Source organism: Carya illinoinensis, chromosome 9 (assembly GCF_018687715.1).
Source record: "Carya illinoinensis cultivar Pawnee chromosome 9, C.illinoinensisPawnee_v1, whole genome shotgun sequence".
NCBI classification, from domain to species: domain Eukaryota; kingdom Viridiplantae; phylum Streptophyta; class Magnoliopsida; order Fagales; family Juglandaceae; genus Carya; species Carya illinoinensis.
Genome location: NC_056760.1, coordinates 40885002 through 41000751, shown reverse-complemented (window position 1 = coordinate 41000751; position 115750 = coordinate 40885002). Strand labels below are relative to the sequence as shown.

The 115750-nt window shown below is 36.1% G+C and overlaps 7 protein-coding genes across 33 annotated transcripts; 4 read left to right on the top strand and 3 right to left on the bottom strand.

Annotated features, from left to right (window-relative positions):
• Nucleotides 1-19769: 19769 nt before the first annotated feature.
• On the bottom strand, nucleotides 19770-58406 carry LOC122275567 (mRNA-capping enzyme). Of its 2 annotated transcripts, XM_043084686.1 has the most exons (19): nucleotides 58032-58406; nucleotides 57289-57444; nucleotides 47626-47764; nucleotides 35983-36134; nucleotides 35554-35637; nucleotides 35300-35362; nucleotides 34395-34526; nucleotides 34105-34311; nucleotides 31613-31732; nucleotides 31122-31171; nucleotides 27831-27956; nucleotides 26217-26379; nucleotides 25967-26104; nucleotides 23016-23138; nucleotides 22835-22933; nucleotides 22347-22436; nucleotides 22130-22220; nucleotides 20594-20724; nucleotides 19770-20501 (listed from the first exon to the last, which is right to left on the bottom strand). In XM_043084686.1, exons 2-19 carry the CDS (start codon nucleotides 57415-57417, stop codon nucleotides 20358-20360), a joined length of 2181 nt encoding a protein of 726 aa, XP_042940620.1. In that variant the 5' UTR covers nucleotides 57418-57444; nucleotides 58032-58406; the 3' UTR covers nucleotides 19770-20357. The 2 variants fall into 2 exon arrangements, with proteins under 2 accessions (XP_042940620.1, XP_042940621.1); XM_043084687.1 differs by lacking the exon at nucleotides 27831-27956 and having other exon boundaries at nucleotides 19853-20501; nucleotides 58032-58404.
• A 14143-nt stretch (nucleotides 58407-72549) lies between these two features.
• Nucleotides 72550-73727, top strand: LOC122275433 (steroid 5-alpha-reductase DET2). Its single transcript, XM_043084485.1, has one exon. The coding sequence runs from the start codon at nucleotides 72723-72725 to the stop codon at nucleotides 73503-73505; it is 783 nt and encodes a 260-aa protein (XP_042940419.1). The 5' UTR covers nucleotides 72550-72722; the 3' UTR covers nucleotides 73506-73727.
• An 813-nt stretch (nucleotides 73728-74540) lies between these two features.
• LOC122275432 (acetyl-coenzyme A carboxylase carboxyl transferase subunit alpha, chloroplastic) lies at nucleotides 74541-81410 on the bottom strand. 3 transcript variants are annotated; one of them, XM_043084483.1, is made up of 12 exons: nucleotides 81103-81410; nucleotides 80307-80692; nucleotides 80140-80214; nucleotides 79381-79488; nucleotides 79095-79255; nucleotides 78875-78989; nucleotides 78602-78756; nucleotides 77321-77372; nucleotides 77181-77249; nucleotides 76466-76543; nucleotides 75217-76384; nucleotides 74541-74957 (listed from the first exon to the last, which is right to left on the bottom strand). In XM_043084483.1, exons 2-11 carry the CDS (start codon nucleotides 80634-80636, stop codon nucleotides 75218-75220), a joined length of 2310 nt encoding a protein of 769 aa, XP_042940417.1. In that variant the 5' UTR covers nucleotides 80637-80692; nucleotides 81103-81410; the 3' UTR covers nucleotides 74541-74957; nucleotide 75217. The 3 variants fall into 3 exon arrangements, with proteins under 3 accessions (XP_042940417.1, XP_042940416.1, XP_042940418.1); XM_043084482.1 differs by having other exon boundaries at nucleotides 81090-81409; XM_043084484.1 differs by lacking the exon at nucleotides 81103-81410 and adding an exon at nucleotides 80982-81001.
• Nucleotides 81411-88954: 7544 nt separating this feature from the next.
• On the top strand, nucleotides 88955-95300 carry LOC122275096 (OVARIAN TUMOR DOMAIN-containing deubiquitinating enzyme 3). 2 transcript variants are annotated; one of them, XM_043084048.1, is made up of 8 exons: nucleotides 88955-89111; nucleotides 89351-89504; nucleotides 89801-89888; nucleotides 92528-92591; nucleotides 93514-93619; nucleotides 93783-93837; nucleotides 94306-94359; nucleotides 94998-95300. In XM_043084048.1, exons 1-8 carry the CDS (start codon nucleotides 89090-89092, stop codon nucleotides 95139-95141), a joined length of 687 nt encoding a protein of 228 aa, XP_042939982.1. In that variant the 5' UTR covers nucleotides 88955-89089; the 3' UTR covers nucleotides 95142-95300. The 2 variants fall into 2 exon arrangements, with proteins under 2 accessions (XP_042939982.1, XP_042939983.1); XM_043084049.1 differs by having other exon boundaries at nucleotides 94939-95052.
• An 875-nt stretch (nucleotides 95301-96175) lies between these two features.
• On the top strand, nucleotides 96176-102524 carry LOC122276521 (ataxin-3 homolog). Of its 2 annotated transcripts, XM_043086314.1 has the most exons (3): nucleotides 96176-96322; nucleotides 96550-96807; nucleotides 101686-102524. In XM_043086314.1, exons 2-3 carry the CDS (start codon nucleotides 96565-96567, stop codon nucleotides 102277-102279), a joined length of 837 nt encoding a protein of 278 aa, XP_042942248.1. In that variant the 5' UTR covers nucleotides 96176-96322; nucleotides 96550-96564; the 3' UTR covers nucleotides 102280-102524. The 2 variants fall into 2 exon arrangements, with proteins under 2 accessions (XP_042942248.1, XP_042942247.1); XM_043086313.1 differs by lacking the exon at nucleotides 96176-96322 and having other exon boundaries at nucleotides 96330-96807.
• Nucleotides 102525-103154: 630 nt separating this feature from the next.
• LOC122276522 (reticulon-like protein B12) lies at nucleotides 103155-105874 on the top strand. 2 transcript variants are annotated; one of them, XM_043086317.1, is made up of 4 exons: nucleotides 103155-103592; nucleotides 103849-104029; nucleotides 105198-105409; nucleotides 105523-105874. In XM_043086317.1, the coding sequence occupies exons 1-4, from the start codon at nucleotides 103565-103567 to the stop codon at nucleotides 105690-105692; spliced, it is 591 nt and encodes a 196-aa protein (XP_042942251.1). In that variant the 5' UTR covers nucleotides 103155-103564; the 3' UTR covers nucleotides 105693-105874. The 2 variants fall into 2 exon arrangements, with proteins under 2 accessions (XP_042942251.1, XP_042942250.1); XM_043086316.1 differs by having other exon boundaries at nucleotides 103167-103588.
• A 3004-nt stretch (nucleotides 105875-108878) lies between these two features.
• On the bottom strand, nucleotides 108879-115396 carry LOC122277750 (E3 ubiquitin-protein ligase HAKAI homolog). 21 transcript variants are annotated; one of them, XM_043087865.1, is made up of 7 exons: nucleotides 114932-115388; nucleotides 114623-114711; nucleotides 113178-113986; nucleotides 112942-113000; nucleotides 111757-112071; nucleotides 111543-111601; nucleotides 108879-110310 (listed from the first exon to the last, which is right to left on the bottom strand). In XM_043087865.1, the coding sequence occupies exons 5-7, from the start codon at nucleotides 112003-112005 to the stop codon at nucleotides 109128-109130; spliced, it is 1491 nt and encodes a 496-aa protein (XP_042943799.1). In that variant the 5' UTR covers nucleotides 112006-112071; nucleotides 112942-113000; nucleotides 113178-113986; nucleotides 114623-114711; nucleotides 114932-115388; the 3' UTR covers nucleotides 108879-109127. The 21 variants fall into 21 exon arrangements, with proteins under 21 accessions (XP_042943799.1, XP_042943798.1, XP_042943803.1 ...); XM_043087864.1 differs by having other exon boundaries at nucleotides 111757-113294; nucleotides 113378-113460; nucleotides 113930-113986; XM_043087869.1 differs by lacking the exon at nucleotides 112942-113000 and having other exon boundaries at nucleotides 113378-113460; nucleotides 113930-113986.
• Nucleotides 115397-115750: the final 354 nt, after the last annotated feature.

Below are 115750 nucleotides of genomic sequence, written 5' to 3'. Positions count from 1 at the left end.
GCCCACTAGGTATGTCATCCAGCGTACGGCTCCAACTTGTTCCTTGCAGCCCCAATACCCAAACCGTCAGCTTGGGTCATGCATGTCCATCGCCCAGGCCACCAGCCTGGGCCATACAGGACCATTGCCCAAGCCACTTGACTGGGCCTCACAGCAGCGACACAACACCACCCGGTGCCCACCATCAGGCCTGGGCTTGGCACCATGACATGCCACCATCAATAGGCCACGCATAGCGTCATGACGTGCCTTCCACCAGACCAACGCATGGCACCATGCCATGCCATGCAGCCGTGCCATCCAGCAAACCAATGCATGGCTCCATGCCACGCCCAGAAGCAAGCCATGCACGACACCATGAGTCACCATAGCCCATCCATGGGTCGTAACATGCCATGAGCCACCATGGCCCATTCATCACTATGTTATTGCTTTTAGTTTATTTATTTATTTTGTTATGGACATTTTGGGAGTTTCCAACTTGTAAGCTCTATAAATAGGACTATTAGTCATTTCATTTACATCTTTTAACAATTACCCTAGAGGGAGATTATTTATTTAGGATATAATATTTTGGTGCCTTTGCACTTGAGTTTTTTTGGGTGAAATTCATGGATCTCAAGAAGAGAATCATCACCTTATAATTCATTGAATATGTGTGATTCAATTTATGAGGTTTTCTTTCATCTTTGTGCATTACTTGAATTGGTGTTGAGTTGTTTATCAAGGTGTTCTTGAGTGTTCGTGCGTGTTCATCAATTTTCCTTGGTGTTCATATATTTTCTATCTTGTTCATCATTTTTCTTGCATAATTCCCATCTCCCAATTATCAATCACGCCCAACACATTCTCACTTCCATAGATTTATAATTCTTACATGTCATTGCCTAGATCTATAATTTCCTATCATTTCCATAAATTTTCTCATCTACCAGACACTTCATAAGCCTCCGTAGATCCATATTTCATGATAAATCTATTTCATAAAGCCCCAAAATCCTGAACTAGCCTAGATCTATTGGCTCCAACAAGCCTAGCTGTAAACCCTCATTTCCATAAGGATTTTCTACATTTTATGAAACCCTAACCCTAGCCTCCAATTCCTAAATCTTAGAATCTACTTAAATCCACTTAAACCCTAAAGATCACATCTCTTCTTACCCTAGCCGAATTCCATCCAAACCCTAACCTCTCTACATGCCCAAACCCTACCCACACACCAAAGTGGCGGCAACCCTAGTGTATCCCCTCTAGCCATGCACGTCATCACTTGCTTTGGAGTCTCATCACTTCATTAATCTTTTTCATAATTTCCATACATCAAACCAGCCCTAAACACTTAACCTCACCTCACCAAAATTGCCATCATTGCTATTATCGCAAGAACCAAGCAAGAGGGCTTAGGCATTCGGTCAATCTAAGGAGAACCAAGGTGTGGACAACCTTAGTGTTTGGGGACTTGACCAAGATTCCCAACACTATCTCTGTCCTCAGTGTCGCTCTGTCTATCCTTGATCCTACCGTCGCGGTTGTCTCTGATGATCTTCATCGCAATGTAGGGCCATCGAAGTTCGGCATGATTGTCTCCTCTAGTGCCTCTTTATCCTCATCATCCTTTCATCCTCTGGTCCATCTCTCTCTTTGTCCTAACTGTCGCTCTCTCTATTCTCGATCATACCGTCGCAATTGTCTCTGATGATCATTGTCACAGTGTAGGGCCATCGAAGTTCGGCACGATTGTCTCCTCTAGCGCCTCTATGTCCTCATCATCCTTTCACCCTCTGGCCCATCTCTCTCTTTGTCCTCACTGTTGCTCTCTCTATTCTCAATCATACCGTCATGGTTGTCTCTAACAATCATCGTTGCAGTGCAAGGCCATTGAAGTTGGGCACAATTCTCTCCTCCGGCGCCTCTCTCTCTCTCTCTCTCTCTCTCTCTCTCTCTCTCTCTGTTAATGGTACTGAGATTCAATGAAATTCATGTTTTTTCTTTAAAATTTATGCTTATACTCCTTAACTTTGAAATTGAAATTCATCGAAGTCCAGTGCCTATGAAATTCATCAAAGTTCAGTGAATATGAAATTCATCTCTAATAGCTGTTAATATCATTTTAGGAATTTTTTCAATTCGTTGAGTTGAGGTTTAACATCTTAAGCATATGCTAAAAAAGCCCCATTTAGATTTGGGGCAAAGGACCTTTGGTCTGTTCTGAAGATTGATCCTGGAGTGCTTGATGTTGGTAACAAGTGCATTCATGATCTTCCATTTCAAATATCAGAAGTTGAATCCGAGAAATTTTTCTCTTACCCTAGAAAAATCCCAAATTGAGAGAGAGAAGAATAAACTATAGTGACTAACCTAGACAAAGTAAAATCCCAAGAGAAAAAGAAGAAAGAAAATACTAGCAGCAGGCAGAGGATCTGAAGCAGCGGGCCCTCTATATCTGGTTTGCAAATGTGCCAAAATGAACTGAAAAGAAATAAAATAACTAAAAGAGAATAAATGAGTTAAACGAAGTTAATAATGGGCTATTATTGTCTGCATTAGGTGTATTCTTAGAAAACATGGGAGGCTTATGTGTCACCGTTCCATTGGTTGGTGTCAAAAGTCCATACTCACCGTATCTGAAGAGGGACTCATTATTTGGAAGAGTAATATTACTCGTCATTTTAATTCTTATCATCCTTCTATATGACAATAGATGATTAGAGACTATTTATTATATTTTACTTATGAATTTATTATTTAATACTATATTATAAAATGATGTGGAGAAAATGAATGATGAATAGAGTTTTTCAATTTAAAATAGAGTTAATTACGAATTGTATCTTATAAAATTATCATTTTTCTTTACTTTAAGATAATTAATATTTTTCAATTAAACTTTCAAGTTATTCTATTTGTAAGTTTGTATTTAGAATACACCATTCACATCATTTATATGGTCAAATTTGATTTATAGCATTTAAATTTTAAAATTTATGCTTCAAATTAAATTATATCATATAAAATATTTGATAGGTGTATTATCTATATCGACTTATAAATAGAATTTTTCTAAACATTTTTATGTTATAACTTTTAGAAAATATTATGGAGGTTTGGATAGTGAGTTGAGATAAGATGAGATTAAAGTTAAATAAAATACTATTAGAATCTTATTTTTTTAATATTATTTTTATTTTAAAATTTAAAAAATTTGGATTGTTTATTGTATTTTATTTAGAAATTTGAAAAAATTATAATGATTAAATGAAATGAGATGAGTTGAGTTCTGAATTCAAACAATTCCTAAATTGATCCATCCATAAAAAGCTTGGCCACATCATCACTAATGACAGTCGAACACGTCACTTGAGAGGCCACATGTATTCCATGTATATAAATACTGAAAAATAAAAGATATTATAAAACTAACAAAGTTAAACTAAACAAATTTAAACTTAAATTGAAATAAATATTCATAAACTACATAAAATAAGTTATAACGAGGGAAGTCATGTATCCACTTCTCTTCTTTTTTTCTTTTTTCAATTTCTCTAATTTATTTACTTCAAGTTTTCAGCCTATTGCATCATTTTATTTTGAATCTTGTTTTTTTTTTTCAATATTAATTTTTATTTCAAAATGATTATTTTGATTTTTTCATGTTTTACTAAAAACTTTAATATGCTATACACGTGGTGCACGTGTAGCATGTCAAAATGTTATTGGTGCTGATATAACAAAACTAGCAGTTAATAAATGAATTCTAACGAAGATGCCAATTTGATTTTTCTTAAAGGTTCAACTAAGAATAGAGTAATTTTATTTTGAGACGAACCATAATGACATTTTTGTATTTAACCCTAACCCAACACAAAATTTAGAAAACTGGAGGTCTGCCCCTTCCATTTTAGTGAACTTACATTTTCATCCTTAAACTTCAATGCTAGATCTCTTTTTGAGACGTGTTAGTATCTTATGGCCATTAGTCACAATAATTTTATCTGTGAAAGGTTTTAATTTTGAATCTTGCGAATGAAGTTGTGCAACATCAATAGTGTGGATGGTGTGTTATTTATGGTAGAATTCTATCTAAATTTCCTTAAATTGCTTGAAATTTTATCGCAAAACTATTTAGAAAAACTAATTAATGAAAATCGATTTGAATCAATAAAAAAATATATATATATATATATTTTTTAAAAGTACTTTCAACTCAAAAGATTTAGAAGGGAGATTTCTTGGAATAAGATTTGTCCCATGAGTACTAGACTATACACTCCAATATATTAAACTTCATACTATAATCTAATCAATCAAAACTGATATGTACACCCCCAAATTATCGAACATCAGGCTACGAAACAGATCCGTACCCAAGATTTTAAAATCCGAGCAGGTAGATCGTAACCATTGTCTAGTTTTAACTCCACTTTCCTTTTTTTTTTTTTTCTTTTGAACTATGGTTTTTGTACATGATTCTGTTTTTAAAAAAGCACCCAATTACATATAACCGGTCACATAACTTGATTCGGACAGACAACTACCCAAATTCCCTTGGATTTGCAAGTTCCAAACCGGTTTGATCCGAATGCACAATCCTAATTAGGCCTAGGTAGGGGTGTGCAAATTTCCAAAAATTCCGACTCCGACCAAATCCTGTTCCGAATCCGACTTTGATGGAGTCGAAATTTTTGAAAAACAGAGTCGGAATCGGAGGCACTCCAAAAATGGGGTCGGAGGTCGAAGTCAGAGCCCGCATGGGTTCAGAATTCCGACTCCGAATTCTGATTTTTTAAAAAATAAAAACAAAGATTCAAAATGATGTCGTTTTGAATCTTTGTTCCCCCCCCTTAACTTAAACGACGACGTTCCTTGAAATAGGAACGACATCATTTGCTTCGTAATTTTAAACCTATGCGGCCATCCCCCTTTCTTCTTCCTTTCATCTGTCCCGATCCCTTGCTCAGCGACTCAGCTGCCGGCCCGCCCCTTTCTTCTTCTCCATTCTTCTTCATTTCATCTTCCAATTCCCTTCATTTGTTCTTCGTGCTGCCTTCGAAAGAATCAAAGCTGTGCCGCTGCCAGTGCCCATGGCGCTGTCTTCACAGAATCACTGTGCCGCTGCCCACGCCCCACGGCGCCACTCCTCACTCGAGTCACTCCTCAGTACAAAATCACAAAATTACATCCACTTAGGGTTAGTATTTTCTTTATCTTATTTATTCTCATAGTTGGTACTTGGTAGATTTTTGTATAGGAAATCCTTTGATTTCAAGAAACCTTTCCTTCAAACTTTATCCAGAAACAAATCCGAACACTTTCCAATGAATCTATCCACATTTGCAACTCCATATTGCAAGCCTTAAATTGCAATCTTGGTTCCCTCTTGCTACTTGCACTTACTGGCAAGAGGATTCTATGGTTTTTCCCCAAGCTTCAATAGTAAAAGTACCAAATGTGTTTCAATTACTGATCCAGCCTATTTCAGTATCAATAAAATATCTTCTTACTTGTAAACAAAAAATTAGTGATCCAGCTTGATGATTTTGTTTCCTCTCACCAGTTAAACATTTTAACAGCCTTACCAAGTCTCAACAGAGTTTCTAGAGGTTGCAAATATTTGGTGCAATCTTGTCATACTTGAGTACCTAGGGCTTGAATTAGAGTTTCTATTTTTCTAGTTTGAGTAGTTTAGAATTTTATTTTTTTTTGTATTTCCAGCTAAATTTACTGCTTTAAAGTGTTGATCTATTGTGTTAGTTACTACTTTGGCTTTATTTAAATGCTGATAAGGTATAGAAGTCAAGTAGATGAAAAAAACTTGCCAAATTAGATCTTAATAAGGCTTGTATGGGAAAAAGGAAAATTTGCCTAAACTGGGACAGCTACCAAATCAGAATTTTAGCCTCTAGAAACCCTAAGGGCAGGTCTGCCATGCCTCTCAAAGAGCCTAGGGAATTTCCTTATTTGCAAATAGAAGTTGGGAGTTTTATAGTGTTGCCCAGATGACTAACATAAGAGGGGGGTAAATTGAGTTGTATTAAAAAAAAAATAATTATAAATCAAATATACAATATAAAATATAAACTGTGACGCCCCCAAATCCCCACGCACGGATACGGAAAAATCGAGACGTCCGGATGATGACATCACGGGTCACCACCCTATCGACGTGTGCCAAGGGTGTGTATAAGCAACAAATGCACGAGAAACACGCAGCGGATAGCAAAGTCATAAACTAAGTACCAGAATTTTTCTTGTTTAATACAAAGCTGTTCAAAACATATATAATAAAATATTACATAACACAAATATTATTTCAAAGCTCAAAACAAAGTATAACCCAACTCAGAACTCCGGCGGAGCCGCATCCTCGAGCTCAGCCTCCTCCTCCTCCTCGAACTCTGCACCAAAATCTACGGAACCAAAAATGGTAACGCAGGTAAGTAAAATCCAAACACCACTAGATAAAAACATATAAAACTCAAACAACATGCATGAAAGACAAGCCAATGCACATGTCCCGTAAAACCATATTTTTCTACGCACGCCAAAAACATATCGCTTAAAACCAAGTCTCGCCATTATCCCAGATAATGGCCCAAACCACCATTTTCCCATAAAATAGATCAAAAGCCTCAAAACCAAATCTCGCCATTTTCCCAGAAAATGGCCCGCATCTGAAAACCATGAAAACGATCCAATTATGCATGCACCATGATCTCCCCTAGGGATCATCCGCACACCTTGGCTTTGTGTCATACCGCAGGTAACGACTACGCGTGTGACACTTAAACGAGCAATACCTTGACTCGCGCCCAGTGCGTAACTAGCCAGGCCATCCTCTAGTCCCCGCCACTCTAGGGACCACGGAGTCGACACGACAGCGTTACCATATCGTGCGATCCGGTCGTCACCCTACGACAACCTAGGGGATGTCACTCAGTATTATCTACTCCTGAGTGACCAGAGGAGCTCCACCGAAATAATAACCCATCCCGGCTTGGGCTCGTGAGACACACGCACCCGAAATTCATTTATGCCAACAGAACGTGATTTTCTCGATTAAAATAAAATGCACATGTATGCAATATGTAACGCATGCCCCATGACACAAATAACCAAGCAATCACAAATAACCAAAACCAAGCACTCCGTCTTCAATCCATCCGACCCCTGAACTCTTCGGATTCAGTCCGGAATCAACCAACCAACAGATAAATATTTATTGTAAGAGCAAAATACATTTAAATCTAAAGGTAGAGTTTGGAAAATACTTATAGCGCTATAAGATATTTTTCGAAAGCTCGCGGTGTTGCAAACGGTGGAAGAAAAACAACGTAACAGTATAATTTACACTGTGGCCATGGGTAATAAATTACCCACTTTCGAACGGGGACAAACCAAAGTTTGGGATTGATAGGGAATGGCCTAGGGATGTTTATGAAACTAAGGGAAGTGGAGTTTGGCCGTGGGTGGCGGCAAAAACGGCGGTAGGAGGCCAAAATACCCAAATCAAAGAGTTAGCTCGTGGGGACTGTTCCGGCGACGAGTTGAGGCCGGAAATGGGTGGTTTAGGACGGCAAGGAGTCGGTGATGAAGTGGTGAAGAGGTGGTGGCTGGAGGTGGAGCGACGGCGGCAAATCGGAGCAAAAGCCGTTTGGCTTGGAGGAGGTATTCCGGCTAAACGGCGGCTCCGTTGGCGGTGGAAATTTGTGGGATGGTTCACTGAAGGGAGGGGAAGAGATTGGTGGTGGTGGTGTGGCTCACGGCACCAGCGAGCGGCAGTACTGGGTGGCTGGACGTGAACGGCATGGGGGAGAAGAGAGAGAGAGAGAATGAAAACGCATGGGGGGGTCGACTCACGGGAAAGAAAGGGAGGAAAAAAAAGAAAGAAAAGAGAAAAAGAGAAAAGGGAAAAGAGAAAAGAAAAGATGGAAAAAAGAAATGAGGTCCAGTCCTCACTCCGGAAATCAAAATTGATCCGCCGAAAAAGATATTAAGAACTGTAAAACGACTAAATAAATTAAACACAACATCAAAAACCAATTTAAAACACAATAATTTAAAATAAATAAATCAATATATTAATTAAATTAAAAATAACCCTTTAGTGAAAATACACGTAAAAACGGGTCATCACATCCTCCCCCCTTAAAAACAGATTTCGTCCTCGAAATTTGCAAGATCAAACACCGACTTGAAACAAGCCACATGATTCCACATAAAACCACCTGTAACCAAGATTAAGAGACGTACCGTCTTTTACTTAAACAAGTAGGGGTACTGCTCCCTCATGTCCGCTACTCTCTTCCAAGAGAAGTCTTGAACTAACGGATCTCCCCATGCCACCTTAACTAAAGGTATCGTCTTGGACCTCAACTGTTGCTCTTTCCAATCCATGATCTGCGACGGAACAACCTCATAAGTAAGGTCTGGTTGCAACTGAATACTCTCTGGGTCGACAAAACGCGGTTCTTGTTGTCCAAAGCTCTTCTTCAAGGATGATACGTGGAAGACATCATGAATATCTCCAAAATATTCTGGCAAAGCAACTCTATAGGCGACGGACCCTACCTTCTCCAAAATCTGAAAAGGACCGACATACCTCGGATTCAGTTTCTTTTTCTTACCAAAATGCTTAACTCCTTTCATGGGAGAGATTTTGAGATAAACCCAATCACCTTCTTCAAAAGATAACTCTCTCCTCCTGGTATCAGCGTAGCTTTTCTAACAACTCTGAACTGCCGCCATTTTATCCCTGATGATCCGAACTTGGCTTTGCATCTCTTAAATTATTTCGGGTCCAATTATCTTATTCTCCCCGACTTCATCCCAACACAAAGGCGATCTGCACTTCCTCCCATAAAGAGCTTCATAAGGAGCCATTTGAATGGTCGCATGGAAGCTGTTATTATACACAAACTCTATAAGCGGCAAGTGGTTTTCCCAACTCCCTTGAAATTCCATGACACATGCTCGCAACATGTCTTCAAGGGTCTGAATGGTGCACTCCGATTGGCCATCTGTCTGGGGGTGATATGCAGTACTGAACTTCAACTTAGTACCCAATGCTGCCTGCAAACTTTTCCAAAAATGAGACGTGAACCTTAGGTCTCGATCCGACACTATACTCTTCGGTATGCCGTGCAACCGTACTATCTCCTTGATGTACAAGCGGGTCAACTTACCCAAGGAATCAGTGTTATTAATAAGCAAGAAATGAGCACTCTTCGTTAACCGGTCAACAATCACCCAAACAGAATTTTTTCCACTAGGCCTCCTCGGCAAGCCCACTACAAAGTCCATCGTGATGTCATCCCACTTCCACTCAGGAATAGGGAGGGGTTGGAGCATACTAGCGGGTCTTTAATGCTCGGCCTTGACTTGACGGCATGTGTGACATTTCTCAACATACAAGGCAATATCCCTCTTCATTCCATCCCACCAGTAATTTTTCTTCAAGTCCCGATACATCTTTGTACTACTGGGATGAACTGAATAAGGGGCCACATGAGCTTCTGCCATGATCCGCTCATTGAATTCTGAATCTTTGGGGACCATCCTACGATCTCGGAACCAAAGAATTCCATCTTTATCTATACTGTAATGCAACGGCCCTCGAGATTTTCTGACTCTTTTTCTAATATCCAACAGTTTCAGATCCTTCCTTTGAAGAGTCTTCAATTCCTCAAAATCAGTTACCCGAATATCAAGAACTGAAGATAATACCTCCACTTGCTGTGAACTCTCAATAATGAGCCTTCTCATCCCACAAAGCAAAGAATCCAACTCTGACGGCTCGGCTTCATCTCCCAAGTTCGATTTTCGGTTCAAAACATCAGCAACTATATTTGCCTTCCCTGGATGATACTTGATCTCGCACTAGTAGTCACTGATTAACTCCAGCCATCGCCTCTGTCTCATGTTCAGATTCTTCTGGGAAAACAAGTGCTTCAAGTTCTTGTGATCAGTGTATATTTCGCAAGCTTCCCTATATAAAAAGTGTCGCCAAATCTTAAGAGCAAAAACAATCGCAGCCAATTCCAAATCGTGCGTCGGATAATTCTTCTTATGGTCCTTTAGCTGACGGGATGCATAGGCAACAACTCGTCCTTCCTGCATCAGGACACAACCCAATCCAAATTTAGACGCATCACTGAAGACTACGAATGGCTTATGTGGTTCTGGAAGCGCTAACACTGGTGCCGTCGTCAACCTATTCTTTAATTCTTGGAAGTTTCTCTCACACTTATTTAACCAAACAAATTCTGCATTCTTTCTGGTCAACGCTGTGAGAGGTCCGAATAGGCGAGCAAAACCCTCCACAAATCTTCGGTAATATCCGGCAAGTACCAAGAAACTTCGGATCTCGCGCACTGTTGTCAGACGTTGCCATGACAAAATGGCTTCCACCTTATTAGGATCAACAGCCACTCCGTCTCGAAAAATCACATGCTCAAGAAATCTGACTTCCTCCAACCAGAATTCACACTTGCTGAGCTTGGCATACAACTGGCGTTCTCTCAATTTTTCAAGAACTAGACGAAAATGATACACATGCTCTTCAACATCTCGGGAATAAATCAGAATATCATCAATGAATACTATCATAAAGGAATCCAGATAAGGTCGAAATACCCGATTCATTAAATCCATGAAAGCAGCAGGGGCATTGGCTAATCCAAACGGCATCACCTTAAATTCATAATGCCCATATCTCGACCTGAAAGCAGTTTTGAGCACATCCTTGTCTCTTATCCTTAACTGGTAGTATCCTGACCTCAGATCAATCTTCGAGAATACAGCTGCTCCTTGAAACTGATCAAACAAATCATCGATCTGTGGGAGAGGATATTTATTTTTTATGGTCACCTTATTTAATTCCCTATAATCAATGCACATACGGAGGGTTCCATCTTTCTTTTTAACAAACAAAACTGGCGCACCCCATGGCGAAGTACTTGGTTGAATGAACCCCTTATCTACCAGCTCTTACAACTGAGTCTTCAACTCTGTTAATTCAGCCGGTGCCATGCGGTAAGCAGCTTTATGTACAGGAGCCGCTCTAGGTTCCAAGTCTATAACAAACTCCATTTCACGAACAGGGGGTAGCCCATGCAAGTCATCCACAAACACATCGGAAAATTCTTTCACAACGGGAATGTCTACCAAAGACTTCTTCTCAGACGGTGTAGACACCATCTGAACTAAGAAGGCTTGCGCTCCCCATGCAATCTCTCTTTTTGCTTGAATTGCCGATATAATTACCGGCTTTTCTTTTAGCTTACTCCCCGCAAATTCCAGACAATCACCATCTGGAAGCTGAAAGCTAATTACCCAACTTCTGCAATTAATACTCGCAAAATATTGGTATAGCTAATCCATCCCGAGAATGATATCAAAACCCAACAGTTTAAACGCCACCAAATCAGCATCCAAGAATCTTCCATCAAAATTGAATGGGCATCCCAAAGCAACCTTGGAACACCACACCATTTCACCATTGGGTAGAGCCACTACCAATGACTTCGGCAAGGGTTCCGTAACCAAATTACACATCCGAGCAAACGTGGAAGATACAAATGACTGTGAAGCACCCGAATCAAACAAAGTGCAAGTATAAAACTCATATAAACGGACTCTCCCTGAACCAAACACATAATCCATGAAATCCAAATACACAAAGAAATCAAAGCACACCAAAAATCAAATCCAACATAAAATTAAATTAGATCCATACCTGTAATTACTCCAGCATCATGGGTCGCTGGTGCCTCATCATCCACATCTCCGGGTGTGACAACATAAACCCGGGCTTGCACTGCTTGTCTTGGATTTGTTCTTTCACCGTGTCTACCTCCACGGCTTCCTTGAATTGACCTCGGACACTCACAGGCAAAGTGACCCTATTGGCCACAATTATAGCATCGAGCCCCACCAGAAAGGCACTCACCCACATGGGCTCTATTACAAACTCCGCAAACTGGCACTCGTCCTCCCATACGAACACCTGAGGATGCTTGCGGTCAAGTTCCAGTCCGCTGAACAAATTTTTGAGGCGAACCCGAGCTGCTTCCTTCACCAAAAAAACTCCGCCTCTTATGTCCTAGAGGGGAGCCCATACTCAAATTATTCTCTCGCTCCACAAGAGTGGCCACATCCACTAAATCCTGAAAACTGGATATCCGGTGGCTGACCACTATACGGCGTATATCAGGACGTAATCCCTCCTGGAAACGCTCGGCTCGGCTCGCATTTCCTCTGTGGCGATGAGGTGGGGTGCAAATCACCCAAGTTCTATAAATCTCCGGGCGTACTGTTCCATGGTCATGCTCCCTTGGACCAAGCTTGAGAATTCTTTTACTTTTTGTCGCCTCACGGAAGCGAGAAAGAAGCGATCATTAAACTCTTTCTTGAAGCGCTGCCAGGTTACAGTGGCAAACGCTCCCAACTCTGCTTCTAGGATTACTCTCTTGGTATCCCACCAATTAGAAGCGGTGCCTTGCAACAGATAGCTGGCGTAGAGCACTTGTTGCGCCTCAGTGCAACCACACACCTCAAAAGTTCTTTCCAAGTCTCTGACCCACTTTCCAGCTTGAAGTGGATCTTCTTCTCCAGTGAAGTGTGGACTTCTATGCGCCAGAAAGCGCTCATAGGTGCATCCGGCTTGCACCATGCTACTAGGCCCTCCTGGGTATAGCCAAGGCCCTCCCTGATGTGGCCAAGGACCTCCTGGTTGTGGTCAAAGCCCTCCTTGTTACGGCCAAGACCCTTCCTGTTGTGGCCAAGGCCCTCCTTGTTGTGGCCAAGACCCTGCCTGTTGTGGCCTAAAATTCTGCTGCATAAATTCCGTCATCTACCGTATTGCTTGGGCTATGGAGTCATCTCTCGATGTATCGTCCCGTGGCTCCTAAGTAGATTTCTTTGGTCTCACCATTTTTCCTGCCACAACACAACCTTTGACCCCCTTTAAGAAAACAAATAAAACCAACATAAAATCAAAAAGCAAAACCAACACCACATAACAAGAAACAAAAAGAAACCAGTTTGCAAAAACATAACTAAATAAATAAAAACAAGCAAACAAACTCAAACACATAAAACAAATAAAACATGTCAAATAGCAACTTTACTTAAAATAAGTTTTTAAAACACAACTTTAAAAAACATTCTGGTACTACCTACGGAACATGTGGTTTTACCCAGAGCCAAACCGCTCTGATACCACCTGTGACGCCCCCAAATCCCCACGCACGGATACAGGAAAATTGAAACGTCCGGATGATGACATCATGGGTCACCACCCTATCGACGTGTGCCAAGTGTGTGTATAAGCAACAAATGCACGAGAAACATGCAGCGGATAGCAAAGTCATAAACTAAGTACCAGAATTTTTCTTGTTTAATACAAAACTGTTCAAAACATACATAATAAAATATTACATAACACAAATATTATTTCAAAACTCAAAACAAAGCATAACCCAACTCAGAACTCCGGCGGAGCCGTATCCTCGGGCTCAGCCTCCTCCTCCTTCTCGAACTCTGCACCAAAATCTACAGAACCAAAAATGGTAATGCAGGTAAGTAAAATCCAAACACCACTAGATAAAAACATATAAAACTCAAACAACATGCATGAAAGACAAGCCAATGCACATGTGCCGTAAAACCATATTTTTCCACGCACGCCAAAAACCCATTTGGCCCAAAAACATATCGCTTAAAACTAAGTCTTGCCATTATCTCAGATAATGGCCCAAACCACCATTTTCCCAGAAAATAGATCAAAAGCCTCAAAACCAAACCTCGCCATTTTCGCAGAAAATGGCCCGCATCCGAAAACCATAAAAACGATCCAATTATGCATGCACCATGATCTCCCCTAGAGATCATCCGCACACCTTGGCTTTGTGCCACACCGCAGGTAATGACTACGCGTGTGACACCTAAACGAGCGATGCCCAAACTCGCGCCCAGCGCGTACCTGGCCAGGCCATCCTCTAGTCCCTGCTACTCTAGGGACCACAGAGTCGACACGACAGCGTTACCGTATCGTGCGATCCGGTCGTCGCCATGCGACAACCCAGGGGATGTCACTCAGTATTATCCACTCCCGAGTGACCAGATGAGCTTCACCGAGATAATAACCCATCCCAGCTTGGGCTCGTGAGACACACGCACCCGAAATTCATTTACGCCAACAGAACGTGATTTTCTCAATTAAAATAAAATGCACATGTATGCAATATGTAACGCACGCCTCATGGCACAAATAACCAAGCAATCACAAACAATCAAAACCAAGCACTCTGTTCTCAATCCATCCGACTCCCAAACTCCTCGGACTCAGTCCGGAATCAACCAACCAACAGGTAAATATTTATTGTAAGAGCAAAGTACATTTAAATCTAAATGTAGAGTTTGGAAAATACTTACAGTGCTATAAGGTATTTTTTGAAAGTTTGTGGCGTTGCAAACGGTGGAAGAAAAGCAACGTAACAGTGTAATTTACATTGTGGCCGTTGGTAATAAATTACCCACTTTCGAACAGGGACAAACCAAAGCTCAGGATTGATAGGGAATGGCCTAGGGATATTTATGAAGATAAGGGAAGTGGAGTTTGGCCGTGGGTGGCGGCGAAAACGGAGGTAGGAGGCCAAAATATCCAAATCGGAGAGTTAGCTCATGGGGACTGTTCCGGCGACAGGTTGAGGCCGAAAATGGGTGGGTTAGGATGGCAAGGAGTTGGTGATGAAGTGGTGAAAAGGTGGTAGTCGGAGGTGGAGCGACGACGGCAAATCGGAGCAAAAGCCGTTGTTAAAGACAACATCATTTATTTTTCAAAAATTTCAAACCTAATCTTTTACTTTTGACATATGACAAAAGGAGCATATTTTACTTTTCAAAAAATTCAAACCTAATCTTTTACTTTTTGCATATGACAAAAGGAGCACACTTTTATTTTTTAAATATTTTAAACAAAATCATCTACATTTTGCATAAGTAAAAAAAAACATCAATTACTTTTGAAAATATTCAAATAAAACATGCACATGTGAAAGATGACAAACAATCATCTTTAATATTTTCAAAATTCAACCCTTTAATCAAGGCATGCACATGTAAAAGATGACAATCAATCATCTTTCAAAATTTTTCAAATTTAATTTTCAAAATATTCATGCACATGTGGAAAATGAATTTTAATGCTTTTTGATAAAATATTAATTTTGAGCCTTAATCTTAATTTCGAATTTTTAAGAGATTTACAACATTACTCTATAATTTTAATGTGAACTTGTTCCCTTTTTGCTCATGCTTGTTTCTTTGATGTGCTTGACTCCATTGTGTAGACAACTTAAGTTTGAGACTTCTTTATTCTTTGAATTCATTTGTTATCATCAAAATCTATGTGTAAATATATAATTATACAAAACTTAAAACCTTGGGTTCAAAATCCCTAAATACGTACTTTCATCAGCTTTAATATAGTCCAAGAAAATTCTTTCCATCGAAAAAAAAATATAGCCCAAGAAAACCACAACTTTTTCTTATAAAAAGGGCATTAAACATCTTCATTTCAGCTCAGCCATAATTTCCTCTTGATGCTACTATCCCTTTCAGAACACATATAATTTCATAAAATACCACCTTGTCACCCTTTATAGAAATCGCATCTGTTGGCCTCCCTTTGGTGATCTAGCCAAGTTTTTTCAAGTATTTTCAATTCTTTTCATCAAGGTTCAAATTTAGATATATAATGACCTTTTTACTGTACTTCTACATCTTTCTTGAATAGTTTTTGGCATAAAAACAGTGCAAGACCCAATCTTGATTCTAAATTCATCATAAACACAACACACAATCACTGCTTGGTGAGTACATCTTTCAAGTCCTAAAGGGTTCTAGGAGTTTACTCCATTGCTCAACCTCCAAACTCATTTCAATGCAAATTTTCTCAAGCAATCACCCTACAACTAATTAAAACATAAAATAATAATAATAATAATAATAATAATATTAGAAAACTGCAAATTAATTGCTGGAAAGCAAACATGATTTTAGAAAAGTGGATTAGACCAAGAATAGGTGGAAGAGAGACTATATTCCAAGAAAATATTGCCAACCATTACTTTTTGTGTTACAAATTGCAGGAAAAGGCTTCATGATTTTTCTCCCAAATTAGAAACTTGTTTGCTCTGTTTCTTGTCAGCTCTTACATACTCAACATACCCCAGTTTGCTCTGTTTCTGAATGTGTAGAGAAAATATGGTGAATGTGTAGAGAAAATATATTTAGTTCCTGCATTCAAATATGGTGAATATGTAGAGAAAATATGTGAGAAATGGTCATCCTAACTTCTCTTGTTTCTCAAGAACGGCTCTGTTTTGTACTAGCAGAATTTCTTTTTAAGTCAAGCTTTTGCATTGAAGATCATTTTTTGTTCTATGCTTGTGCCTTCAAGTTTTTTATTTTTCTATTTATATTAACTGTTTATTTTATTTTATTTTTGATAGATATGGAAGCTTCACCTAGTGGAAGTTCAGAAAGGAATCCAAGTGCCACAATCCCGTCACCGACACCGAGATCTAGACCCACTTCTAAAGCAGCTACATTTTGTACAAGTAGCCGATTCCCCATGCCTATAGACATAGAAGATGAGGATAAGTTTAATGAGAATGAGGAGATGGGTATTGGGGATCTACCATCTCCATCTGCAACTCTATCTCAGCCACGAAATACTAGAAAAAGGTCTTGGATCTGGGAGCATTTCACCAAGATCCCTGGTAATCGTGAAAACCCACAGGCGAGATGCCACCACTGTGGGGCACTTTGTGGATGTCATTCAAAGAAGCAAGGCACTGCTGTCTTAATAGCTCATCTTGGGGGTTGCCAACGATATAAAATGTCGAAGGGAGAGGCAATCACTGATCAAACCAAGCTTAGTTACGAAGCTTCTACGGCCACTGATGGTACAAAAATTAAGAAAATGGTCATCCCTCAATACAGTGAGAAATTGGTAAGGGATATACTTGCAGAGATGATAATTGAAGATGAAATGCCTTTTACCACAGTCGATAAAAGAGACTTCCGAAAGTTTGTCAAGACTATTGAGCCACGATTTCTATTGCCATAATGGTATACGGTTATGCGGGATTGTATGAAGAAGCATGCAAAAGAGAAGGCGGAGATGAAGAATATGTTCACTACCACTAACCAGAGAGTGTCATTTACAACTGACACATGGACTTCTATACAAAACATTTCCTACATGTGTATCACAACACACTACATTAATAGTGAATGGAATTGAGAAAACGGATTATTGGAGTTCAAAGAAATTATTGATCATAAGGGAGCATCAATTGGGGCACTGATGGATGGTTATTTAAAGGATTGGGGAATTCAAAAGGTTCTATGTATTGCAATTGACAATGCCAGTGCCAATGACACCACAATTGAATGGTTCAAGAGGAATACGAGTATGAAAGCTGATGTCATCCGCAACCACGAATTTATTCATGTTCGATGTTGTGCTCCTATCCTCAACTTGATTGTCAGCGAGGGGTTAAAAGAGGTTGACGATTCCATTACCAGAGTCCGCAACATTGTGCGGTATGTGAGGGCTTCCCCTCAAAGGCTGTCAAAGTTCAAGGCAATAGCAAGCCAGCTTGGAATTTCATGTTCTAAGACATTGTGTTTGGATGTTCCGAATCGATAAAACTCAACATACCTTATGTTGGATGTGGCACAAAAGTACCAAAGAGCATTCGAGCGGATGGAGGTCGAGGATGGGGCACTTAAGTATGCTTTGCTGGAGCCTGCAGGAAAGGGGCTTGGTGCGCCAGACACACATGATTGAACTAGTGTGAGGCACTTTGTGAGATTTTTACAAGTTTTTTATGATATGACTATGCAGAAATCTGGATCCGCATATACAACTGCAAACTTATTCTTCAGCGAGCTCTTAGAGCTTCACTACCACTTGCAAGAAGGTTGTACGAGTTCATGCGAATTATTATCTGGTATGGCTATGAGGATGCAGGCCAAATATGATAAATATTGGGGAGATGTTGAGAAAATAAATAGATTACTTTTGTAGCTGTGATCCTTGACCCTCGATATAAGTTGGCCTTGATAGAATTTTGGGCAAATTCCACAATGGGGGCAATGAAGGCTGCACGGTTTATTACAGCGCTTAAAAAGGATCTTGATGACTTATATTCTCACTACAACATTAGTGGTCAACCTTCATCCACAGCAGGTACCTCACACTCAAGGCTGACACCTCTATTCGATGATCGTAGCTCAGATGACTCATTAAATCCACCTCATCGAGGTTATAATATTGTGAATCAGTATCATCAGCTCGTTGCAACGATGAATATTATACAGTTTACTTCTGAGATTGAACGGTATTTTATAGAAGAGGTCGAGGCACCTAGCGATTCATTTAAGCTTTTAACTTGGTGGAAGGTTAATTCCACCGAGTATCAGATCCTTTCTCGTATTGCCCGAGATGTGATAGCCATTCCAGCCACTACGGTTGCCTCTGAGTCAGCATTTAATACTGGAGATCGAGTATTAGATTCTTACCAGAGTTCATTGTCACCGTCAACTGTGGAAGCCCTTGTTTGCACACAGAATTGGTTAAGTAATATGCCCATTGGACTAGATACCATTAGCTTTGATGCTGATAACAATAAGCTTGAATCGGGTAACTTTATTCGAGTATTTCAATTGATTTATTTAATTCTTTTTATGATTTCATAAATCTATTAACCTTATACTTTTTATAATTTCATAGATATAATTGTGAACTCTAACATACTTACCGATGACTGATACTTGGAGTGTGGCTAAGTTGATAAACTCGCAATTAAAAAATATTGTTGAAAAATGATAATCATTTTTTTCTAAATCATTTTTTTTTCTTTTTATTGATTGTGACTTTTTATTTTAATTTTAGGTATCACCAACGACAAACCACGATATATTGGAAGATGTTTTTATTTTGGTATTGAAAGATGTTCGGAATAGCATTTAAACTATTATCAATGTTTTGGACAATTGTATAAGAGTTTTTTAAAGATGTAATATGTATTATATATATATCACTTTTTTTTTTTTTAGAACTCGGAATCGGAATCGGGTGAAGGTCAGAGCCCGATTCCCATCGGAAGCCATTGGAATTCCGATCGGAGTTCGGAACTCCGATCGGAGTCGAACTCCAACTCCTCATCAGAGTCGGAGTGAACTTCCGGTTCCGACTCCAGTCGAAGTCGAAGGTCATAAATAGCGATTCCGACTCAGATTGATAAGAATTAGTGAACCTTCGGTTTTTTTTTTTAGGAAAAGATTATGAGTACTTAAATCAGAAGTGAGGTTTTATCTTGTTGAAAATGTTTGTTCAGATCTATGCCTCTATGGAACCAATACCTGCTGAAACATTCTATATATATATATAGAAATTCTATACATAATATTATTATCTCACTTGCATCCCACTAAATAAAATATAACACATTTACTACCATTAAATGATCATTTATTACATATTTCTTTATCATCAAATAGTGATAAATGCGCCACATCATATATAGTAGGATGCAAGTGAGATTATAGTATAGCATATAACATTACTCATATGTTTAACATCAACAGGTCCTACGGATCCGATAACAAAGCTACCAATACTTTAATCGATAATCATTGAGCTCAGCCTTCAAAAAAGGAAAATAAAGTATAATCGAAAATACAAGGGAGTAAGCTTCGAGAAAAGGGTGTTAAAAGATAAGACAGCTTAGAAAGCCATGTAAATTAGAGACTGAGAGGGAAGGGGGGCAGACCAAGATGAAAACAGAGGCGACAAAAGACACTCATCATAGTACAGCTGCCCAAAGTGATATTCACACCTATCGATTTCCCCCTCCCCAAAAATGAAAAGCCCTTGTTCTGAAAAATGGCTACCTTCTAGAGAACTTAGAAAATGGCTACAATTAACGAATCATTTAAACAAAAAAGAAGAAATATTAATATACATGGTGACCCTAATCCTAAGTCTCCTGAATTGGACAACTACCTGGAAGGAATCATTTCAGACTTGATTTTGAGGACTACCAAGTGTACCAACAGGATCATACGATGCAATGCTACAAGATTACAGCGAAGGATAGCTAATTACACAATATCTCAGTGATCCATCCAACAATGCCAAGTACATACCAAACTCCGGTATATACAGAACTTGCAATGACCTGTGCAGGCAGACATAGGAGGTATTCTTGAGTATCTGGTGTCTCCTATCACTAATAGACCTCAAGGTATTGTGTACATCTATGGCTAAACCCTCCCACCCATCACCTCCGTCGTGCTGAATTTGAATGCTGGTGGGCTTTACTATCATTCCGTATTCTATCAGCATACATGGGCAGTCGAATGATCTCATAGATCTCATTCAACAAGACTTCCTCAGTGATATTGTCCCTTATGCTCCGCATCACCTGTTATTTAAAATCACCAAGGTTTCATCAAGTGCACTTGGCTCCAAATGATATGGGTAACAAATTATACAAAATTCAGTGATGAGGATGACCTTCTTGTAAGTATTGAAATCATTTGGAGTTGATTTATCTGTTCTGATCCGCATATAGACCCATTCTTCTTCTTCAAAATCCCACGAACACTCAATAATTTTTCCGGAACACAGTGAGGGTTCTGTACCATCTGTAAATTCTTTTAACTTTGGTGAGAAATCAGAATCTAGACAATATATTACCTCTACTTATCAAAAAGAAAAAATACTACCTCTACTTATACCTAAGAAACAATAACATAACCAAGATATAATAAAAAGCATGTAACAGCAGCATGCATGTCAGTAAATTAACCAACTTTGAGAGCTCACTAGAGACAATTATATCTATCCATGTTCTTATGCACAGATACAGGATAAAAATATCCACGAAAAATGCGATCTCCCAAATTAAATTGCAGCTGTTTTTAATTCTTTCTTTTTGGTGCTAGAAATCACTTGTCTCAACCAAAAATTCAAACTTGACGATGCCATACATCATCTATCCAAAAAAGGAAAATCGAAAGGGAAGGAGAAGGTAATAAGGCATTATGCCATATGACATGAAACTTCCAATCGCTTGTGCACTTCAAATCTTACTTATCAAAAAAATACACTGTGAACTTCATATCTTCTACAGTATCTCTAGAATCCTCTAGGTTGACATTTTCTGCAATACATAAAGCTCAGAACTAGCATTAGTTGCATTTTTGCCATCGTAGGCATAATGCAGCCATCACATCAACGTATGGTGATATAGGGAGAGGTTAAATAAACATAACCAAAATTTACAGGAACATAAACAGACCATTGAAAATATCAACTATTGACAACCAATTCTCTGCACGCACAGCAATGGCATGCATCAATGTCACTTCTTGGCCCCTTCAAGGGCAGGTAGTGTAAGCTAGTCACCTAGAAACCATAGATTCATATACATGTAGCACAAGAATGCTTCCAAACCCTAGTTATGCTCGTTACACAAATTCCCATGCTACAGCCTCTGTTAGACCTTAAAGTCTATGGAAAGAAAAGGAAAATATAGGTCATGCATCTTTCACGTAAAAGAAATCTTTCAGCAAAGGTATAAGGGTACACATTCCATAAGAACCACAGGCCTCGAAAGCAAACTTTTGAAAAGTAAAAAACATGACTCTGTAAGGACTCCGCAATTATAATAACTAGTTAAACTATGGTTTATCCCGAAAATCATTATATAAAATGTTTAATGGGGCACAGAATGTGTTTTGTCTATATTGTTTAAGCTCCAACATTATACATAAATGATAAGTAAAAAAAAAATCGGATACTGGAATCAAAAACCTAATAAAGTTTTTTGTCAGTTACTGATCAAAAAATAGCTTTTTGCCAGTAGTTTATGAACACTTGTAAGTGTATTTTTCTATTAAAAAGGAAACATTTCAGAGTAAAGCTAATCCAAGATTTTTGCTTAAACATTGATTCATGAGCGCAGATAAAGTTATCAACAAAGAAAGCAAGGTACATGATATAATGTGGAAAAATAAAAGAACAAAAGAAAAAAAAAAAGGCATTGACCTTTGAATGCAACCCTACTCCCTTTCCCTTCCATCAGCTTCTTCTTCCCCCGCTCATGCAGAAAAAGTAGTTGACGATTATCATCTTCAATCTGTCCATAAAAGTAGCTAATATTAAAAGGCCAGCTCCAGTAAGAACATGAAGCCAATATGGAGAGAAAAGAAAGAGATACCCAAAGCAATAGCTTAAACTAACATAGCACATAAAATATTACAACCTCAAATAGAAAGTCAACTGAATTCATGTGACTGTATTTCCACTTCAAGAGGCCTTCATGTGTGCGAGGAACATAAGGATCATCCCAACCCTGCAAACAAAATGATAAATAATAATCATTGCTCTAAACCAAAGGTGTTCTTCCACAAATGACACATGATAAGACATGGACATAGCATTAAAATATTGCAGGCACCAGAGTCAATGCTTGCTAGTTCCTAAGAGCTTGTTATATGGTAACTCATGATGTACATGTGTTTCTTATAGGTAACTCCTGATGTACATGGTAGTTAAGGGATTAACATACTTTTAGAAGTTGAAAGGTCATCTTTATGGCACTGAAACAGACGTTTGAATGAATGATTTACTTCACCAAATACATTCAGGAAAGTTTTTTCTTTTGTCAACAAGATTTTCAGGAAAGTTAGACAAACAAGCCAGAAAGTTTTAACAGAGGTTTGAATTCCATAGTTTGTTCACTCAAACCACCTGAAAAATAAGACCATCTGCATCATGTGAAAGCCTTGGAATGAATTCCTTTAAAAGCTTGGTAACAGTAGAGAGCAACCAAAAGTCTTTCCTTCTCACCTGATAAGAGTTAAAACCAAATCACCAAACAATAAGCAGAAAAGAGACGAAACAAGATGGAGTTCAATGTTGACAGTCATACCCTGAATGGTTCAAGGTCGTATCTATAATAAGGATTCCTACACTGGTAAATATTGTGGCGTTCATAATTCCGCGGTTCAATCACTTCTTTCTCAAGCATCTTCCAACGTTCATAAAAAGGCAGCTGGATTGATATTAAATTAGCATACCATCCAATCAATATATTATACCAAAAACATCAATAAAAGAAAATACAGCCAAAAGCACACACATTTAAAGAAACAAATACAGAAGACTAGGGACATGGGACATTGATTTGATATGTCATGTGCCACAACAATGTTTGAACCGAGCCTGGACTTTCAAAGGTAGAAAGCAACTGATACAATGCAATATTTTATGAAAATGAACTCAGTGAGCAGGGCCCTCTCCTTTATTGGGGTTTCCTACATCCAATACCCAAGAAATCTGACAATAAAATATCTGATACATGACTTACTGTACCAAAAAAATAATGTTTTGTATTGTACAAAACAAACAAGAAGCTCCCAACTACTTGATGTGTATTTCCAATCGTTTATCAATATTTAACTGAACCAAACCATACAGAAGTCCACTTTCTTAATATAGCAAACTCTGGGTAAAAGACGTTGCATTTGCACAGTCTCTAGGATTCCTTGTCATAATGAAGAAAATATAAGGTGTCACAATACAATGAGCCTAGATGGGATAAACAATAGTTTGTAAGATGTTTCATCACCAACTATGCGAATTCGTCAGTAATTTTGAATATTTTGTTAGCTAATTACAAGCAACTCTTCCATGTAGCTACATAACTTATTCAAATCTTAAGCCAAACAGCGAAAAAGAACCACTTGACAACAAAACATGTCATAATGAGGACCAATAAACACAAGTAGGAAGAAAGTGTTTAACTATACATCTCAAACAAGTGTTTCAATATTCATGACTTTTCTATTCTCGTGACATAAAAAATATCCAGTAATATCAATTTGAAATTTAGTATTGTTGGTAGAGTTATGTTAATGTGGCGTTATCCATTAACCCTTTTGAGTTTTTTTTTCTAAAAAAGCAAAAGAATTTATCCAAGGGTTGTGAATAATGTCACATCAACCTAGCAGAATAGAAATAGGATGAGAATGTAGTGTATAGCATTTTCCATTTTGTTATTCCTTTCACGAGAGGAACAAAGGAGATAAATCAAAAGTCAAAATCTAAGGAAAAACTTTCATAATCTAAGAGTTTAGGCACAATTGAGAGCATGTCATCTTTCAAAATTAAAAATGTGAAATCACCATTTGTCCCAAAAGCTGATGGGAATAGGTAGATTTAATTATTTGTATTATATTCTTAACACTCTCCCTCACGTGTGGGTAGAGGTGCTAACCGCACCCTCGGAAAAGGGGTACCCCTGTCTCAGCCCCTGTATGGGCAGGAGGGATAGTTTGGGCCCTTGAACCCTAGCACCACCCTCCTTGGGCGGGTGCTCCAATCCTAATGCCGGGGGCAGATTGGCCCCCATGGCTGTCCACCCCACCCCACCCACCCACGGCGTAAAACAACCAGAAAAGGCCAAAAAAATCCAAAACAACTAAAAAACAACAAAACGACAGATCAATCCCTAAAATCCACAAATCTATCATCCCACAACGAATCCAAGAAATTACAAAGTAAAAACAGTCAAAACACAGTGACACACGGCAAAAAAAATTAAAATCACAGCCACGACCCACGACAAGACCATGGTGTGGCCATGGGTCTGAGCAAAAGAACTACGGCCATGCTTCAAGAATGAGAGACAAAGCTGAAAATAGGAAAAGGAGGAGGAGGAGGTGGAGGAGAGAATGGCTGAAGGAGAGAGAAGTTAAAAATGGCAAACGGAGAGCGAGAGAGAGAGAGAATGAGAATTAGGGTTTTCTTATTTATATAATCATTCATACGTCGTTTTATACTTACGAATTTGCTTATATATATATATAAATTTGGGTCAGTGTGAGCGGGTGGCAAAGCCCCGCCGCCCATCCTTACGTGTGGGATTGACTCCCCCTCAATGCGTGGGCCCAACACATAGAATATTTAATTAAATTGGGTATAGTGCAGAATCAAGACTCGAACTCAAGACCTTCACTCTAATACCATGTGAAATCACCACTTGTTTTAAAAACTTGAGCTCATGAGAAAATGTAGATTTAATTATTTGTGTCATATTACTAACAAGGAACAAAAATGAGGCCATGCATGATGCTATTTTGAGAGCCAAAGTGCATTGGGAGCTCAATATTTACCACGGCAAATACTTTTTTTTTATGATATAGTGGGTTTAAGAACCATAAAAAAGAGAGTTTAACGAAAAATGGGTATAACCAAATGGGAAATGGTGAGATGGATAAGTGACAGCATAGAAAACATTTAAGGAAAACAAATAAGTTCATGATCGGCTGAAATCAGCACAAGTCAAGGAAAAATGACAAAAAAGCAAACATAAAAGAGCTCTTACAAAAGACTGATCTAATTCAAGACAAGGCGTAAACAGGATATAGTTTGAGGCTGAGACATGAGCCCTGAGTGCCAAGGGTGTTATGTTAAATGTTGTATGTGAAATCAAGGGAAAAAAATCCTCATAATAGACCGATGTGGCTAAGATAAAAGCTGCCCATGTTGGGTGACTGAACATGAACCACACAACCAAGGGATCAATGTTCCATACATTTTTAGGTGAAGTTACCATATAAGATATTGATTTTTGAAAGGTAGAGAAGGTATTAATAGATTAACCTCGTTTGCCAATGGCACATAGTGATAGGGTTCACATACAGCTATGCTCATGCAAAAGGATTAAGGCAAAAAGAATCGTGTCAAAGGGTGAAAAAAAAGGCCTCAAAGAAGTTATTCAATTGGAAATTTATGCACACACCATATAATATACGGTCAAGAGCCAACCAGAATGATATAATCAGCATCATTTTTTCCATATTAATTTTAAAATCAAACCTCTATGACAGACACTTGATTTATTGCCATCATATCATAGATAAGGTATCTTCTCTCTTTCTTCTGTGAGTCTGGTACGGTATCAATTATCATCTCTCCATCAAGTAATGTAAAGTGATGAGTCTTGTCAGCTAAACCCTTACAAGCCAAAGAAAGGAGAACGTCAGATTAGATCTCATCTAAGTTAAAAAAAAAAAAGACCTTTGCATAACAAGTAACTTGATAAAGACAAACACATATGCATGCATACATCATTTGTGTTTCTGCAAGGAAACCTCATTTGCACCCGTCGAAAATTAAAATTCCTATCAATCAAGTAGCATCCATCTATGGTAATTAGCATCATATAACGTGTTCCATCAGCTTTCCATGTGGAGTAATAATAACGCTGCCTTAGTAGTTGTAGATTGTCCCTGCATGCCACAAAAATAAACTCAATCTTACAGATGATAAGGCCAGAATGAAGAAGGAACACTGAGTAGAAAAGTAATTTGACAGAAATTTCGTTGTCGATCTTGTATAAAGTACGTGTTGTAAAAAAACATGAGCTACTATCATATTTAGCAGGTTCTGGTGAAGAAAAGTGATGGCAGCCATGGAAAACAGAAGTGGCAGCTGTTTTTATTGCCGTTTCCAATTTCCTACACTTTTCGAATTTTGTTTGATAAGTTAAAAGACAGTTAACTTGCTCTCATTGAGAGACAAACTCAAAAAGACCTCCCATTACTTACAGCACGTGCAGTAAGCGGAAGGTCTTGAGTTTGACTCACAATGAGAACAATTAACTGCCTCTTAGCTATGTATGTACACACACACACACACACACACACACATATGTCCAACAGGGATAAGGGTCTGATGGTTCCAAAATTCATACTGCAAGGAGTCTATGGTTAATAAATTAAATAGTTTAGTAATGAAGGACGTTTTACACTAATTGACAGAATTGTAACTTCTAAATCTTTTGAACTTGATATTCATACTACTAGTGGTGCTTCTATAATAAGCTTAGACTATGGATTTCCAAGAGTAGCTAGGTTTTAGGAATGTTTCCTAGGGTTTCAATTTAGTCTATTGTTTTTTCTATAAGCAGTTCCATAGAGGAAGTCTTGAAGTGAAGAGTCCAAATCCTAGTAGAACAACAAAGGCACCCTCTGCCAATTGTAGTTAAACAAATTGAGGCTTTGCTTAAGTGTATAGTTTTAATAAAAGAAAGTATGCTCTCAGTGCCCCTTTTTACTCTCTTATGTTTTGCTCTTCTCTCTCTAATTCTCTGCATATAATGCAATAATACTGAAGCAGCATTATGTCAGTCAAATTGAACTCTAGTTCAAGAACAACTCCTCTCACCCCCTCTCCAACAGAAAAGGGGAAATGTCTGCAACCGCACATAACAGGCACAATTTAAGGAGAAAAATTTGAATACATCATCAATTGATTGATACAGTTGGACATTACAGGGGAAAAAAATCTAGACAACTTTTGGTATGCAACAGAAACAATCACGGTTGATACCAATTGGTTCCTTCTTCAACCATTTTAGGACATCTCTGTGCTGATTAATCCATGCACTGGATTAAAGAATATAAAGCTTACGAGACAGTAGAATGGAAATCATGGCAAACATATTTCCTTCACCAAGCTATAAGGAAATTAGAAAGGCAAATCTAAAAGGTCACCACTTCTGAAGTGAATCAAAACTTAAAATGCCAATCATCAAAAACTTTTGACATGTTTAAATTACTGACATATTCATTCAAGAGCTAGCAAAAAATGAGAACAATTGTTTTTTTTTTTTTTTTTTTCGCTTGGAAAGGGTCAAGCAGTATAGCACATGTTGAAAAGAGGGTTAAAGAACCTTAACTCTATAAGGCAATAAGAGCTTCTCACATAACTACCATGCATTAGAAGGCCAAGTAAAGATTCAAATGAATAGCCAGATAAAAGTTCAAGTTCCACACTGCCGCATCTAAATTTCATCAAACTCCATCTGCAGCCATTTGTTTTTGTACTCAAAAGTTTTTGGAAAAAAATAATCAAAGATAAAAATCATCTGTTTTTGTACAGAAATTGCAGGCAACAGCAGTAACACCACTAAGTACTACCGTTGTTGCTTATATTTTTGACATTTGACAGTATGGCAATCTGCATCAGTAATAACTTTTCTCCTTTACATAAAAATACTCTTGCATGCCTAAATGTATAAGCAGTGTAATAACAGAAAACTTTTTCCAAGACAAACTTCTGACTAATACAAATCTAGGATGTGTGACAGCCGAACATGTGAAACGTACCAGTTACACTTTTAGTTGCTTAATCTTCTTTGGGATGAGTTGCATGCCTAGGAGGAAGGGGTTAATAATGAGGAATCCTTCTTGAGGAAAAATGAGGTTGTGTCTGAAATTGAGAAGGTTTTGTTTATGGAAGAAATTTCTTGGAGGCAAAAATCAAGGGTGCTTTGGTTGTAGGAGGGGGGCAAATGTACTAAGTTTTTTCACAAGATGGCTAATTCACATAGGTGAAATAATGCCATTTAAGTCCTCCATTCTGGCTCTAAATTGTTTCAAACCCCCCACGAGATTCAAGATCATATAGTGAAGTTTTATGAAGACCTTCTAGCTGAAACAGCTGAATGACACCCCAAACTTGATGGTCTGAGCTTTGATAAACTGGATTCTGATGCATTAAGCCGGTTGGAAAGGTCATTTGATGAAGAGGAGGTGCACCAGGTGGTGACAGATATGTGCAAAGATAGAGCCCCGGGTCTGGATGGGTTTTTTTCAAGAGTGTTGGGATATAGTGAAGGATGAATTGATGCAGATTTTTAATGATTTTCATTCTGGTTTTAAGTTTGAATAGTCCCTAAATGCTACTTTTATTGCCCTCATTCCAAAGATAGTTGGTGCCTATAAGTTGAAAGATTACAGTCCTATTAGTCTAGTAGGGGGGATTTATAAAATTATTTCAAAGGTGTTAGCTAACCGTATTGAGTTTGGTATTGGATAAAAATCATTTCTAAACCTCAAAATGCCTTCATTCGGGGTTGGCAAATATTGGATTCATTTTTTATTGTGAATAGTGTTTGGACAGCCGTATGAGAGATGGAATATCGGGGATTCTTTATAAGTTGGATATGCTGGGATTTTCTTTTCTATATGCCTAGAAGATGTGGATTTGGGGATGGGTGGTGTAGATGGATTAAACATTGTGTTTCGACCGCCCAGTTTTCCCTTTTTTCAGTCTTCACGGGGTTTAAGGTAAGGGAATCCGTTATCCCCTTCTCTTTTTGTCATTGTTATGGAGGCTTTGAGTCAAATGGTGAAGGCTGCTATTTTTGGTGGTTTTTTTTTTTTTTTTTTGGGGGGGGGGGGGGGGGGGGGGGTTCTTGGTGGGAAACAATATAATGGTGTTGTTTCTATTTCTCACTAATTTTTTGCGGATGATACTCTTATTTTTTGTGATGCTGATGCTTGTCAAATTCAAGCTTAAAGAACTTTTCTGTTGTGTTTTGAAGCTGGCTCAGGCCTCAAGGTGAACTTGGGAAAGTCAGAGTTGGTACTAGTGGGAGAGGTGAGGAATGTTAACTTTCTAGCAGATTTGTTGGGCTGTAAAGTTGCTTCTCTTTCGTTGAAATATCTTGGGCTTCCCTTGGGGGCGTCCTTTAAAGCAATGAGGATTTGGTACAATGTTATAGAGAAGGTAGAGAAAAGATTGTCGGGTTCGAAACGGCTTTATTTATCAATAGGGGGGAGATTAACCCTCATCAAAAGCACATTTTCCAATCTTCCCACATATTATCTTTCTTTATCTCCATTATAAAAAATTTCCATTACAGGTGGTGGCTAATCGGATTGAAAAATTGTTTAGAGCTTTTTTGTGGGGTGGATTGGGGGAGGAGAATAAATTTCATCTTGTGAATTGGAAAATGGTGATTTTCGCAATAGTGAATGGTGGCTTGGGGGTGCGAGATTTGAATATTTTTAATAAGGCATTATTAGGAAAGTGGTTGTGGAGATATCAAAAGGAAGGAGATTCTTTGTGGAGAGAGGTGATTGATCGGAAACATGGGTGCGAGTGTGGGAGATGGTGTTCTAAGGAGGGTAGGGGGTCTTATGGTGTATGCTTTTGGAAATATATTAGAAAGGGGTGGATCATTATTGAAAAACATATCAAGTTTGAGGTTGGAGTTGGTGATAGAATCCGGTTTTGGTTTGATTAGTGGTGTTGTGAGAGACCTCTTAATGCTGTTTTTCCGGTAGTTTTCAGCTTGGTTGGAAACCAGCAGGTTGCTGTTTCAGAGGTGCTGTGTCATGCCGAAGGGGTAGTACATTGGAATGTTATTTTCACTAGAAATGCCCAGGATTTGGAACTTGATGAGATTGCAGGCTTTTCCAGCTTTTTGTATTCAGTAAAATTAGGTGTAAATGGGAGAGATCGCATGCTGTGGAAACACTGGGGGAGCAATAAGTTTTCTGCTAATTCATTTTACAAGGCGTTGACTGTCCAACAGCATGTTTCTTTTCCGTGGAAGAGCATTTGGAAGGTTTGTGTGCCGTCTAGAGTCGCTTTTTTTCATGGACTGCTGCACTTGGGAAGATTTTGACGATTGATAATCTGAGGAAACGTGGTATGATTGTTATGGAGTGGTGCTTCATGTGTAAGAAAAATGGAGAATTGATTGATCATCTTTTTCTACATTGTGAGGTGGCTAGGGAATTATGGGTTGGTATTCTTTGTAGAGCTGGGCTGAGTTGGGTTATGCCTAAAAGGGTGGTGGAGGTTTTAGCATGCTGAAACAGACATCACAATAGCTCTCCACTGGATGCGGCGTGGAGGATGATACATTTGTGCTTAATGTGGTGTTTATAGACAGAAAGGAATGAAAGATGTTTTAACAACAGGGAAAGAGCAGTGGGGGATATCTGGAATTTCTTTGTGTCTTTGCTTTTTCAGTGGTTTTCTGCTATTGTATTAAAGGGAGAGAATGTTTATGAGTTTTTGTTTTCTTTTCAGCTTTTTAGAATGTAATTAGGTGTCTCATCTTGTATACTTCCTATGTACGGGCTCCGCCTAGTTTCACTCGTTTCAATAAAGTTTTCTTACTTATCAAATAAATAAATAAATAACCATCAACATAATCTCAGATAAACCAAACCTGTTAAGAGAAACTGGGTGAGACCCTGGAAATTGTGCATTTCCTCTTGCCTGAAATTAAAGAAAAAACCTGTCACAACAGCTATGAAGCATAACATGTAAATGAAATAGGCAAAACACAACAAGATAAGGTAGAAAGTACATGAGAATTTTCTTGACTGTTGGAAAGAAAAAATTGCACTGGAAGAAGGTCAAGGAAAAAAATGAAGTAGAATAGGACAACACAACAAATTAGCAGAAACAATGTGTGTAAGAGATGTCTGAATGATCTAAAGAGATATTGAAAGAACACTGGAATAAGTGTGCTCGGAAAAGCCCCGGTAACATAAATATTTAAGACCTAAAAACCAAATAATGTAACAAATATAGTGATCAAAATTAGACAAACAAGATAAGTGTCTGGCAACCAAATCCTATATATGAAAAATGTGAACCCACAAAAAATCGAAACTCAAGGGAAAAAAACTAAAGAGAGGTATTTGAAGATCCTACCCCAACACCCAACTTAAGTGTTTGATAGCAGAAATGCCGCATTGCATCTTGCTGGTGCGTAGGTATCTCATCTCCTAATACATCATCATTGGTCATCTTTACATCTATTTCATGATTCTCCTGAAAAAATGACATGTTAAAACTGAAGAACAAAGCAAATATGTAAGGCAAACAAAAACCATATAGCAAGTGATAAGAAAAGTAAACAGTCACTGATTTTATGGATTATGCAAAAAGTACCTACCTAATATGTCCACTTAAATAACAATCTACAAATAGGGTACCCTACCAAGGTTACAGGCAAGGCTATCAATAAAAAACATTGCTCCCACAATAAAATCAGTAACTATACAGCCATGCACATGAACTTGGCAACAAATTTCCAGCCATCCTTTTACTAAGAGCAATACATTCTAACTTAATTTTTTTGTGGAAATTTTTACATGCAATGACTCAATCCTCAATTCATGGCTTTTCAATGATGGTTCATTTGGCGGGATCAAGCAGATGATGCCTTCAAGGGTGGTGGAGCTTCTGACGTTCTGGAAAGAGCCGTTTTGCCGCCATCTGTGTCCCTCTTTGCAAGTTGGTTACATTGTGTGCATTTTGGCATCTATGAAAAGAAAGGCACCAGCATTGTTTTGAAGACAGTGAAAGATTGGTGTCGGAATTAAAGTTTTTTGTTCCTACCACCTTGTATCATTGGATAAAGGACCATTATGGTGCCCCTTTTCCATATCTAATTTTCACTATTTTATAGCACTTTTTCCCTTTGATTGTTGAGTGGAATCATGTGCACTTCCTGTACACCAGGATAAAATCCCTTCTCATCATCAATCAAATTATCTTATTCATTAAAAAAATCATTCTGAAAGGCAATCAGAGTATACACTGTAACTGCACCAGTTTCTGGATGTATGGTTAGCTCACTCATGGAACCGGAATCAAGACAATAAAACTAAGTCCCCATTTGGTTTCACAGATGGTCTCAACTCATCTCATCTCATCTCAACATCCAAACACCATTCAAACACATACAATTTTCAATTTCAAATTTTCAAATTTTTCATCTAATTATTACCTAATCATTACAACTTTCTTAAACTTCCAAACAAAACACAAAAAACAATTCAAATTGTTCAAATCCCAAAACAAAAATTATACTAAAACATTATATTCCAACCCTCTTAACTTAATAATTTTTTTATTGAACTTTTTCTCTCTCCTTTCCCAAAACCCAATAAAATATCTTAACTCAAACCATTTCACTATTACTCACAAACTATCTCACTACTATTAACAGATTTCTCATCTCATCTCATATGTGTAACCAAACGAGGCCCAAACTAGAAAAGAGTAGTTGCTGATAGTCACATTCTTAATCTGTGTGCAGGAAGGGGACAAAAAGAAAGTGAAACATTGTCAAAGTGCAAAGGAAATTGTTAATGGTCTATAGTCAACTCACTTGATTATATTCAAGGCCAATCCTAGTCCATAATGAAAAGGGAGGAGAAGGATAAGCTATCCACCCCCCCCCCCCCCCCCAAAAAAAAAAAAAACTCTAATTAGTAGAACTACCACGACAGCTAGATTAGGCTTTGTAACAAACTTGAGAAAAATCTCAAAATAGTTTAATCAACAATGGCCAATGACCCTCAAGAAAGCTGAAATTTGTCATTTATTAGTCAGATGGAGGAATATGTGGAAGACAAAAGCACCTCTTAAAGCCACTTTTTTTTTTTTTTTTGGGAAAACCTCCCTAGACAAGATTCTTAGGTTCTGTTTGGGAACAAAAATTGTTCTCAGATATTCTCAGACTACTTCACTGCTATTCACAGATATTTTGAGATACTTTAAGTATCCAAACGAGCCCTTACTACAAGCAATCTGAGGAAATGTTGGGTAATGGTGTTGGACTGGTGTTGCATGTGTAAGAAGAATGGGGAATTAATAGATCACTTGCTTCTGCATTGTAAGGTGGTCTGGACCTTGTGGGATTTTTTTGGCCAGAATAGGATTATCTAGGCCATGCCTCATAGGAAGGTGGATTTTCTAGCAAGCTAGAGAGGACTCCAAGGCAATCCTCAAGTGGCAGCAATATGGAAGATGGCCCCTATATGTACGTGTTGGTGCATTTGGGGGGAGTGAAATGATAGAATCTTCGAGGATAGCAAGAGGCAATGGATGAGCTTAAAGTTCTCTTCTTTAAAACCTTGTTCTTATGGACGGGGGGTCATTGATTTTAATAGTTAGGTACTTCTCATATATATTTATTGTGTACTAGAGCTATGCCTCCTTTTCTTATGAATAAAATTCTTGATTACCTATAAAAAAATAAAAAATAAAAATCAGATGCAAATTGCTTTTCACGTATAGAAAAATTAATTCTCTATGAACAAGACCTCTGTTCAAGCAGGCAGCAGCTTCCTTTGTTACCACACATTCATATGGTGCACAACAACATCAGAAACAATACATCAAACCATACATACATTCAAAGGAGCAGCTGAAACTCCATCATCATCATCATCTGGCACTGCTTCACCATTAAGGTCAAGATCAGAAGATCTTTTCCATTCTGGAGTTGGTGGGCAAACAACCATCTCAGGCTTTTTTTCATGATAAAATGTATACAATGCATCAATATAGTCTGGTTTGTAGATTCCTGGAGGGCGTGCTTCAGCAAACATTTTTATTGCCTGCAGAATAGGCAAAGCAAAACAAAATTGCATTTAGAAATGTTTATTCAATAAACCAATCAACATGCTTATAAAGAACAGACCTGAGTAACAGAGGTTGGATGTGATCGCATGATATAATGAACTATCATATATCCTGTCCGATTATGCCCATGTGTACAATGGACAAGGATGTACTTCTTTGAGTGCTTTTGACGAAAGAGGAATTGGGAAACCTAAAAAGAATAAATTTTTACAGGTAAGACATCTATACAAGTTTCATTAACAATTTACATTTTATAATAGAGCATGGATACATTTGTAATTCAAAAGAAAAGCACATCCTAATCTTTCACAGATCAATCCAATTGGAAAACTCAATTATACAAGAGAGAGAAATGACTAAGCCTCCGTTTGGCAACACAACTGTTCTCAAGTATTATCATATATTCTCAAATATTGCCTTACCAAACACCACTTAAACACAAAACATTTTCAATTTCAAATCTTCAACTTTTTCATCTAATTACTACATAATTTTTTTTTTTTTTGAGAAAAATCTAATTACTACCTAATAATTACAGCTTTCCCAAACTCCCAAACAAAACACAAAAAACAATACTACTTTTTCAAATTTCAAAACAAAAATTTTATTCAAAAATTATATCCAAACAATCTTTTAACTTTATAATATTTTTATTAGACTTTTTCTCTCATTTCTAAAAACCCAATAAAACATCTTAACTCAAACCATTTCACTCATATTCACAGATATAATGAGATATTCTCATTTCTCAGTATCCAAACAGGCCCTAAGATTTAAAAAAAAAAAATGGTGCACATATTCTCACATGAAAAACATAAGACTCTAGACAATAAATACAAATGCTCAGTGTGGTTCAACTTATTACACGATACACAAGCATAATATAGAAAATAGAATGATAATAAGTTAAAATAATAAACAGTCAAATGCAGAATGGACAGGCATATGACAGAAGAAGCAAACCTCAAAGACGAAGGTGTTTACAGATGCATTATCAGGTACAGCATCCCTCCCCTTGCATTGAATCTAGACCACAAATTAATTTTGTGGAAAAAAAAAAAAAAAAAAAAAAAAAAGAAAAAAAGGAAGAAGAAGAATCCAATACTAAAATCAGAAAAGAGCCTAACTAGGAAAGCAAAAAGTAAAACAAAAAGAATTGAATCACCAAAATCACAAGATCATAACGAGGAAACAACTATGTCATAGGCCACTGATACCTTAACATGCTTGATACCCTCTTTATTTAAATCTGATGCAGTATAGTAACGAGAAGTATTCGTCAAATCGATCACTAAACCAAGCTGAAAAACCAGTGAACAAAATGCATATCATTCAAATGACGGGTTCCGGAAAATAAATTAAAGTTGTAACTTATAAAAAAAATCTAGTTGTTTTATGTTACTTTACGTTGGAGAAGTGCATGTTTCATTTCTTCATCTCCTTTTTAGAAAGAATATCAGCCGTAAGTGTGTTGTATGTGAGCTTGCATGTTCTCACAGAAAGATATACAACAATTCAAATAGAAATGACTGGTTCAAGAACTATTTCCAAAACAAGCCTATAGTACTCTTCTTAGATCAAGAAAGTATACCATTCACACTGGGGGAAAAGAACGGGAAAGAAATTCAAAAGCACAGATTACTTACTTTTCTTCCTAAAACCCTCTGCTGATGGATCACTTGCTTAAATGAGTATCTTTTACCAGGAGCAACATAGCCATTATAATATTCACTGAGTGGAACCTTGGAAGGAATCATGAAGCATATTTCCTGACCAGCTGCAGGGCAGTCCAACCAACCTGCATATGAAGAACCAAGCATCTGAGAATGACAATAGACAATGGAGCAGTCAAGACAAAACAGACTTTCAAGAAGGAGGGGGAAGAGAAGGGGGGGAGGGGGGGAAAGAAAATTAGATTATTCTTTATGGGTCAAAACTGTAATTTCAATACCTTGGTCCAGTTAACTTATAGAACAATCTGTCAGAAGGAATATCGAAGAGAAAAGTACAGCACAGTTTTTTTTTTTTTGATAAGTAAACGATTGTATTAATATGATGAATATGCATAGCTCAAGTACACAAGATGGTATACAAAAGGTAACACCTATCTAGGAAAAAGCAAAGGATACAAGAAAGTCATGAACATCAACACCATTAAAATCTACAGCTATGGCCCACAGAAATAGAGTTCTAATAAAATGAGATCTAAGTTCCTCTAGTGTGCACTCCTTGTCTTCGAACATCCGATCATTTCACTCCTGCCACAAGCACCACAGAATACAGATAGGAATCATCTTCCACGCGGCTTTGATTTGCGGGATGCCTCCTAGATTTGTCCAGCTGGCTAACAGTGCTACCACTGTGGCGGGCATAACCCAAGCTAATTCTAACATGCAAAAAATTCATCCCATAATGCTCTAGCAAGTTCACAATGCAGTAAGAGATATCCATAGTCTCGCCAGTTTTCTTACACATGCAGCACCAATCTACTACGATCACCTTGCATTTTCGCATGTTATCCGTAGTCAAAATCTTACCCAAAAAAGTTGTCCAAGCAAAATATGCTGCTTTGGGAGATGTCTTATTTCTCCAAATCCTACTCCATGGAAACTGAATGTTCTACGATTGTTTGAGAGACTTATAGAAAGAGCGAACTGAGAATGTGCCTTTACTTGCCGGTACCTACCACAGCAGGTCAACACCTTGAGTGCTCGGTGTCATGGAATACAAGAGACTAAAAAAGTCCTCAAAGCTGCCAACTTCCCAATCTTGGGCTGCACAATTGAAGTTGACGTTCTATTGAACTTGATCCCCAGATATCACCATAAAATCAGTCACTGAAACTTCTTTCTCACTTGCAACACAGAAAACTAAAGGGAAGAAGTCCTTTAGGACATTATTCCCACACCAAAGCTTGCTCCAGAATTTTATTCTAGAGCCATCCCCTAGCACAAGTCTAGCGTGACAAGTAAAAACCCTCCATCCTTCTCTAATGTGCTTCCAAACTCCCAACCCATAAGCTCAACTTACCTCTCTATTGCACCAACCCCCCATAACACACCTCCATATTTGCAGTCAATCACCGACTTCCATAGGGCTTCCAATTCCATATTATATCGCCACAACCATTTCCCAAGTAAGGCCTGTTTGGAAATCCTTAGATTTCTTATTCCCAAGCCACCATAGAAGACTCTTCCAATCTGCCAATCTACGTTCTATCTTCTCAAACACTGTATCCCAAATTGATTTAACCCTGGAGGCACAAATCTCCACATAAGATCACCCAAATCTTACGAATACCACAAGATCCAAGTTTCCCAAAGAATGGTCTGCATTATCCCCCACCTCACCAATCACCATGACAATTAAAGGAAATGGGCACACATTTGATATAGAATAATATGCTGCCAATAAGAAACCCACCACTCCATTAGTAATCCAACAATCATTATATAGTTTTCATTAACAAACTTCAGGCCATGTCTCTTGATAAAGAAAAATTATTTAAAATTATACAGACAAAGAAAAAGATAATTCTTAATAATGCACATATGTTTGAAATAATAAACCCACTATTTTTTGTGAAGTTTGATCCAATTACACACCAATGCTCGCTTTTTTATTCCATATCGGAGCCTTTAAATACAAATGCGTACACCCAATTCATCAATTATTAACCGTACTGAAAGTAACATTCCAGCACTTATAATGACAAGTCCTGCTAATCAGCCATTTAATATCTACAACAAACCGAGGTCCTGCAAATTAGATATCGTAGATGCCTAACAAATGAATAAATGGCATTACATGTTTAATTGGGGTAACTGCACTTTTCATCACAAACTATCTCCTATTTTTCACTTTGCACCATATGCGACAAAAAATTTCATTTTGCACCATAAATTACCTATATTTTTCAATTTGCACCTTCGGTTAAAATCTGACCACTAATAAGATGACCAAGAAGTGAATCTCTTGTATACATAATATGCGCTTGGGTGGCACCTTTTGCATTTTAATAAAAGTTTTATTGCTTAGCAAATTTCCAACTTATTACTTGAGCAATGCATTAAGAAAAATTGCATGCTAGTAGTTCCAATGGCAAAAAACACTAATCAGCCCTTCAATTCATATAAAGAAAAGAAAACCCTTGAACCCTGTTCCTGTACACCATGAAAACTCAGTGTTGGTGAAAGCGCCAGGAGCACTGAGTGCAGAGACACCCAAGAGCCTATGCACAAAGCACAAGCGTGTGCCTGATTTAAGTAAAGTGTACATTTTTTAAAATTTAACCTATAATAATAAAACAAAAAAGGTTTTAAAAAAGCAAGCAACTAATATATTTAGCATACAAATCCAATTTGTTAAGTATTCTCAATTCAATTAAGAACTATGCAACATGACAATCAAGTAATCAAAAAATTTTATAAAATCTAAACATAACATTTTATATAATTCTATTGTGCTTTACAAAATATATATACAACCATGCTATTTAATAGCTATAATCAAAATAAAGTAAATGGTTGAATCATATATAGCTGTTGAACCCAAGGTTTCAAGTTTCATGTGATTATAAATATACACATGGATTTTGATGATAACAAATGAATTCAAAAAATAAAAGAGTTTCAAGCTCAAGTTGTCCACACAATGGAGTCAAGCACATCAAAGAACCAAGCATGAGCAAGAAGGAAACAAGTTCACATTAAAGTCATAGAGTAATGTTGTAAATCTCTTAAAATTCGAAATTAAGATTAATGCTCAAAATTAATATTTTATCATAAAGCATTAAAATACATTTTCCACATGTACATGAATTTTTTGAAAATTAAATTTGAAAATTTTGAAAGGTGATTGATTGTCATCTTTTACATGTGCATGCCTTGATTAAATGGTTGAACTTTAAAAATATTAAAGATGATTGATTGTCATCTTTCACATGTGCATGTTTTATTTGAATATTTTCAAAAGTGATTGATGCTTTTTTAGACTCATACAAAAGGTAGATGATTTTGTTTGAATTTTTTGAAAAGTAAAGTGTGCTCCTTTTGTCATATACAAAAAGTAAGAGATTAGGTTTGAATTTTTTGAAAAAGAAAGTGTGCTCCTTTTGTCATATGCAAAAAGTAAAATATTAGGTTTTGAATTTTTTGAAAAGGAAAGTGTGCTCCTTTTGTCATATGTCAAAAGTAAAAGATTAGGTTTGATTTTTTTGAAAAAGTGAATGATGTTGTTTTTGACATGTGAATCTCATATACTTATAAATAGATCATTTGAGAGCTTCACATTTACAACATCCAGAGCATACAACATTTATTCAAAATTTTCATTCTCTTCTCTAAGCATTGAGTTTTAATCCTTGTTCATTTTGAGAGATATAGTTTGCGCTATATTGTTCTTATTTCACTCATTGAGGAGTGTTTTCTGATAACCTACCCACTATCAGCTCTTGTATCAGAAAAAGGGTGTGTATAACCCTTGTGCGTGTAGAAAGTGTTCTACACGGGGAATAGTTGAATCACCACGTGTAAGGTGATTGCAAGTGTAGAGAGTGTTCTACACGGATCCTTTGTAGCGGTGTTGTTCAAAGGTGTAATAGGTTTCTATCTCCACCTGAAGGAGGTTGAATAGTGAATTTGGGGATCCTCAAGGGGTAGCTTGAGGCAAGAACGTAGGCAGTGGGGCCGAACCTCGTTAACATACTGAGTTTGCTTCTCTCTTACCCTTACTCTTTATATTTATTACTGTTTCGCATTTTGTTTATATTTTATATTGTATATTTGATTTATAATTGTTATTTTCTCAAATATAACTCAATTCACCCCCCTCTTGTGTTAGTCATCTGGGCAACAATTGGTATCAGAGCTAAGAGCTCTATTATAAGATTAACTATCTTTTGAGTTAAGATCGTATGGCTAACATTGCAGCTTCATTTGGTGAAGGTCAATCTAGCAGTCGGCCTCCACTCTTTTGTGGAGATAATTACTCATTCTGGAAAGTTAGAATGAGAATATTTCTTCAAGCTCAAGGTAGAGAAATCTGGAAATGTATTGTAAATGGACCTTATATTCCAACAAAAGTGGTTGATGGAGTAAACGTCAAAAAGGAAGAAGAAGAGTGTGATCGTGAAGACGATAGACTTTATACTTTAAATTTAACTGCTATAAATTTATTATTTAATGCTCTAAATGGAAATGAGTTTAATAGAATAATGACTTGTACTACGGCAAAAGAAATTTGGGATAACTTGGAAGTTACTTATGAAGGAACTTCGCAAGTCAAGAAATCAAAAATTTATATTCTTACTCATGAATATGAAATGTTTAAGATGAATGATGATGAATCTATTTCTAGTATGCACACTCGTTTTACTAACATCATAAACAGCTTGACAACTCTTGGCAAAATTTATTCCAAGGTGGAGATAGTAAGAAAAATTCTCAACTCTCTACCAAAACGCTGGGAATCAAAAGTGACAGCGATTCTTGAAGCTAGAGACCTCAAGAAGCTCGAAGTGAATAAACTCATCGGGTCACTTATCACCCATGAGTACACATTGAAAAGAGGAGAAGAAGAAGGAAAGCCAAAGAAGAGCGAAAGCCAAAGAAGAGCTTGGCACCTAAAGTTGTTCCTCATGAAAGTGAAAGTGATGAAGATGAGGAAAATGAAGATAAAGATGAAGAAGCTGCGATGATAATAAGAAAAATTCAGAGGTTCTTAAAGAAAAATAAAACTCTTTCAAGGAATTCTTTCAAAAAGTTTTCCAAGAAAGATTCAGGTAAAAATGACACTTTAATTTGTTATAAATGCAATAAGTCTGGTCATATCAAACCAAATTGTCCTCTGCTAAAGAAAGATCGAAACAAAGGCAAGAAAGCAATGAAAGCTACATGGGATGATGATTCAAGTAGCTCAGATAGTGAAGCAAGCAATAAAGAATCAGCAAATTTTTGTCTTATGGCTAAAGATGACATTGAGGTAACAAATCTTGATAATATTGAAGATCCTTCATATGAAGAATTGCAAAATGTTTTAGAAGAGGTTTATGAGGAATTTGAAAAATTGGGTATCAAATATACTGCTTTGAAAAAGAAAAATTCTTCTTTAACAAATGAAATTGATATTTTAAGAAAAAAAAGTATCATTTTGAAAGATGAAAATCTTGAATTGAATAAGAAGAAAACCGATTTAGAAAATATTGTTGAAAACTTTACGAATGGAAAAAGAAATTTTGAAAAACTTCTTGGTAGTCAAAGATGTGTTTTGGATAAGGCAAGTTTGGGATATATGCCAAAACAAAAATACAAACCTTATAAAAATTTCTTTGATAATCCTTATACATCAAAGATCAATAATCAAAATTCTTTTCATAAAAATAATTTTGTCAAAAAAAGATATTATTATAATCATTCAAGTTCTTCATATATGTCACATACTATTTACAATTTCTGTAATAAAAATGGTCATAATTATCATACTTGTCCTATTAGAAGAAATCATACAATGACTATTAGGGCCATATGGGTACCTAAAAATCTTATTTCTTCTAATACTAATAAATAAATGACCTAAAGAACTTGAGTACCAAGAAAAATCATTTTAATTGTTTTTATAGGTATGCATGAAGTCATCCACAAGCAAAAACAAGTGATTTTTAGATAGTGGATGTTCAAGACACATGACGGGAGACAAGACTAAGTTCTTTAATCTTAGATCTAAAGAAGAAGGACACATGACATTTTGAGACAACTCGAAAGGGAAGATCGTGGAAATAGATAAAATTGGTAATGAATCTTCTCTCATAATTGAAGATGTTCTACTTGTTGAAGGTCTAAAACATAATCTTTTAAGCATAAGTCAATTATGTGATAAAAGATTTACAATTACTTTCAAAATGGATAAATGTATTATTTTGAATGATCATGATTGTAATATTTGTTTTATTGCTTTTAGAAGTAACAATGTTTATACCATCGATTTTGAAGAAATTACCCCACAAGATGCAATTTGTTTTTCAGCTCAAAATGAAACTAGTTGGTTATGGCATAAAAGACTAGGTCATGCCAACATGGAACTTATTTCCAAACTTTCAAAAAATGATCTTGTGAGAGGTTTACCAAAAACATATTTTCTTAAAGACAATTTGTGATGCATGCCAATTTAGTAAACAAACAAAAACTTCTTTTAAAACCAAGAAACATATTTCCACTATTAGACCATTGCAATTGATACACATGGATCTTTTTAAACCAAATAGAGTTGCAAGTTTAGGAGAAAAATATTATGCATTTGTTATTGTTGATGATTTCTCTAGATATACTTGGGTCATCTTTCTTGCTCATAAAGATGAGGCACATAATGCTTTTACCAAGTTATGCAAGAGAATTCAAAATGAAAAGGGTTATACTATTTCAAGTATCCGAAGTGATAGGGGAAAAGAGTTTATTAATAAAAATATTGAAACATTTTGTGATGAAAATGGTTTTATGCATAATTTTTCTGCTCCTCGAACTCCTCAACAAAATGGGGTAGTAGAAAGGAAAAATAGATCTCTTCAAGAGATGGCAAGAACAATGCTCAATGAGAACAACTTGACTAGTTATTTTTGGGCCGAAGCGGTAAGTACTGCATGTTATGTTATAAATAGAGTTATGCTTAGGTCGAAGTTAGATAAAACCCCCTATAAGTTTTGGAATGAGAAAAAGCCCAACATTTGTTACTTTCATGTATTTGGATGCAAATGTTTTATTTTGAATAACAGGGATAATTTAGGCAAGTTTGATGCAAAATCTGATGAAGGTATCTTTCTCGGGTATTCTACTAATAGTAAAGCTTATAGAGTATTCAATAAAAAGACTTTGACTGTACAAGAATCTATGCATGTAGTATTTGATGAATCTAATTCTCCACTCTCCAAGAAATCTATTGATGAAGAAACAGGAGGTATAAATAACACGGAAAGTCTCAATCTCAACAAAGAGAAAACAATAGAAGAAGTTCAACATGAAGCCATCAGGAAAGATCATCAAAATTTAATACAAGATGCAACCAAACAGTGAAAATTTGTGAAAGATCATCCAGTGGAACAAATTTTGGGAGAACTTTCCCGACGTGTAAGTACTCGATCATCTCTTAGAAATATTTGCAATCATACTGTTTTTCTATTTCAAATTGAACCCAAAAATATTGATGACACACTTCTTGATGAATCTTGGATTCTAGTTATGCAAGAAGAGTTGAATCAATTTGAAAGAAATGATGTTTGGACACTTGTTCCTAGATCCAAAAATCATACTATTATTGGAACAAAATGGGCTTTTAGAAATAAGAAAGATGAGTTCGGAGTCATTACTAGAAATAAGGCTCGACTTGTAACCCAAGGTTTTAATCAAGAAAAAGGAATCGATTATGATAAGACATATGCACCAGTCGCATGATTAGAAGCTATTCAAATGCTACTTGCATATGCTTGTTATAAAGATTAAAAACTTTTTCAAATGGATGTTAAAAGTGCTTTCTTAAATGGTTTTATAAATGAAGAGGTATATGTTGAGCAACCTCCAGGTTTTGAAAATCATATTTCCCCAAATCACGTTTTCAAACTCACAAAAGCATTATATGGACTTAAACAAGCTCCTAGATCTTGGTACGAGAGACTCAGTGGTTTCTTAATTGAAAAAGATTTTTTAAGAGGAAAAATCGACACAACTCTTTTCATTAAATATGAAAATGATGATATTCTTTTGATTCAGATTTATGTTGATGATATAATATTCGGTGCTACTAATGAAAATATGTGTCAAGTTTTTGCTAAGACTATGCAGGAAGAATTTGAGATGAGCATGATGGGAGAACTTACATTCTTTCTCGGATTGCAAATTAAGCAAGCAAAAAGTGGGACATTCATCAATCAATCAAAATATATTAAGGAATTACTGAAGAAGTTTGGGATGGAAAATGCTAAGGAAATTGGAACACCAATGAGCCCATCAACTAAACTTGATAAAGATAAATCCAGTAAGCCAGTTGATTCGAAGATATATCGAGGTATGATTGGTAACTTATTATATTTAACAGCCAGTATACCAGATACTATGTTTAGTGTGTGCTTATGTGCACGCTTTCAATCATCTCCAAAAGAATCACATTTAATTGCAGTTAAGCGCATTCTTAGATATCTTAGTAGTACAATTAACCTAGGGTTATGGTACCCTAAGCACACATCTTTCGATCTAATCAGCTACACAGATGCAGATTATGCTGACTGTAAAATAGATCGAAAAAGCACTAGTGGAATATGCCATTTTTTAGGTCATGCACTAGTTTCCTGGTTTAGTAAAAAATAGAATTTTGTTGCACTATCTACTGCTGAGGCAGAATATGTTGCTGCGGGTAGTTGTGCTAAAATTCTCTACATGAAGCAACTTGAAGATTTTAAACTTATGTATAATCACATTCCAATCAAATGTGATAATACAAGTGCTATAAATCTTTCAAAGAACCCAATACAACATTCTAGAACTAAGCATATTGAAATAAGCTATCATTTTCTTCGAGATCATGTGCAGAAAGGCGATTTAGTACTAGAGTTCACAAACACACACGATTAGTTAGCAGATATTTTCACAAAGCCTTTATCAGAAGATAGATTATGTATGATCAGAAGAGAAATAGGTATGATGCATGCTATGAATATCTCTTAAAAGATGGACCAGAGTCAATAAAAATAGAGATAGATTTTTTAAATACTTTTACATAAACTTGAGATTCTTAGCCTCATGTTTGAGACGCTCATTCTCTTCATACAATATCATGTCATTTTTATCCATGGAAACCGGCAAGCGGAATGAAGAATCTAATAAAATCTAATAAAGATTTCAACTGTTTATTCTTCTGCCGAATGATTCATTCCATTGTGTGAGACTCTTGAACAATTCGTTAAAGTACAACAATTTGTTCTTTAAGCTTTTCAACTTCATGATTTTTGACTTGTAGCCGCTGAAAAAAAGCAACAATAGAAGAAGAGTAGCGAGTCTCAAGACTCACCAAGTCATAAATAGCATCAGAATCTGAATTATTAGTCAGATTATTATTTTCTTGCTGAAAATGGCACCAATGGCAGCTGCAGAAAGAACAGGAGGTTGAGATGCAGAATGCCTCATGGATGGATCTAGAGAAATGTTAGAAGAATGAGCCATTGAGAAAAGAATAGAAGGCTTAAAACGAAAATGTTGAAGGAATGCAGATGAGTTATAGATATGAGAAGAAAACTTGATGCTGTATTGAACTTTGGTCTTCACAGATGCCAAACAGACCACTCGGTATTTCACTTGCATAGTGATGCAGGTCACATTTTGTTGGTTGTATACGTGGATGATATTGTAATTACTGAGAGTGACTCTACTGGAATTATTAGACTAAAGCAATTTTTACATGATCAGTTTCAGACAAAAGACTTGGGCAAGCTTAGATATTTCCTTGGAATTGAAGTCAGTAGATCTAAAGAGGGCATCAACCTATCTCAGAGGAAATATGTACTTGATCTTTTAGAAGAAACCGACATGTTGGGTGCACGACCTATTGACACCCCTAGGGATCCCAATTGTAAATTCTTGAAAGAAGAATGGGAGTTGTTTAGAGATCCAGTTATGTATCAAAGACTTGTTGGGAAATTGAACTATCTTACCATCACTAGACCAGACATCTTTTATGCAGTGAGTGTACTGAGTCAATTTTTACAAACGTCTAGGATCTCACATTGGGATGTTGTAGTTCATATTCTTCGTTATTTCAAGCGAGCACCTGGTCTTGGAATACTATATCGACCAAATGGACATCTTAGAGTTGAAGTATTTTCAGATGCTGATTGGGCAGGATCTCCTTCAGATAGAAGATCTACTACTGGATATTGTACCTTTGTAGGAGGTAACTTGGTTACATGGAAGAGTAAGAAACAAACAGTAGTAGCTCGTTCTAGTGCAGAAGCTGAATACAGGGCAATGGCACATACTACTAGTGAGCTGACATGGCTACAACACTTTCTTCAAGAGATTGGGTTTCCAGCTCTTATCCCTCTCCAGCTATTTTGTGATAATCAAGCTGCACTGCATATTGCCTCTAACCCTGTATTTCATGAGAGGACTAAACATATAGAGATTGATTGTCACTTCATTCGAGATAAGATACTAAGTGGTGACATTGCTACGCCTTTTGTGAAGTCCGCAGATCAACTCGCAGATGTGTTTACTAAATCCTTGTGTTGGAGTCGATTAAAACCTATTCGTTTCAAACTGGGTTTATATGATGTATATGCCCCAGCTTGAGGGGGAGTGTTAGAATATATTGTCTATAATGTGTTTGTATAAAGGTATATGTGTATCTTGCTTTTAGTGTATATATATATACTTGTGTGTACACTATGGATATAATAGTGTGAGTAATATTTTCTCCCAATCTCGTCTACAAGAGCCAAATGAGATTTCCCTTAATTCAGCCAACGAGGCCTCTTGCTCCCATGCAAACCTGAAAACTATCAAGTAAGCATCCTTAAGAGCCCTGGCCCCCTATCCCCACACCATATATCCTACCAAAAACTCATGTTAGAACCATCACCCAACCACCAATCTAGTATGGCTAGAAAAAGCCCCCCCTCCCACCCCCTCGATATCTTTCCATAACCCCACTCCATATGCCCCTTGAACCTCACTAGAACACCATCTCCCATAGCACCCCCATACTTATCTTCTATCGCAACCTTCCATAAGCATAGGCTTCTACTTCATAATTATAGCGCCACAATCATTCCATTAGGATAGCCTTGTTGAATACCCACATGTTACGAATCCCCAACCCTGCCATCAATAATTGGAGAGCACACATTGTCCCAACTCTCATCATTAAGCATAGGACCATCATAATTTTCATAAAAGATTTTGCAACCCTCATCATCTTCCTCATCTACTTCATCTAAATTAATGGTCTAGAGAAACAACATTAACTAAAACTAATATTTTTATTTATACTTGTAAAAGGAATAATATAAACAGACTTTTTGCGCTTTAAGCTCACTTTAAAAAAAAAATAAAAAATAAAAAAAAAGGAAGAAGAAGAAGAAGTTGACCTATTTTTAAATTGGTAACAACATAAGACGTAGACTACTCATTCATTGAATACAAAAGAACACCACAATTTCATGATCCATGGCTGAATACATTCCAATTCAATAGGAGGATCTTGGTATGCATCACCTTTTAAATAAAATATAAAAAGAAACCAAAAAAAAATACCAGGAGGAAGCCGACTTTTCTCATAAGATTTGAGATTTTTTGTCTGAAACAATTGATCATGTGCAGGTGGTTGAGATACATGCATTGGCCTGTCATCTGGTCTTTCTCTTTTCAGTCGTTTACGTCGTTCATCACGCTCCTAGCATGAGAAGCACACTGGATTAGCTATCACACACAAATTGTGCAAACACGAAAAAAAAAACATAAGATATTGAGTTCAATTAAAAAATATAACTACCAATGTAAATGCTTTGTTCTAGTCTAGGTACACTTGTTTGTGCGTGTGTGTGTGTGAGAGAGAGGGGGGGAAGAGAGAAAGAGAGAGAGGACAGCTATCAGACACGGTCCTAACATATGACATTTTGATCTTACAGCTTAAACTGGTCGATGAAGGCATCAACTTCATGCATAAATAGAATTTATAACAATAAAAGTATCAAATTTACACTTGTTATAAATGCATAAGAAAAAAAGGTGAGCTTTACTTCAAGCATGCTATTCTTAAGTCCCTTGTAAAAGTAACAAAACCAATAGGGCCTTAGTCATTGACATGAAGCAGGTAACCATGCTTATTCTAACTCAATCAAGTGTGGTTCATCCTCAGTATTTGAGCATTGCCAAGGATTTTATTCCATGATTTGCATCAAGCCAATAAAAGGCAAACATATCAAGCTTCAATAACAAAGTCCACACATTCTGCTCATCTGCACTAATAAGGTATGCATATATATGTTATTATGTGTGTAAACCTATACCTCTAGATAGTTGAATGGATGGATGGACGGGTATTGTAACACCCCCTTCCCATAGGTTAGGAGTGTCACGTGTTTTCATAAAAATATCCCGGCAAGAGATCTCATTTAAATAAAATAAACACTTATTTCATAAAAGAATTATTTGATAAAAACACTGTGAGAGCATATTGAGAGTCATCTACCATTTATATAAAACATGATTAATTACACGAAATGAAGTAACGTTACAATTTGAGTTTATTTGTCTTTTGTGTTCTTTGTAGCCGTTGGGTCCTTATTTGAATTTGTAGCCATTGCATGATTGTTAGAGTTAGTTGGATAGTTGTTGCTTGAGTGTTGGAGTTGGTCAATGGTGCTTGATTGGTGTATTGGACCAATGTGTCTCTTGTCTTTGACCAACTTTATTGTCATAGAAAGCATATGTTGGTGTACTGGACCCATGAGTCTCTTGACTTAGACCAACTTTGTTGCCATAGAAGGCATACGTTGGTATATTGGACTCATGAATTTGAGTCCTCATCTCAAATCCTTGTAGCAAAGAAACGAGTTCAGCATACGAGGGTATTAGCGGCTTGAGCATGGCGGGGGTGAAAGGCTCGTATTTCAACCCAAAACCATTGAGGAGGGAGAACATTTTCAGCTTATCACTTACTAGCCTGCACGTGAGGGAGGGTGTTGAGGAATAAATCTCACATTGTCTGTGGACAATGTCTTGGTTATGTTTATAAGCAATGAGCAAACCTCTCTTGTTGAACTAGTTTTATGAGATGAGTTAGGCCCATGAATTTTTTCATGACAGCAACAATCAAGCACCATCAACCAACTCCAACAACCAAGCAACAGCTACCCCGACTAACTCCAACAATCATGCAATGGCTACAAATTCAAATAATGACCCAACAGCTACAAAGAACACAAAAAAAAAAAATTTGAAATTGTAACGTTCCTTCATTTCCTGTAATTAATCATGTTTTATATAAATGGTAGATGACTCTCAATATGCTCTCACAGTGTGTGAGACATTTCATCAAACACATGTCATTCAATTATCTTTTTGGTACTAGAGCCAAGTGAGAGCAAGAGTGTTACTCCCATGGTGTTACTTTCCCTCTCGGTGAATAATTTCGTAACCTTGAGATTAAATCAGGGCAACTATCTCTTCTGGAGGGAGCAGGTGATGGTCTTGGCTGAGAGCCAAGACCTCATGGACCACCTCAATGACTCTGTTTCTCCCCCTCAATACGACCACAACACAGATGAAACCACCCAAGTTAGCCACAAAGAAATCAGTTCCACCTACTTGCAGGGGCGCAAAGCAAACCGACTGTTACGTGGCTGGATCATGGCACCATTTCTAAAGAATTGCTTGGCTTGGTGGTCAAACTTGACACTGCTTATCAAGTTTGGGTTACCATAAAAGAAGCTTATGCCCAATAATCCCAAGAAAGGGAATTTCAGCTCACACAGCAGCTAACTTACATGAGGAAGGAGGTGTCCTCCTCCTTGCAAGACCATCTTCGGGCCTTCAAAACCGTGTGATAAGTTAAAAGTGTTCTCCCTCCTCAATGGTCTTGGGCCAAGATACGAGCCTTTCACCACTGCCATGCTCAAGTCGCCGATGCCCTCGTATGCCGAACTTGTTTCTTTGCTGCAAGGATTTGAGATGAGGACTCAAATTCATGAGTCCAGTACACCAATGTATGCCTTCTATAGCAACAAAGTTGGTCAGAGTCAAGAAATTCATGGGGTCAAAAACAACAGACATGTGCTTTCTATGACAATAAAGTTGGTCAAAAGCAAGAGACACATGGGTCCAATACACCAACGTATGCCTTCTATGGCAATAAAGTTGGTCAAAGTAAAGGAACTTTTATGTCCAAACCAAAGCACTTTTCTTCACAAGGATGTGGCTTCTCTCAAGCCACACACATGGCCAAATTTAATTCAGGTGCAAATAGGAATCAGCCGATTGGTGTCACACATAACTCTATTAGTGATCATCATCAAGTGCTGACATGTCAAATTTGTGGTACGAAGGGACACACAGAGCTAAAGTGTTGGCACTGATTTAACCATTCGTTTCAACCGGATGATATTCTTCAAGCATTAGCTGCCATGTCTTTGGAACATGGCACCCATGACAAGGAATGGACCGCCAACACCAGTGCTTCTGCCCATATGACTGAAAATTCAGATATGCTTTCTAATCTTTGTCGGTATCTTGGTAACGATGATGTTCTTATTGGTGATGGCAGTTTTCATGAAATCACCCACATCGGTGATACTATTATTCACTATGGTAATTCTCTAATTAAATTAAAGGATGTTTTGCTTGTTCCTGATTTAGCAAAAATACTTTTATCCATTAGTCAGTTAACTTCTGATTATCCTTATAATTGTGAATTTTATGATATTGGTTTTCTATTAAGGAAAGGGCAACCAACCACACGTTGTTGAGCAGACAACGGAAGTATAATTTATATGTCTTGTCCCGGCCCCTTGAAGCACACTTCTCCACTCGGTTTCGAACGGTCCCTAAGGAAGTGTGGCATCAACGATTGAGACACACCCAAGCCTCCATCAATACTCCTATCCCTACACACCCGAACAAATGGTTCGGTGGAACGCCAACATCGCACCATTCACGAACTTGGCATGACATTACTTTTTCACAATAGTGTTCCCAAACAGTTTTGGGTCGAAGCGTTTTCAACTGCCGTTTATTTAATAAATCATCTCCCTTCCAGCTCTTTAAATCTTAACTCCCCGTTTTCCCTTCTTTATGGTCAATACCCCAACTACACATCTCTCAGGGTTTTTGGTTCTAAATGTTATCCCTATACTTGGGACACCAAGCATAACAAATTTGACCCGAAAACTCTTCCATGTGTTTTTATGGGTTACAATGACAAACATCACGAGTACAAATGCTAAAATCTGAACATTTGACAAAATTATTTAATAAAAACATGTCTCCAAATGAAATTGAATGAAACAACTATTAAAATTTTATGTCATAAAAATAATTTATTCTAGGGAATCTAAAATTTAATCAACTGCTCCATCTAATCCTAGCCCGCCTGCTCGTACTTATCATCATGCTCACCTGGGGTGGTTTAAAAATAATAATAAAATATCAAAAAAATAAAATGATTCGATGACTTAATAAGAAACTCATCATAACGTAAACATACTTGACATAAAGTTTTCATAAAATATTTCATACTGAGAACTAAAATCATGAATGATCATAATGATACTTATGCTATGCATGTCTTATTATAACGTCCCAATGGAAGGCCCAAACCATATGGCCTATACTCCTAAATTAATTGACTGATCTGACTTATCTAGCTGGCCAATACACTTAACCATGTGTGCAAGGTTGTGCACTAACTTCCCGTGTTGTAGCAAAAGAAACCGACTGTGTAATACTCTAACATACTAAGGTGGACCACGCTCTTGCACACCCACCCTGAAATCGCATTGGTATCATACATCTGAATGGTCATCCGATTATACTGATCTGATATTATCTTGCAGTTGAACTTAAGATAGATTATATGTCTTATGCATCTTATGAAACGTGAGATACATGAGATGCATAATACATACATAACTATAATATGCGGAATGAAACATGATGAATGGCGTACTGGCAAATATCATGACATGCGTGGTACGTAAATATTGGCTTCAAAAGAAATGGCTTTAATAATAATATATATAACTAGCTAACATATGTTAATCCTAATTTATAATCAAGCTACTTACCTCAAAACATTGATTCCGAATATTCTCTTTGTAACTCGTTACCTAAAAGAAATACTATAAGAATTCTAAGAATCATATCATGACACTCCATTTAATATTTTATTTTACGCTCCATTTAATATTTAAACTCATACTATAGAAAAAAATAATTTTAATAACTATTCTGTTACGTCTAAAACAAATACTATTATCATTTTAAAACTTCGTCTACCTTACTATACTGACAGCCTTTCATAGGCGACTTGATTAATGACAGATAAGAAAATCAACTTGGCTAACGTCAGGGAAAAAAGTAACATGGCAATTGAGGTTGAATGGTACCTTTTGTAAATATAAGGGATTGTACATAAATTTGACTAATAGAGACAAAGAGGGAGTATTGTGGAACATCGAAAAAAAAGGAAACAAAGATAAAGCTTAGGGCACTAATGTAATTATACCAACAATGAGACTCTAAAGACTTCTTACGAAAGTAAAAATATATGGTTTGAAGGTCAAGTTGGTGATACACGACAAAACTCAAAGGGTAGTTTTTTGGAATTAACCCAGAACAACATCGATATTTTGGGAAAAGTAGAAAATAAACCATAAAAGATGATCCCATGTTTCAGTTTGCCCAACGGGAATTAAACCCAACGCCCACTTTCCTACACATAATTTCTTTCTAGAAAACTCCAAAGGCTGGAACACAAAGAGACGTGAAAGAGGGAGAGGCCATGACACTCACCTAGAGAGGCTGAACGTGGTGATGGCTCTAGCAGTTGAGAGTCAAAGAGGAGCAACGGAAAACGATGGTGAAGGGGAAGACTAGGGTGGAGCTATGGGGAAGGTTACGGTAATGCTGTGAAAAGGAAAGTTTTGATTTATTTTTCTCTGGGTATGGGATGCACTCGGGTTGAGGGAGGTAGGCTATGGTGTTGTGTTGTTGAATTTGCAGAGCAATGGTTGAATATATATATATATATATATGTATAGACGACGTGATTGTGTTGGGTTCGAACAATGGCTACTAAACATAAGATTTTATAGAGTTTGATTTCATGTGGGAGTTTGATGATTAATCTATAAACAGGAAGGGACTTGAAGTGGTTGTGATTGACACGGATTGTGTGTATAATGGGTTCTAAATGGAGATGATGGTTGTGGGATTGGTATTGGAAATTTGAGATTAAGATAAACACGCAAAATTTATCTGGTCACTTAAGAGTTTAAGATAAAAATTAGAAGTACATTTTAAGGGAAACTTTTTTTTTTTTTTTTTGAATAGGTAAATTGTAACATCCCGATCCCAAAAATGTGATTTTTTCTTTTATTTATTATTTTTATTATTATTATTTTATTTTTATTATTATTAGATATGTTTTGAGGTAGTAATTTGTTTTGAATAGGATTTCTCTACTGTTAAACCATACATCTCTTATTTTTCTGTTGGTTTCCAAAGTGAGTAGTTTCCTTATTTGAAACTAATTTTCAATTCAAACACTTCAAAACTCTTATCCTCTCGGTGTTTCTTTCCTCATGGGAGTAGTTCTCCAAAGTTTAGTTGAATTCAAACTCCCAACACCAGACTTTATCCAATTTCTCCTCAAGACTCACGTTATTCCCTCACCCCCGTCTATAAAATCCCATGGGACCCTTAGATTTTAACACAAGGAAATCCGGTTGAGCACATAGAGAAACTTACTCGAGCAGCCCTTCAACCAAACAGCCTCCACCATCAATCACATAGAGGAGGTCGAAGCACTTTTCCTACTGCCCAAAACCCACCGGCCAGGCACCCACTACCACCTCACGCCATTTCCGGTAAGCCCACATTGCAAAATTTCTCCCTCCTCTCTCGGTTATTCTCGGCTAGGCAGTTCTCTCTCTAACTCTCTCACTCTTTCTCTCTCTCTTGTATCGCACCACCATTCTGAGAAGGCCAGTGGCATCACCGGTCACTTCCAGCCAACCCCAAAGCCGCCATCGCCTCAGCCTCCTTCTCTAGGTAAGTGTCACACAGCTTCTTCCCTCTCACAAGTTCCCAACGTCTGCTTCTAGAGAAAGCTCCCACTAGTTTTAATCTGGGAAGGGGCCCTTGGGCCTTAAGTCCATTGGGCCGAATGCCTACTTAAACTTCTGGGTAAACTGATCCTACACGTGAGATGGATTTGTGTTTTAAATTGGGCTTTATTTTACTACATTTCAGCAACTGTTTTAGTGATTTTATTGGGCTGATTATATTTTCAGAAAAGCATCACTTTTACAGGGACTTTATCTACTTAAATAAATATATTAGTCATAGACTTATTTTTATAGAAAATATTCAAGGGCTTTTAAGCATATTTTAAAGTATACTTTTAAAGTATTCTTTTATATTGTTTCGGCCTATTATTTTAGTTAATATTCCAATTGACCTTTAACTAATTTTTATAAAATTATTAAGATATATGTTTACACAGAATATTAAGTATTATGATATGAGTTTTAAATATTATTATTTTTTGAAATCTTTGTATAATTGAATATTTATTAAATTATCTCTTTGGTATTATTTTTAAGTATTTAGAATGCTACGACACGTTTTTCTAAAAATGTTAGTGACGAATAGTGCCTCGTATAGGTCACGAGCTACGACGTAAGATTTTGGAAGCAGCGCTAAGAGGTAATTAGTATGATCATATAATTGCATGTGTACTGTAATCTTCTAATGGTATATGAAAATGTGATGTTGTCTACACTATGCTACGAGCTAAGTCAAGGTTAGATTTCTTTCACGATCTTTGATGAATTATGCCATTATGCTTATATGAAGGAATTTGTTGTTTGATGGAGTGAATGATTCTAAAATCACATGGAAGCCATGAAATGTTCATGTAGTAATTTAAGTCAAATATGCCATGTAATAAAATAGCCAGATTATGTATGCCATGTTCATGTAGTACCTAGATCATGTATGCCATGCTCATATAGTGATCCAATCATATATGCTATGTAATGTCATGAAGTATTTAGATCAAGTATGTTATGTAAAGTTCATAGAGAACTCAGATCTGGTATGCCATGGAATGTTTATGTTTAGATCATATCATGCCATGTACAAGAATATGCCATGATATGCTATGCCATGTACAAGGTTATGCCATTTACAAGTATATGCCATGCTAGAAAAGTTCATGATATTAAATAAGTTCTCATGCATTAAGAAAGATAAAATGATAAGACAGTGTCACAGACCTAAGCGTGGTTCACCATATTTAAGTGAAACATGGACCTAAGCGTGTTTCACCCCAAGTTATGTTAAGGACGACACGGACATAAGCGTGTTCATCACAAGTTATATTAAGAATAACACGGACCTAAGTATATTCATCACAAGCTATGTTAAGGATGACACGGACTTAAACGTGTTCATCACAAGTTATGTTAAGGATAACACGGACCTAAACGTGTTCACCACAAATTATGTTATGCGGTGTCACGGACTCAAGCATGGTTCACCATAGAATAAGTAAAAGACAAGATAAACAATTAATTTATGCATTCACGTTATATGTTTGCCATGATTATGTATGTTTCCGCTCATGTTAATGATGAATACACATGCTATGAGAATCTGTGAATGATAAATGTTTGTTTGAAGAGTCTTTCAAAAATTAAGTCTTGGTAAGTTATATTTTACAATATGACGCACTATTTACTGAGTATTTGACTCTCTTTTGTTTTTTTGTTTCTTTGTTCTCTTCTATATTTAACTGTCTCAGATGATGATCGTAAGGACGTAAAGCTAGAGAACCAGGAGTAGATCTAATGCAAGGACTTAGTTTCTTTTATGATTTTTGGATAAAAAGTCATGCGTAGGGTTAGTTTATGTTTTTATTTTACGTTTTCAGTTTTATGTTTTCAAAAATAGTTATGTTTAGTTTTAATTAAAGTTCTCAATAAATGAGATATTTTAGGATATGAATCTCTTTACCGGGCATTATATTATGTACGTTAGTAACATCTCTATCTAACGGTTTCTAGTTCTTAAATAGGTGTATGCTTTCGTATACCGGCTATGCCTATCTTTATATCAATGAAATATTTTATTACTTATCCAAAGAAAAAAAAAAAAACATCTCTATCCTACAGGAACGGGGCGTTACATAAACTGTTAAGTGATTTAATATTAAAAAAAAACTTAGCAAAAATCTAAATTGATAATTTACCTATATTTATCCCTTTAATAATACTAATAGTATTCAATAAATAAATAAAAAATGTTTAATAAATGAATAATAACTAGACTAAAATTAAATAAATAGATTAAAACTATTTTATGTCTTAATTTGAGGATCCGTATGTTACAAGTATATAGAGTGATTGAAAGATTGATATTCTAAAATTAAAAAATAAATAAATAAATAAAACAACAACAACAACAAAAACAAAAATAGAAGGCTAATTGTTATGTCTAAGTAATCGAGAGTTAAAGCATTGACGATACTTCTTAAGCAAAGGCCTCAAGATGGATCAAAGTCCAAAATCAATGAACTAGTAGCCACTAGAGTATTTAAATTCTTAAAAAGAGGAATTGTGCAAGAATATTATTAAAGTACGGTATTAGGAAACATGCAAAAATGAAAACAAGATAGCTTTAAGTAAATCCCAGGAAACGCTCGAGGGCCATTACAAAAAACATCAAAATGGAAGTGTTTCTCTGCTAACAAAAAATGACGAGGGTAATCGGTGTAGTTTCCTAAAAAATAAAAATAAAAATTTCCTTTCTTTCTTTGATAAGTAAAAGCAATTGAACTTCCTTTCTAAATGAGTACTAAAAAGGAACAAGAAATGGCCCCACCACTGGGGGCCGCCGCCGGCCGGGGGGGGGGGGGGGGGGGGGGGGTAAGGTAATGTCACCAGAGTCGATGGTTATTTCTACAGCTTAGCTAATGAAAATGGCACATAATGGCTGTGGAAACAACAAACCAACTAGAAACAGCTATGAAAAGCCTCTGTTACATGATTTAAGGCACCAGGGACGATCAAACCACCATCATAGATTACTGGAATAACTTCAAATAAGTGAAGAGAGAAATTCCAATTATCATGATTGAAAACATTATCATTCAAGGGAAAAGGTGCAGGAAGATCAAAGGAGAAAAAGCAGTACCCGGCGTGCTATATCAACCGCAGACTCTATTCGTTCTTCTGGTGCAGGGTATTCTTCTATGTTCTGTTCAAAAGTGTCTTCATCTTCTTCAGGTACAGGTGAGGCATTTAAATCCATGGAAACAATCATTCAATATCCACAAAACAACATTTGCCACTGTAAAATCCCAAAATTCTATAAGTCCACCACTTCGTTAGAAACAATGAAGAAAAATGTTCTGCATCCTTTTGGCAGTACTTCGCATTAGGCCAACGTGCCCAAGTACCAAAACTACCAAACATTTACTAGAAATAAATAATTTTTATATCGTAATATTTTAGGAAACATGTCAATTCCACTGAAATGCCGAGTAAGGTGCTGAGAATTGTTTTAAAATAAATTTAAAAAATCCCGTGTAAGGACTACCTAGAATACAGACGTATAAGCAGACACAAGTGGAAAATAACTGAGCCAGACTAAACGCTAACTCTATGCGTGATTGTTCAGGAAGTATATACTGCTTAATTAAGACGGATAGTTATAAAATCTGCGCATTTGACAACAAAATCTAGTTTCCCTCAGCTCCAAGCAACCAAAAACCTAAAATATTCAAAATTCCATTTCACCATTCCTTTCTCGCATTTTTTCAGCACAAAAAAGGCACAACGAACTAGGAACGACACTCAAATACAACCCTAGATAAGAAAATTCAAACTAAAAAAAAGAAAAATCCTCCGAGGATACAACCAAGAAGAGCAGCAAACCTGAGCAGGCTAAACGGAATCGACGACCCAACTGTCGCCGAAACGACAATCCTACTCGCTCCGACAGGTCAGCGGGCAGGAACCTAAATCTTACGTAACGTAGAAATTGAAGGCTTTCGGGATCAGTAACGACCAAGATGGCTTCTCCAATTGTAGCATGGAAAAACGAAAACCCACAATTGCCGTACGCTCATCCCTAAAGGTTCTCGCCCAAACCCTATACTATACACGCACACAGAGGGCAGAGATGGTGGGGTTTGTTGGATTAGAGGGAGAAGTAAAGGCTGTTTATAATTAATCAATCCATGTCAAATTGGAGAGAGAGAGAGAGGAGATGAAATCCGGGATTTGGAGTTGGTAAATCAAATAAATGTCAGGGCAGGTAATTGAATACGAATGCAAAACATTGGGGCAAGATTTTTAAAATCGCGAGTTATAGGGACTGTGTATGGAAGAAAAGATAATAAAATTGTAAAAACTAGGGACCAAATTTTTAAAACTGCAGGGTAGTGGAAACGTAGAAAATGCTTTGAGCGGGGAGAAGAGTTCGTAATTTTGTCAAACATCTAATATATTATTATTTATTGATGTTTATAATTATTGATGTAAAATGTTTTCATATTAATTTATAAAAGAATTAATAAAAATTTGATGTACAATTATTTTTATGTATTTGTTTACACGTTTTATTAATGTGATTGACTATATTATTTTTTAATATAAAATAATTATTTTAGTCAATCACATTGATAGAATGTATAAAAAATACATAAATATAATTATATGTAACATAAATTAAGAATTAATATTTGATTTCTTTTATAATTTTAATAGATCTTAGATATGTTTATACACTGACTAAATAAAGTTTTAGTTAAAATGTGACACATAATTTAGAATAATAAAATTTAAAATAAATAACAAAATTTATTTTTTTTGGCTATTTTATGTGACACGTCAACTTTAGTCAAGAAGTTTTGTTATTTTTTTTACATAATTTAAAATAAATAAATATGACACATCAACAGTTTTATTATTTTATTCAGTTCTTTGTTCTTAATTGTTTATGTTTTCTCTATATATTTTTTTCCTTTTAATGATTTAAGATTTTAATATATATTTGTGTTGTTATTTATCTCAGTATAGTGGTTGATATAAATTTTAGATATCTCGTGTTAGTTCTTTATTAATTAATACATGCAATATTCGTGGCATATTAATTGAGATTTTAGAGCATTGTTAATGGATTGGGTATATATAAAGGATATTCTTTTTTTTTTTTTTTGAAAAAAATCTCATATCTTCATTTCATTCATTATAATCACTTGTTACATATTTATCAAAGAATATATGAGAAAACACATCTTCTGGATAATCTGCCATCCAAACTAATTCTTCATCTAAACCAATTGCTTTCTTGGCCGAGCTATGTGCTACCTTATTTCCTTCTCTATATATGTGTTGCAACTTCCAACTACTTACACCAGAAAACATACTTCTCAGATCTTCTATAAGTTGTCCATACCAAGTCCAGTTTTCATCTATATTATTTACAGCATTTATTATGGTCAGAGCATCACTCTCAAATTTAACATTTATAAACCTCAGCTTAGTACATACCTCAACAGCTTGCCACAACGCTTGTAATTCAGCAATTATTAGACTGTAAATATTGGTTCTAGGCATACATAAGCATGTAAAGACTTCCCCTTCCTCATCCCTTATCACCACACCAGCTCCCATCTTTAGAGATTTCTGATCAAAAGCTGCATCCCAGTTGATTTTCACCATATTTTCTCCAAGCCTCTTCCATTTTACTTCTCTACCACCTGCTGTAACTGACAGCCTATTAACATCTCTCACCCTTTGAGCTTCTCTATATTCCTCAAAGTCTTCAATAGCCTGACTGATCACACTCTTTGGCCCTGTAAGTTGTTCTTCAAAAATCAATTTGTTCCTTCTCAACTAGATTTTTCGCATGGACACTGCTACCATTTCAACTTCCATTTTAGGCAACTTCTGAATTATTCTATCACATATTTCACATAAGTTTTCATCACTGTAGGACCACCTCTTTAGAGGACTAGTATTTTCTACCCATACATCCCTTGCAGCTTCACAACTCCATATAGCATGACCCACAGTTTCAACTTCTCTAAAACAGATAGGACATGAGTCATCTTCCACCATCCTTCGTTTAGCCATATTCTGTTTAGTAGGAAGACAGTCATCCATTGCTCTCCACATGAAGTTCTTCACCACTGCAGGAACTTCTATTTTCCATAAATCCTTCCATCTACCAATTCCATAATTCCTACTAGAGGACTCCCCTTTGTTTCTGTTTTTCAGTTCCATATCTAAATGATATGCACTCCTTACTGAGAAGATCTCATTATTTGTGTAGCCACAAATTTGCTTGTCATTGGCACCATTTCTGCTTATAGGAATCAATTTCACAATATTGATTTCTTCACTTCCCAACACAGTTTCCAATACCTCCACTTTCCATTTACCTTCCTCCATCAACTCAGCAACCTTTGCTTCCCTATTAAGAACCTGTACAGGAACTTGAGATGGTCTCCTAAAGGTCCATGAGAGAATCCATCTATCCTTCCAAATGCCTATCTGTTCTCCATTCCCCACCTTCCAAATTACTCCCTCTTTAAGCAACCTCAAGGCACTCCATAAGCTTTTCCACATTACTGAAGGGCACCAACCAAGCTTTAATGACATTAGATCCCTTCTTCTAAAATACTTCTCTTTAAGAATTGTAGCTAACAAGGATCCAGGATTAATTAAAGTTCTCCAACATTGCTTGGCCAGCATTGCTAAGTTGAAGCTGTCCATATCCCTAAAGCCTAAACCACCTGAGTATTTAGCAACTCCCATTCTTTCCCAACTCCTCCAATGTATTTTCCTATCATTTTGTTTGTGACCCCACCAAAACCTTGCCATCAATGAAGATATTTCATTACAAAATCTCTTAGGAAGGCGAAAAACACTCATGTGGTATGTTGGGATAGCTTGAATTACAACTTTTAAGAGCACCTCTTTTCCAACCTAAGATAGAAACTGATTTTTCCAGTTGTTTAGTCTCTACCAAATCCTCTCCTTAATACCTCTGAGAGCATTGTATTTCGACCTACCAACCATGGAAGGTAGGCCTAGATACCTTTCACTGTCACTGTATAGTCTTGCCCCCACTACTGCCCTTAACTGCCTCCTCTCCTCCCTTCTTGTATTGCCACTAAAAATTATTGAAGTTTTATGATCATTTAAACACTGACCTAAGGTTGCCTCATATATTTTCAACAACTCCTTCAATCTTCTCCATTCTCTCATATTGGCTTTACAAAATAGGATGTAGTCATCTGCAAACATTAGATGGGTTACAGATATTCCTCCTCTAGTTACAGTAGCCCCTCTCACTTCCCCCCTCTCCCCAGCTTCATTGATCAAACTACTAAGCCCCTCAGCACAAAGTACAAAAAAAAATAGAGACAATGGATCTCGTTGCCTGATCCCCCTTGAAGGCTCAAAACACTCACCAACTCTACCATTAACTAGTGTAAAATATGATACTGTAGAAACAGTTCTCATGATTAATTGCATCCACTAATCACAAAAACCCAGCTTGTTCATCACTTTCTCCAAGTACCTCCACTCTACACAGTCATAAGCTTTAGACATGTCCAATTTGACAGTCATACTCCCCTCCTTTCCCTTCTGCCTATTTCTCATTGAGTGCAACAGCTCATAAGCTATTAAAATGTTGTCCGAGATCAATCTTCCCCTAATAAATGCACTTTGTTGGTGAGAAATCACATTAGGCAATACTATTTTCAACCTATTTGCTAATGTCTTAGCCATTATCTTGTATAAGACATTACACAAACTTATAGGTCTAAATTCTCCAACTGTAACAGGCTCTTTAACCTTGGAAATCAGTGCTATAAGAGTTTGATTAATACTTTTCAAGTCACCTCTTCCTTTCATAAACTCCATCACAGCCAAACACACATCCTCCCCTACTACATGCCAATATTTCTAATAAAAGCAAGCACTAAAACCATCACTTCACTGAAACTTATAAGGGCTCATTTGGAACACTGCAGCTTTTATCTCCTCTCTTGTAAATTCCTTAGTTAGGAATTCATTCATACCCTTACTCACCTTGGCTTTGATAAATTTTGTACCAACTTGGATCATATCCATAGTTAGTTCTCCTGATGACAAAACCTTTGTAAAATGCTTTTTAAGAGCCTTCTCAATCCCCACCTAGTCCTTCATCATTCTGCCAGATAAATTAGAAATTTGAAGGATCCTATTTTTTTTTCCTTCTTTGGCTTGCACATGCATGAAAAAACCTTGTGTTTCTATCACCATACTGAAACCAGCTTCTTTTAGCCATCTGTTTCCATTTCACATCCTCTTTTTCTAACAACAAACCAACTTCCCCTTTTAACCTATTCCCCCACTTATACTCACATCCTCTACCTCCTGTAACTCATTTAGTTTCTGAGTTTTTTCTCTCAACTCCTCTCCCTCTTTTTAGTTTTTAACTCTCCCCCAATTCTGCAGGACAACACCACATTTTGTTAAAGCCCTCTTAATTTTTTCTACATAAGAATCTCCCCCTTCATTCATCCTCCACTCCCTTTTTATTACCTCCTTATACTCCACATCCTTAGTCCAGCAAGCTTCAAACTGAATATATTCTGTTTCTTGGCCCATTAATCCTATTAATAGATAAATGCATCACAATTGGTCTGTGGTTTGAGCACCTAGCAGGTAACACCTCTACCTTCATCTCCTTATACAGCTCATTCCACTTCCCATTTGCCAAGCATTTGTTCAACCTTTCCTTTACAAAAGTACCATCTATATGACCATTGCTCCAAGTGTATCCATCTCCACTATAGCCCAAATCAAACAACACATTCTCCTCCATGGCCTCCCTGAACATCCTCATCTAACTATCCTCCCTTTGCCCATCTCCCCATTTCTCAATTTGGCAAGTGATTTCATTGAAAATGAAATCACCTACCACACACCAAGGAACATTTGCTTCTGGTTTCAACATGTGCAACAAATCCCAAGATGACTTCCTTTTGGCTGTTTCAGGATGGCCATAGAAACCAGTGAATAACCACCTCCTTTTCAAATCCACATCTAGAATCCATGCACTAATATGCCATCTAGAGTAGTTAAGAATCTCTACTTCCATCTCATCATACCATAGTAAAGCCAAACCTCCTGCCTTTCCTACAGGATCCACAATAAAACTCTGTTCATATCCCACTCTCCTTCTAATTCCTTCAATCTTATTTGTAACAATCATGGTCTCAATGAGAAACATGACTTTGAGTCTCTTATCTTTTGCTAGGGAGTAAAGATCCTAAACTGTCCGAGGGTTCCCAAGCCCTCGGCAATTCCAACATAGGACATTCATTGTAATCGGTGGGGCTGCTTCAGAGCCACCACCTCAACATTGTAAGTATCAATCTCCTTTAGCTCTCCTCCCTTCTTTACTCTTTTTGCTTCTGTTTCATTAACCTCCCCACCTTCTCTTTTCTTCTTAACAATCTGGTCCCCATCAATCCCTCCCTCTTTCTGTTTACCCCTTGCCCTTCTTTTCAACCTCCTCTCTTTTTCCAGAATATTTCCTCTTCCCTCATCCTCACTAATCACCTGTGCACCCCTCAAAATGTTCCTTTCCTCCGCTCCCTTCATTCCCCCCATCAATTACCCCATCATCCTTAAGAATAATCTTCCCACTCTTCTCTCTGATGACAGTATCTTCTTGGACATCGTAGCACTCACCACCTCCTTCCCCTTAGTGCGATTTGAACACACCTTCCCTATCAAACTGCATTCTCCTCTATTCTTCATTTTCAATGAACCTCCAATCCGCACGCTAATGGCCTCATTCTCCTCTTCATTCAGACTCAGCCTTTTCCATATGCTCTCCAAATCCTCCATTGTCAACCACTGTACTACAATCGTGAACAGCAACTCCACACCTCACCTTTCACGGTGAAGACTTTGAATTTCCCTTCCTTTCGTGCCCTCAAGCCGTTATAGAGAGAGAAGACTTTTATCAGTATAGATCTTTAATTAATTTATTATAAAAACTATGTAAATAACACTTTTGATAAATATAAGATAAATTTAAATTTTAGCTATTCCATTCACATAAGTATCTATATTTGAATAACTATTTTTTCATTGTATAACAATAAAATATTATGAGATGAATTTGATTTTGACTATTCATATCAAATTTTCACATTGAATTATCCATTTATTCATTATATAGTAACGAGTAATAAATAATTACAAAAATATTTACTTTTTTAATTATTAATTCATTTTATTTTATCATATTTTACTATTTTACCTATTATATGTTAATTAGTAATTATATTCTAATTAAATTATTTAGATGTTTGTAGATGTAGATGGGGAGAAGAGTGAAAGTGTTATAAAATAATAATAAAATATATATTTACTCATTTAACAGTAACCATCAAATTTAGATTTTGGTTTATAAATATTGTAGGTCAAAATTAAATTATTTAAGTTTGGATAATTTATTATGAGCCTCTTTTCATTCCTAATAGTTAAAAAAATATTTTTTTACATATAGATAATTTGATCAAAGTGTTGCTAAAAACAGAGAAAATGAACTAGAAAACTCATAAAAGCTTCATGTAATGGCGTTGAAATTCAAGGCTAAGGGCCAATTCCATAAATTATAATCAACCTAATAAAGAATGTCTCGAATAATGCCAATAAAACTAAAAATGCCTGACAAAATAGGGAATACAAATAAATAAAGAGTCCTTCTATAGCTACCGTTGTAGGCTCCTAGTGAGTTTTCTCGCTAGTCTATTTGATCTATTTATTTTTTAAAAAATACTTTAGTCATAAAAAGATTATATAAAAATAAACATATAAAATGATGTAGCTTGATGTGTTACGTTAAATTGTAAATTTACTTCTATTATAAAATAGATCTAATAGATTTCATAAAACCACATCAGTTTATAAGTTTATTTTATATAATCTATTTGTATCTGTAGCAATTATCTTATTTTTTTACTTTTTTCATATATTTTTTTAACATTTTTAAAAAAATTATAACATCATTAAAAAAATACTTCTTTAATCATTAAGTTAAAAAAAAATATTGACACCCACCATCGATAGAACCCAACGGGACATATAGCATTTCTCATAAATAAATGAGCATGAGGCTGATTTGATATTTTTCCTTTTTTGAAAATTTACCTTCTTCCTCGGATAGCCAATTTTGTGACAGTAACTTTCAAATTAATAATTACAACATTTGAGCATTTATAGCTAATGAAATCTTTGATAATTTTTGTCAAAAAAAAAAAAAAAAGAAGATATATGCCTATTATTGAGTTTTGTAAAAAAAAGAAAAAAAAGTAGAAAAATAAGAAGTTGTTTGCATTGTGGGTAATAAATTTGACAAAATAGTTGGATAAATATTCATATTGTGTGAGATGTGTTTTTTTTTTTTTTTTTTTTTATGTTTTTAGTGAAAGTGGATATGGTTTTTGTTTTTTTTTTTCCACCATAAAAATCTTGGCAAATAATTACATGAGAATTTGATGTGAACCCCAATAAACTTGCTTTGAGACCCAACAACAATAATGGAAAAACAACCCTAAGAAAGCCAAACTCAGGTATATGGATGGAGAATCTAGATCCGATGAGAACTCGTTCAAAGAACCTAGATTATATCAAAATCTAGACCCGTTGAAGAACCTATCTCAAGAACCTAAATTACAAAGGAAGAACGTTACAAAAGTTTTGATTTACCTTTGATAAATTCAGAAGTTCAAGAAGAACAAAAGGAGATAACTCAACTCTCAATGACAATTCCATATAATCTGCCTCTCAAATGAGGTTACAAGTAGTTTAAATAGACAATCCCCAAAAATCCTAAGTAAACAATGCGTCGGGTACTGTAGCGTGAACAATACCATACGCCGCGCTACAGTAACTTCTGAAACCCTAGTGAGACATAAAATTATAACTTTCCAAATAAACCCTTGGCCAAAATACAAAACCTTCCAAAAAATAACCCTAGTCCATTAGAAATAAGATATACGTAGACAAGCATCCTCAAGCTCACTTCTTCTAAACTAATAATAAAATACCGTTAAACAAATTGAAAGCCTTAACAACAATAGGCCCAATCTTTAAGTCATGTCTTCCATAGCTTGTATCAAGTGGATCAAAACTGGTTTTTTTTCCTTCAAGCCCATCTTGAGTGTTAGGCTCTTCCTAGCTTTATCCCAAGTGGATTGCACTAATCCTTGCATTGCTTCCTTGATCTTCTTGGCTCTTGATCTTGTAATTTACCCATCTGGAATTTGCAAAGGATCTTTAAGGATAGCTCCACCTTGGTTCCCATCAGAATTTTACTTGAGAAATATAAAATTTTTTATATGTTTAAAAGATGTTTAGATTGAAGTTGGAATTTTTTTTTCGAAAACTTTCTTTAAAAAATTAAAAACCTAGCATAGCCTATCATTGCGTCCCATATTCTTGAAATTGTTATTAATTGTAACACCCAATTCCCATCGGTTAGGAGTGTCACGTAATTTTCATCAAAATATCCCGTCAGTTTATTTAAATTTGGCCTATTAAACCTAATTTAGGCCCCATAAGATTATTTATATCATGACCTAATAAATATTTAATCATGAGTAGTGCTAGATATAAACTCAAAACGTGCAAGTCCCGTATAAAATTATAGAGAAAAAGAGGTGCCCACCATAATATTTTTTTTTCATGTAAGTCCTTGATTTTTCTTACTTTTTTCAAAGAAAGTACATGAAATTTATACAAACTAAGACTATATAAATCTTTTTTCTAAATTAGAATATGAAAAGCGTAAGTAGTTTACATATTTACAAACAACAAAGTAAAAATTGATCACCTATTTTAGAGTCGAAGGAATTAAGATTCAAAGCTATATCTTAGCATATGTTAGTATGGTCAAAATTTTAAAGCTAATATTTTATGGAATATATATGGTGTAAAGTCATGTTAGTGCCTACAAGTAAGGGTGTAACCAGTTCGATTTTGGACATATTTTATAACCTAATTGGCAGGCGTGAAAATTGACATATTCAGCACGGTTTTTGGGTAAAATCGATGCCACTGAAGAGGGATGAGCCACCAATAGTAACTAGTCAATAAGGAGGAGGAAAATCGGTCGTATCAACTTCGGCAGTTCTCTGTCGGTTTTTGATTACCCTAGTGGCTTAGTTCACCTGAGAGAGTATGTGTTGCAGAAGAGAGAGAGGGAGCTAGTGCAACGGATGCGAGGAACAGAGGAAGAAGAAGTTGGAGGTTGAAGATGATCTGATCTTAAAACGACACCGTTTGGTTTAAAATAAACGGCGTCGTTTCAATTAATTAATTTTTTTTTTCATATATCTTAAATGAAACTTTCAATTATCTGTTGTATATTATATGTAGAAAAAGACGTCATTCCACTTTTTAATTGAAACGACGTCGTTTTGAGTATGTATATTTACAAAAAAAAAATTCAATCAGTTCAACGGTTTGAACCAGGATCAAACCGCTGCTGAACCAATGTTGGTCGGTTTTGAATAAATTTCACCGTGTGCCAACCGTTTCACCACCGGTTCTGATTGGTTCTCGTCAGTGGCGATCGGTTCTTCGGTTTTCTGTACATCCTCATAAATTGGTATACACTAGTTTTGAAAATTGAACAACTGATATCAGACCGATTCATCGTCGAAATCAAATTACGGGTTTTATTGGTTCCAGTCCGGTTTTATTAGTTTTTTTATTGTAATTTTAATGATGAAAACCTCACAAAGTTTTTCTAGAATAGAGAAAGATACTAGTATAATATTAAATTTAATTGTAGTCTATATAAGTTAGATTATACACCTTTTATATGAATACATATAATCAAATGTGTAGAAATGTATTTATCAAAAAGAATATATACCATAATTCATTATGCCATAAAATATTAAAATTTATTTATCCTTGATATGTGTATATATATATCAAAAGTAGGTTTATATTAATTAGTAATTTAGCATATAATATATAATATAATATAATATAAAAAACTATATATATAAAAAATCATATAAAAATATTTCATATATAATATAAATGAAAAAGTTATATATATATGAATCGGTTCGGTCTGATGTAATTAGGGCACTCAATCGGAATGTGCCTAAAACCACGACATTCATGATATTATACATCTTAAGGTATTTTGTCCTTAGAGATCCTAGTGTCTTTCTCCAAACTCTTCTCTCTACTATAAGAACTAGAGTTTTGATTGACCTTATTAAAAACTTTAATGCTTTTCTTGATTCTTATCCTTCCTAGATGTGAAGATTTTCACGAATATTTTAACATATCAAGCTTTTTCCTCATTATTTATTGCATTATCATCCTCAGATGATCTAAGAAACTCTTTACTAATCTTAAGAACAACTGACTTAATTTTCTTTGGTTGGGGCTATGTGTATTCATATGTTTGAAGAGAACCTACCAGTTGTTCAATAATTATATTGTTAAAGTCTTTACTCTCCTCTATTGTTGTGACTTTGGGAAAGCTATCTTGTAAAGAACTGATAACTTTTCTAATTATCCTAACAAGGATTTTTTTCACCTATATTGAATTTTAAATTTACTATATCATCAAGTCTAGTATATAAAGCATAAAAACTCTCATCATCTATCATTTTTATTTCCTCAAACCTAGTGGTCAACGTTTAGAATTTTTTACTAATCTCGTTCCTTCATGTGTGACCCCTAATATGCCCCATGTATCTTTGGCAATTTCACATAGTGAGATTCTCTTAAACGCAAAGAAATAGCCGTAAAGATTGCATTTAAACCTTTACTATTCCAATTGCACTCATTGACCTCATCATTAAATTAACTATTGATATCCTTGATAACTTCTATACCCTTAACAATTGAAATAGGTCTCTTCCATCATTTTTCTAAAATCACTCACACCTGTTTATCTATTAACTTAAAAAAGAAGCTCTCATTCAAGTTCTTCAATAGACATTGTTATTGCCATCACAATAAGAGGTTGGCGGAAGGGATTGAGATCTATTCATTTTAACCACTTGATGCAAAATCACACTGAATAACTAAATCCTAGCGGAATGAACCTCTCTCTGATACTAATTGAAAAATTAGTAGTGCAAATCCCAGATACACATAGAGTGGAGTGAATATGTGTTTTTCAAATTTATTGGACTATTTAAATTAACAATCAATCAATCAAGCAATTAGTGAATCAAGTCACAAAAAATAATCAACACATCAATTTTAGTAACGAAGCGAAAACTCAATGCCTTTAAGTCCTAAAACCATGCCAAATGTAAGTCACTACCTAAAATGCACTACAAAAATTTATAATTCGTTACAAGCAATTTAGAAACACTTACAAGGCTATTGAAGTAACTAAATTTGGCTTGCAATACCTAGAGTATCCCACTCAATTTTTGCACCCTGGTAGTTTCAGACCAATAACCTTTTTATAGTTTTACCACGTGCACCAACTCGGTCTATGCACCCAAGCAATATAACACTCAAAACGAGATCAAATGATGGAGGTTAGTTTATCATGAGATAATTGATCTTGAATGCTCAATGGATCATTTACTTAGGTATTCACTCAAGAATACAATGAATAACAACAGCTCTAGTCTGTCTCCACAATCTAGAAGTCATGCATATTATCTTACATATACTTAGGGTCTCAGCATACCACCTAGAAAAGTTCATACCCTAGTGAAAAGTGTTTTTCAAAATTTTTACTCGAGACAACTATTGAGCAAACTTTCTATCCATTAAATTTTATATTATATTATAAGTTAAATTGTTAATTAATATAACATGAAATTTTATCTTATAACATAAAATCAATATAACACGATATTTTAATTTTAAACATGAACATTAATATTAAATTATTAATATAAACGACTTTTGATGAGAACAAGCATTAGAGGAACTGGCTCTTAAGAGCATTCACATTGGTTTAGGCATATGCATATGCAAAATCACATCTTTTGGAGATCCAATTTGCCATACAAGCAAAATTTTCACATTGGCTTATGCAAATTTGAGACAAAATAATAATAAAATATTATCATTTTATTTTTATTTTTTTTGCTTTTTTTTAATAGGGTTTGATCTTCAAATATGTAAAATATTTTTTGGGGAGTGAATGAGTAAAATATGTAGTAAAATATTTAAAGGTAAAATATGTAGAAAGAGAGTGGGATGAGAGAAAAAGAATGAATAAAATATGTTTTGGAGAGTGAATAATAGATCTTTAAACATGTAAAGGTACTGTTCATAGCTATGCAAATATTTGAAGATGCATAATCTAATGTAGATGAATTTAGGCTCATATTATGCAAATATGACTTTACATATGCATATGCATAGACCAATGTGGATGCTCTAAGTCTCAAAACCACACATGTAAATAGTAAATTGAAAATATCGGGCCAAACTGAACTAAAACTAGAAAAACCAAAAATTTCAGCTTCAGTGATGAATCAATTTGTATCAATTCTAAGATTTTCAAAATTGGTGTATATCGGTTCGATTTTAGAATTTGTCTAAAATCGAACCAAATCGGACCGGTTACACCTTTACTTTTAGTGTTCAATTGAGGGTTCATTTACCAAGACTCCTCTATATATTACAAATAGTTTAAGAAATTAGATAAAATTACTTGAAACACCATTTATTTTAAAAGAAGTATTACAACTACAAAGAGATCCATAAAATAAATCCACAAATTAACATGGATTTATAAGATATGTTAGATTTAGGGAGGTTTAGACAATGAGTTAAGATGAAAGTTGAATAAAATATTATTAGAATATTATTTTTTAATATTATTATTATTTTAAAATTTAAAAATATTGAATTATTTATTATCTTTTGTGTGGTAATTTGAAAAAATTATAATGATTAAATAAGATGAGACAAATTGAGATGAGTTTGAAGATTTCTTAATCTAAGTCCTAATGCTTTACATCAAGATAAATCAATTTATAAATTTACTTTTTTAAGATATACTCAATATCTAAAAGATTTATCTTTCTTTCAAATCAAAGTTACCCTTATCAAAGGCTAATTTTAATTGGAAAAAGCTAATTCCATCGCTCTCAACTACCGCTGCCAAAATTTTTAAATTTTTTTTATTTCATAATTAAGGAAGTATTTTTTAATGATATTGTAATTTTTTTTAAAAAATTTATTTTAAAATGTTAAAAAATACATATAAAAAAAGTAAAAAAAAAAACACATTTTTACACTAGGTAGCTCCTAGCAGCAAGGCGGTGGCTATAGCGCCACCCATTTTAATTAGAAAAAATATAGTTACAAACACAACTACGTATTAATATGTACATTAATCTAATATAATTGGTCAAAAAGTAAATTTGATTAAAAATAATATTAATTTAAATTTTAAATATGAAAAATAGTATTAATACACGACTTTATTTATATGTAATATAATTTTTTTAATTATATAAACCTTCTCACAACTCCCAATTAACTCATCCCATAGAAAGAAAGGCTTATTATCAGAAGAGAAATACTTTTTGCAGTCAGTAAATACAGTCGGCATGCAGTCGTGGAGAAAAAAATAAATTAATACGGAATCTATATAAAAAAAATTATTTTTTTAATTTTTTTTATTCATGTAGGTCTCTCTGAATATAAAAAAAAAATTTTATAATTTTTTTTTTATTCATTCCATACAGCTGACTGCACCAACTGCATTTACCGATTATATATAATAAAGTCGCTGAAGAAACGCCACAACAATAGTCATGCTGATGCCACGGTGATGGCAATACCAAATGGTAATTCCAGCTCCAAGAACACCAATTGCATGGGCCCACAGTGACTAAACTTTTGTACTTATCACTGATGTTTGGAAATCACGAGATGTAACCTAGTAGTCAAGTACAATCATTACTAAGAAGAAGGCATCGGGCATGGATAAACGCAAAAGCATCCCCGGTCCGGAAAACCAGACCATTCCACAACGAAGCTGCTACGTTCACAGAGGAAGACTACCGAAAAGGTAAATTTTTTTTTTTTAATACATTTTTTTTTATATATTTAATTTTTTTTAAAAAAATAAATCTATAACGTTATTTAAAAATATTTCTTTAACCACTACATAAAAAACTATATATAAAAAAAAAAAGTACAATCGGTGGCCACTATATATCCTTTCCACAAAATTATGTTCACAGAAAATTTCTACCGATAAGTTCATTTTATTTTGTTTTTCATTTTTATTTTACATTTTTTAAAATTATTTAGATATTTTTTAAAAATAAAAAAATTATATATTTATTTAAAAATACTTACTTAGTTATTAAATAAAAAAATTTTAAAAATTTTTAGGTAACGAATTTCGGTACAAATTTTCTGTGAGACTAATGTTTTCCTTCCACTAAAGTCATACTACGACCACATTCCCTTCTCAGAGCACACTGCTCCGCAATCCGCATCGCTCTCAATCTCTCCGCCCCTAAGTCACATTCTCTCTGTCGAACCTTCCGACCAGATCAGACATTAACACGAATACCAACAAATATGGTCTCAGATCAGAGGGTCTTCCACTACAGCCTGCTGTCCCTCTACGTCATAGCTCCCATGACCTTTATCGCCCTCCGGTTCCTCCAAGCCCCCTACGGCAAGCACTACCGTCCCGGGTGGGGCCCCACCATTTACCCACCTTTGGCCTGGTTCCTCATGGAAAGCCCCACAATCTGGCTCACCCTCCTCCTCATCTCCTTCGGTCTCAACTTCTCAAATCCCAAGTCCCTCGTCCTCATGTCTCCGTTCCTCTTCCACTACTTCCACCGCACCTGCATCTATCCACTTCGCCTCCACCGCAATTCCGCTCGCCGGAATACGGCCCATGGATACCCGATCAGCATGCTGGTGTTGGCCTTTGTGTTTAACATTTTGAATGCTTACTTACAAGCCAGATGGGTGTCTCATTACAAGGATTACGAGAATGATGGGTGGTTTTGGTGGCGGTTTTTTGGTGGATTGGTGGTGTTTTTGGGTGGCATGGCGGTGAACATTTGGTCGGACAGAGTTTTGGTGGGTCTGAAAAAGGAAGGTGGGGGAGGGTATAAGGTACCAAGAGGAGGGTGGTTTGATTTGGTCAGCTGCCCAAACTACCTTGGGGAGATCGTGGAGTGGTTGGGTTGGGCGGTGATGACTTGGTCTTGGGTGGGGCTAGGGTTTTTCCTCTTCACGTGTGCCAACTTGGTACCCAGGGCACTTGCGAACCATAGATGGTATCTGGAGAAATTTGGGGAGGACTATCCAAAGGGTAGAAAAGCTGTTATCCCCTTCTTGTATTGACAATTTGAGGTTCCTTTTGTTGGTTGACTTTTGGTCCTTTGGATGTGTGATGGCTACAACTCTTTCCTTTTTGCAGCAGCACTTTAAGAAAACTAGATTCAGCAATTGACATTTTCACAGGTCGAATTGGTGGTCTTTTGTAAGGTTTTATAGCTCGTGTATGTAGTACCTGCCTGTAGAAAATATGCGCTGTAATGGATACAAGGTTGTCTTCTAAACAAATGCTGCCTGCGCCTGCGTCTGTCTGCTATTTCTATGCATCTTTCCTGCCATATTATGCACTTATGCTTAAGCCTATTTTACAGATCAAATGGTTTCTAACATCGGGATTCTCCAAATTTCATTTTCTTTTATTGAAGAGACCCGAAGGTAGTTGGGACTATAGAACTTTCAAACTAATTGCGAAATTGAGTAAAATTTGTGAGTCAGTTCGTATTCAAGATCCGTTTGCTACTAAACTTTCTCTTGGATTGACTCCACTTGATTCTATTGACGATACGAAATAAACAATATTAGGATAAGTACCATTTGCATTTAAACTAGTACAAGTTCGAATTTGTTGTCTAAATTATTTATATTTTTCTTTTATACTATCGATTTATTAATATAAAAAAAAAGGCTGGTAACTTAGAAGCGGAATTCCCCCGAAACTATTCTTGAGGTTAATCTGGCTTCTAGGCTCTAGCTATTCTATAGTGGCAACTGCTGGTGCCTCACAATTGATGCTGCAACCAGCGACCAAAACCTTAGATCGCATCCACCACTCATTGGCCGTGTCAGAATTAGCTGTGCAAACTAGCAGTTCGCCAAAATACCAGGCATCAAAAGAACGGCGAAGGCAAGCATTTTAGACCCAAAGGTGCTCATAATCTACCTTCGCTTGAAGCTGCTCCAGTTTTCAAACCACACCCTAGTTGTAATGAAAGTGGACCATTTTTATAGAACTATGTGTTATTGTCATGTCAACGGTGACCCACTTCGATCGGTTCACATAATGGCGCAGCAATAAAAGCAGCAGTAGTAGCAACAACATGCTAAACAAAAGACCTGAATAATTAACCAAAAGACATTATTTCAAATAAGCGGAAGCTTTAATAGCCTCCATTAACATTCTCACAACCTATACAGAGTTTCTGTGTCTATATAGAAAGAGTAACATGTTCTACCAAAAAGATTAAAGAACTATGAAAACGAACTGGATGGAGAGCTACTAGGTTGTAACAGCCTAATATAAATTAAAAGCATTCCGGCCTAAAAAATATGCTGTCATGCCGTGTCCCTTGATATTTCTATAGATGCAAAACCTTGTGAACCAGAGCAAGAGATAGCATTAGATGCTGGTGGCAGTGAAGGCAGCTTAAGATGATGCTTTTCCTGAAATTAGCCAGCTTAAACTCTCTTATCAATCGCCCCATTTTCTCAATTGGCAAGATACAAAATACTGATATCATTCTGCACAATGCCGTAAAACCAGTGAACATGATATCCAAATGGAGAGTTGAACAAAACTAAGGATTAACACAACTAATTTTACAAGTTTTTCAAGTCAGGATGAAGTTATCGAAGATTGTATTCTCTGAAGTCTTTACAACGAAAAGAAAAACTCAACCAATGTTTTCATATTTAAAAAACCATGTAAATACCAACCATTCTGACCAAAAAGTTCAAAACGAAAAAGAATTTAACACGTGATGAAAACAGATGAACTCACATTAAGCAAAGGTGCGATTTACACCAATCTCTACTCTTGGTTCAGCATATGTAGAATCATCTTCTTTTGCATATTGTTTTTCCAGACTTCCATCCAATCCTTCAGAAGATTCAATGGTTTTGGAAATCTCTGCCTTCAGCTTCTCATGTTTCTCTTTTAAGTTAGAAGAATCCAAGGCCGCTGCAAGACTCTGCTTAATTTGTTGCTCTAAAGCTGCAATTCTATTTTTGGAAACAGTATTGGGTGTCTTTCCTGCCTTTGCAACCTCCAACTTCAGTAACTCAATTTTGTCCTTCAGATCTGATGACTTGATTACATTTTCTATTCCCTCCTTGATTTCTTCGTTTAACTCTTGCATCTTGACTTTGACATCTGAGAATGAAGTCTGTTGTTCACTGAGCTTCTTTACTTTTGAATTTACAACCTCAACATCCAAATCCAAGGATTTGAGAGCATCAGCCAGTTCCAACTCTATATCTTTCTTCACCTTCACAATTTTCTCCCTCAGCCCATGGTCCAAATCCTGAACCATAGACGCCCCAGAATTTTCAATTTCAGCCTTCAGTGCCCTGTATTTCTCCTGTACATCAGGCCGATCCAAGACTTCTGCAAACTTTTTATTGATCTCCTGCTTTAATGTGGATGCCTTATAATTCTTTTCAGCAAGACTCTTGGTTTTAGATAATTCTTTCAGCATGTCTAATTTATGTTTCAAGCTTTCATAATTAGGAGCTGCAGGGAGACCCTGGTTCAACTCATCCCGAAGCTTTTCGACCTTGTCCTTTAAGGCTGGATGCACAAGGTGGTCCTCCGAATTTAGTTTGGAAAACTCCCCACGCAACATCACAAACCTGTCCTTCAACCCAATGGTTTTAACAGCCTCGAAAAATTCACGATCGACCTCTCTTTTCAATTTATTTATCATCTCATCCAGATCTGACTGTGGAGGCATGACCGAGGACTCTTTGGCATCTAATCTTTGCTGCATAAGTTTTTTGACCTCATCCTCAATATTTAGATCAGAAGTCTTCCTGATGGGCTCTTCTTTCTTTTTCATGTTAACTTTCTTCTTAGGATCTACTGGAAGCCCTTCTTGAAACCCACCAATTTTGCGGAACTTAAGCATGCGATGCTTCAGAAGCTCTGGTGTGTCCATCTTCATGAGCTCCTATAGAAAAGAAAGATCTTAAATAGGACTAATACTTGACGTGGTCAATTCTTTTAGGATTACCATGAAAAACGCACTTACATCCATTGATTCATTAATTGCCTTCTTTATCTGTTTTGAGGTCCAAGATGGATCTGCATGTGCACCACCAAGTGGCTCCTGTTAAAGGTATAAAGATTTCTTTGAGATGTCATATAATAGACCGAAAGACTGTAAAAGGATTATCAAAAGGAAATGATAGTTGTTATTGAGGTTAAGACGATATAAAAGGAGTGAGATCTTCTAGATTTCAATGATAATCTATCAAGTAAACTTCCCTGAGTCCAAATCATTTATTTCCAAATTCAGCCATAAGGATTTTGCCACATAAGCATTTTTATAACCATCAAATTCAAATCCAATGAGGCAAAATCCCTACATTGAATTTGAAAGCAATTATTGTGATTCAGAGAAATATACCAGGTTAAAGGATCCCGATCCAATAGAAAAATAATTAAAATATGCTGCTCCAGTCAAATGCTACATAAAAATAGATGGACTAAATCACACGTCTATCTGATCCAGTGATGTTTTGGGCCCAAGAAATGAAAATGGTTGATTCTAAGAAGCTCTCTTTTCCCCCCCATACGGGAGTAAAATCGTCTAGTCAAGTATGCATGCAAAACACCCATGTTTCACATCCATTTACTGTTTGGAGAAGGTGCCTACTGTCATGCATAAGATAGATGGAAGTCATCTAAAGAAAGAGAATAGAGGAGCAATGACTACATGGAACACATAAGAAATGATAATTTACAGGAATAATGCCATCTGCAATCTGCAGCTTGCACAACTCTGAAGCAGTAATCTTTAGCCTCTCAGCAGCCTGCAAAGAAGAAACTTACGAGTTAATATTAAACCAATGACAAACAAGCCATAAAGTGATGTTGGCTGGACCTTTGGAGCGGCTTTGGCAGTTTTCCACAAGATTGCCGCGCATGCCTCCGGACTGACCCATGACAAGAATAGAGACAACGCCAAAAGAACAAAAATCAGCACATACAACTATGATAGATTAAAAAAAATTACATAAATTAAATCAGCAAGGTCATATATCCAAACAGGAAAAAAGGAAGAAATAAACCAGTACCAGATGATTCATCCATGAGTGGGACTGTGACTATGTGTGGCCAGATAGTACATAGCAAGATTCATATCAAACGCTTGTGCATGTGTGTGTCTGGCCACACAAAGCTAGACACGAAAATATGTTAAATGAGGCTGTAGTCTTACACAGGCTACCAAAGGCCTTCAGAGATCAGTAATATATACTCATTTTGCATAACCTGACAAATCATTTTATTTTTGCTAGTTAAACTGATAACTCCGTATCTGTGTCAAAATGAATCAAAACCGAGAACTATGCTGTAACATCTATCACTTAACAAAGGAGATTGAACTCATTTTACAAACGAGCATGTGTATATTATCAATATCAAAAAGAAAATTCCAGCAGCCTCACAAGCAATTATGACAGGGTATATACTCCATGAAAACTTGGGAGTCAGCATTTGTGGCATATTGCCAAATTCCACAATCAAAATCTTGACTCAGATGGTAAATTTCCAGCTGAGCAGGACATTTTTTAATTTTTAATTCAATGGAACAATGCATTTCCACCATGCCATCCACAGCCAGTCAATAATTCTTCAGGATAGACATAAAAGCAGCTCTACGTACTCTTGTCATCTTATATTTGTAACCGATAAGAAGAAACTACTATATTTCATATTTACCAAAAAAATAAATAAATACAAACATGCTTGATGCTTCAAGTAAAATTACAAAGTCTAGAATCATGCCTTGTGAGAGCAGATAATTTAGGACGGAAACCAACAGGAATTTTACTGCAAGCTAACGCAGGACAATAAAAATAAAGTAACAAACAAAGAGGCCGATAGGAAACACAAGGAGCGGGTTGGCAAGTGGCAACTAGTTATCTATTTTATCATAGGACTTCATTGAATTCTGAATTAAAATCAACATAGTAATTATTCCAGATATAGGGTCAAATCCACCCTTTCCTTCCAAGTCGTTGGCGATTTGGGTTAATAACTCATAAACATAGCACCTCTTTGAGACCTACACAATATGCTGTAGAAACTAAGGCACATGTCGGACAGTATATTGGCACTATCTTTATGAGTTGCAATGAGAGGAAAGCCAAGCTCAAATCACCTGGCAACATAGAAAACTGCATTTTCGAGCATTAGCAATTTATTAGCACAGCCAATGGCAAGTGCACCACCAGAGCCACCTTCCCCAATGACAATAGAAACAATGGGTACCTTCAAACCAAACATAGTCCTTAAATTGTGCGCAATGGCTTCACCCTGCATGCATGTAAAGCATGCACATTAGTTTTTTTTTAATAGGTGTGTAAAGCTTGCATATTAGTAGCTTGTATTGAAAGACAATCATGCAAATTTCAAGTTAGAATTGTCCACATACTTGGCCTAGTTCTTCGGATTTAAGGTCTGCAAATGCCCCAGGAGTGTCAATGAAAGTAACTATAGGGAAACCATGGTGATCTGCATAATACATCATACGTAGAGCTTTCCGGTAACTGTTTGCGTAAAAAATTTCCCATCAGTGTCAGATACGAAAAAGATGACTATCCAGGAACTTGGCAAACAAGTTGAAACATAGAATTCACTTTCATTCTACATACCCATGGGGAGTAGGCATCCCAAAGTTCCTTTGAATATTCTCTTTTGTGTTCCTACCCTTTTGGTGACCCATGAACATGTATCTCCTACCATCTATTGTTCCAACACCAGTAACAATAGCCGGATCATCATACCCACCCCTGTCTCCATGAAGCTCCACAAACTGTACATAAGGGATATATCCAAAGGTATTTACATAATTGATTCAGCATCCATAAACCTAAAGGCTCTAGTGAACCATTAGGAATAAGTAAAATTTTAAAGAAGCTGAGAATACGAATGCTGGACCTTTTCAGTAATGCTAAATACATGATCGAGGAAAGTTGGCCTGTTAGGATGCCGTGCAATATTAACACGCTGTATAGGTGTTAGATGTGTGTATAAATCCTTTAATGCCTGAGAACAAAAATGGGGAGTCGTGAGAGCATTTCAGAATCTGTAACTATTTTAATAAAATTCTAACATCTACTGTAGAGCTTCAACTTCCCTCAAACGTTTGTTAAGCAAAATGCAAGAGGCATCCCCATGATCAAAAGTTAGTCATTATCTATAGCAAGTTCTTCACATCATACACATCCAAATTCGCATTCAGATTTTCCACAAATCCATATAAAGTTAAATATCAAGCTTTTTGGTCTATGCAGTACGGTTCCAAAATAAAGGTTTACAACTCAGACTACCATGAAACAGAAGTACCGACTTCTCACTTTGGCATGCTTGAAAGAATTTTTAGGGTCTACAGAATAAGGAAAGAATGTTGAGAAATTCCATTAATCCTAAGAAACTAAATTTCTGGATAAATTGGCACTTATAGGAGGCAATAGAACCTGTACCAAGGCACGAAGCCAACATCTATTGCATGGAGGAGACGAAGAATTAATAAACCCCATTAATATTTGAAGCTTAAATCAATTGTTGGAAAAATAGCAAAATCATCTTATGTTACATCACCAGACTGCTTAGAATTAAGACTGCTTATGGCCAATGTTTAGGTCATTTATTGAATCTAAAGAAATGCAAGTCTCGTCAACATATGGTTTATCGAACCTGCTGGTACTTATTCTCTAATGAAATAATTTGATCACTGAAGTCCAGACCAGTTTCGTTCGCCATTTTCCGGACCTGCACCCAAAAACAAAAGCTAATCATTGAACAAGACCGATAAAAAATTTCAGCTCAATGAACAGACTACAACTGCTACAAAAGGGAGTTACATCAATGATTTTCTTCTCTAGATCGACAAGCGGTCTCTCGAATTCCAAAGTTACGGGCTTCGGCTTATCTTTCAACGGCTTGAAATGCGATAGATGGCTAAGGATCCCACCTTTAACATCAGGATCCGCATTATCGGGCCAGGGATACTCATGCTTCTTCCCCTTCCTAATCTTTGCGACGACGGCGAAATCCCTCCTCCTTGCACCCAATCGCGCCCTTCCTAGGGTTCTCAGAGGAATTCCACTGATGCCGTTGCTCGAGCTCCGGAGAAGATCCGAAGCCGAAGCTCCAACGAATGCAACCGGAGAATAAGATAGTGAAGAAGCCATTCTCTAACTCCGAAAGCCGACTTCTCCGAACTCTCAGCCGAATCCACCAATAAGATCTAATTCCAAAACATAGCTCCAGAAGTCATAAATCTCGGAAAAAAAAATCTCAGAATAACTTGAACAAAATGACTGGACATTGAACAACACGTTTAGTAGTGCCTAATTAGGCTGCGTCAGGTAAAAAAAAATAAGGAAAACAAAGAAAGCGGAAAAACGAAAAGAAAGTGACATTTCTTCACTCGATTGTAGATTTCTCACAAAAGCTTCCAATAAACTATTCCTAACATAACTATTCGGTACTAATTCAGCTAAACCGAGATTTCACAATTGTAGAAAGCATCATACAATCACAAAATTCTCATTTTCCGGAAGTTTCTTCCATTTACCCAGCAAGCAGACAGAACAACATAATAGAACGAACACAACAATCTCAAGTAATGACTCAACACGCACCGTCACACCGTACCAAAGTAAAAGATCGTCGCAGGAGAAACCAAAGCAGATAAAAAAATTTAACAGAAGAGTGGAGAGAGAATCTATAGGAGGGAGAGGAAAAGGCTAGAAAGTAAGCTAGGTACGAGGGGGGGAGTGTGAATGGAGATTCTTAAGCAATGAGAGAGAGATGAAGGAGCATCGTAGAGATCGTCAAACTTTCGAGACGCCTTTTGTTTTGGGGGTTTTTTCTTTTCTTATGTTTGAGAGCGAGAGTGTGTGTGCGAGGGGTGGGTGCGTCACTGCGTGGGCGAGACTTCTTATGTGAATCTTTTGGGAGGGACCCTGTCGCTGTGCTGTGCGCTAATAATAATGAGCCAGCTTTTTTCGGTATGGCCGTTGAAGACGATCCCGTCTCGCTTGTTAGCCCTCTTCACTAGGCACGTGTGTAGTCTTGCTTCCACGCGTGCCTTCTCGATGTCTTCTATGATCTCTCTCCTTGGGCACCCTCCACTCTATTTTCACAACAATCTTCAGGCTATTTTGTACTTGTCCAAATTTTTAGTATTGGAATGGCAATCCATTCAGGGCACCTTGACGTTCAGGTTTTTGCTCAAATTTCCTTGTTTCGGGTGTTTCAGTCGAAGTCTATGTTTCGGTTCGGTTCGTTTGTTAATAACTCATATTTGCAATGTTAAAGTATACAGTCTTCACATTTTTTTTTTTTTTTAAATTAGATAAATTTAAGACTTAATTTTGCTTATAAAAAAAGCCATTCTTCTCAACGGCGGAGCCACATTGGGGCAGGAGGGGGCCATGGCCCCCCTTACCAATTTGAAAAATATCTTCTATATATAAAAAGTGTGTATGAAACGGAAAATTTTGTTTTAACGATTTTTCTTATTTTTCCGTTAAAGTTAACACCATTTGTTTTAACGGTTTGGCACATAAAATGAAGACATAAATGTTGAGAGAGATAGCATTCAATGTTGTTATATGATTTATTAATCTCAATAATTATAATACTTAATAGTTTATATAATAATAAGTAATTAAAGATTAGTTATTATATTTTTCTCTTTCTCCTTAACATATACACGTGTATTAGGTGCATAAGATATGAATCCCTAAGTGTAATATACGTGTATTATACGTTTCATTAATTCAGATTATTGAGTATTCCAAATTTAAAAATCTCATATAATATATAATATAAGTGCGTTTAATCAAAGTATTTTTTTTTTCCATGGTAGTAGGACGTAGCTTCCGCTAAGTCATATTCCATACGTGGGCTTGCTATGATAGGCACGTGACAAAGGCCGTGATCCTTGAACTAATCAAGAAAGAGTAAATTCGGTCAACAATTTCAAAATATATTTTATGATTTATATATATGCTATATATAGAAAATATTATACCACAAATTTTATAAAAAGATTATGTTTTAACTTTATGTCGTCCCTGATCGACTCAACCAACAGCAAAATAAGAATTTCAATGTTGTCTCTATTGATTGTCTACAGGATGACATAAATTGATGAATTATAATACAAACATCAAACGACACATATTTTGAACTACTGTTTGTGTTAGACTTTTATTAAATTTTTCATATATATCTTTGCTAAAATTATAGATGTTATAAACATGTATTGGATTATATGATACTTTGAACTAATTTTTTTATTTTCTCCAATATGCCTTAAATTATTAAGTGACATCAATAATTTTTATAAAATATATATTATTTTTTACAAATAATCATTTCATAAAATTAGACAAACGTGCTTTGCACGTTACTCCCACCTAGTATATATATATGTTAATTTTTTTAATTTAATAAAATAATATTAATTTATCATGTATTGGCCCCTCCTCTAAAAATTATTTTAGCCCATCCATAAAATTTAATCTGATATAAAAATAAAATAAATAAAGCACATCTCATATAAAATAAAATACATAATTTTTATTATAAATAAAAAAAATTCTAACTATAACTACTAGTATTTCTAACCTATTTCCATTGTCTATATTGAAAGAGGAATGGTTAAGAATTTTGATTTAGATTCAATACTTAATGATTTTGTTTGTTTAAAAGAACGCAAGTTATAATTTTAGACACTCTATTTTTTTTGTTTAATATATTTGTATAAATGTCTTTCTATTATTTCAATAATATATTGTTCTTGACATATCAAATATTTTTTTAATACATAAGTTGTATTAAACATATTTTATTTTTATTATAATCTTCTTATCAGATTATTATACATCGTAAAAAAATTATATAAAAATAGAATAAAAATATTTTATGTATATTGTTCTAATTTCCCCCCCCCCCCCAAAATATATTCCTGGCTCCGCCACTGATTCTTCTCTTCTTCTTTCTTCAAAAACAGTCTTCACAGTTCACTCTACCAGCTCTCCTGCTTCATCAGTCTTACAAGTCACGCGGCATGTCACCAGCCACACTACCTCATTGTCGCACGCATGTCTGCAACCACAGTTTAAGTTTCGTTTGGTTATAAGATTGACATGATTTTTTAAATAAAATATTATTTTTATTTTATAAATTGAAAAAATTAAATTATTTATTATATTTTCTTTAAAACTTTAAAAATATTATAATAATTAAATGATCAAATCATCTTAATAACCAAACTAGATCTAAGAATGCTTGCATACATGTATCTCTCCCTATCCCTATATCTCTCTCTAGAATCTCACTATAGTTTATGGTGCCTAAGAGCATTGGGAGTAACCAATTGCCCTTGAATTTCGGCTAATTAAGCCCAAAAGTGATCTTTATTGGATTAAAGAAACCTTTTTTTGTTTTTTCTTTTTTCCTTAAGGAAGTAAACTTTATTAAAATAAAAGATTATACAAATTAGAGAGAGTGAAGTTTCCAACAAAATATTGCAAAATAACAACTACAATGCAAACGAGGTGGAAAAAAGAAAAAAATAGGTTTTGAGACAAATTCCTTAATCTCTATCTAAGTCTTACAAAGAGGGTATCGTCTTAAAAGATGTTTTGAAAATAAGCCACCGTTGGAGGCGATGTAAGTGTAAGCACTGTAGTTGAAAGTCTTGAGATATTTGTTGGTGAGGTCCTTAGTCTATTTTACAATATCACCGATTAGAGAAGTCAATAATCCGGATAGACTAGTATCAAAATGGCAAATATGCAGTGGCAGAATAGTTAACCCACACTTCTGGAGTGACGTGTGACGACTACGTGCCAGTTGAATGAAGGTAGGGTCAAGCCGATTTGAAGGATCGGATGGTGGAGAGTCTGTTGGTATGGTGCTTGTAGCCGACAGAGTTGTTGAAGCGCGACGGCATGTGAAGACCATGCACGGAAACAAGCCACTCGTGAGGGTCATGTGTCGACATTTTGGGTGCGGTTCTGCATCGTTCCAATAGATCGACACGAGGGGAATGTCGTGGTGGGGCATGTGTCGACTGTTCATGGATGGAGAGCTACAGATCTGAGAAAATCTGAACTGGTATAAAAATACTACTATATAAACATATTCACATATAAGTAGTGGAAAGGAAATAGAAAAGGAAAGCAAGATTGAGAGGAAGGTGGAGCCGATACTCACACCTTCCTTTCCGGCGAAACTGAATGAAAATATTGATTTTTCCTATAAAGAGGTTAGAACTTCTCTTTCTAAAAAAAAATTGAACGAGGGTCACTTTGTTATGATTTTTGGATTAAATTACCTAATAGGCATATAAGCTTTTAGCTACAGTAATATATAGATGAATAGTAACTTAGCCATCCCTTTTTAAGCTTATTTTCTTTCTTTATGAACAATCATATTATTTTTCTCATCCTAATTTTTCTTATTCCTTGCACAGAATTGATTCCAACATCTACCAATTCTTCTCCATCTCTCTTCCAATCCAAATATGGGTAAAATATATGTTGAGACTTTATTGACTAGTTTGCTTTAAAAATATAAGCACAAAATAATAGTTTAATTAGAATGAACGATATTAATGTTATGTTATTAATTATAAAACTATTGAAAAAATGCACGTTATAAATTATAATAATTAAATAAAATATATTTTATTTGATTAAAAAGTATAATCAAAATTCAAAATATGATAAAAATATAATAGAGAAGTTGAAGAATTAATAATATTTTTTTAGTAAATAGAGTTTAGATATATAATCTACCTTGTGATTAAGTTTTGAATGGAGAATAAGAAATAATAGAGAAGTTGGGGAATTAAAAAAGGGATGGGGGGTTAGGGTTCAGGGATCTTGAATGTTTCAACCAAGTAATGCTTGATAAACAATGCTGGAGAATGCTCACTTCCCTTCCTTGATGGTGGCTAAGATTATGAAGGAGAAATATTTTAGAGGGGTTTGTTTGAATGATGCAAAGCTAGGAAATAATCCTTCATACATATGGAGGAGTTTGTGGTCTGTCATTGAGCTTGTCAAAGATGGGACTTTATGGAGGGTTGGAGATGGAAGGAAGATTAGTATTTGACACCATAAATGGCTTCCATGCCTAAGTTCATGCAAGGTGCAATCTCCTCAAACCTCTTTGTCACATGATGCTAAAGTTAACTTGCTGATTGATGTTGAGAATGGTTGTTGGAAAAGAGATTTAATTTTTGAGTCCTTCAACAAAATGGATGCAGAGCAGATTTGCTAGTTACTTCTTAGTAGATGGGGAGTGGAGGATAAGATGGTATGGGGGCCAGCAAAGAATGGCAGGTTTTCTGTTAAATTTGCATATTTCCTCTGGAAAGAAAGAATTAGGAGGAAAATGGGGGAAGGTTCAGGGAAAGATAAGGTGGAGGAGATGTGGAAGCAAATATGGAACCTAAAAGTGCAAGGTGTTGTGAAGTTGTTTTTGTAGAGAGTGGGTCATGAGCTATTACCTACTAGGGCAAATCTATATAGAAGGAAAGTTTTTGCTTCTAACTTGTGTTCTATATGTGAGAGGGGGATTGAAACAATTGTACATGTGATTTGGGGTTATTCTGCAGCTTCTGATGTATGGGCGGTGGATGAGAGCCCTGTAAGGAAATGGTGTAATGTAGAGATTGGTTTTGCAGAATTATGGGCCTCTATGTTTTGGAAATTAAGTATAGAGGAAGTGGAACTAATGGCTTATACCATGAGGAAGTTATGGCTTAGAAGGAATTTGTATGTTTTCGAAAATCAGTTTGATGATCCAAAGAAAGTTTTCAAAGCTGCTAAACTGGCTTTGTCAGATTTCAATGATGCAAATTTGGTTAGTTTGGGTGCCAAGGTTGTGAGAAGAGAGGAAGTTAGATTGGAAAAGCCTGAGGTAGGGATGGTAAAGGTAAATTGGGATGCTACAGTGGATGCTACCAACAGAAGAGTAGGGATTGGAGTTGTAGTGAGGGATGATCAAGGGAAGGTACTAGCCTATCTATGCTCAATCGTCGAGATCCAGGTGGGGGCCTGTGCAGTAGAAGCCTTGGCTGCTAGAAGAGCTGTTCTTTTGTGCATAGAATTGGGGCTGAGCAGAGTAATTCTGGAAGGGGACTCACAGGTTGTTGTGAAGGACTTGAGCAGTGATGAGGAGGTTCTAACAGATTATGGTGTGCTCATAGAAGATACAAAGAAAATTCTTAAAGGAAAGACTGATTGGTCTATAAGATTTGTGTATAGAGAAGCAAACAAAGTAGCACATATACTTACAAAATTAGTTTTGTCTAGTATAGAAGAGAGAGTGTGGATAGAGGATGGACCTAGGCAAATTACAAATACTGTGCTTGGTGAGAAATATTGTATTGATTGAACTTTGTTTTAGATTTATTCAATAAAGATTCACAGTTATACTTAAAAATTTTAAAAAAAAGTTTTGAATGGAATAGGTAAAAAGCAAAAGTGTGAGATGGCCAATCCAAGATTCAACTTTCAATAGTTTTAAGGTTGCTTATCTCACAATTGTAGCTTTATTTATAGAAAAACTCTACATGAAAGTCTTATATCATACACTTCTACTTAATCAACATATGATTTGTCATTTTTGCTCTTCTATATTAATGTGTATGTTTAAATAAAATGACAAAAATGACAAATCACATATTGATTAGGTGGAGGTATGCGTGTAATGCTTCTTTGTAATATTTCTCTTTTAAATAATGTAACTCTAATTCTCTTTTATGCCATGAGCTGTAATGCTTCTAATTTCTAATTAACGTGGATTTTTAATTTTTGTGTTGCCATATTTGGATGGTTTTATGCATTAGCTAGTAATGGGTCCGAAGCAGCAATAATTCTAGCATCTAGTAGATAATTCCTTGAACTCCGTTGTGGCATTTTTCATGTCAAGGGAATTGGGGAATAGGAATTTTGACATTTTGTAAGTTTTCGAGTGTGATATTTAATAATCTTAGCATATAAAACCTACCAAAAATTAAAGCAATTTAATGATTCTGTTCCTAGTTGATATACAACACGGTATTTTTAAAGTTGTGCATTGGTACATATCGGTGTTGAAATATTCTTGTATTTAAATCAAAATAGCCAATGAAATGAAATTCAAAACTTTGATGTGAAGGGTAGTGCTTGATACAAGTCTAGCGCGTGCAAGATTTTCAGGAAAAAAAAAAAAACGACACATTATAAAAAACTTAATTATTTTGAGTGAATATCATCCTTTTTCTAAATGATTATATAAAAACTTACTCGCTCTAAGGTAAAATTTCATTATTGTTTCATCGTAAGATATGTGAGCCCTTTGTGTAGTCTTATCATTTGTGAATAAGAGGAATGCTAGGTCTACATAGAAATGTTATATAAAAAAGTTTACAAATTGTGAAATCTTTTATTATAAAATAGATATGAGGTATTATATTAAGTCATATTATTCTGTAATTTTTTTTATATAAAAATTCTATATAAACCAAACATTTATATCATGAAATTAAGTTCAATAATAATTATAAAATAATCAGCCTACATGATAATAATCATAATAATAAATATGGATATCAGATTCAATAAATGTGTTTAAAATCCCTTTTAAGCCCAGAGCCTTGCCTATTCCCTTATACAGAAGAAAAATAACTCAACCTAAATAGATACGGTAGACTTACTATTGATACCGTTGAGAAAATGGTCATGATTATGATATACATATGACATAGAAGAAATAAAGTTGTGCTTGGTAATAAATTCATAGATCCTGCTAATGTTGTATAGATTTGATTGGCAGGGTAAGAGGATTTTAAGTTGGCTCAAGGGAAGATAGGGGGAGGTAGAAAGGGGGCCTATTGCTACAGAGCATGGTGGAGGGAAGGAATGGAAAAAGTCTGGGGATGAAACTTAAGGCCGATTTTGATACTGTTTTAAATGAGTCTACTCAGAGTATGTGAATTGTGATTGTAATTAAAGACTGTAATATAGAGGTAACTACTGTAAAGTGTGCTAAAAGGGGATATAGTAGTTTTGCTTTTATTGCATAATGTACTACACTATGAGAAGGAATGGTATTGTGTGAAGAATTGGGGTTAGGGGATGTTATGTTTGAAGGGGATGCAAAGGGAGTCAATGATGTTGTTATGAAAAAGGACGAGGATGATTCCAAATTTGGTCATGTGGTGGAAGGTTTACAGTAGAAACTGAGCAATTTTAATCGGTGGGAGGTGGGTTTTACTCATCGAGAGAGTAATGAGAGAGCTCATCAATTGGCTAAGATGGGTTTATATTGTGAGGATGACATGCATTGGGTAGAGGAGGTCCAGATTTGATTACTAATCAGTTGGTTATTGACAAACTGTACGCTGTATCTTATACAAGCAGGATATCAATACAATGAGGTTTATTAAAAAAAAAATTAAATAGATGTGAACTCCACGTTTCACGCAGAGTGGGACCATGTGAACCGACCTCGTTTTGACAATTGGCAAGAACAAGCAAGACCGTACTCGAAACCCAAACGTCGCCGTTCTAGTTCTCTCACCCGTTTTCCCTTATCTTTCGCTGCTTTCGCACTCTCACTTCGTGGAGTGGTCATGGCGGACAAGCTTTCGAACGGTAGTATCCTAAACATCTCACAAACTCCAAACTTGCATTCCATCTTATTTCCGAGTCCCGGATTTCATTTGACTGAAAATCTTAGATGGGAAGATTCGAAATTTCTCTTTCTTTTAACACTTTGGTTTTCTCCAAAACCAAACAGAGCACTAATACATACATACATACATACACACACACACACACACATATATATATATATATATTAATATACACTATCTTTTGATAAATATATGCAGAGGTTATTCTTGAGCAGCTAAGGAATGGGATTGCTAACTTCGAGCTGGTCTCTTCTCCGGTTCCTTCAATTTCAATTCCGAATTCTCAACCATGTCCTACGGCTTTCCTTGAATACAATAGCCATAGGTTCTTTGCTAAAATTGGACCACCATTGTAAGTTATTTTTTCTTTCCCCATAAGTTATTTTCTTCTAGATATATGTATGAACATGTGTGTTTGTAATTTACTAACAGACAACCTAAATCTCAAACTCAAAAAGTTCTTTAGTAGCACAGTTCCTTTTTTGGTGAATTTCTGTTATTAAGGGTGAAATCATAATCGATCTCACAAATGAGCATTTCTTTCGCTTTGTTTTTCATTTTTTACCCCCACAGTTTATATGTCCACCATTGTCACTATAGTTTGGATTTGTGACAGTTACGCTTTTCCACAATAATGTTGCTTACCAGGGGCATAGGATCACCAGCCATGAGGAAAGTTGAGCGCTACTCGATTCAGAGAGTTGCCGGAGATGGCCGCTGTCTTTTTCGTGCCCTGGTAACATCTCTCTGAATATTGATTTTAAAAAAGTTTTCATGGCTTCAATTTTATCTTTTCATCTCGAATTCTGATGAAATTTAAGCTTTGAATAGTATAGGATGAGTTAAGTAACACTTCACCTAGCTGGAAACTGAAATTAAAAGTTCAAACTTAAGACCAAGTTCTAGGGAGTGGAAGAAAAAACTTTTGATTTAGTTTATGACTGATTTAACATTTTGAGCTTGCAGCTACTGCTATAAGGTCGTGATAGGGCAAATAAATTAACTACATGAAGTGTTTAAAGCTCATGGTTAATAATGCATTTATAAGAAATTAATGCATAAAATTTAATGGGTAAACTTTGATGATCCATAGAAGGGGCCAAACTAGTGTATTTTGAGGCGATATGTAATGCCTTGTGAAAAACCAGTGGTTCAGATCCCAAAGACGCATAGAGTGGGGTGAATAGGTGTTTTCTAAATTTACTGGACTATTTAAATTTATAATCAGTCAATCAATTAAGTAATTAATCAGATCATAGTAAATAATTAACACGTAAATTTTGGTAATGAAGTGAAAACTCATTTGAAGAACGTCTTCAAAGTCTAAAACCACTCTAGTCATCACTTAAAATCCACTATAGAAATTAAGTTTGTTACAACCAATTTAGAAACAGTTACAAAACCCTTAAAGTAACTAAATCTAGCTTGTAACACTATGAGTATCCCACTTGATCTTTGCACCATGGCAGCTTCAGACCTCTGGCCTTTTTATAGTTTCACCACGAGCACCAACTCGATCTCTGCACCCAGACAGCTCCAAAAATCTTTCCAGCCAATGAACATGTTCACACCTATGGACTCAGTAGAACTCGAACATGAGCACAATATAATGTAGGTCTGTTTATTTGTTTATTAAGAGAGAACCGATCTTCAATGCACAATGAATCTCCTTAGGGTTTTCTCTTTAAAATACAATGAATATGGCAGTTCTGACCCCTCACCCTACCCCAAAAGTCGTGCATATTGTTCTATATATACTTAGGCCTTGTTTGGGTAACAAGGTGTTCTCAAGTATTCTAAGATATTTCATTCTCAAACATCACTCAAACATAAAACACTTTTCAATTTTAGATCTTCAACTTTTTCATCTAGACATTGCCTAATCATTACAATTTTTCCAAACTTCCAAACAAAACATTAAAAACAATATAACTTTTTCAAATTTCAAAACAAAAATAATACTAAAATTATATTCATACAATTTTTTAACTTTATAATATTTTTATTTAACTTTTTATCTCTTATTTCTCAAAACCCAATAAAGCATCTTAATTCAAACGATTTCACTACTATTCACAAACCATTTCACTACTATTCATAGATATTCTGAGTGTCCAAATTAGCCTTTAAGGTTTGAGAAGACCACTTAAAGAGTCCAAACCCTAGTAAAAAATCAATTCCCGGAATTTTCACTCGAGCAACTGTTAAGTGAACTTTTTGTCCAGTTTTGACGCTGTATACATTGGAGTTTGAAGATCCTTGTGAAACATGAATTTGTAGATGATTGAGTTAGCTTTCCAAAGACACCAATATCACCTCAATTCGATATGGGAATCAAAGTTATGACTAATTTACTCCGGCTAGATCAATCTTATCAGATCTTGCGAATTTGCAATCTTTGCATTTTTTGTTCCAATTGCAACTTGGACTCTACTCAACATATTTACAACTCACTTGGACTAAGTTCTGTCATAAGAACATGCCAACATACTATTTTTACACTAACACTCCGGATTGAGTATATGAGAATGGTAAATGCAATCCTTTATTACCCAGGAAGGAGAAGTTCTTGAGGCTTGTAATGATTCCAAGGGACTCTGATTGGAACATTGACTAGTTATTTTGGAGCATTAGCTCATATGTGGATTAGGCTCTTCTTGGTTGTAATAAGTGGTATAAAAACCAATCAAACACGTCAATCCCATATTGGTGAGTGAGATTTAAGGGGGGGAAATTGTCATACCTGGATTGAATATTGGAGGGTGGTGAATGAAATCCTACGTTGTCTTGGAGGGAGAAATTCCTGTGGTTTATAGTGATTCCAAGTTTTCAAATTGTAACATTGGCCAATCCCTCCAAGCATAAGCTAATATTTGGCTTGAACTTTCCTTGGATAGTTGCACGATATAAAAACTTTGGTCTTTTGTAAGAGAAGTAAGAGACATATAGAAAGAACACCATCTTGGGGAAAGAACGAACAAAGTTATCCACTAAATGTAACACTAAGTAAAGAATATCATCCATGAAAAGATGGAAACAAGATGAGAAGAAAATCCCATTTATGCTAATAAAGAAAGAAGTTGGTTATTGTAGTTATTCATGTAATGGTCCATGGGGCATGTGGCAAATTGTAGAACAAAACATATAAAAGGGGCTAAAACTGAAGAATTAGGAGTTTTTACATCATTAAATAATGGATAGTTAATAACAAGAGAGAGTGTTCCATTTCATTTCCTATTTAAAAAAAAAAAAAAATTGTTTTTATGTGCTGTCTTCACTTTTATTAACAAAATGGTTGTGGTATATCTGAAGGTTCATTGAACTGTATTGAAACTTACCATTGCCTCCTAAATAACTTTTAAATGATAAAATCAGGTCAAAGGTATGGCTTTCAACAAGGCTATTTCTCTAAACCCACGAGAAGAGAGAGAAAATGCAGGTTTGCTGGATCTGTTCATGTTCATAAAGCTCCATTCCAATCTCAAGGATACGTTCATTCTATAAAAAGGAGTCCATGATGGCATTATTTTTCATTGCCTATTCCATACCATCTCAATGTAGTTATCAATTAGTAGTCATGACACTTTCTCTTTACTCTAATGAATGAGTTCAAGTTAGCTAGATTCATCCCTTGTTTCCTTCTTTATCTCTTTTTTTTTTTTGGGGGGGGGGGGGGGGGGTGGGGTTTATTTATATAGAATTGTAGGGCTCATGAATTGGATTATAGTTGGTGTATGACCTCTAATCTAATGTAGGCACCATAATATATGTCAGCCAGGAGTGCTTTGTAATATACTTTCAACTACAATTGAATCCCTTTTCTTTTCTTCTTCTCCTTTTTTTATACAGTGCCTAGATAGTCTTGTTTAACTCTCAGTGGTTTGTTGGTGGGCCCAGATCAACGGATCTATCCCATTTGTGTTTTGCTTTGGAAAACTTCTTTATATTTTACCATAGGCTACTGTTGGAATTTCTATAGCTTGGCCCAGCTATGATTAAACACAGAATTAGGATTTATTGTCCTAAAATCACTTCTCAGACCCATTCAAAGAAAAATTTGTAACAGTAAGATGCAGACTTGTATGGATCATATGTTTGATACTCATTATGGCCCTTTAAATGAGATTGTAAACCTACTGCACATAAATTATTCTTCCAGAGCATGCAAGGAACATAAGGAGCAAGGGCTATTGCCTGGTTTTCATAGTTTGGCTTTTGTATCTTCTTTTTTTTTTGTTTATTTGTTAATATTAAACAGACAACTAAACTTTCAGAGGACTGTATCTTTTGTCCTTCTGTAGAGGCTGTTAGGAATAAATTTCAACAAATCCTAGTACAAACTAACTGTTGTAAATATGCAGATGAATTACGAATGGCTGTGAGAGAGGTTATATGTGAAAATGATAAAGAACGGCATCAGTATGAAGAAGCACTGGTTGCAATTACAGTTGAGGAATCTTTAAAACGGTAGGTCCTTTATCTTTCTATTCATTGTGGATCTTCTTTTAAAATTCTGGCAACCTGATGTATGTTTTAGCATATGGGTATTGGTATTAGTGGTTTTATGATGTATGCTTATTGCCAAATACTGTGAGGGTTTATCCATTTATTCACAAATATCTTTTTGTAGTTACTGCCAACGCATCGAACGACCTGATTTCTGGGGAGGAGAGTCAGAGCTACTGGTTAGTTCTTTCTGTTAGTCTAAATAGTTGTTTTAAGATCTTTGTAATTTGTTCAGATCCCACTTCTATACTTATAAAAAAAAAGATCTTTGTAATAAGTGCTGCCGAACCTGCTATAAGGTTATATTTGCATGAACCTAATGAGGTGTGCTCTGGACTGTTGCATATGTATTAAACTTTTGTTGTTTCAATAAAAAAGGAAGACATGGTGCTGCTTTTTAACCGTTAGATTTATTGTTCTATTTTTTTTTTTTTTGGGGAGGCGGGGGAAGCTAGGGATAATCTGCCTTTGGGATATTGTTGATGTCACATTGCTTGTTGTCTGGTTGTTAAATTCACCTTGAATGTTTTTTATTCGCCGATGCTAATCTGTATGTCTGAGTGAAAGTGCATAATTTGTATGTACAAGCTATATACCCTTGTTATTAGACATTGCATACTGACAATTTACCATTATTATTCTGCCAGGTGCTTTCAAAGTTGTGTAGGCAGCCAATTGTTGTTTACATACCGGAGCATGAGGTATATTTTTATCTTCACAAACTATGTATACTCTGATGTTATATTTACTAGTTTTGGCAATTGACTCTTTACTTCTTTTGCATTTACGTTTTTTTCTTTTTCCAATTTCCAATTTGAATTGGTTTCTAGTGATTCTGAAGTCGCTTCAGTTTCTGTCCTCCCAACTATTATAACTTTTGTAATAGCTTGTAACTGTGATTGGAAATTTGTAATCAAGTCTAAAAATACTTTGATACATTACAAGGGGACAAGGAAATTTTACCAGGGCATGGATTTTGTTTATCAAGAAAATGCCATCTCATGTTCTTAAAGCTACCTATGTTACATGTAATAATTTTGGGCCTTGGAGATCTCCAACTTAAATCTGGAGGCTGCAAGTAAATTTTTTGTAGTGAATTACTTGCCCCCCCAAAAATTAAAAAAAAAAAAAAAAAAACTTGTTGTTAAGTGTGCACTTGTTATGGTTCGAGGCGTTGATTCCCTGGCCACACACTCATACACATTGTGGTATTTTGGATCAATGTTGCTGCTTCCAATATTTATGCCGCTGTGTGTGTGTGTGTGTGTACACACGAGCAGGGGTTGTAAAAAAGGTGCCGTTTCATGTATTAACATCCTCACGTCCAATTCAACTGCAGCACGCAAAGGGTGGGCGGGGCTCTGGTTTTATTCCCATTGCTGAGTATGGAGCTGAGTTTGGTAAGGGCTTGATAAAAGAAAGAGCCAGGAAAGTCGTGAGGCTACTGTACAGTGGGAAGAACCACTATGATCTGCTTGTCTGACAACTCATCTGAAAATCCATTTTGCCTGAGGGGGAATAAGCTAATGATGCTGAGTGCATGGAGATGCCTTTTTTAGTACTGTATTAATGAAAATGTATAATCTTTCCTGTGGGATTTACTAGTATTATTATTATTATTATTATTAATAACGTTGATCTCCCTGGAGGCGTGTTGTGGTTGTTTAGAGTGATAATATCTGAAAATAAGAACTCAAAATAATAAAAAAAGGAAAGTGGAATTAAACTCAAAGCGTGGTTGATTGATAAGGTGTCTTGGTTTTAAAAGTCTTGATTTAATAAAAAAATGGAAAATTGATTTTTTATAAGAATTTTCCCGACTTTTAAAATTGATTTTCTTGTTCTTTAAACTTTTGTAGTGAATGAATCAGTCATCCTCTCACTAGTAAATCGTTAACTATGCTATATTAATATAAAATAGTTGTTCAACACATTTCCATTGCGCATGTATGACAAAATTTAACATCTTTTAGCAATTAAATAAAAAGAAAAAGAGATAGGAGAAGGGTCTAGCCCATGTTCAGTTCTACTAAAGGGGTGGAAGGAGACATGAGTTGTACATAAAGGTCTTGCCCTAGAAGGTAGTGGCCAGTGGGAGATCTCCACCCTTGATCCACTTCAATTGGGAGTGGAGAGCACCTCTCATCTCATTGCTCAATGCTTGTCCAATAGATCAGGAGATTCATTAACTGATCATGTGGATGCGAATCACTATTAATGACGCCCTTGTGTACGAATGATTTATTAGGAAATGTGGTGAAGATATTAATTAGATTAATCATAAAAAATTTCTTTACAGTTATTTTTACATATTCTTTAACTACTTTACTAATAGAATTATAAGATAATTGTAGGTTAATTATTTTTCTTTATAAATTTTATAAAAGAAAATTAATCTTTAATATAAGGTAATGTGATTTTTAATATGATTTTTATAAAGTAAAAATAAAAGCATTCAATTTTGTTATCTACAGATGTCAGATTCGAAGACGTTTAGGATATCAAAGCAAATCCGAAAGGTCGTGTAGTAATTTGAATGTAAAAGGACCAATTCTCGACTACCACATACCATTACCAACTTTTTAATATTTTGAAGAATGATGCCAGCATTTATCGTCTTAGAAACATCAAGTCGCTTCAACAATTGCTAGATTGACCCCAACGGTATGTCTAGACCCTATAGTTTATTTTCTGACATCCCCCACCTTCCTCTTGTCCTCATCGTTCTTTCTCACGCACAAGCATATATACCGGAGTATCCACACGCACAATAGAGGGATAGAAGACACAGATACATAAGAAACACGGGGTTTTTTTTTATTTTTAAGGTTCTAGGATTATCGATTTTTACGGTTACTCTGTTTTCCTTTTTGTTGGGGTCTGTGAGAAAGAGATTGGAAAATAATATGGATGGAGCGAGCAATGGAGGTATGTTGTACCACGAGGTACAAGAGTCGAAGCTGTGCGCGGTGCATTGCGTGAACACGGTGCTGCAGGGACCTTTCTTCTCCGAATTTGATTTGGCCGCACTGGCCACCGATCTTGATCGCAAGGAGCGCCAGATGATGCTCGATGGTGGCGCCGCCTCCGGCGATTTCCTCTCCGTCGAGTCCCACAACGTCTCTTTAGACGGCGATTTCAGCATCCAGGTTCCATTTCTTTATATCTTCGGCCAAAAAAAAAAAAGAACATTTTTTCTTTCCTGTATCCCTTGTTTGGTTACTGTAAAAAACTAGGAGAACTGTACAGAGAAAAATGAAGTTGTGGATAATTGAGTTTTTTTGGTTTTAGAATAATGGCACAGAGCTATTCGATTTGCATTGGGTTTAGTATAGGGGTTTCAGAATTTAGGATTTAGTTTATTCTAATTATGGAAAGCAGTCAAATTTGCATGCTTTGCTCGGTTCCTTTTTGGTTGCTCATTAACAGTTGTGAAGAAAAATGAATTAAAAACATGCTTTTTTATAAGTAGAATTACAGTTTTTGTTCAATAAAGAATGAATGAATAATTCTGATAGTGGCATTTAACGAGAACGATCTGTTTCTATCTATTTTGTAACTCTATGATATAAAATTCTTAAATGTGTGGAGCGGACTATGGAGGACATAAACTTATATGTTCTAGGTTTCTTAGACTCTAGAAAACTTAGCTTTGCGGTTGGTGTGGAGAAAATTAATCTAAGCCAAATTGTGGTGGTAACTTACTTTTAGTGGGGATTTTATTTTATGGGCCCAATTCATGGGTGGTTGATGTACCTCGACTGGATTTTTTTTGGGTATGCGTCCTTAACACCTGTTTTGGTGGGCTTGATGTTTACTGATAATAACTGAATTTGGAATTTTACTTTTGCTCATCATTGATCTACGGCATACTTTAGCTAACCATCAATTGCTGGCAAGAGTGGCGCTACTGGTTATTCTTCTACTTGTTTTTTACGAGTAATAATCAGTTTAATAAGAAGCACTAAAGGCTGCTGGATATTCCTCTACATAGGCATGCTAAGCACCTTTTATCATAGGTGTGATTATTACTAAGTAATAGTTATCACAGGACCTTGACTTGATTATTATGATCTATTTATCTACTTTCCATGTAGGGTATGCATGCAGGCTTGAATATGCAATTTAAGAGTAGTGGGAAGTGTAATGTGATGTCTTTGTGGTGTTCGATGATTGAAACTTCTAAATTAGATGCAAAAAGATTATGTTTTTCTCCAGTAAAGTATATTTTGCCTTTTATTTTTGGATCTTTAAAATTGAAGGACTGAAGGGATTTGATTTTTTTTTTTTTTGCACTCTACCTTGCAGAATGATTCTAGTTCTTAAATAGGTGTATTCACATGTATACTTCCAGTTACTTGGGCTATACCTATCTGTATATCAATTAAATAACTTATTACTTATAAAAAAGAAAACTCTACCTTGCAGAATGCAAAAGCCTTTCTTTGTTCTTTTGCCTTTAATGATATTGGTTATCAGGACTTGAAGTAAAGGAAAGCCATTATTGCATTATGTATGTTCTGGACGTGATTTGTGGCTTGGAAAGTATTTCTTGAGGTTGTTTTTGTTTTTTTTTCCCAACAAGGTCACATCAAACTATTGGTCCAAGAAACCTTGTAATGATATAACATCAGCATGTCAGATATGTTCGTAGGCTGTGAGTTTGGCAATTTGACCAGAATAAGGTCAGCCTGAACAAAATGAAAGTATGAAGCTCTGACCAGAGGTTGTTTCTAGTTTATAAATACCAGCTTTTGCCGATTTTTGTATGTTGCCGGATTTACTGGATTCTTCCAAAGCCATAGTTTGTTCTGACACATCCATCTAAATTATTCTGGGATTATGATGGACAGCATTACAGTGATTACAACTAATTAGCTTGATTTTAATTTTTGCGCCGAAATAAAATTTAACTCTGAAGAGGGATGAATTGGCTTGATGAAATCTTAAGTTAGACTATTTGAGTGCCAACAATCTCTAGGGGCCATTGGACTGGGGGATTTTCCCCTTGAATTACCTGAGGTGCACTTGCTTAAAATTCCTTGCTGAGGGCCTGCGATCCCCAAGATTAGTTAGGACGCTGTTCCTGGACAACCGGTGCCAGTCAAAAAGTAAATATAAATGGTTAAATCTATCTCTTCCCATCAGCTTAAACTGTTGAATAAGTGGTAATTTTACAAGGTATCAGAGCAGAGGTTATGAGTTTGACCTTGACAGATACTTCATTCAATTAATTTAATGTTTTACGTGTTATAAGGGGAAGTCTAGCTCACATGTGAGGGGGAAGTGTTAAGTAAATATAAATGATTAAGGCCATGTTTGGCACACTAAGAATTTCCAAAAATTTTCAACATTTCTCATAACTTCATTCCCAAACATTACTCAAATACAAAAAACTTTTCTATTTGAAATTTCCAAATTTTCATCTAATCTTTACTCAAACACAAAAATCAATACAACTTTTTTTTACAAATTTCAATACAAAAAATAATCTTAAAAAATTAGATTCAAACAACTTTTTAATTTTATCTATCCACTTTCACAAACTCCAATACAATACTTATTTTAAAAAGGTTTTTATTCAAAATTTTCTCTCTCCTTCCAAAACCTAATCTCAAACATATTTTTTTTATTGCCACTAGGTGTATGGGAACGGCATCTCGACTAATCCTAGGGGTGCATCGTCCCTTGGCAAGGAGTTTCACTCCAGAAAAATTCTAAAATATTTCCAAACATGGCCTTAATCTACCTTTTCCCATCATCTTTAACTTTTAGGATAAGTGGTTATTTCACACATATTATTTTTACATAAGGCTTGATTTTGTTAAGGGGATTCATAGATTATATGTAATGTCATGCCTGGTTTAGGAAAAGTGGCATTTAGAAAAGGGCAAAAAACCTATTTAGGGACCGACTCTCCGTAGAGTTACTTCTCCATTCTCTCTTCATATCAAGCTTAGATAAACTTAGAATTTTGGTGCCCTTCCCTTTGAACCACTTCACCAAATTAGTTCTAAAGCATTTTAGGTGCATGCATGGTTTCAAATATTGGACGTAAAGATCTCTGTCAAAAAGGAGGGTCAAGATATTTAAAAGCTGTACTTGTCACACTAAAACCTATAGAATTGCCAACATCAGAACTTCATACATCGTTTTTCACACTTTTTGGCTTCATCCAGCTGCTACATATCAGTGACTCATTTTGCACATCAATGGATGGTAATAATTTCCTTTACAATCCAGAAATCTACTTATTTGTTGAGAATTAGTTGGCGACAATAGAGGTTGGGATATATTTGAGTTGCTAGAAACTCAGCCTTAGGCTTAAACCTAGGCCTGAATTCAATCTTGATCAAAAGCAATTTATTCAATTTTCCCACCTCCTATATGTCTGTTTTTTCTATACCGGCTGGTGTGACCAATCATATAGAAAGGCTTTCAGAGAGATTTTATGTTTGGTGATGAGTTCAAGTTTCATCTGATTAGCTGGCCCAAGAGATGTCCTCTGGTTTCTTTAGGGGGTTACGAGTCAGAAATTTGCTGGTGTTTAATTGTGCTTTTTTGGGAAAATGGCCATGGCACTTTACTACCGAAAGGGAGGCGTTATCGCTGTGATAGAAGTCAGGTATGGTGGTACATGGCAATGGTAGTGCTCTAGTAAAGTCAGCAGACTTTATGGGGTTGGCATGTGGGAAAACATAAGGACAGTTGGGGGATTTCTGTGGGCTTTATCAGATTTAAGGTGGGATACAGGCCAGAGAGAGTTTTGGCATGACGTTTGGTGCAGCAATCAACCATTGAAAGCTGTTTTTTTTGGAACTTTTCAGACTTTCCTGGAATAAGGAGGCCTTGGTGGCAGATTACTGACAACTCTTCAACAACACTAGACAATGAAATTATGAGCCTCGTTACTGCATCTTTTTAGTGTTGATTGGGTATGTATCAAAAGTGGTAGAGTTGTTGGCTTAGAGATGCTAGAATGCTGGTCATTGCAGCATGGAAGTTTGGCGATTGGTCTCGCCATGCCTCGTCTGGTGTGTGTGTAGTAAATGCAATGCTCAGAATTTTGATGATTGCAAGAAGACTGGATGAACTTTGATCCATAATGCTAAAAGCTTTTTGTTTAGATGTCAGCCTGGAATAGTCATGGCTATTCTAATTATATTGATTTTCTCTCTTCGTTCTCCCTCTATCTCTTAGTTTGGTGCTTTCTTTATATATACCATGTGTATGTGGATTGCACCCTTCTACCTTTTCTTATAAAATTGTCTTATCAAAAAGAATTTGCGTAAGTTGATCTCAGCTCAGATCCTGTATGCTGACTTTAGCCCATTTCTCGGATGTCTTTCAATGTTCTATATATATTGTTAACCATCTACCTAGTTCAATATTCTACTGGAAGAACAAAATCTTTGCTGTACATATTCAGTAAATTGTAAATTCTGCACTAATCTGCCCTATAAAAAATTATAAGTGTAATAGAGTTGTGCAGTTACACAAGATTTCATGTTCTAGGGATTTGGTTTGGGATATGAGTTGAGCAATGGCTGGTGTGAGATTATCCGAATTTTAACTTTCGGTACCAATGTGAGCCTTGAGAAATACATCTGAAGCGGTGGTTGAGAACTTAGTTTCCCTTTATTCATGTCAAAGTTCACATGGAAAACCAACAGCTCTACTTTTCTTATGGGACAGGAGCAAGGATTTGAACTCTAGGAAAAATGTACTAGAAATGCACTTGGTCTAATTTTATCTAATTAGATAAAATTAGATAAAAGTATCCTGAGAAAAGCCTATAGGAAACCATCTGAAGCGATAAGCAAAGAGTGTGGTGTCCTCTCTTACGATTGAGATGGATAATTTTTTATCTAATCAGTTCACCTTAAGGCAGAGATCTAATTTTATTTAGCTTTATTTTTGGCTGGAAAAAATATACACCTGCATTCTTTTTCATCATCATTATTGCTTGATAATAATTTTTAATATGTACTATTTTGAACCGACTAATTAGAAAGACATTCATGCAGGTGTTGCAAAAGGCTTTAGAGGTTTGGGATTTGCAAGTCATACCCCTTGATTCTCCAGTCGCTGAGCATGCCCAGGTTGACCCTGAGTTGGAAAATGCATTTATCTGTCACTTGCAGGATCATTGGTTCTGTATCAGGAAAGTGAATGGAGAATGGTATAACTTTGATAGTCTCTACGCAGCCCCGCAGCACCTTTCCAAATTTTACCTATCAGCCTATCTGGACTCTTTGAAAGGCTTCGGCTGGAGCATTTTCCTGGTGAGAGGAAACTTCCCAAAAGAATGCCCCATATCATCCTCTGAAGCTTCAAATGGTTACGGGCAGTGGCTGTCACCTGAAGATGCTGAGAGGATAACTAAATCCTGCAACTCAACACTGGCTCCTCCTCAGAGAATCGATCCGAGTCAACAACAATCAAACCCATTTATTCCATCTGGGGAAGCAGAAATTTCTTTGGATTTCTCGGAAATGGAAGATGAGGACTTGAAAGCTGCAATAGCTGCTAGCTTGATTGATTCATTCCCAGCCACGGCCAGTTCTGAAACTGGCCTCCCACAAAATGAAAATCAGACCAGTAAAGAAGAACATCAATGAAAGAAAAGTTCTTTGGATTTTTATTCAGTTATTGAGCTCAATGATCCTTGTCCGGTTAGATGCTGCAATGCAAATCCTTGGCACGAGGTCAATGAACTGTGCGGTATACATGGTTATACTTTGCAAACCTTAGTTGACGTTGTAAAAACATTGAAACAGCCTCAGCTTTGGCACGGATGATATATGTGTATTTTTTTTTTCCTCTATAGTCTAGCAATAGTTTATATACTGTTTTTTTCCCTCTATTTTATTCCTCCTCGAATGGCTTTGATGACTCTCGTTAGGAGATTGGGGAGCTTTTGCCTTTTTGTGTTGCTTCCACAATCCTTGATCGAATGCTTTTCTTTTTCTGGCTTGAGAAAGCTTAGGGTCAAAATTGGTAATTGGTCAGGATGAAACTTGATATATATCTTTGGTAAATCAAGATTCCCTATACTATTTTTATTACAATTGAGAGAGATAAATACATTATGTAGATCCCATTATAATTTATGTTGAGGTCTACCTTGTCCACCAAAAGCATTTAATCCTGTAAGTCTATACATTGTATTTATTCTCTTTTTGTAGAAAATATTTACATATCCCATTAGACTTCTCCCGTTGAATGGCTGTAAAGCCTGTAATAGGCCGAGGTATTTAGTAATTTAAAACCTATGACTGTTACATTGGTTGGCAAATGTCCAAATTAGCCTACAAACGACACCCTCGTTGAAGGACAGGAATACCCTCCAAAGTTCATCCCTTCGAAGAGAGAGAAAGCAAAGGGCAGGCAAAACAACATGGGCGGCAGTTTAGCAGTCAGTCACTCATGTCAAGAATTGGTCTCTATATTCAAATCTCCTCTCTCTCTCTCTCTCTCTCTCTCTCTCTGTGAATGTAAATTGTAAATATTTGAATATTCTACAAATTTAGCTAACAAATACTGGTATACTCTACGTTCCTAGATGTCTTATTCGTATATTTTTGGAAGAAAAACGAGAGAAAAGATAAAAAAAAAAAGAAAAAGTAATGAGTGGCATGATGCCTTCAGGCTGGAAACTGAGACCATCAGCCCCACTTTTCAAGAGTCATCCATGTATACCATACCCATCGGGCTCTGACATATATATAATAAAGGTAGGAATATGCAAAAGAGGACCCGCTGCTTTGCTTTTTTCCTGAAAATCATCTTAAAGCTACCTGTTTGTTTTTGGGTTCGTAAGATCTCGATTGGATTCAAGCTTCTGTCTCAGTTCTATCCAAATGGGTTCATCTGGTCGATTGTTTAACAGGCAAAGAAGTGTCCATGAGATTCTTGGAGGAGGTCTTGGTATGTGAGTTTCTCTTACTTCTTGATCATGGCTATTTTTTTGTGATAATAGATAATATTAAATTTTATTATTCGATCCAATTCAGCAGTCTAAATTCCCAGCTCTTCTCTCTCTCTCTTTGAATATTATGCTTAAATTTCATCCTTAATTTAGATCGTTATCAAGAATTCCCTCTGGATGTTTAACATTAACTTCAGTGTACTTAAGATTATGAATGTGGGTGGATTTTGAATTGATCTCCGGCTTTATGTTAAAACAGCTGCAGATGTGATACTTTGGAAGCGGAAGAACGTGACCGTGAGCATATTATTAGTTACTCTGGCTGCTTGGGTGGTGTTTGAGAAATCTGGTTATACTCTGTTGTCGCTTGTCTCAAGTGTTTTCCTGCTTCTCATTATCATCCTCTTTCTTTGGGCCAAAGCCGCATCGATTCTCAACAGGTATATATAAACAATTAGTGCTCGATAAACTATAGTTTTGATCTTAATTGTTTCCTTTTTTCCAATTTAATATACGCGGCAACTAACTAAGCATTTTGAGATAATGAGTTGTCATGGCATAGATTGAGTTGAGTTTTTTTTTTTTTTTTTTTGTGGTTTTATTATTTGATCCTTGTTTTGGTTAGTTAGTGCTTCCTCTCTTGTTAACAACTTGTTAATTCATCCATTCTGTTTCTACAAGTATGTCCTTGCTGTCGTATATCTTGGTTTCCTTACTTGGTTTAGGTTGTCTAGAGATCACGTTTTCTTCTTAGAATTTGCATTTTGAGCTGCTGATGGCTTATCATATCCCTGGTCAAATCGTTAGAGGTTTACTCATTATTATGATCTAGCTCTTCTTTGATGCGAAAGATGTCTTGTAATTTCGAATCCACATTTTTTTCGGTTCAATACGTTGCAACAATATTTGAGAATCAGTCTTCGTTAATGGTTTCATTGTGCCTGTCAATTTGTGTCAAACCCAAACTTGCTTGCCATTCTTGAAAGATGAATGCAAAATATTCTGTGGGCAATAGTCTGTCAATTGTCAAACATCTCATTGATGAACTAATTATTCTGCTAAGAAAATAACATGCTTTTCAGTGAAAAGATTATCCAAATTGATTTTCTGGATGATCTAACAGGTGCACTTTTGAGCTATGATTAGTCTTAGAGGCAACCTTTAATATGATGTTTTAGATTATCAGTCAAGAAGACATGGGATTTTCAAGTCTTGGTGTCTCCTTGTAGTTTGTCTCCTTGAGTTTATTTGTGGACATTTCTTTTTGGTATGTTAATAATAAAGTAGCAAGGGGTGGGTACATGTAATGAAAAGGGTATCTAGGAATTAAAAACTTTCAAGGTCTGTGCACAAGAACTAGGTATAAAATGATGTCATGGGCTATAACAGTTGTGGTTCTTTTTTTGATTATCTGCTAAGTTCTCATACGGCATATTTTCAGTTTTGGTGTCATTGTTGCTTCCTAATAGATCATGTTATATTATAAGCTCGTATTTGATCCATCATCCTCTTGTAAACATAAACTAATAATCCCTGGACTTTTTTTGTTTTTTTTCTTGTTTATAACAAAACTTGCCACTCAATTGATCTTCTCTTTCTTCTGAGCAGACCTGCTCCTCCTCTACCAGATTTGCATCTATCAGAAGAAATGGTAAATGAAGTGGCAAATTTCATCCGCCTGCATGTCAACACTTTGCTCTCAGTTTCCCAGGATATTGCCCTGGGTAAGGATTCAAGGTTGTTCTTCAAAGTAGCTGCATATCTGTGGCTGATTTATTTTGTTGGTGGCTTGACTGATTTCCTTACCTTGGGCTACACCAGTAAGTTGTAGCTGTCATTTGATTCAATGCAGTTTTTACTTATAATCTGTCCTTAGATATTGAAAAGGATAATCTTAAGAATCAGGTCATTCTTATAGTTTCCTCTGTTGCAGGCCTTGTTATCATTCTCACGATTCCAGCACTGTATGAAAAGTTTGAAGATCATATAGACAAATATGGCATATTGAGCTGCAGGAAATTGCAGCAATTGTATGTGAAATTATACCAGGACTATATCAGAAGAGTCCAGAAATGGATTTTAGAGAAAAAGAAGCTGAGCTGATCTTTCTCTTCTTCCCTTCATTTTTTTCTTTTTCTTTATAAGTTTTTTTTTTTTTTCTTTATCGTCCCGGTTTTTTTTTTTTTTTTTTTCCTTACTTTTGTTTTCTGCTATGCCATGGGAGTGCTAACAGTGTGGGAGACTGCAATTTTCTTTTCTTTTAAAAAATGAGATATTTTCTTGCATATTTGTTTTCATTCTAGATCTTCTAGATTCCCACCATAGAATTGATGAAGGCGATTGTATAAAAGAAACACAACTGAAAAAAGGTTTTGTCGAAGTGATACATGTCATATAATCTTGTCTTGAGAAACATATAATACAAGGAGCCTCTTGAGAAACATAAAAAAGCTAGGTATGATACGGTAGGGCCTTAGCTTAGTCCCTACAAGCTTGAACTTTATCAAAATGTAGACTTTTTGTCATGATTTTAAACCCCGCCCTATATAATATTTTCTTTAGGACAACGATGGATTCAGTGTCCAATTCTGATGATCAGTTGTATTAGATGTTTTCATATCTAACTAGTTGGCAGGCAGTATCAAAATGGTACTCATGTACCAATCACAACATGTAATCAAACAACCCAACTTGTATTTCACTTACACATTTTATCTTTATTTTATTACCAAAAATATCACAAAGAATTCAGCCATCATCAGAATCTCATGTGGTGCATGTTTCCCAAGAATAAACCTAGAAAAACGCCAAATTAAGCTGGGTGGGTGTGCCATGCAAAAGACAAATGCTACTCCCACAAATGGGAATCCCGACTGGGGATCCCGACAACTGCAAATATATATATTTGTTTTACATAGTGATTAATGAAGCGTTTTTTTAATTATATTGGGAATTTTTTTATTTTTAAAAAATATTTAAAAGTATTAAAAAGTACATGGAAAAAAAAAAAAAAAAAACTTTTTTGCAGTTGGCGGACCCCATGTGTGGCTGTAGAATGGATCATGTATTGTGGCTTGAAAGCCCGAAAGGGTGGAATGATACCACAATCGTCTATTTAGGCGAACAACATCCATTCACATCAATGTTTAGGTACCTTGATCTCACGGCCCAAGGGCAGGCCTTTTCCTCAACAGAACCGAAACCTTAGCTCATCTTAACATCAATATTTCAGGGGAGAAGCCCAAGCTGTTGCATATATAATCTCAATATTGCTAGTAGTACTCATATAGATATCAATGGCACTACATGTAATATATATTGTGATACGTACATGGGCGGGATATATTTATAATTACCAATATATTTTTTTGGAAGTTTATATTTACCAATATTGGTGCATAACCAAGGCATATATACAGGAAATTAGTTAACTATCCTTTATATATATATATATATGAGTTACTCTATATACAATGCTCAAATGGATACTGTTCATGTAAGTCCATATAGTTATATTTAAAAAATTTTTAAAATTACAATAATATCTTTTTTAAAATGATACTTTTTTTTCTTTTACTCTTATTCACCATGTAGTCCTCTGCTTAGGACATCAAATAGAATTTTTCATATATATATATATATACACACATATATTTGTTGCAATGTTGCATAGATGAGTGACATTAAATATCTGAAATCAGAAAGCATGCGCGATGCTCAAAAGCACGATCTTATAGGCGTGCCAGCACCCATCAATTTTCTGTAATCGATTGCCGAGATTGAACTAAGAAAACAAGGCACGGCTTGATTCCACAAACCATCCAAATTCATGACCCCAATGTTCAATATCCCTTGATCAGGCTTACCCGATGGAGTACGCACATGGAAAGCCGCAACCTTATATCCAGGTACTGTACTTTCAGTATCCCATCGACGATTTCTATCTATCAAACAATCCAACAAGACGTGAACTCTGCCAATGACCTGGTCCTTCCAGCAACGCCGCTTGCAGTAGATTTCAAATATCAACGTGGAGTTGGGCCTCTCGAAAGGCAAATCTTCATTGATTGCAAATATAAACTTATCATTCCATGTAGGGTTCTTGCCTCCGGCTGCGTCGACCCTTGAAGTCAGCTTTTGTTGTCGGTTAATCCACGCGACCACGTACGTCTGCATGCTACTTTTCGATGCTTTGCGTGAAGGGCGCAATTCCTGGGCTGAGATGAGATTGATCTCGAGAAGTAATGTTGCTTTCGGGGCCTTTGTCATGGAGGGCATGAGCACAACAAGAAAACTGATTTAAATCGATTAAAGAGATTTAAGGAAGAAAGTAGGGTGGGTTCTAGGTGGTATCGTTCTTGCTGCAATGAAGCACCTACGTACGGCTTAATATTTATGAGATAAACCCTGTATATCGATCATATGCTAAAGCTTTGCTCTCATTCTACTTAATAAAAAGGACTTGGGCCTTTGGGGGGTATATATAGAATATTGCCATGTCGACCTTAATTATTAGCATAGAGTTGTAATTTAATTACGTGGAAGAATTCTATTGGTCGTAGACTTGTGGTCATTTAGTTGTGGAAGGATGAAATGTACATATGTCGCTCCAAACCGGCAACTGCCATTGAGTTGTGGAAGGAATTATGTTCATTATGTGATTCCAAAAACCCTCGTTGAGTCGTGAAAGATTTTAAATTGAGTCTTCTGAGCCATGCACAAGCTGCTCATGGAAAACCTACGTATTTTTAATTTTTTATACATTGCATGTGAAAATGACATTAAGATTCTGGGTTCTACTGTAAAATATTATGCCATTAAAATTATTTATGCAAACAATACTTTTTAATGTACATTTTTAACTCAAGTGATTCGTTACCTAAATGACCTGATTTTTTTTTTTTTTTTTTTTTTTTAAGACTAATCAAATCACTCAGGTCAACCTGTGAACCTGCGGTATCTCTCCGATTATCGATCAAATTAAAACCCAAGTTGACTTGAATTAGATAATGCCACTCCTCCTAACAAAAATTTTATGCAGTCAATCTTACATTAATAGAATTAATGTGAATAATTAAATTTTTTTAATATAAAATAATTATTTTGACCAATCATATTAATAAAATGTACAGTAAGTGCATGAAAGTAATTATATATAATAGATCTTGATATATAATAAGCCTATTTTGGTTTTTAATTGTCCCAAAATATTTGGAACTTAAAACTTAAATCATACCTTACTTATAAAAAAAAAACATTAAATCATTCCTTATGCATTTTCCCAAAATATAAACAAAAATCTTACATCTTAAATATTTCATTCAAACTACATCTATCAGCGATATGGGGAAGCACTGTAAAGAATATGCTGAAGATATTCGCAAGATATCCAATCAAAATATACTAACAAACTGGACCCACAGTGCTTGAGATCGACTAACGCATTTTCGGGAACAAATAAAAGGCACAACGGGCTAAATTGATTGATTCAATGAGTTCAAATGTTAAAAAGTTCTCAAGTGAAAACCGGCATATTTGCTATTCCTGGCCACTCCCATAGCTATCACGGTTTTCATGCTGCCACCCATAACCCTGTCCATCACGGCTAGCATCGGGATAGAACTTTCTTTTAAGTTGCGAGGAATGAGTTCGGGGTGGAGGTGGTGGTGGGAGTGTCAGGGGCTGTGGTGCTAATATACCCTTGCCATCCCTTGGATCCATTAAATTGCCACTCTGCACTTGTTCCATTCCCTTATTGGCCATAGGCGGGGGAGGATTTGAAGGCAAACCTCCAGGACTGCGTCCAAACTCACCTTGATGAAATGGAGCTTTCCCATGAGAATCTGATGCATTTGTGAAACCATCTGCAATGCCTTGACCACCAGGTGGATGCTCAAAAGGCAAACCAGCAAAGCCTGCATTCCAGGGCTGAGCATACGCTGCTGGGAAATTCACAACACCTGCTTGAACTGGTGGGAAACCCAACAATGATCCCTGTTCTGCTCCTGCTTCTGAAGCTGAATCCTGCCGCGTAACCTCATATGGAGTGCCATAAAATGGTTGACCTCCCTCAGGCTGGAAAGGAGGATATCCAAAAGGGAGAGGAGGATTTAGCATTGGATTTGAATTAACTGGCAAGGCAAAATTAGGTGGCTGAAAGGAATGCATGGGTGGGTAATCAGGAAATGGACTCTCAGATAGGATTCCTTGCTGTTTGTCTGGAAACTGGCCAGATTCTTGTTGTGTGGTGGCGTGGGTGTCAAAAATCTGTTGATGGAAGCGGTTCTGGGGGCCCAGCCTGTCAAAGCCTTGCGGTCGGTTGTTGTCGGGTTGCAGCTCTGAAGGGTGATTTTGTACTTGGCCAAAGCTTGGTTGCTTTGGCTGTATGACTGGCCTTGGAGGCGGCGGTTCTCTAGGTTGCTGTCGATGAGTTTTGTCTTCACGATCATGAAGTTGGGAATTTGAACCAGGAGAAAAGACTGGTCTTGGAGGACCACGGGCAGTGGAGTCCGAAGCAGACGGTTGTTTGGAAAGTTGAGACTCTGACTCATTTCCATCTTCTTTCTCGGCATTGGGTTGAAGAAGGTTAGCATGGCTCTCGTGGATATGAGATTCAAAATCAGACCTCTTTAAAAAAGACTTGAGACAATGTGGTGCTGCACAGATGAATATCCCTTCCATCATTTTAATTGTCTGAATCTTCTGTATACGCTCATCACAACTGTATTCCAGAATAGATGAGAAAGAATTGCTTAGTTCAGTCATCAATCATTTCATATATTTTAGCACAAGAGACCCATGATAGTTGTTGGGAAAAAAAATGGCAGGAAGTTAACAGTAAAGTAAACAAACTTTCATTGGAAATTTAATTTCTAAGAAACAATTGATTATATATTTTACTACATTAAATTTAAACAGTATAGTTTTTACCCAATACATCAGCCAAAAAGTAACAAGTGAGGACTACTAATTTCCAGCACTATGGTTTCAACAGGCCAATCTAAAACTTTTTTTTTTTGATGAATAACAGGCCAATCTAAAACTTTTTTTTTGATAGGTAACAGGCCAATCTAAAACTTACAAAGAATTAGGTTAGGAAATCTTAAGGGCTAACAGATGCAACATTGAAATTGTATGAGATGGGCTAGATAAGAATTCCAAATCATTTGCAAAGCAAGTTCAAAACTTTCTTTTCTATAGTGATGCCCACAAAACAGCGGCAGAAACTCAATGACAAAATTATAACTCCCTGTAATGGTCAACAGTTAAACACGAGGGCAGTGGTAAGGATGAGAATCCTCCTCCCTCTACTAGTCTTTTGGTTTTAGGATTGTGTGAAAGGGTGATGGGCATTTGGATTAGGACCCATCTGAAGGATAAAACACAGGCATTCATTTCTATGCCTTGAATCACTTCTTAGACTCAGTGCCAGCATTTGTAGATAAGTAGTCCTCATATAAAGAGGCTCAAGGTTCAACTGCATGAAATCAGCGAGGAGGGGTATCGGAGGGCTAATCTCTGGTTGTATGTGTGTCAAAATAGTTGAATAAAAAAATTCTCTCTCTGTGGGGGGAAGGGTGGTAAGTCAAAGACAAGGTTCATGAATTCATGTACCAGCAATACTCTAATTTCCAGGGAAACTTCTCTCTGTGCTTCATACTCCAAGGTCCTTTGGAAATGCAAAAAATTATTACAGAGTTGCAACTTTAAACACCTGATATTGACTGTACAGAGAGGACAGACCAAAATAAATCATTGATGAAAGAGTGAAAGAAATGGAGGCAGAAACTGGAGTTGAATTTCATGAATACTACAAAACAGTTAAAAACAAACACAAAAGGAAATCTTGCAGATTTGTTTTCAGTAGGGTGTTGCAAGGAAAGAAAAGTTGCATAACCTAACCATTGAGTTAGTAGCATAAAATAACCATAAAAAATTCAGATATCTCCTTACAGGTAGCATATTGAATCACTCCTAGCACAATCGAGACAGAAGGCATGCTCACAAGGACTCTGCAGGGGCATAAACGTTTTAGACAACATTAAATCCACATGAAGCCACCAAAACACTTTAGTAGACAAGAGACTATGTAATTAGAAAAGGAAACATCCAGAAAGAGAGTTCAAAAGCAACTAGGAGAATGGTAACAGTTATGTTTAGTAAGTACCAGGCGCCCATAGATAGAGATGGGAAAATCACAGCGAACACAAAAATGGACTCTCTCACCAAGAGGGCGACGGGACCTACGACCAACAGTCTTGACAAGGGAAGCGGAAGTTGCTGCACCAATACCCTTTGCTACAGGGAGATCAGCAAGGACAAGGTGGTCAGGGCATGCGACTGTCACAGTTTCCACAGGCAAGGGCTTCGCCCCTCCAGCACCTTCTGAGGATGGCCTAAGCCGGATCTGAAGCATCTTTCACCCAGATATGTTCACTCTCCTTCACTTTTTTTCCAAAACTCCACTTCAATTCTTTGAGTCCTATAAATCAAAGCCTTTCCTCTAGTCAAACAATTGAGAAGAAAAATTTTACCATCTTAGTCATAGAGCGAAACAGAAGAGACAATCAAATTTATACTAATCAATCTTATAAATCAAACCATAACAAGTACATGTCACCAATCCCTATCAAGGGCATATTTAGCTTTCAAATTCAGAACCAAATTCACATGCATTCTTTTCCCTTAATCAGTTCAACTATGTCGAACTATAAAGTGAGGAACTTGTTAAAGGTGAGAATTAAATTGTAGCAACTCACAAAACGGTCCCAATTCATAATTTAGAGAACAAGATTAACTAAATAAACTACAAATGCATGCATCCAGTAAGCTGGCAATTCGACAAAGAAATAGTTTAATAGATTTAATCCAGTAGAATGCGCATAAGTTAGATCTGTAATCATGGTTTCGTGGAGCATTAATGGGCTATTCAGTAGTGTGCTATAGAATTTCTTCCCTTTTCCAAATTTCTCAGATAAAATCCCAAGAGAATAATAAGGACTTCAGAGTGACAAGATAGAAATCCATATGAAAAATAAATTTGAGAAGTGCAAAGAAAAGCTTATGTAATGCCCCAGTCCCGGATGGGTCGGAGAGTTACTTCCTGTCGCTTAAAATCATATCTCACGGTACAGATAAAATTTTCTAAGACTCAATAAACATAATTTCATCTATTTTCATCAACTATACATATATATTCCTCCACAAGGTTATCAATGGAATGATCCAACAAATAAATCAATAACTCCTCAAAGTCTTAATGAACGTATCAACATCCAAATAAACTAAATCAACAGAATAAACCAAATCTACTAAATAACAGTCTCCAGCAATCTTAGTACTTATCCCCTACACTCAACAATCTTGTCCCCGCATCTTATTCTGGATCCTCAACTGAAACATTCACATCATCTGAAAATATTGTGGAGATAAAAGGGGTGTGTTATCAATAATTCAGTAAGCAGAGAACATATACTAATATATAAACATGAGCATTTACAAGATTCAGAATGTAGAACAAAATATTTTTAGTTTCAGAATGCAAAATCAACACATGATATCTAAAATATCAGAGCAATAGTTCCAAACATTCATATTCGAAAATCCTTTGGCATAGCATAATTGAGCATCATCATCATCATCATCATATCAAAGCATCATATCAGAACAGAGACCATGTTTAACCCCTGTGATAGGGTTCCGCATCTGCGAATAGCCAAGTAGAACATAAATCACTTTATAAAAAATAGTGTGCACTCAAACAGAGGCCACTACTAGTCTACTATAACCTGTGGCGGGGCCGAAGGCCACTACTATCACCCGTGGCTGGGTCGGAGGCCACTACTATTATCCTTGGCAGGGTCGGAGGCCACTATTGTATCCCGTAATAGAGCCATAAATCAGAGTGAAATAAGATCAGAATCATCGGATTATGACCAAAAACAGAATTAAATACATAATCAGAAAATCATGTCAAAGGTTTTTCAGATGCCATATTATATCAAAGATTCAAAACAGTGTACTAAATAGATTTATATCATCTTCACATAATCAAAAACAGATTCAAAGCTTCTTCACTTAGTCATGCATAAATTTTCAGATTTTATTTTCATATTTGCTTTTTTTTGCACAATTCAAAAACATAATGCCAAAAATAGCTCAAGTCTACAACAGTCATGAAAAAATATTTTTCTCTTTTTATACGGATTTTATGAGTAATGCAAATAAGCGACCAAAGTTGTTTCCAAGTTTTCTTTTCATAACAAAACATGCATATTTTTCATAAAATCAACCTTAATCCATTTGTTTTATGCAAAGTTTAGCATAGGAACCCTGCTTACCTGACTATTGCAGCGTGTTATCTAAGTCTTATATCCGACCCCTAAAAGTCCCACAACCTAAACCAAAAAATAGTGTTAATAACCAAACAAACACAAACTAACGTTACTAACAAAAATCCACAACTCAAATTACAAATTCAGTATGTACAATTCATCATAATACCCAGATTCTTAATTATACAACATAGCCCCAATAACGACACAATACTAATTTCACCCATCCTCCTCAATTCACTTCACCATCACAATTGTACGTCAACCATCACATGTTCAAGACACTTATCCCTAACTTTATCCAATCAATCACCAAACTACATTTGCCCGACATGACAACACCGACATGTCCAACAATCCAACAGCAACACGTAAATCCCCATACAGTCACGCATCAACCTACACTGTCACAGATCAACCGAACAGCCACACAATCAGGTCTTCTCCGCCCAAAATACCACAACCAGCAACGACCCCGTCGCACCCAATCCATACAGCAACCCAAACAGCCACACTACCAAGTCTTCTCCGCCCGCAACACCTCAAATCAGAGGCTATCCACACATCAACTCAACCAAGAAGTTACAAATATAAAGTTTCTTACACAACCAGAAACCAAAACAACCTTCCAAAAGGCACCAATGTACTACTCACGAAAACAACAGTATAAATACGATACTAATGCTCGGATTTTCTTACCCTAATTTCGTTGCAGTGAATACGGTGAATTCAATAGTGAGAATACGCAGTCTTGGACTGATTTCGATGCCTTTGGCAGTAAGGGGCTACTGTGGGAGGGAAAAAAAAAAACCGAGTCTGAAATGTGAAAACACACAACAGGAAAAATAAATTAAAGAGGGGAATGTGTACTGGACAATACGGACACCGGAACAACAACCAAAAGCATGGGATTTGCCACGGCAGTCATTTTAGGAATTATAACAAATTGAAAAACAGAGAAAAATTAATGAAGATAAAGAGAGTTACGGACAGTGGCAGCGAGGTTACCGGGGTGAAGAGGGGCGACCGACGACGGGGAGAAGGGAGTTAAGCGATCGGCGTAGCGACTGGTGTGGAGGCGCAACCTGGAGAGGATGAAAACGATAGGAGAGATGGCGCGGCTGAGCAAAACGGAGGACGAACGGCGACGGCCTGCGGCTTGGTAGCGCACGAAAACGGCATCGACAAACCGAAAGAGGGAGGCGGCGGCACACAGTCTGGCGGCAGAACGGAGGAGAGATGGAAACGGTGGAGAGAGAGAGAAACAGGGGAGAGAGAGAGAGTATTAGAGGGAAAGAGAAAGCTTACCGGCGTCGTGGTGGAGGGCTTGGCCGACGGTAGTGGGTGGAGGTTACAAGAATAGGGAGACGCAGAGAGAGTGGGCTGATTGAAGGGAGAAGGTGAAAAAAAAAAAAAAAAATGGAGAGAGACCGAGGGGAAGAAACAGAGGAGAGAGAGAGAGGGAGGCGTGGGGGTAGATCTGAAGTGGGGGCTCGGTGAAAAAAATAAAATAAAATTCCTATGGGCCTTGGGCTAGGCTTTGGGTTTAATCGGCCTGGGTTTACAGTTTATAGCATTATTGTTAGATTATGTATATATAAATAACAGTTTTAATGAATATGAGATAAATTTAGGTATTGAGTATTCTATTTATATAAATTTTTTTATTAAAATAGTTATTTTTTTATTATATAATAATAAAATAATATAAGATAAATTTAATTTTAACTATTTCATTCAAATTAAATCTCTATATTAAATTATTTATTTATTCATTATATAATAATAAAATAATATTAACATAAAAATATTTAATTTGGATATTTT

What these genes read in the sequence shown, in the direction of transcription:
- LOC122275567 (XM_043084686.1), bottom strand. Translation starts at nt 57,417, where the DNA reads ATGATTGTTTCCATGGATTTAAATGCCTCACCTGTACCTGAAGAAGAT. An exon ending in ATCCAACCTCTGTTACTCAG is followed by an intron (nt 34,312 to 34,394) that starts GTCTGTTCTTTA and finishes CCTATTCTGCAG; the next exon opens with GCAATAAAAATGTTTGCTGA. An exon ending in CACTTAAGTTGGGTGTTGGG is followed by an intron (nt 31,172 to 31,612) that starts GTAGGATCTTCA and finishes CTTTAATTTCAG; the next exon opens with GCAAGAGGAAATGCACAATT.
- LOC122275433 (XM_043084485.1), top strand. Translation starts at nt 72,723, where the DNA reads ATGGTCTCAGATCAGAGGGTCTTCCACTACAGCCTGCTGTCCCTCTAC.
- LOC122275432 (XM_043084483.1), bottom strand. Translation starts at nt 80,636, where the DNA reads ATGGCTTCTTCACTATCTTATTCTCCGGTTGCATTCGTTGGAGCTTCG. An exon ending in CTGCCAAAGCCGCTCCAAAG is followed by an intron (nt 77,250 to 77,320) that starts GTCCAGCCAACA and finishes TCTTCTTTGCAG; the next exon opens with GCTGCTGAGAGGCTAAAGAT. An exon ending in CAATTAATGAATCAATGGAT is followed by an intron (nt 76,385 to 76,465) that starts GTAAGTGCGTTT and finishes TCTTTTCTATAG; the next exon opens with GAGCTCATGAAGATGGACAC.
- LOC122275096 (XM_043084048.1), top strand. Translation starts at nt 89,090, where the DNA reads ATGGCGGACAAGCTTTCGAACG. An exon ending in GTTGAGGAATCTTTAAAACG is followed by an intron (nt 93,620 to 93,782) that starts GTAGGTCCTTTA and finishes ATCTTTTTGTAG; the next exon opens with TTACTGCCAACGCATCGAAC. An exon ending in TTTACATACCGGAGCATGAG is followed by an intron (nt 94,360 to 94,997) that starts GTATATTTTTAT and finishes ATTCAACTGCAG; the next exon opens with CACGCAAAGGGTGGGCGGGG.
- LOC122276521 (XM_043086314.1), top strand. Translation starts at nt 96,565, where the DNA reads ATGGATGGAGCGAGCAATGGAGGTATGTTGTACCACGAGGTACAAGAG. An exon ending in ACGGCGATTTCAGCATCCAG is followed by an intron (nt 96,808 to 101,685) that starts GTTCCATTTCTT and finishes ACATTCATGCAG; the next exon opens with GTGTTGCAAAAGGCTTTAGA.
- LOC122276522 (XM_043086316.1), top strand. Translation starts at nt 103,522, where the DNA reads ATGGGTTCATCTGGTCGATTGTTTAACAGGCAAAGAAGTGTCCATGAG. An exon ending in GCCGCATCGATTCTCAACAG is followed by an intron (nt 104,030 to 105,197) that starts GTATATATAAAC and finishes TCTTCTGAGCAG; the next exon opens with ACCTGCTCCTCCTCTACCAG. An exon ending in CCTTACCTTGGGCTACACCA is followed by an intron (nt 105,410 to 105,522) that starts GTAAGTTGTAGC and finishes CCTCTGTTGCAG; the next exon opens with GCCTTGTTATCATTCTCACG.
- LOC122277750 (XM_043087857.1), bottom strand. Translation starts at nt 112,005, where the DNA reads ATGCTTCAGATCCGGCTTAGGCCATCCTCAGAAGGTGCTGGAGGGGCG. An exon ending in TCTCTATCTATGGGCGCCTG is followed by an intron (nt 111,602 to 111,756) that starts GTACTTACTAAA and finishes ATGCCCCTGCAG; the next exon opens with AGTCCTTGTGAGCATGCCTT. An exon ending in AGTGATTCAATATGCTACCT is followed by an intron (nt 110,311 to 111,542) that starts GTAAGGAGATAT and finishes TCTGGAATACAG; the next exon opens with TTGTGATGAGCGTATACAGA.